At 44.1% G+C, this 144,179-nt stretch overlaps 1 long non-coding RNA gene across 1 annotated transcript; it reads left to right on the top strand.

Annotated features, from left to right (window-relative positions):
• Positions 1–64,165: 64,165 nt before the first annotated feature.
• LOC104144323 (uncharacterized) lies at positions 64,166–140,830 on the top strand. The gene is made up of 3 exons (XR_011138976.1): positions 64,166–64,359; positions 134,516–134,631; positions 140,641–140,830. It is a non-coding gene; the product is annotated as an uncharacterized lncRNA (long non-coding RNA).
• Positions 140,831–144,179: the final 3,349 nt, after the last annotated feature.

The raw sequence follows: 144,179 nt of genomic DNA, 5'->3' as shown, positions 1-144,179 counted from the left end.
CAGTGTTACCCCTCTCGCCTCCAAGGAGGGCAGGAAGGAGGATGCGGCCAAGGACGGGCTGGTCAGCCTCCCCTCAGTGCCTGGGAAGGTGATGGAGCAACTCCTGCCAGGCACCCTTTCCACACACGTGGCGGACCAGAAGGTGACTGGCACGCGCCAGCCTTCGACAATGAGAGCGCTGGCCTGCCGGCTGAGGGCGGAGCACTGCATGTTGTTTCCTGAGACGTCAGGCAAGGCTTTGGACGCTCTCTCCCATGACATCCTCCTAGAGCGGCTGAGGAAGCACAAGCTAGGCAAGTGGTCAGGGAGGTGGAGGGACTGGAGCCGGCCTGAAGAGACGGGCTCTGAGGGTTGTGATCAGCGGCACCGAGCCCAGCTGGAGGCCAGTCACTGGCGGTGCCGCCGCAGGGGGCCAGCGCTGCTCAACATCTTCCTTAATGGCCCGGAGGATGGAAGCAAATGCCCCCGCAGCAAGGGCGCAGGCCATACCAAAGGCGGAGCAGTGGCTCACACGCACCAGATGGCTGCGCTGCTCTTCAGAGGCACCTTGCCAGGCTGCAGAAAGCGGCAGGGAGGGACCTCCTCAAGTTCCACCAAGGGAAGAGCCAAGTCCTGCACCTGAGGAGGATGCAGGCCTCGCATCAGGACGGGCTGGGGGCTCTGCTCCGCAGAGCAGCTTTGCCGAGCAGGACCTGGGCGTCGTGGGGGACAAGAAGTTGCCCGTGGGCGCCAGAGGCGCCCTCGCGGCAAAGCAGCCCAACAGCATGGTGGGCTGCGCCAGCAAGAGTGTTGCCAGCAGGTGGAAGGAGGCCATCTTTCCGCTCTCGTCAGCACTGGTGAGGCCCCACCTGCAGGGCTCTGTCCAGCGCTGGGCTCCCCAGTGCAAGAGCGAGGCGGCTGTCCTGGAGCGAGCCCAGTGAAGAGTGGCACAGATGCTTGAGGGGCTGAAGCCGGTGTCCTTCCAGCAGAGGCACAGAGAGCTGGGACTGTTTCGCCCGGAGAAGAGAAGGCTCAGGGCAGCTCCTGGCGGTGTGCCTAACTCCCCGACAGCAGGGCCTCCGCCAGACAGACTCTGCTCCCTGCCAGAAGGCAGCTGGGCGTGGTCCTGCGCAAGCTGCTCTAGCTGAGCCTGCTTGAGCAGAAGGCTTGGGCCAGATGGTCTGCAGCGCTCCCTTCCAACGGCAGCGGTGCTCTGAGATGTGGAGGGCAGCATTAACACCGACTCCAGTTGGGGAAATGAAAGGCCAAGGGAAGAAGAGAAGGACTCTTCCTCCATGGCGGGAGTGGAGGCCGCTTGGTTGTTTTTTCCTTGGGGCGGGGAGCTGAAGGGCGTCTATTTTTCGCCGTTTTCAGCCCGCCCATCTCTGTGGCCACTACTGCTTGTCACCAAGCCAATAAACCAGTAAACCAGCCATGAACGGCCAGGTCCTTCAGGCCTCGCGAGCCAGCTTGCGTTCCCATCGCTCGAGAATCCCAAGAGGAAATAAAGCAACAGCAACACACCAAGCAGGGTGCTGGCCCTGGCTGTCCCCACAGACTGGGCGCTTGCTTTCCTCACCATGAGTGAGGACAACAAGCCCAGCCCCACTACGGAGACCGGAGGGTCTTCCGTTTCACCTCCCTGATCCGTCGGACAAAACCCCCTTTCCCCGCACGGAGCCATGGGCTTGCCATGGCCTCCTCAAGTAGCCCTACAGACAAGTGACCAGGACTCCAAGGAGCGCAGCCCCTGGCCTTGCCAGGGTCGCCTTTATACTGCTGCTTCCCCAGGCCCATTCCCCCTCCAGGTGCCGCCACTGCACCACTGCAGGCCTGCTTTGGCTTTGGACTCGTTGCTCGGGCAAGTCTTTGAGTGGCCACGTGTAGGGGCAGTGGAACACTGCTCTTTTTCCCCGGCCTGCTTCTCTTTCCTGCTCTCTACGCCCTTCTGGCATCCTCGCCGAGCCTGGAAAGGAAGCAGAAGCCCATGCCGCAGCCTGCACTGGGGCTCCGCTTAGGGCCTGCGGCCAGAGGCATCTTGGCCAAGGCCGCGTGCGGCCTGAAGCACCCAGGAAACACACACAGCCTGCGCGTGGTCCTCGAGGACGGGCACAGGCCAAGCGGGCCACGGCCGATCTCGGAGGAGCCATCCGTGCCCCATACCGTGGTGGGACGGGGGGACACCTGAACTCGGAGCACCTCTGAGCAGAGGGCTGCGGTGAGGCTTGACCTCAGGGGAGTGCTTTGCAGAAAGCGAGCTCCAGCTCTGATCTCAGCAGATGCTGGAGCCAAGGGCTGAGGGCCGAGCTGAGCTCAGAGAAGTGCTCCGTGCACCTGAGCAGGGACGGCACGCTCAGAAGAGCAAGGGGGAACGAAAGAGAGCTTGTGATCAGCCTTGGGTGACTCCGGAGAGGCAAGCGGTTGCTGGGGGTGGCCGCGGGCCCCCCACTTGGGGCTCTCTGGACCCTGAGGGGGTGGCAAAGTTGGGAGGGGCACACAGCTGCCCTGTGAGCCCCCAGCTGGGCACTCCTGTGGCCCAAGGGAAGTAAGGAGCAGAGGGCAGAGAGGAGGAGCTGCCTGCAGCTGAGCCCTCGGGAGCACAGGGGCCCGGCGGACCTCAGCGCACCCTCAGCTCCCGCAGCGGGGCACGCCTGGTGCCAGAGAGCAGCGCAGGGGCAGGCCCAGCAGCAGCCAGGGCCCCCAGGCCTGCAGCGCAGGGCAGATGGCCTTGGAGCCCCCCCTCCCCGGGGCACCCTCTGGGCTCCACAACCCTGATGCTGGGAAGCGTGCTCGTGTCAGACCGCCAAGGGCCCCAGCGGCACGTCCTGGCTGCAGAGCCTGCCTCCTTGAAGGGCAGCTGAGGAGGTGGGCGGGGGGCAAGCCAGCAGGGGCTGCTACCCTCCGGGATGACGGTGTCAGGAGGCTCGAGCTAGCAGATGGCCGAGCGCGGCCCAGACACTGCTGCCCAAACTGCGCGGGGACCCTCCGGCGGGACCTCCTGGCTGTCCGAGCGGCCTGACACCCCACAGGGCCGGGAGGAAGAGCAGCAGGAGGAGGAGGAGGGCAGCCACGGGGAGGGCCTGGTCGGCCCTGGCTGGGGCGGGGGGGGGCCTGGGGGGGGGCAGGAGGGCTTGGGGGAGCCTGCAGCCCCGCCCCCCATTGTTGGGTGGGGCCCTGCGCACAATAGGAGGCGGCTGGGCACCCTCCGGCGGATGTCCCTGGTGGTGGCGGTGACCGAGCAGGAGCTGGGTCTGTCGGTCTGTCGGGCGCGCGTCGCGACAGCAGCATCAGCTTGGAGCCACACGCTGTAAGAGCCGCTTCCTTCCCTCCTCGGCCCCACAGGCGCGCACAGAGGCTGCAGGGAGCCCGGCTCGGGGCTGCCGGGCTGCAGCGCCGCCCCGGAGGCGGGCTGGCCCGAGGGGCTTGGCAGGGGACGAGGAGCCAGCCAGGGGCTCCCACTTGCACGTGCCGCCTCTTCTCCTCCGCGTGTGGGCACCTTCTCCGGCAGCTCCCTCTTCCCCTCGGCCGGTCCTCGTGCTTCAGGGCAGCGGGGCAAAGTCTTCCCGCCTGAAAGGAGCAGAGCAGCCCTGCTTGGGAGATGCAGAAGAGCTGCCCTTTCTCAGGCTGAGGAGAAATCTCCACTGGAGAGGCCAGGGGATGTGTGCGAGGGTGCTGGGCAAGCTAAGGTTTTCTTCCCAGGTGGAGGGCAGGGCTTAGGGAAGCCTTTGCGTGCCATACTTGACACGTGATCCCCTTCCTGGCTTGCTTTGGAGAGACTAGGGGAGGTGGAAAGACGCGGGCGGACAGAAAGCCCCCTTCCCTCCGCCCCCGGATACAGCGCCATCGGCTCCTTCTCCATGGCCTCGTGCGGAAATGCCCTGGCAGAAGGGCTTGGGGTGGCGCGTGCCCTGGCGCCTGTCTCCTCCTTGAGTTCCTGTTGATCTCGATGGGCCCAGGGTGCTGCCGAGGTTCCTTACGCATGGACCGCGCGCGCCCTGCGCCTGAAACGTCCCCAGTTTGTTCTTCCTCGGCATGTTTGGGAGGTGCTGGGAGCTGAGCGAGTGCCTCCAGAGCCCCGGCAGGGGGAAGCGGGGCAGCAGCGTGGGTGCGGGAGGGAGCGGAGGGAAGCTGGTGAGCTGGCGCCAACGCTCTCTTTCTTGGTGTCGGCGGTTCGTGGGCTTGCAGGTGGTGGACAGCCGAGGGCGGGAGCGTGAAGGCAGGAGCCTTTGCAGAGCTCTCGCCTCTGGAGCGTGGAGCTGCGTCCCCTTGTGGGCAGGTGAGAGCTTTGCTGGGGCTGGGGGGATGCTGGGCTGCTGCCGAGCGAGCGCTGGGTGGGGAAAGCCCGGGGGCAGGTGGCAGAAGCCATTTCTGCCCCTGTCCTCGCTGGCGATGCTGAGAGCAGGGGCACCGCTCCTCAATCGTCTTGCCGCCTTCATGCCTCCTGCCTTCTCCTTTGCACAGTTTGTGTGTATCGTCCCCCAACCCGCCGTGCCTGCGGGCAGTGGAGGAGAGAGGGACTGCGGCGGAGCAGCTGTGCCACTCAGCAGGTAGCGCCTGGGGAGGAGGGGAGGGCACAAGAGTCCCCCCAGCATGCCCGCGCAGCTGCCTGGCTCGCGCCAGTGCCTATAGCTGGCTCTGCAGGAGCCTGGCTGGCGGTGGGCAGGCAGAGAGGGCTCTTCTGCAGCTGCGCCTCCTTCCCCTGGCACGCGTGGCTCTGTCTCTGTGTGTGAGTGAGTGAGTGTGAGTGAGTGAGTGTGAGTGTGTGTGTGTGTGCGTGTATGTGAGTGTGTGTAGAGCAGGTGCTGGTGTCTGGGCATGGCCGGGGAGTGCAGGGACAGGCTTTAGGGAGAGGCGGCCCTGAGCCCACCCTCACCCCTGCTCCGCTCACTTGCAGCATGGAGAGGCTGAGGCGGAGGCTGCGGAGGAGCACAGCCAAGGCGTCCCCATGGCCAGGGGCGGAGGCTGTGCAGCCCACTGCTGCTGGGGAAGGCCAGGCTGAGGAGGGCAGCGTGGAGAGAGCAGCTGCCGCAGAGGGCACGTCCTCCTGGCAGCCCACAGGGCCGTGCCCCGCGATCCACCCGAGGAAGCAGCAGCGCGCTGAGGCTCGGAGCTGGTGGCAGGTGTTGTGGGGCTGCTTTGGCTGCGGCCAGAGGTGCCAGGAGGCCGCCGGCACCCTCAGCCCACCTCCGACACCTGCCCTGGCAAGAGGGCCAAGGGCTGCCGCCACTGCGGGGCAGCACGACGAGCAGCCCCCCACGGGCCCCGGCAGCACCTCCACCCTGCTGTCTGCTGCCTGCCCAGGAGAGGAGAGCAGCTGCCTGGCCGGCGAGGAACCAGAGCTCTCCCTGGCCACCTCCGTCCTCAGCCTCGCCTTGCAGCCGGGCAGCGAGACAAGCTCCCTGGGCAGCTCCCTGGGCACCTGGGACACCGAGGGCTATGCTGCGGACTGCAGCTCCCTGGCCTCGGAGGATGAGGACGAAAGCTGTGACTCCAGCTGCGTCCTGGAGGTGGTGAGCACGAGCAGCTTTGGGTCCTTTATTGACATGAGGGACCCCGCCAGGACCCACGCCTACACCTCAGGCCCACCCATTGGCGGGGAGAGAAGCCTGAGCTGCAGCACCAGCCCCGCTGAAGAAGACACCGGCAGCGAGTGAAGATCCCTGCGCTGGGGGCAGCATGCAGGTGAAGAGCGGAGACCCACACCTGCAGCAGCGGTGGCGGGGAGCAAAGATGCCTGCCCGGCGTGGAAACCAACCGCCTGATGGTCGTCTGCGACTCCCACTCCGCCTTTGACCTGGGCAGGGAGAAAAGGTGCCTGGGCAGCTGGGCGCAGCGAGAGCAGCGTCGGGGACCGCGGCTCCGTCTTGCCAGTGGCCGGCAGGCGTTGCAGGGAGTTACAGCAGAGCAGTCAGGGCCACCTTTGGCTGCAGCGCCCGCGAGATGCTGGAGTTGGGCATGCTACGAGGAGAGAGCAAGGCAAAGAGCAGCATTGCAAGGCTGGCCTTGAGGAGAGCAGGCTTCAGCCCGTTCAGGGACCTGCTGGCAAGACTCCCGTGGCATCCTCTGCCCTGCAAGGAAGAGGGGTGCAAGAGAGCTGGCTGATGGTCAAGGGTCACGCCCTCCACGCTCCAGAAGGGCCCATCCCAACAAGCAGCAAATCCAGCAAGGAGGCCTGCATGCGGGAGCAAGCAGCTCCTGCCTCAGCTCCAACACAAACAGAAAGGCTACAGGAGGTGGCAGCAGGCACAGGTGACCCAGCCGAGTGACCCCCGCCAACACTTTCTCCGAGCGTGCAGGGAGGCGCTTAGAAGAGCTAAAGCCACTTGCAGTTGAACCTGGCAAGGGCCGTGAAGGGCAACAAGGAAGGCCGCTCGAAGAACGTTTGCAGCAAAAGGCAGGCTAGGGAAAAGGTGGGCCCGCTCCGGCACCGAATGCTGCCTTCTTCACCTCCGTCTCGACTAGTAAAAGCGGCCCTCAGCAATCCCAGGCCACGGAGACCAGCAGCAAAGCCTGCAGCTGCAAAGACTTACTCTTGGTGCAGGCGCATCTGCTTCAGGAGCGTTTCAACCAACTGGACAGACACGAGTCCGCGGGCCCCAACGGGATGCCCCCACGAGCGCTGCGGGAGCTGGCCAGCGTCAGTGCAAAGCCCCTCTCGATTGTCTTTGAAAGGCCATGGCGATCGGGAGAGGCTTCCGAGAACCGGAAGAGAGCCAGTGTTACCCCTCTCGCCTCCAAGGAGGGCAGGAAGGAGGATGCGGCCAAGGACGGGCTGGTCAGCCTCCCCTCAGTGCCTGGGAAGGTGATGGAGCAACTCCTGCCAGGCACCCTTTCCACACACGTGGCGGACCAGAAGGTGACTGGCACGCGCCAGCCTTCGACAATGAGAGCGCTGGCCTGCCGGCTGAGGGCGGAGCACTGCATGTTGTTTCCTGGGATGTCAGGCAAGGCTTTGGACGCTCTCTCCCATGACATCCTCCTAGAGCGGCTGAGGAAGCACAAGCTAGGCAAGTGGTCAGGGAGGTGGAGGGACTGGAGCCGGCCTGAAGAGACGGGCTCTGAGGGTTGTGATCAGCGGCACCGAGCCCAGCTGGAGGCCAGTCACTGGCGGTGCCGCCGCAGGGGGCCAGCGCTGCTCAACATCTTCCTTAATGGCCCGGAGGACGGAAGCAAATGCCCCCGCAGCAAGGGCGCAGGCCATACCAAAGGCGGAGCAGTGGCTCACACGCACCAGATGGCTGCGCTGCTCTTCAGAGGCACCTTGCCAGGCTGCAGAAAGCGGCAGGGAGGGACCTCCTCAAGTTCCACCAAGGGAAGAGCCAAGTCCTGCACCTGAGGAGGATGCAGGCCTCGCATCAGGACGGGCTGGGGGCTCTGCTCCGCAGAGCAGCTTTGCCGAGCAGGACCTGGGCGTCGTGGGGGACAAGAAGTTGCCCGTGGGCGCCAGAGGCGCCCTCGCGGCAAAGCAGCCCAACAGCATGGTGGGCTGCGCCAGCAAGAGTGTTGCCAGCAGGTGGAAGGAGGCCATCTTTCCGCTCTCGTCAGCACTGGTGAGGCCCCACCTGCAGGGCTCTGTCCAGCGCTGGGCTCCCCAGTGCAAGAGCGAGGCGGCTGTCCTGGAGCGAGCCCAGTGAAGAGTGGCACAGATGCTTGAGGGGCTGAAGCCGGTGTCCTTCCAGCAGAGGCACAGAGAGCTGGGACTGTTTCGCCCGGAGAAGAGAAGGCTCAGGGCAGCTCCTGGCGGTGTGCCTAACTCCCCGACAGCAGGGCCTCCGCCAGACAGACTCTGCTCCCTGCCAGAAGGCAGCTGGGTGTGGTCCTGCGCAAGCTGCTCTAGCTGAGCCTGCTTGAGCAGAAGGCTTGGGCCAGATGGTCTGCAGCGCTCCCTTCCAACCGCAGCGGTGCTCTGAGATGTGGAGGGCAGCATTAACACCGACTCCAGTTGGGGAAATGAAAGGCCAAGGGAAGAAGAGAAGGACTCTTCCTCCATGGCGGGAGCGGAGGCCACTTGGTTGTTTTTTCCTTGGGGCGGGGAGCTGAAGGGCGTCTATTTTTCGCCGTTTTCAGCCCGCCCATCTCTGTGGCCACTACTGCTTGTCACCAAGCCAATAAACCAGTAAACCAGCCATGAACGGCCAGGTCCTTCAGGCCTCGCGAGCCAGCTTGCGTTCCCATCGCTCGAGAATCCCAAGAGGAAATAAAGCAACAGCAACACGCCAAGCAGGGTGCTGGCCCTGGCTGTCCCCACAGACTGGGCGCTTGCTTTCCTCACCATGAGTGAGGACAACAAGCCCAGCCCCACTACGGAGACCGGAGGGTCTTCCGTTTCACCTCTCTGATCCGTCGGACAAAACCCCCTTTCCCCGCACGGAGCCATGGGCTTGCCATGGCCTCCTCAAGTAGCCCTACAGACAAGTGACCAGGACTCCAAGGAGCGCAGCCCCTGGCCTTGCCAGGGTCACCTTTATACTGCTGCTTCCCCAGGCCCATTCCCCCTCCAGGTGCCACCACTGCACCACTGCAGGCCTGCTTTGGCTTTGGACTCGTTGCTCGGGCAAGTCTTTGAGTGGCCACGTGTAGGGGCAGTGGAACACTGCTCTTTTTCCCCGGCCTGCTTCTCTTTCCTGCTCTCTACGCCCTTCTGGCATCCTCGCCGAGCCTGGAAAGGAAGCAGAAGCCCATGCCGCAGCCTGCACTGGGGCTCCGCTTAGGGCCTGTGGCCAGAGGCATCTTGGCCAAGGCCGCGTGTGGCCTGAAGCACCCAGGAAACACACACAGCCTGCGCGTGGTCCTCGAGGACGGGCACAGGCCAAGCGGGCCACGGCCGATCTCGGAGGAGCCATCCGTGCCCCATACCATGGTGGGACGGGGGGACACCTGAACTCGGAGCACCTCTGAGCAGAGGGCTGCGGTGAGGCTTGACCTCAGGGGAGTGCTTTGCAGAAAGCGAGCTCCAGCTCTGATCTCAGCAGATGCTGGAGCCAAGGGCTGAGGGCCGAGCTGAGCTCAGAGAAGTGCTCCGTGCACCTGAGCAGGGACGGCACGCTCAGAAGAGCAAGGGGGAACGAAAGAGAGCTTGTGATCAGCCTTGGGTGACTCCGGAGAGGCAAGCGGTTGCTGGGGGTGGCCGCGGGCCCCCCACTTGGGGCTCTCTGGACCCTGAGGGGGTGGCAAAGTTGGGAGGGGCACACAGCTGCCCTGTGAGCCCCCAGCTGGGCACTCCTGTGGCCCAAGGGAAGTAAGGAGCAGAGGGCAGAGAGGAGGAGCTGCCTGCAGCTGAGCCCTCGGGAGCACAGGGGCCCAGCGGACCTCAGCGCACCCTCAGCTCCTGCAGCGGGGCACGCCTGGTGCCAGAGAGCAGCGCAGGGGCAGGCCCAGCAGCAGCCAGGGCCCCCAGGCCTGCAGCGCAGGGCAGATGGCCTTGGAGCCCCCCCTCCCCGGGGCACCCTCTGGGCTCCACAACCCTGATGCTGGGAAGCGTGCTCGTGTCAGACCGCCAAGGGCCCCAGCGGCACGTCCTGGCTGCAGAGCCTGCCTCCTTGAAGGGCAGCTGAGGAGGTGGGCGGGGGGCAAGCCAGCGGGGGCTGCTACCCTCCGGGATGACGGTGTCAGGAGGCTCGAGCTAGCAGATGGCCGAGCGCGGCCCAGACACTGCTGCCCAAACTGCGCGGGGACCCTCCGGCGGGACCTCCTGGCTGTCCGAGCGGCCTGACACCCCACAGGGCCGGGAGGAAGAGCAGCAGGAGGAGGAGGAGGGCAGCCACGGGGAGGGCCTGGTCGGCCCTGGCCGGGGCGGGGGGGGGCCTGGGGGGGGCAGGAGGGCTTGGGAGAGCCTGCAGCCCCGCCCCCCATTGTTGGGTGGGGCCCTGCGCACAACAGGAGGCGGCTGGGCACCCTCCGGCGGATGTCCCTGGTGGTGGCGGTGGCCGAGCAGGAGCTGGGTCTGTCGGTCTGTCGGGCGCGCGTCGCGACAGCAGCATCAGCTTGGAGCCACACGCTGTAAGAGCCGCTTCCTTCCCTCCTCGGCCCCACAGGCGCGCACAGAGGCTGCAGGGAGCCCGGCTCGGGGCTGCTGGGCTGCAGCGCCGCCCCGGAGGCGGGCTGGCCCGAGGGGCTTGGCAGGGGACGAGGAGCCAGCCAGGGGCTCCCACTTGCACGTGCCGCCTCTTCTCCTCCGCGTGTGGGCACCTTCTCCGGCAGCTCCCTCTTCCCCTCGGCCGGTCCTCGTGCTTCAGGGCAGCGGGGCAAAGTCTTCCCGCCTGAAAGGAGCAGAGCAGCCCTGCTTGGGAGATGCAGAAGAGCTGCCCTTTCTCAGGCTGAGGAGAAATCTCCACTGGAGAGGCCAGGGGATGTGTGCGAGGGTGCTGGGCAAGCCAAGGAGAGGGCGGCAAGTGTTTTCTTCCCAGGTGGAGGGCAGGGCTTAGGGAAGCCTTTGCGTGCCATACTTGACACGTGATCCCCTTCCTGGCTTGCTTTGGAGAGACTAGGGGAGGTGGAAAGACGCGGGCGGACAGAAAGCCCCCTTCCCTCCGCCCCCGGATACAGCGCCATCGGCTCCTTCTCCATGGCCTCGTGCGGAAATGCCCTGGCAGAAGGGCTTGGGGTGGCGCGTGCCCTGGCGCCTGTCTCCTCCTTGAGTTCCTGTTGATCTCGATGGGCCCAGGGTGCTGCCGAGGTTCCTTACGCATGGACCGCGCGCGCCCTGCGCCTGAAACGTCCCCAGTTTGTTCTTCCTCGGCATGTTTGGGAGGTGCTGGGAGCTGAGCGAGTGCCTCCAGAGCCCCGGCAGGGGGAAGCGGGGCAGCAGCGTGGGTGCGGGAGGGAGCGGAGGGAAGCTGGTGAGCTGGCGCCAACGCTCTCTTTCTTGGTGTCGGCGGTTCGTGGGCTTGCAGGTGGTGGACAGCCGAGGGCGGGAGCGTGAAGGCAGGAGCCTTTGCAGAGCTCTCGCCTCTGGAGCGTGGAGCTGCGTCCCCTTGTGGGCAGGTGAGAGCTTTGCTGGGGCTGGGGGGATGCTGGGCTGCTGCCGAGCGAGCGCTGGGTGGGGAAAGCCCGGGGGCAGGTGGCAGAAGCCATTTCTGCCCCTGTCCTCGCTGGCGATGCTGAGAGCAGGGGCACCGGTCCTCAATCGTCTTGCCGCCTTCATGCCTCCTGCCTTCTCCTTTGCACAGTTTGTGTGTATCGTCCCCCAACCCGCCGTGCCTGCGGGCAGTGGAGGAGAGAGGGACTGCGACGGAGCAGCTGTGCCACTCAGCAGGTAGCGCCTGGGGAGGAGGGGAGGGCACAAGAGTCCCCCCAGCATGCCCGCGCAGCTGCCTGGCTCGCGCCAGTGCCTATAGCTGGCTCTGCAGGAGCCTGGCTGGCGGTGGGCAGGCAGAGAGGGCTCTTCTGCAGCTGCGCCTCCTTCCCCTGGCACGCGTGGCTCTGTCTCTGTGTGTGAGTGAGTGAGTGTGAGTGAGTGTGAGTGTGTGTGTGTGTGCGTGTATGTGAGTGTGTGTAGAGCAGGTGCTGGTGTCTGGGCATGGCCGGGGAGTGCAGGGACAGGCTTTAGGGAGAGGCGGCCCTGAGCCCACCCTCACCCCTGCTCCCCTCACTTGCAGCATGGAGAGGCTGAGGCGGAGGCTGCGGAGGAGCACAGCCAAGGCGTCCCCATGGCCAGGGGCGGAGGCTGTGCAGCCCGCTGCTGCTGGGGAAGGCCAGGCTGAGGAGGGCAGCGTGGAGAGAGCAGCTGCCGCAGAGGGCACGTCCTCCTGGCAGCCCACAGGGCCGTGCCCCGCGATCCACCCGAGGAAGCAGCAGCGCGCTGAGGCTCGGAGCTGGTGGCAGGTGTTGTGGGGCTGCTTTGGCTGCGGCCAGAGGTGCCAGGAGGCCGCTGGCACCCTCAGCCCACCTCCGACACCTGCCCTGGCAAGAGGGCCAAGGGCTGCCGCCACTGCGGGGCAGCACGACGAGCAGCCCCCCACGGGCCCCGGCAGCACCTCCACCCTGCTGTCTGCTGCCTGCCCAGGAGAGGAGAGCAGCTGCCTGGCCGGCGAGGAACCAGAGCTCTCCCTGGCCACCTCCGTCCTCAGCCTCGCCTTGCAGCCGGGCAGCGAGACAAGCTCCCTGGGCAGCTCCCTGGGCACCTGGGACACCGAGGGCTATGCCGCGGACTGCAGCTCCCTGGCGTCGGAGGATGAGGACGAAAGCTGTGACTCCAGCTGCGTCCTGGAGGTGGTGAGCACGAGCAGCTTTGGGTCCTTTATTGACATGAGGGACCCCGCCAGGACCCACGCCTACACCTCAGGCCCACCCATTGGCGGGGAGAGAAGCCTGAGCTGCACCACCAGCCCCGCTGAAGAAGACACCGGCAGCGAGTGAAGATCCCTGCGCTGGGGGCAGCATGCAGGTGAAGAGCGGAGACCCACACCTGCAGCAGCGGTGGCGGGGAGCAAAGATGCCTGCCCGGCGTGGAAACCAACCGCCTGATGGTCGTCTGCGACTCCCACTCCGCCTTTGACCCGGGCAGGGAGAAAAGGTGCCTGGGCAGCTGGGCGCAGCGAGAGCAGCGTCGGGGACCGCGGCTCCGTCTTGCCAGTGGCCGGCAGGCGTTGCAGGGAGTTACAGCAGAGCAGTCGGGGCCACCTTTGGCTGCAGCGCCCGCGAGATGCTGGAGTTGGGCATGCTACGAGGAGAGAGCAAGGCAAAGAGCAGCATTGCAAGGCTGGCCTTGAGGAGAGCAGGCTTCAGCCCGTTCAGGGACCTGCTGGCAAGACTCCCGTGGCATCCTCTGCCCTGCAAGGAAGAGGGGTGCAAGAGAGCTGGCTGATGGTCAAGGGTCACGCCCTCCACGCTCCAGAAGGGCCCATCCCAACAAGCAGCAAATCCAGCAAGGAGGCCTGCATGCGGGAGCAAGCAGCTCCTGCCTCAGCTCCAACACAAACAGAAAGGCTACAGGAGGTGGCAGCAGGCACAGGTGACCCAGCCGAGTGACCCCCGCCAACACTTTCTCCGAGCGTGCAGGGAGGCGCTTAGAAGAGCTAAAGCCACTTGCAGTTGAACCTGGCAAGGGCCGTGAAGGGCAACAAGGAAGGCCGCTCGAAGAACGTTTGCAGCAAAAGGCAGGCTAGGGAAAAGGTGGGCCCGCTCCGGCACCGAATGCTGCCTTCTTCACCTCCGTCTCGACTAGTAAAAGCGGCCCTCAGCAATCCCAGGCCACGGAGACCAGCAGCAAAGCCTGCAGCTGCAAAGACTTACTCTTGGTGCAGGCGCATCTGCTTCAGGAGCGTTTCAACCAACTGGACAGACACGAGTCCGCGGGCCCCAACGGGATGCCCCCACGAGCGCTGCGGGAGCTGGCCAGCGTCAGTGCAAAGCCCCTCTCGATTGTCTTTGAAAGGCCATGGCGATCGGGAGAGGCTTCCGAGAACCGGAAGAGAGCCAGTGTTACCCCTCTCGCCTCCAAGGAGGGCAGGAAGGAGGATGCGGCCAAGGACGGGCTGGTCAGCCTCCCCTCAGTGCCTGGGAAGGTGATGGAGCAACTCCTGCCAGGCACCCTTTCCACACACGTGGCGGACCAGAAGGTGACTGGCACGCGCCAGCCTTCGACAATGAGAGCGCTGGCCTGCCGGCTGAGGGCGGAGCACTGCATGTTGTTTCCTGGGATGTCAGGCAAGGCTTTGGACGCTCTCTCCCATGACATCCTCCTAGAGCGGCTGAGGAAGCACAAGCTAGGCAAGTGGTCAGGGAGGTGGAGGGACTGGAGCCGGCCTGAAGAGACGGGCTCTGAGGGTTGTGATCAGCGGCACCGAGCCCAGCTGGAGGCCAGTCACTGGCGGTGCCGCCGCAGGGGGCCAGCGCTGCTCAACATCTTCCTTAATGGCCCGGAGGACGGAAGCAAATGCCCCCGCAGCAAGGGCGCAGGCCATACCAAAGGCGGAGCAGTGGCTCACACGCACCAGATGGCTGCGCTGCTCTTCAGAGGCACCTTGCCAGGCTGCAGAAAGCGGCAGGGAGGGACCTCCTCAAGTTCCACCAAGGGAAGAGCCAAGTCCTGCACCTGAGGAGGATGCAGGCCTCGCATCAGGACGGGCTGGGGGCTCTGCTCCGCAGAGCAGCTTTGCCGAGCAGGACCTGGGCGTCGTGGGGGACAAGAAGTTGCCCGTGGGCGCCAGAGGCGCCCTCGCGGCAAAGCAGCCCAACAGCATGGTGGGCTGCGCCAGCAAGAGTGTTGCCAGCAGGTGGAAGGAGGCCATCTTTCCGCTCTCGTCAGCACTGGTGAGGCCCCACCTGCAGGGCTCTGTCCAGCGCTGGGCTCCCCAGTGCAAGAGCGAGGCGGCTGTCCTGGAGCGAGCCCAGTGAAGAGTGGCACAGATGCTTGAGGGGCTGAAGCCGGTGTCCTTCCAGCAGAGGCACAGAGAGCTGGGACTGTTTCGCCCGGAGAAGAGAAGGCTCAGGGCAGCTCCTGGCGGTGTGCCTAACTCCCCGACAGCAGGGCCTCCGCCAGACAGACTCTGCTCCCTGCCAGAAGGCAGCTGGGTGTGGTCCTGCGCAAGCTGCTCTAGCTGAGCCTGCTTGAGCAGAAGGCTTGGGCCAGATGGTCTGCAGCGCTCCCTTCCAACCGCAGCGGTGCTCTGAGATGTGGAGGGCAGCATTAACACCGACTCCAGTTGGGGAAATGAAAGGCCAAGGGAAGAAGAGAAGGACTCTTCCTCCATGGCGGGAGCGGAGGCCGCTTGGTTGTTTTTTCCTTGGGGCGGGGAGCTGAAGGGCGTCTATTTTTCGCCGTTTTCAGCCCGCCCATCTCTGTGGCCACTACTGCTTGTCACCAAGCCAATAAACCAGTAAACCAGCCATGAACGGCCAGGTCCTTCAGGCCTCGCGAGCCAGCTTGCGTTCCCATCGCTCGAGAATCCCAAGAGGAAATAAAGCAACAGCAACACGCCAAGCAGGGTGCTGGCCCTGGCTGTCCCCACAGACTGGGCGCTTGCTTTCCTCACCATGAGTGAGGACAACAAGCCCAGCCCCACTACGGAGACCGGAGGGTCTTCCGTTTCACCTCTCTGATCCGTCGGACAAAACCCCCTTTCCCCGCACGGAGCCATGGGCTTGCCATGGCCTCCTCAAGTAGCCCTACAGACAAGTGACCAGGACTCCAAGGAGCGCAGCCCCTGGCCTTGCCAGGGTCACCTTTATACTGCTGCTTCCCCAGGCCCATTCCCCCTCCAGGTGCCACCACTGCACCACTGCAGGCCTGCTTTGGCTTTGGACTCGTTGCTCGGGCAAGTCTTTGAGTGGCCACGTGTAGGGGCAGTGGAACACTGCTCTTTTTCCCCGGCCTGCTTCTCTTTCCTGCTCTCTACGCCCTTCTGGCATCCTCGCCGAGCCTGGAAAGGAAGCAGAAGCCCATGCCGCAGCCTGCACTGGGGCTCCGCTTAGGGCCTGTGGCCAGAGGCATCTTGGCCAAGGCCGCGTGTGGCCTGAAGCACCCAGGAAACACACACAGCCTGCGCGTGGTCCTCGAGGACGGGCACAGGCCAAGCGGGCCACGGCCGATCTCGGAGGAGCCATCCGTGCCCCATACCATGGTGGGACGGGGGGACACCTGAACTCGGAGCACCTCTGAGCAGAGGGCTGCGGTGAGGCTTGACCTCAGGGGAGTGCTTTGCAGAAAGCGAGCTCCAGCTCTGATCTCAGCAGATGCTGGAGCCAAGGGCTGAGGGCCGAGCTGAGCTCAGAGAAGTGCTCCGTGCACCTGAGCAGGGACGGCACGCTCAGAAGAGCAAGGGGGAACGAAAGAGAGCTTGTGATCAGCCTTGGGTGACTCCGGAGAGGCAAGCGGTTGCTGGGGGTGGCCGCGGGCCCCCCACTTGGGGCTCTCTGGACCCTGAGGGGGTGGCAAAGTTGGGAGGGGCACACAGCTGCCCTGTGAGCCCCCAGCTGGGCACTCCTGTGGCCCAAGGGAAGTAAGGAGCAGAGGGCAGAGAGGAGGAGCTGCCTGCAGCTGAGCCCTCGGGAGCACAGGGGCCCAGCGGACCTCAGCGCACCCTCAGCTCCTGCAGCGGGGCACGCCTGGTGCCAGAGAGCAGCGCAGGGGCAGGCCCAGCAGCAGCCAGGGCCCCCAGGCCTGCAGCGCAGGGCAGATGGCCTTGGAGCCCCCCCTCCCCGGGGCACCCTCTGGGCTCCACAACCCTGATGCTGGGAAGCGTGCTCGTGTCAGACCGCCAAGGGCCCCAGCAGCACGTCCTGGCTGCAGAGCCTGCCTCCTTGAAGGGCAGCTGAGGAGGTGGGCGGGGGGCAAGCCAGCGGGGGCTGCTACCCTCCGGGATGACGGTGTCAGGAGGCTCGAGCTAGCAGATGGCCGAGCGCGGCCCAGACACTGCTGCCCAAACTGCGCGGGGACCCTCCGGCGGGACCTCCTGGCTGTCCGAGCGGCCTGACACCCCACAGGGCCGGGAGGAAGAGCAGCAGGAGGAGGAGGAGGGCAGCCACGGGGAGGGCCTGGTCGGCCCTGGCTGGGGCGGGGGGGGGCCTGGGGGGGGCAGGAGGGCTTGGGAGAGCCTGCAGCCCCGCCCCCCATTGTTGGGTGGGGCCCTGCGCACAACAGGAGGCGGCTGGGCACCCTCCGGCGGATGTCCCTGGTGGTGGCGGTGGCCGAGCAGGAGCTGGGTCTGTCGGTCTGTCGGGCGCGCGTCGCGACAGCAGCATCAGCTTGGAGCCACACGCTGTAAGAGCCGCTTCCTTCCCTCCTCGGCCCCACAGGCGCGCACAGAGGCTGCAGGGAGCCCGGCTCGGGGCTGCTGGGCTGCAGCGCCGCCCCGGAGGCGGGCTGGCCCGAGGGGCTTGGCAGGGGACGAGGAGCCAGCCAGGGGCTCCCACTTGCACGTGCCGCCTCTTCTCCTCCGCGTGTGGGCACCTTCTCCGGCAGCTCCCTCTTCCCCTCGGCCGGTCCTCGTGCTTCAGGGCAGCGGGGCAAAGTCTTCCCGCCTGAAAGGAGCAGAGCAGCCCTGCTTGGGAGATGCAGAAGAGCTGCCCTTTCTCAGGCTGAGGAGAAATCTCCACTGGAGAGGCCAGGGGATGTGTGCGAGGGTGCTGGGCAAGCTAAGGTTTTCTTCCCAGGTGGAGGGCAGGGCTTAGGGAAGCCTTTGCGTGCCATACTTGACACGTGATCCCCTTCCTGGCTTGCTTTGGAGAGACTAGGGGAGGTGGAAAGACGCGGGCGGACAGAAAGCCCCCTTCCCTCCGCCCCCGGATACAGCGCCATCGGCTCCTTCTCCATGGCCTCGTGCGGAAATGCCCTGGCAGAAGGGCTTGGGGTGGCGCGTGCCCTGGCGCCTGTCTCCTCCTTGAGTTCCTGTTGATCTCGATGGGCCCAGGGTGCTGCCGAGGTTCCTTACGCATGGACCGCGCGCGCCCTGCGCCTGAAACGTCCCCAGTTTGTTCTTCCTCGGCATGTTTGGGAGGTGCTGGGAGCTGAGCGAGTGCCTCCAGAGCCCCGGCAGGGGGAAGCGGGGCAGCAGCGTGGGTGCGGGAGGGAGCGGAGGGAAGCTGGTGAGCTGGCGCCAACGCTCTCTTTCTTGGTGTCGGCGGTTCGTGGGCTTGCAGGTGGTGGACAGCCGAGGGCGGGAGCGTGAAGGCAGGAGCCTTTGCAGAGCTCTCGCCTCTGGAGCGTGGAGCTGCGTCCCCTTGTGGGCAGGTGAGAGCTTTGCTGGGGCTGGGGGGATGCTGGGCTGCTGCCGAGCGAGCGCTGGGTGGGGAAAGCCCGGGGGCAGGTGGCAGAAGCCATTTCTGCCCCTGTCCTCGCTGGCGATGCTGAGAGCAGGGGCACCGGTCCTCAATCGTCTTGCCGCCTTCATGCCTCCTGCCTTCTCCTTTGCACAGTTTGTGTGTATCGTCCCCCAACCCGCCGTGCCTGCGGGCAGTGGAGGAGAGAGGGACTGCGACGGAGCAGCTGTGCCACTCAGCAGGTAGCGCCTGGGGAGGAGGGGAGGGCACAAGAGTCCCCCCAGCATGCCCGCGCAGCTGCCTGGCTCGCGCCAGTGCCTATAGCTGGCTCTGCAGGAGCCTGGCTGGCGGTGGGCAGGCAGAGAGGGCTCTTCTGCAGCTGCGCCTCCTTCCCCTGGCACGCGTGGCTCTGTCTCTGTGTGTGAGTGAGTGAGTGTGAGTGAGTGTGAGTGTGTGTGTGTGTGCGTGTATGTGAGTGTGTGTAGAGCAGGTGCTGGTGTCTGGGCATGGCCGGGGAGTGCAGGGACAGGCTTTAGGGAGAGGCGGCCCTGAGCCCACCCTCACCCCTGCTCCGCTCACTTGCAGCATGGAGAGGCTGAGGCGGAGGCTGCGGAGGAGCACAGCCAAGGCGTCCCCATGGCCAGGGGCGGAGGCTGTGCAGCCCGCTGCTGCTGGGGAAGGCCAGGCTGAGGAGGGCAGCGTGGAGAGAGCAGCTGCCGCAGAGGGCACGTCCTCCTGGCAGCCCACAGGGCCGTGCCCCGCGATCCACCCGAGGAAGCAGCAGCGCGCTGAGGCTCGGAGCTGGTGGCAGGTGTTGTGGGGCTGCTTTGGCTGCGGCCAGAGGTGCCAGGAGGCCGCTGGCACCCTCAGCCCACCTCCGACACCTGCCCTGGCAAGAGGGCCAAGGGCTGCCGCCACTGCGGGGCAGCACGACGAGCAGCCCCCCACGGGCCCCGGCAGCACCTCCACCCTGCTGTCTGCTGCCTGCCCAGGAGAGGAGAGCAGCTGCCTGGCCGGCGAGGAACCAGAGCTCTCCCTGGCCACCTCCGTCCTCAGCCTCGCCTTGCAGCCGGGCAGCGAGACAAGCTCCCTGGGCAGCTCCCTGGGCACCTGGGACACCGAGGGCTATGCCGCGGACTGCAGCTCCCTGGCGTCGGAGGATGAGGACGAAAGCTGTGACTCCAGCTGCGTCCTGGAGGTGGTGAGCACGAGCAGCTTTGGGTCCTTTATTGACATGAGGGACCCCGCCAGGACCCACGCCTACACCTCAGGCCCACCCATTGGCGGGGAGAGAAGCCTGAGCTGCACCACCAGCCCCGCTGAAGAAGACACCGGCAGCGAGTGAAGATCCCTGCGCTGGGGGCAGCATGCAGGTGAAGAGCGGAGACCCACACCTGCAGCAGCGGTGGCGGGGAGCAAAGATGCCTGCCCGGCGTGGAAACCAACCGCCTGATGGTCGTCTGCGACTCCCACTCCGCCTTTGACCCGGGCAGGGAGAAAAGGTGCCTGGGCAGCTGGGCGCAGCGAGAGCAGCGTCGGGGACCGCGGCTCCGTCTTGCCAGTGGCCGGCAGGCGTTGCAGGGAGTTACAGCAGAGCAGTCGGGGCCACCTTTGGCTGCAGCGCCCGCGAGATGCTGGAGTTGGGCATGCTACGAGGAGAGAGCAAGGCAAAGAGCAGCATTGCAAGGCTGGCCTTGAGGAGAGCAGGCTTCAGCCCGTTCAGGGACCTGCTGGCAAGACTCCCGTGGCATCCTCTGCCCTGCAAGGAAGAGGGGTGCAAGAGAGCTGGCTGATGGTCAAGGGTCACGCCCTCCACGCTCCAGAAGGGCCCATCCCAACAAGCAGCAAATCCAGCAAGGAGGCCTGCATGCGGGAGCAAGCAGCTCCTGCCTCAGCTCCAACACAAACAGAAAGGCTACAGGAGGTGGCAGCAGGCACAGGTGACCCAGCCGAGTGACCCCCGCCAACACTTTCTCCGAGCGTGCAGGGAGGTGCTTAGAAGAGCTAAAGCCACTTGCAGTTGAACCTGGCAAGGGCCGTGAAGGGCAACAAGGAAGGCCGCTCGAAGAACGTTTGCAGCAAAAGGCAGGCTAGGGAAAAGGTGGGCCCGCTCCGGCACCGAATGCTGCCTTCTTCACCTCCGTCTCGACTAGTAAAAGCGGCCCTCAGCAATCCCAGGCCACGGAGACCAGCAGCAAAGCCTGCAGCTGCAAAGACTTACTCTTGGTGCAGGCGCATCTGCTTCAGGAGCGTTTCAACCAACTGGACAGACACGAGTCCGCGGGCCCCAACGGGATGCCCCCACGAGCGCTGCGGGAGCTGGCCAGCGTCAGTGCAAAGCCCCTCTCGATTGTCTTTGAAAGGCCATGGCGATCGGGAGAGGCTTCCGAGAACCGGAAGAGAGCCAGTGTTACCCCTCTCGCCTCCAAGGAGGGCAGGAAGGAGGATGCGGCCAAGGACGGGCTGGTCAGCCTCCCCTCAGTGCCTGGGAAGGTGATGGAGCAACTCCTGCCAGGCACCCTTTCCACACACGTGGCGGACCAGAAGGTGACTGGCACGCGCCAGCCTTCGACAATGAGAGCGCTGGCCTGCCGGCTGAGGGCGGAGCACTGCATGTTGTTTCCTGAGACGTCAGGCAAGGCTTTGGACGCTCTCTCCCATGACATCCTCCTAGAGCGGCTGAGGAAGCACAAGCTAGGCAAGTGGTCAGGGAGGTGGAGGGACTGGAGCCGGCCTGAAGAGACGGGCTCTGAGGGTTGTGATCAGCGGCACCGAGCCCAGCTGGAGGCCAGTCACTGGCGGTGCCACCGCAGGGGGCCAGCGCTGCTCAACATCTTCCTTAATGGCCCGGAGGACGGAAGCAAATGCCCCCGCAGCAAGGGCGCAGGCCATACCAAAGGCGGAGCAGTGGCTCACACGCACCAGATGGCTGCGCTGCTCTTCAGAGGCACCTTGCCAGGCTGCAGAAAGCGGCAGGGAGGGACCTCCTCAAGTTCCACCAAGGGAAGAGCCAAGTCCTGCACCTGAGGAGGATGCAGGCCTCGCATCAGGACGGGCTGGGGGCTCTGCTCCGCAGAGCAGCTTTGCCGAGCAGGACCTGGGCGTCGTGGGGGACAAGAAGTTGCCCGTGGGCGCCAGAGGCGCCCTCGCGGCAAAGCAGCCCAACAGCATGGTGGGCTGCGCCAGCAAGAGTGTTGCCAGCAGGTGGAAGGAGGCCATCTTTCCGCTCTCGTCAGCACTGGTGAGGCCCCACCTGCAGGGCTCTGTCCAGCGCTGGGCTCCCCAGTGCAAGAGCGAGGCGGCTGTCCTGGAGCGAGCCCAGTGAAGAGTGGCACAGATGCTTGAGGGGCTGAAGCCGGTGTCCTTCCAGCAGAGGCACAGAGAGCTGGGACTGTTTCGCCCAGAGAAGAGAAGGCTCAGGGCAGCTCCTGGCGGTGTGCCTAACTCCCCGACAGCAGGGCCTCCGCCAGACAGACTCTGCTCCCTGCCAGAAGGCAGCTGGGTGTGGTCCTGCGCAAGCTGCTCTAGCTGAGCCTGCTTGAGCAGAAGGCTTGGGCCAGATGGTCTGCAGCGTTCCCTTCCAACGGCAGCGGTGCTCTGAGATGTGGAGGGCAGCATTAACACCGACTCCAGTTGGGGAAATGAAAGGCCAAGGGAAGAAGAGAAGGACTCTTCCTCCATGGCGGGAGCGGAGGCCGCTTGGTTGTTTTTTCCTTGGGGCGGGGAGCTGAAGGGCGTCTATTTTTCGCCGTTTTCAGCCCGCCCATCTCTGTGGCCACTACTGCTTGTCACCAAGCCAATAAACCAGTAAACCAGCCATGAACGGCCAGGTCCTTCAGGCCTCGCGAGCCAGCTTGCGTTCCCATCGCTCGAGAATCCCAAGAGGAAATAAAGCAACAGCAACACACCAAGCAGGGTGCTGGCCCTGGCTGTCCCCACAGACTGGGCGCTTGCTTTCCTCACCATGAGTGAGGACAACAAGCCCAGCCCCACTACGGAGACCGGAGGGTCTTCCGTTTCACCTCCCTGATCCGTCGGACAAAACCCCCTTTCCCCGCACGGAGCCATGGGCTTGCCATGGCCTCCTCAAGTAGCCCTACAGACAAGTGACCAGGACTCCAAGGAGCGCAGCCCCTGGCCTTGCCACGGTCGCCTTTATACTGCTGCTTCCCCAGGCCCATTCCCCCTCCAGGTGCCGCCACTGCACCACTGCAGGCCTGCTTTGGCTTTGGACTCGTTGCTCGGGCAAGTCTTTGAGTGGCCACGTGTAGGGGCAGTGGAACACTGCTCTTTTTCCCCGGCCTGCTTCTCTTTCCTGCTCTCTACGCCCTTCTGGCATCCTCGCCGAGCCTGGAAAGGAAGCAGAAGCCCATGCCGCAGCCTGCACTGGGGCTCCGCTTAGGGCCTGTGGCCAGAGGCATCTTGGCCAAGGCCGCGTGCGGCCTGAAGCACCCAGGAAACACACACAGCCTGCGCGTGGTCCTCGAGGACGGGCACAGGCCAAGCGGGCCACGGCCGATCTCGGAGGAGCCATCCGTGCCCCATACCGTGGTGGGACGGGGGGACACCTGAACTCGGAGCACCTCTGAGCAGAGGGCTGCGGTGAGGCTTGACCTCAGGGGAGTGCTTTGCAGAAAGCGAGCTCCAGCTCTGATCTCAGCAGATGCTGGAGCCAAGGGCTGAGGGCCGAGCTGAGCTCAGAGAAGTGCTCCGTGCACCTGAGCAGGGACGGCACGCTCAGAAGAGCAAGGGGGAACGAAAGAGAGCTTGTGATCAGCCTTGGGTGACTCCGGAGAGGCAAGCGGTTGCTGGGGGTGGCCGCGGGCCCCCCACTTGGGGCTCTCTGGACCCTGAGGGGGTGGCAAAGTTGGGAGGGGCACACAGCTGCCCTGTGAGCCCCCAGCTGGGCACTCCTGTGGCCCAAGGGAAGTAAGGAGCAGAGGGCAGAGAGGAGGAGCTGCCTGCAGCTGAGCCCTCGGGAGCACAGGGGCCCGGCGGACCTCAGCGCACCCTCAGCTCCCGCAGCGGGGCACGCCTGGTGCCAGAGAGCAGCGCAGGGGCAGGCCCAGCAGCAGCCAGGGCCCCCAGGCCTGCAGCGCAGGGCAGATGGCCTTGGAGCCCCCCCTCCCCGGGGCACCCTCTGGGCTCCACAACCCTGATGCTGGGAAGCGTGCTCGTGTCAGACCGCCAAGGGCCCCAGCGGCACGTCCTGGCTGCAGAGCCTGCCTCCTTGAAGGGCAGCTGAGGAGGTGGGCGGGGGGCAAGCCAGCGGGGGCTGCTACCCTCCGGGATGACGGTGTCAGGAGGCTCGAGCTAGCAGATGGCCGAGCGCGGCCCAGACACTGCTGCCCAAACTGCGCGGGGACCCTCCGGCGGGACCTCCTGGCTGTCCGAGCGGCCTGACACCCCACAGGGCCGGGAGGAAGAGCAGCAGGAGGAGGAGGAGGGCAGCCACGGGGAGGGCCTGGTCGGCCCTGGCTGGGGCGGGGGGGGGCCTGGGGGGGGCAGGAGGGCTTGGGGGAGCCTGCAGCCCCGCCCCCCATTGTTGGGTGGGGCCCTGCGCACAATAGGAGGCGGCTGGGCACCCTCCGGCGGATGTCCCTGGTGGTGGCGGTGGCCGAGCAGGAGCTGGGTCTGTCGGTCTGTCGGGCGCGCGTCGCGACAGCAGCATCAGCTTGGAGCCACACGCTGTAAGAGCCGCTTCCTTCCCTCCTCGGCCCCACAGGCGCGCACAGAGGCTGCAGGGAGCCCGGCTCGGGGCTGCCGGGCTGCAGCGCCGCCCCGGAGGCGGGCTGGCCCGAGGGGCTTGGCAGGGGACGAGGAGCCAGCCGGGGGCTCCCACTTGCACGTGCCGCCTCTTCTCCTCCGCGTGTGGGCACCTTCTCCGGCAGCTCCCTCTTCCCCTCGGCCGGTCCTCGTGCTTCAGGGCAGCGGGGCAAAGTCTTCCCGCCTGAAAGGAGCAGAGCAGCCCTGCTTGGGAGATGCAGAAGAGCTGCCCTTTCTCATGCTGAGGAGAAATCTCCACTGGAGAGGCCAGGGGATGTGTGCGAGGGTGCTGGGCAAGCTAAGGTTTTCTTCCCAGGTGGAGGGCAGGGCTTAGGGAAGCCTTTGCGTGCCATACTTGACACGTGATCCCCTTCCTGGCTTGCTTTGGAGAGACTAGGGGAGGTGGAAAGACGCGGGCGGACAGAAAGCCCCCTTCCCTCCGCCCCCGGATACAGCGCCATCGGCTCCTTCTCCATGGCCTCGTGCGGAAATGCCCTGGCAGAAGGGCTTGGGGTGGCGCGTGCCCTGGCGCCTGTCTCCTCCTTGAGTTCCTGTTGATCTCGATGGGCCCAGGGTGCTGCCGAGGTTCCTTACGCATGGACCGCGCGCGCCCTGCGCCTGAAACGTCCCCAGTTTGTTCTTCCTCGGCATGTTTGGGAGGTGCTGGGAGCTGAGCGAGTGCCTCCAGAGCCCCGGCAGGGGGAAGCGGGGCAGCAGCGTGGGTGCGGGAGGGAGCGGAGGGAAGCTGGTGAGCTGGCGCCAACGCTCTCTTTCTTGGTGTCGGCGGTTCGTGGGCTTGCAGGTGGTGGACAGCCGAGGGCGGGAGCGTGAAGGCAGGAGCCTTTGCAGAGCTCTCGCCTCTGGAGCGTGGAGCTGCGTCCCCTTGTGGGCAGGTGAGAGCTTTGCTGGGGCTGGGGGGATGCTGGGCTGCTGCCGAGCGAGCGCTGGGTGGGGAAAGCCCGGGGGCAGGTGGCAGAAGCCATTTCTGCCCCTGTCCTCGCTGGCGATGCTGAGAGCAGGGGCACCGGTCCTCAATCGTCTTGCCGCCTTCATGCCTCCTGCCTTCTCCTTTGCACAGTTTGTGTGTATCGTCCCCCAACCCGCCGTGCCTGCGGGCAGTGGAGGAGAGAGGGACTGCGGCGGAGCAGCTGTGCCACTCAGCAGGTAGCGCCTGGGGAGGAGGGGAGGGCACAAGAGTCCCCCCAGCATGCCCGCGCAGCTGCCTGGCTCGCGCCAGTGCCTATAGCTGGCTCTGCAGGAGCCTGGCTGGCGGTGGGCAGGCAGAGAGGGCTCTTCTGCAGCTGCGCCTCCTTCCCCTGGCACGCGTGGCTCTGTCTCTGTGTGTGAGTGAGTGAGTGTGAGTGAGTGAGTGTGAGTGTGTGTGTGTGTGCGTGTATGTGAGTGTGTGTAGAGCAGGTGCTGGTGTCTGGGCATGGCCGGGGAGTGCAGGGACAGGCTTTAGGGAGAGGCGGCCCTGAGCCCACCCTCACCCCTGCTCCGCTCACTTGCAGCATGGAGAGGCTGAGGCGGAGGCTGCGGAGGAGCACAGCCAAGGCGTCCCCATGGCCAGGGGCGGAGGCTGTGCAGCCCGCTGCTGCTGGGGAAGGCCAGGCTGAGGAGGGCAGCGTGGAGAGAGCAGCTGCCGCAGAGGGCACGTCCTCCTGGCAGCCCACAGGGCCGTGCCCCGCGATCCACCCGAGGAAGCAGCAGCGCGCTGAGGCTCGGAGCTGGTGGCAGGTGTTGTGGGGCTGCTTTGGCTGCGGCCAGAGGTGCCAGGAGGCCGCCGGCACCCTCAGCCCACCTCCGACACCTGCCCTGGCAAGAGGGCCAAGGGCTGCCGCCACTGCGGGGCAGCACGACGAGCAGCCCCCCACGGGCCCCGGCAGCACCTCCACCCTGCTGTCTGCTGCCTGCCCAGGAGAGGAGAGCAGCTGCCTGGCCGGCGAGGAACCAGAGCTCTCCCTGGCCACCTCCGTCCTCAGCCTCGCCTCGCAGCCGGGCAGCGAGACAAGCTCCCTGGGCAGCTCCCTGGGCACCTGGGACAGCGAGGGCTATGCCGCGGACTGCAGCTCCCTGGCCTCGGAGGATGAGGACGAAAGCTGTGACTCCAGCTGCGTCCTGGAGGTGGTGAGCACGAGCAGCTTTGGGTCCTTTATTGACATGAGGGACCCCGCCAGGACCCACGCCTACACCTCAGGCCCACCCATTGGCGGGGAGAGAAGCCTGAGCTGCAGCACCAGCCCCGCTGAAGAAGACACCGGCAGCGAGTGAAGATCCCTGCGCTGGGGGCAGCATGCAGGTGAAGAGCGGAGACCCACACCTGCAGCAGCGGTGGCGGGGAGCAAAGATGCCTGCCCGGCGTGGAAACCAACCGCCTGATGGTCGTCTGCGACTCCCACTCCGCCTTTGACCCGGGCAGGGAGAAAAGGTGCCTGGGCAGCTGGGCGCAGCGAGAGCAGCGTCGGGGACCGCGGCTCCGTCTTGCCAGTGGCCGGCAGGCGTTGCAGGGAGTTACAGCAGAGCAGTCAGGGCCACCTTTGGCTGCAGCGCCCGCGAGATGCTGGAGTTGGGCATGCTACAAGGAGAGAGCAAGGCAAAGAGCAGCATTGCAAGGCTGGCCTTGAGGAGAGCAGGCTTCAGCCCGTTCAGGGACCTGCTGGCAAGACTCCCGTGGCATCCTCTGCCCTGCAAGGAAGAGGGGTGCAAGAGAGCTGGCTGATGGTCAAGGGTCACGCCCTCCACGCTCCAGAAGGGCCCATCCCAACAAGCAGCAAATCCAGCAAGGAGGCCTGCATGCGGGAGCAAGCAGCTCCTGCCTCAGCTCCAACACAAACAGAAAGGCTACAGGAGGTGGCAGCAGGCACAGGTGACCCAGCCGAGTGACCCCCGCCAACACTTTCTCCGAGCGTGCAGGGAGGCGCTTAGAAGAGCTAAAGCCACTTGCAGTTGAACCTGGCAAGGGCCGTGAAGGGCAACAAGGAAGGCCGCTCGAAGAACGTTTGCAGCAAAAGGCAGGCTAGGGAAAAGGTGGGCCCGCTCCGGCACCGAATGCTGCCTTCTTCACCTCCGTCTCGACTAGTAAAAGCGGCCCTCAGCAATCCCAGGCCACGGAGACCAGCAGCAAAGCCTGCAGCTGCAAAGACTTACTCTTGGTGCAGGCGCATCTGCTTCAGGAGCGTTTCAACCAACTGGACAGACACGAGTCCGCGGGCCCCAACGGGATGCCCCCACGAGCGCTGCGGGAGCTGGCCAGCGTCAGTGCAAAGCCCCTCTCGATTGTCTTTGAAAGGCCATGGCGATCGGGAGAGGCTTCCGAGAACCGGAAGAGAGCCAGTGTTACCCCTCTCGCCTCCAAGGAGGGCAGGAAGGAGGATGCGGCCAAGGACGGGCTGGTCAGCCTCCCCTCAGTGCCTGGGAAGGTGATGGAGCAACTCCTGCCAGGCACCCTTTCCACACACGTGGCGGACCAGAAGGTGACTGGCACGCGCCAGCCTTCGACAATGAGAGCGCTGGCCTGCCGGCTGAGGGCGGAGCACTGCATGTTGTTTCCTGAGACGTCAGGCAAGGCTTTGGACGCTCTCTCCCATGACATCCTCCTAGAGCGGCTGAGGAAGCACAAGCTAGGCAAGTGGTCAGGGAGGTGGAGGGACTGGAGCCGGCCTGAAGAGACGGGCTCTGAGGGTTGTGATCAGCGGCACCGAGCCCAGCTGGAGGCCAGTCACTGGCGGTGCCGCCGCAGGGGGCCAGCGCTGCTCAACATCTTCCTTAATGGCCCGGAGGATGGAAGCAAATGCCCCCGCAGCAAGGGCGCAGGCCATACCAAAGGCGGAGCAGTGGCTCACACGCACCAGATGGCTGCGCTGCTCTTCAGAGGCACCTTGCCAGGCTGCAGAAAGCGGCAGGGAGGGACCTCCTCAAGTTCCACCAAGGGAAGAGCCAAGTCCTGCACCTGAGGAGGATGCAGGCCTCGCATCAGGACGGGCTGGGGGCTCTGCTCCGCAGAGCAGCTTTGCCGAGCAGGACCTGGGCGTCGTGGGGGACAAGAAGTTGCCCGTGGGCGCCAGAGGCGCCCTCGCGGCAAAGCAGCCCAACAGCATGGTGGGCTGCGCCAGCAAGAGTGTTGCCAGCAGGTGGAAGGAGGCCATCTTTCCGCTCTCGTCAGCACTGGTGAGGCCCCACCTGCAGGGCTCTGTCCAGCGCTGGGCTCCCCAGTGCAAGAGCGAGGCGGCTGTCCTGGAGCGAGCCCAGTGAAGAGTGGCACAGATGCTTGAGGGGCTGAAGCCGGTGTCCTTCCAGCAGAGGCACAGAGAGCTGGGACTGTTTCGCCCGGAGAAGAGAAGGCTCAGGGCAGCTCCTGGCGGTGTGCCTAACTCCCCGACAGCAGGGCCTCCGCCAGACAGACTCTGCTCCCTGCCAGAAGGCAGCTGGGCGTGGTCCTGCGCAAGCTGCTCTAGCTGAGCCTGCTTGAGCAGAAGGCTTGGGCCAGATGGTCTGCAGCGCTCCCTTCCAACGGCAGCGGTGCTCTGAGATGTGGAGGGCAGCATTAACACCGACTCCAGTTGGGGAAATGAAAGGCCAAGGGAAGAAGAGAAGGACTCTTCCTCCATGGCGGGAGCGGAGGCCGCTTGGTTGTTTTTTCCTTGGGGCGGGGAGCTGAAGGGCGTCTATTTTTCGCCGTTTTCAGCCCGCCCATCTCTGTGGCCACTACTGCTTGTCACCAAGCCAATAAACCAGTAAACCAGCCATGAACGGCCAGGTCCTTCAGGCCTCGCGAGCCAGCTTGCGTTCCCATCGCTCGAGAATCCCAAGAGGAAATAAAGCAACAGCAACACGCCAAGCAGGGTGCTGGCCCTGGCTGTCCCCACAGACTGGGCGCTTGCTTTCCTCACCATGAGTGAGGACAACAAGCCCAGCCCCACTACGGAGACCGGAGGGTCTTCCGTTTCACCTCCCTGATCCGTCGGACAAAACCCCCTTTCCCCGCACGGAGCCATGGGCTTGCCATGGCCTCCTCAAGTAGCCCTACAGACAAGTGACCAGGACTCCAAGGAGCGCAGCCCCTGGCCTTGCCAGGGTCACCTTTATACTGCTGCTTCCCCAGGCCCATTCCCCCTCCAGGTGCCACCACTGCACCACTGCAGGCCTGCTTTGGCTTTGGACTCGTTGCTCGGGCAAGTCTTTGAGTGGCCACGTGTAGGGGCAGTGGAACACTGCTCTTTTTCCCCGGCCTGCTTCTCTTTCCTGCTCTCTACGCCCTTCTGGCATCCTCGCCGAGCCTGGAAAGGAAGCAGAAGCCCATGCCGCAGCCTGCACTGGGGCTCCGCTTAGGGCCTGCGGCCAGAGGCATCTTGGCCAAGGCCGCGTGCGGCCTGAAGCACCCAGGAAACACACACAGCCTGCGCGTGGTCCTCGAGGACGGGCACAGGCCAAGCGGGCCACGGCCGATCTCGGAGGAGCCATCCGTGCCCCATACCGTGGTGGGACGGGGGGACACCTGAACTCGGAGCACCTCTGAGCAGAGGGCTGCGGTGAGGCTTGACCTCAGGGGAGTGCTTTGCAGAAAGCGAGCTCCAGCTCTGATCTCAGCAGATGCTGGAGCCAAGGGCTGAGGGCCGAGCTGAGCTCAGAGAAGTGCTCCGTGCACCTGAGCAGGGACGGCACGCTCAGAAGAGCAAGGGGGAACGAAAGAGAGCTTGTGATCAGCCTTGGGTGACTCCGGAGAGGCAAGCGGTTGCTGGGGGTGGCCGCGGGCCCCCCACTTGGGGCTCTCTGGACCCTGAGGGGGTGGCAAAGTTGGGAGGGGCACACAGCTGCCCTGTGAGCCCCCAGCTGGGCACTCCTGTGGCCCAAGGGAAGTAAGGAGCAGAGGGCAGAGAGGAGGAGCTGCCTGCAGCTGAGCCCTCGGGAGCACAGGGGCCCGGCGGACCTCAGCGCACCCTCAGCTCCCGCAGCGGGGCACGCCTGGTGCCAGAGAGCAGCGCAGGGGCAGGCCCAGCAGCAGCCAGGGCCCCCAGGCCTGCAGCGCAGGGCAGATGGCCTTGGAGCCCCCCCTCCCCGGGGCACCCTCTGGGCTCCACAACCCTGATGCTGGGAAGCGTGCTCGTGTCAGACCGCCAAGGGCCCCAGCGGCACGTCCTGGCTGCAGAGCCTGCCTCCTTGAAGGGCAGCTGAGGAGGTGGGCGGGGGGCAAGCCAGCGGGGGCTGCTACCCTCCGGGATGACGGTGTCAGGAGGCTCGAGCTAGCAGATGGCCGAGCGCGGCCCAGACACTGCTGCCCAAACTGCGCGGGGACCCTCCGGCGGGACCTCCTGGCTGTCCGAGCGGCCTGACACCCCACAGGGCCGGGAGGAAGAGCAGCAGGAGGAGGAGGAGGGCAGCCACGGGGAGGGCCTGGTCGGCCCTGGCTGGGGCGGGGGGGGGCCTGGAGCCTGCAGCCCCGCCCCCCATTGTTGGGTGGGGCCCTGCGCACAACAGGAGGCGGCTGGGCACCCTCCGGCGGATGTCCCTGGTGGTGGCGGTGGCCGAGCAGGAGCTGGGTCTGTCGGTCTGTCGGGCGCGCGTCGCGACAGCAGCATCAGCTTGGAGCCACACGCTGTAAGAGCCGCTTCCTTCCCTCCTCGGCCCCACAGGCGCGCACAGAGGCTGCAGGGAGCCCGGCTCGGGGCTGCTGGGCTGCAGCGCCGCCCCGGAGGCGGGCTGGCCCGAGGGGCTTGGCAGGGGACGAGGAGCCAGCCAGGGGCTCGGCTCTGCTCCCTGAGCCAGCCAGGGGCTCCCACTTGCACGTGCCGCCTCTTCTCCTCCGCGTGTGGGCACCTTCTCCGGCAGCTCCCTCTTCCCCTCGGCCGGTCCTCGTGCTTCAGGGCAGCGGGGCAAAGTCTTCCCGCCTGAAAGGAGCAGAGCAGCCCTGCTTGGGAGATGCAGAAGAGCTGCCCTTTCTCAGGCTGAGGAGAAATCTCCACTGGAGAGGCCAGGGGATGTGTGCGAGGGTGCTGGGCAAGCTAAGGTTTTCTTCCCAGGTGGAGGGCAGGGCTTAGGGAAGCCTTTGCGTGCCATACTTGACACGTGATCCCCTTCCTGGCTTGCTTTGGAGAGACTAGGGGAGGTGGAAAGACGCGGGCGGACAGAAAGCCCCCTTCCCTCCGCCCCCGGATACAGCGCCATCGGCTCCTTCTCCATGGCCTCGTGCGGAAATGCCCTGGCAGAAGGGCTTGGGGTGGCGCGTGCCCTGGCGCCTGTCTCCTCCTTGAGTTCCTGTTGATCTCGATGGGCCCAGGGTGCTGCCGAGGTTCCTTACGCATGGACCGCGCGCGCCCTGCGCCTGAAACGTCCCCAGTTTGTTCTTCCTCGGCATGTTTGGGAGGTGCTGGGAGCTGAGCGAGTGCCTCCAGAGCCCCGGCAGGGGGAAGCGGGGCAGCAGCGTGGGTGCGGGAGGGAGCGGAGGGAAGCTGGTGAGCTGGCGCCAACGCTCTCTTTCTTGGTGTCGGCGGTTCGTGGGCTTGCAGGTGGTGGACAGCCGAGGGCGGGAGCGTGAAGGCAGGAGCCTTTGCAGAGCTCTCGCCTCTGGAGCGTGGAGCTGCGTCCCCTTGTGGGCAGGTGAGAGCTTTGCTGGGGCTGGGGGGATGCTGGGCTGCTGCCGAGCGAGCGCTGGGTGGGGAAAGCCCGGGGGCAGGTGGCAGAAGCCATTTCTGCCCCTGTCCTCGCTGGCAATGCTGAGAGCAGGGGCACCGGTCCTCAATCGTCTTGCCGCCTTCATGCCTCCTGCCTTCTCCTTTGCACAGTTTGTGTGTATCGTCCCCCAACCCGCCGTGCCTGCGGGCAGTGGAGGAGAGAGGGACTGCGGCGGAGCAGCTGTGCCACTCAGCAGGTAGCGCCTGGGGAGGAGGGGAGGGCACAAGAGTCCCCCCAGCATGCCCGCGCAGCTGCCTGGCTCGCGCCAGTGCCTATAGCTGGCTCTGCAGGAGCCTGGCTGGCGGTGGGCAGGCAGAGAGGGCTCTTCTGCAGCTGCGCCTCCTTCCCCTGGCATGCGTGGCTCTGTCTCTGTGTGTGAGTGAGTGAGTGTGAGTGAGTGAGTGTGAGTGTGTGTGTGTGTGCGTGTATGTGAGTGTGTGTAGAGCAGGTGCTGGTGTCTGGGCATGGCCGGGGAGTGCAGGGACAGGCTTTAGGGAGAGGCGGCCCTGAGCCCACCCTCACCCCTGCTCCGCTCACTTGCAGCATGGAGAGGCTGAGGCGGAGGCTGCGGAGGAGCACAGCCAAGGCGTCCCCATGGCCAGGGGCGGAGGCTGTGCAGCCCGCTGCTGCTGGGGAAGGCCAGGCTGAGGAGGGCAGCGTGGAGAGAGCAGCTGCCGCAGAGGGCACGTCCTCCTGGCAGCCCACAGGGCCGTGCCCCGCGATCCACCCGAGGAAGCAGCAGCGCGCTGAGGCTCGGAGCTGGTGGCAGGTGTTGTGGGGCTGCTTTGGCTGCGGCCAGAGGTGCCAGGAGGCCGCCGGCACCCTCAGCCCACCTCCGACACCTGCCCTGGCAAGAGGGCCAAGGGCTGCCGCCACTGCGGGGCAGCACGACGAGCAGCCCCCCACGGGCCCCGGCAGCACCTCCACCCTGCTGTCTGCTGCCTGCCCAGGAGAGGAGAGCAGCTGCCTGGCCGGCGAGGAACCAGAGCTCTCCCTGGCCACCTCCGTCCTCAGCCTCGCCTTGCAGCCGGGCAGTGAGACAAGCTCCCTGGGCAGCTCCCTGGGCACCTGGGACAGCGAGGGCTATGCTGCGGACTGCAGCTCCCTGGCCTCGGAGGATGAGGACGAAAGCTGTGACTCCAGCTGCGTCCTGGAGGTGGTGAGCACGAGCAGCTTTGGGTCCTTTATTGACATGAGGGACCCCGCCAGGACCCACGCCTACACCTCAGGCCCACCCATTGGCGGGGAGAGAAGCCTGAGCTGCAGCACCAGCCCCACTGAAGAAGACACCGGCAGCGAGTGAAGATCCCTGCGCTGGGGGCAGCATGCAGGTGAAGAGCGGAGACCCACACCTGCAGCAGCGGTGGCGGGGAGCAAAGATGCCTGCCCGGCGTGGAAACCAACCGCCTGATGGTCGTCTGCGACTCCCACTCCGCCTTTGACCCGGGCAGGGAGAAAAGGTGCCTGGGCAGCTGGGCGCAGCGAGAGCAGCGTCGGGGACCGCGGCTCCGTCTTGCCAGTGGCCGGCAGGCGTTGCAGGGAGTTACAGCAGAGCAGTCAGGGCCACCTTTGGCTGCAGCGCCCGCGAGATGCTGGAGTTGGGCACGCTACGAGGGGAGAGCAAGGCAAAGAGCAGCATTGCAAGGCTGGCCTTGAGGAGAGCAGGCTTCAGCCCGTTCAGGGACCTGCTGGCAAGACTCCCGTGGCATCCTCTGCCCTGCAAGGAAGAGGGGTGCAAGAGAGCTGGCTGATGGTCAAGGGTCACGCCCTCCACGCTCCAGAAGGGCCCATCCCAACAAGCAGCAAATCCAGCAAGGAGGCCTGCATGCGGGAGCAAGCAGCTCCTGCCTCAGCTCCAACACAAACAGAAAGGCTACAGGAGGTGGCAGCAGGCACAGGTGACCCAGCCGAGTGACCCCCGCCAACACTTTCTCCGAGCGTGCAGGGAGGCGCTTAGAAGAGCTAAAGCCACTTGCAGTTGAACCTGGCAAGGGCCGTGAAGGGCAACAAGGAAGGCCGCTCGAAGAACGTTTGCAGCAAAAGGCAGGCTAGGGAAAAGGTGGGCCCGCTCCGGCACCGAATGCTGCCTTCTTCACCTCCGTCTCGACTAGTAAAAGCGGCCCTCAGCAATCCCAGGCCACGGAGACCAGCAGCAAAGCCTGCAGCTGCAAAGACTTACTCTTGGTGCAGGCGCATCTGCTTCAGGAGCGTTTCAACCAACTGGACAGACACGAGTCCGCGGGCCCCAACGGGATGCCCCCACGAGCGCTGCGGGAGCTGGCCAGCGTCAGTGCAAAGCCCCTCTCGATTGTCTTTGAAAGGCCATGGCGATCGGGAGAGGCTTCCGAGAACCGGAAGAGAGCCAGTGTTACCCCTCTCGCCTCCAAGGAGGGCAGGAAGGAGGATGCGGCCAAGGACGGGCTGGTCAGCCTCCCCTCAGTGCCTGGGAAGGTGATGGAGCAACTCCTGCCAGGCACCCTTTCCACACACGTGGCGGACCAGAAGGTGACTGGCACGCGCCAGCCTTCGACAATGAGAGCGCTGGCCTGCCGGCTGAGGGCGGAGCACTGCATGTTGTTTCCTGAGACGTCAGGCAAGGCTTTGGACGCTCTCTCCCATGACATCCTCCTAGAGCGGCTGAGGAAGCACAAGCTAGGCAAGTGGTCAGGGAGGTGGAGGGACTGGAGCCGGCCTGAAGAGACGGGCTCTGAGGGTTGTGATCAGCGGCACCGAGCCCAGCTGGAGGCCAGTCACTGGCGGTGCCGCTGCAGGGGGCCAGCGCTGCTCAACGTCTTCCTTAATGGCCCGGAGGATGGAAGCAAATGCCCCCGCAGCAAGGGCGCAGGCCATACCAAAGGCGGAGCAGTGGCTCACACGCACCAGATGGCTGCGCTGCTCTTCAGAGGCACCTTGCCAGGCTGCAGAAAGCGGCAGGGAGGGACCTCCTCAAGTTCCACCAAGGGAAGAGCCAAGTCCTGCACCTGAGGAGGATGCAGGCCTCGCATCAGGACGGGCTGGGGGCTCTGCTCCGCAGAGCAGCTTTGCCGAGCAGGACCTGGGCGTCGTGGTGGACAAGAAGTTGCCCGTGGGCGCCAGAGGCGCCCTCGCGGCAAAGCAGCCCAACAGCATGGTGGGCTGCGCCAGCAAGAGTGTTGCCAGCAGGTGGAAGGAGGCCATCTTTCCGCTCTTGTCAGCACTGGTGAGGCCCCACCTGCAGGGCTCTGTCCAGCGCTGGGCTCCCCATCCTGCTTGGAGACATCCATGCATTGAACCATGTCGGTGTAGTTGACATGAACTCAGGACACCTCTAAACAGAGGGTCACGTCAGGGCGTGACCTCAGGGGAGTCCTACATAGAAAATGAGATCCTCCTCTTACCCCATCGGATACACTTCTATTTGTCAAAAAATCTGTTGTACTCTTTATATTCTTCTTTTAATATGGAAATATACTGCAAACATTCTGTTTTTAATGGTGAAATAATACTATTTCCTGTCTAAATCTTTATAATAGCTCCTAGGGTGTACTATATTTTATTGTATTTATATTTTATTTATTATATATCTTATAAGGTGGGAGCTGAATCTGTTCTATCTTATTATTTGTCCCATGCTTCTGTTGTGCCTATTAAAATGATCTCGGCAATGGCATAATCCTTGAAATTATCACTAAAAGTTACAGAATTTTTTATTCCTTGACGGTCTCATGTCTAGACCCTCAAACAATTGTTTTTACAGTTAGTCCTGCAGTGCTCAGTGATGATTTGTGCACAGTACAATCAGCAGTGGAATTAAAATAATGTTAAGCTTTTAAATAACCCATAATAAATGCATTTAAAATTGTTGCTTTTTGCTTAAGTGAGTCTATATATCTTTCAATGAAATTAGTATGAGAAGTGGTTTGTTTTAAGTGAACATTTTTAATATAATTATTTTTCAATGTACGTTAATGAATATGAATTGTTTTGAATCAATACAAAATTGTATGTGTCACTGGAAATGTGATTTTAAGAGATTAGATTGGTAAGAGAAAGGAGGAGAGGGCTACTCACAGTTGTAAGATAGAATTAAAAAGCAATCTCCTACTGAAAAACAGTTAATGAAATTGAACTAGTTCTTTCAATAACAACATCTGACGATTTAGCAATTCCACTTTTAAAGTCATTTCATTACTGTTGTCAGATATTTCACAACACTGATTAGATAATTAAACCCCTAAAGGGTTCCTTTAGATTCTTTTTTTCAAAATTTCACTGCTATTATAGCTCCTTTACGGTATTAAGATACAAAAATTATAATTATTATAGACAACTTTTTAAGGCTAAAAAATGACTACTTACCACCTCCAGTCAATTTTTACCTTTTTAGCATTACTTATTGAAGTCTATGTGCATTCTGCAGCTTGTCTAAAAATTCAGTAGCACATTATACATTAACCTTGATTCAAAACCACCTGAATACTGATTGTATTCAGCACTTAGAAACAAGCCCTATACTTCCTGACATGTTCTAGGTTTCACTGCCTTTTAACAGTTTTCTTATTGTAACAGTAGTTTTAGAACTATTCTGAAAACTAATATAAAAGCTAAGGCTTCCTTTGTAATTTAAGTGAAAATATTTCCTTGTCCTTATCTTTGCAGGTCATAGCATTCCCCTCATGTGCCTTTGCCTCACTTATGAATGTTCAACAATTTCTACCTCCAATATATATTCACTTTTGTCAACTTCCTTTTCTGCTTATTTATTATTGTCTTTGAAATAGCTATTTTCATTTTTCTGCAAATTTAGACTGTTGTGTATTTACCCGATTGGCCTTGTTTTTAAATTTTGGGATTGTGATTTCTTAAGCATAGGACAAGCTATTCTTACTTGTCATGCTTACCCTTCCCATTTCTCAGCTACACATATGCACACCCTCGAGGACTGCTGGACTTTATTTATCCGTTAACAAGTGATCATCAAAACTGTCACCACATCCTTTTTTGTAGCTTTCTCTCTAACACAATTTCATGGGCTTCAGGTTTCTTCTCAGAGCTGATACATTCATGGAATATTAATTACAGTTTCACAGTGTTATTTCAATGGAGTTTATTACTTCATCAGGCATTCTTCCTCTTTGATATTTATGAAAGTACTGTGCTATTTTGTTAGGATAAAACAGATTTTTTAAGTAAGTAATAAATAAATCTGCTCATTAATTTTATGAAATTAATTTAAATTAAGATATTTGCTTTTCACTGACCCACAGAATCACTGAGATTGGAAGGGACCTCTGGAGATTGTCTAGTCCAACCTGTCTGCACAAAGCAGGGTCAGCTGGAACAGGTTGCTCAGGACTGTGTCCAGTCAGGTTTTGAAAACCCAATTTTTCAGTCTCCAAGCTTGGAGACTCCACAACCTCTCTGGGTAACCTCTTTCAGTGCTTGACCACCCATCTGCAAAGATGTTACTGAAATAGCGTAGGCTAAATATTGGTGAATTCAGCTGTCCAGGAACTTGAAATCTCATGAACTGGTACATATAAGTTTAAATCTAATTTACAAAAGACTAGATTTTTCTATGTGTTAATTTGTTGCTTCTAAGTTATAAAATAGGTTACTTGAATTCCTACAAGTTTATTATACTTAAAATCTTGTTATGGACAAAAGCAATACACATATATGCAAAGACAAGAATTTATTAATCTCATTTAAAGTCTTAACTATCTAAAGAAACAATTATTATTAGCTCAGTTATAGTGATACTAACACTTCTACTTCATATTATGAAGAGCTAATACAAGACACTCACAAACTTTCTTGTAACTACCCATTTCTCTTATGTTAAGCTCATCCACCTAAGACTAATGGCTTCAGTCAGTCCAGCAGACTGGTATTTGCAGTAAGTCATCAGCATCCTGAGTCTTTCTCCAGGAGGAGAATGATTTTGATGTTGATGGTTTCTTCCTCAAAATTTTAGGATGTTTAGATCATTTTTACATGATTGCACACATTTTACACCTTGCTCTTTCTTCACTGGTGTGCAAGTCCACCTCATATCCAAACATACTATCTGAGACTTGTTTTACGTATGTAGTATGCTTGTTCTTTGATCTCTTTAATGCTTCCAGAACTAGTGCCACTGAGCTCCCAGGGATATTTTCTTTCGATGACTAGTAATTGAGCGCTGATGAGTTATTCATAGCTCTGCAGCCTCCAGTATTATCCTGTGCCTGTGCATTCAAGACCCATGTCCTCTTGCGTTGCATTTTATTCTAGGGTCATAGATAGCTTCTTCTTCACAGAATAGCTGCTTCTTATTATTATCTATTAGTTACAGAAATACATATAACGATAGGCCTTACATCACACAGTGTACAAAGCTAAGCAAAAACTAAAACAAAGTAAGCGGTAGTGACCTGGTCATGAGATAACTGCTGTTACAAGCTAAAGCAAACCTCCAGATAGGCCCAGGCAAGCCCATACAAGGCCTGACAGGTCCTGTGCCTGTGCTGTCCGCCTGAAACAAAGCCTGTGTTCTGCTGCAAGCAATGGCCACAACCAGATTTACTGGACTACAAGGTTAAGTATGTCTAATAACGCTGAATGATAACCTCCTTCACAACCAGATTTGTCAATCCTGTTCAACCTAATTGTAGAAAATGCAGTTCTATTTAACTTGGGAAAAAAAACAAGACTCTAGTGTTATGCCACCAAAATAAATAAGCATCAGGATTATTCTAGTATCTTTCTTCACAATATGTTCATAGGAAATGTGCTTTAATTCAGTGGGAATCACCTGCCTACATATACTGAACTGTATTTTTAATGAAGAAAAGGTTTAAAAGAAAACAGCCTTTAAAGATATGTACAGTCAATTGTTCTTTGGTATTTGTGGAAACTTGAATTCTCTAGCAAAATTTTTAGCTAGTGTCCTTGTGCCTCTATTGTCTTACCATGTTGCTCTGCTATGTTATTTTTCCTATTATTCCATGAAGAGTTATGGGGGTTACACTGAATATGATGGTCTTTTTGTACTAGGTGAGTTTCTAGAGGTCCTGTCAAGATTAAGGAAGATAATGAAGTCACACAGGTTATAAGTTTCCTAAAGGCTTTGTGAACCTTTGTGTTCCAAAGGCCTTTGTGTGAGGCCTTGTGTCCCAAAGGCACAAGGCCTCACAAGAGGTACCACAAGAGGTACTGTGTCAAACACTAGAAAGAAAACAGATGAAAGCACGTAAGAATATGACTGGGTAGATGTTTTAAAATAGGCTTTTTCAATTAAAAATTTAAGACGGGAGTTATGTAGCAGCAGTCTGTGCTCACATTTGTGATTGTCTAAGCAAAGATAGATAGTCGGCAAAATGATTTTAATGACAGCATTTTGAATTAATCTGAGTGGACTGAGGCAGCTACCAGGAAAACCAAAACTAAAGAGGCTGAAGTGACCAAGATAGCAGCAGTAGGACGAGTTTTTGTTGAACACAAGAAAGACTGGATCTTAAAGGCTTTATTTCAGGTTTTATAGCATGATTTTGGAGCTATTAAAACAGAAACAAACCTGGCAATCTTGTGTGCAGAGACATGGAAACTCCTGTTATGCAGAAAGACAGAAGTAAGGCAGCTTTGAGAAGCAAGATGAAGTACTCACTGTGGGTAAGTTTGAGGAGACATCAAAGAAGAGCATTTAGTCAGGCTGAAATAGAGTTATATGAAGGGAGACAATCGAAGAACATAGGAATGAAGAAAATACTGAAGAGTGAAGTGTACAGACTGAGGATTTATCTTAACTCCTTATCTCAGTGCTACTCTGAAATTTTTTAGGACTTTGCATTGGTCCCATCACCAGAGAGCCTGTATATTAATAGAAACTTTTATAGTTTTGAATAATTTGCTGGTAAAACCATGCTTTTCCTACAGAAGGTCTTTAAAAATGATGGTATGAAAGAGACGGATAATTATATTTTCTGAAGTAGAGCTTTCTTGAGAAAGATGCTATGAGGATGAAAGAACCTTATTTTGCATAATGGAGGAAAAAAGAAAGGTAAGTACTTAATAAAGAAGTTATTTTTAAATAACTTCTTTAAAATAAAAAAGTTAAAAATCAGATGAAGTTAAGCAAATAAACGGAGTTTAAATTAGAAGAGTTTAAACAAGGCAAGTAAGAGATGCTAATTGATAGAAATGTGAGTCATACAGCAAGCAGAAACGATATCAGATCCAAAATAAGATCCAATAAGTTCTCTAATATGCCCTACGATTAGTCAAAAGAAAAAATTTATGAAAAAAATCTCTCTCATGATGAATTCAGTCTTGGCGAAAAATAGTGAATGGCATTTGCTTTGGAAAATGTCTTTTCTTCTTAACTACACCTAGGAGATAACCATTTTCATAACTTCTGCAAAGTGATAGTGCTGATAATGGACAGGCAAGACTGCAAAAGAGCAAGAGGTATATCTGGATGTTTGCCATATCTCAAAAGCTTTGCAGGCAATCAGCTGGACATTTGAGAGTGGAATAAAAAATGAAATCACCAGCTAAAAAAGAAAAAATCACTTTTACTCATTAGAAGCATATGGACAATTTGTCTTTTTCTTCAGTTTGGTTAAATGATTACAGATTAAATAATTGTTAGTATTAATCTATTAACCATTATTATTTGTAATGCAAGCTGAATAAAGGATGTGGAACAGCTTTCAGATGTACTAGATGTTGAATAGCTAAGAAAATCAGATATTACTAAAAGATCTGCTGAGCCTAAAATTACTATTTTAAAAGAAGTTTTCTAATGATAGCATTATGAATGTAAAACGTATGGGGAATTCAACAATTCCATTCAGCTTCCCTACCATATTATTTAGGCAAAGAAAAAAAAAAAGGAAAAAAAATGTTCCTTCCTTTCAGAAGAAAGGTGGGTATCATGCTACATAAGGAAAGTATTTATCTATAGCAGCCACCTATAAATGAAAATATAGAATTTTAGAAGTTCAGATTGCTTCTTTCTTATCTTTACCAGAACACAAATATCATCTGTATGCAATTATGAAACTTATCTTGTGAAAGGAGCAAGATCAGGATTGTCAGGAATGGACAACAAAAGCTGACATAATCAAAATATCCTCTGGAACTGTGTCTTGGTAATATCCTATCCCACTGATGATAGGTTGAAACAAAAACTTGCAGGTGCATTATATCTCTCTAAGTTGTTAAAGTCAATATTAAAGTCAACTCATAAGTAGCTAAACTGGTGGACAAGAGCCGTATCATTCCCTCCTATGTGGAAAAAAAAAATACACTTAAAGGAAAACTAGATGAACTCCTTCAACTGGGGATTTGCATCCATCGTAATTGTATATCACTGAATAAGGTGGAGAGTCTTTGTCTTTACCACTATAGAGTGTATTATGTTGCAGTTTAGGTCCATTACTGCAACAGGATATTTAAGCACTATGATATGGAAGTAGATACATTTTTGTAATAGCTCTGAGAATCATGTTTCCAGTGAAAAGAAGGCAAAAGAAGTCAGCTGCAGTATCTCTCTTTTTCTGGAAAGCATAGCATGGACAAGAGTTAAACTTAGTCATTAAAGTAAGTGGGCTACATGCACGTGAAGCAGCAAAGCATTTTGATCACTATTAGCTCCTCATGCTTAGCTGATTCACCTTAAAAATTTTCTAAATAACCTAAGTAGCCAGAATATGCAGAATGCAAGACCACTTACCATATCTTCTGTAAATAGACCAGTGCTCCAGAAATTTCTTACAAAATTAAAGGTTTGCTCATGTGCTAAGAAAAACAGACTTACCAAGCTATGTAACAGTACCATATAAAGACCTCCTTTCAAAAGATATCATTTAACAGTGGTGCTCTCTTCACAGGGGACTTAAAACTGTGTGCAACTATTACAGTGTAGCCATAAAATTCCCAGGACGTGATTTTCTTTGCTGAACAGTGCTTATCTTATTGTGTGCATTATTAAAGAGATCCACTTCTTTCTGTGCTATGCAACAGAGTTGGTTTTTACAACTTAAACTTTATAGTTCACAAATATTTCGCCACTACATTTTTCAAAAATTCTAATTAAGGTCCTTTATTTTTTGCAAGTGTTCTGGAACAGAACATAATTATGTCTTAGAAACAGCCACAGCTGCCTGTAATGCAGAGGAAAGCAATGACAGATAAATAATTCAGACCACCACAGGTAGTTTGCTCTTTTTTGTGGATTCAGAAATGTCAGCTATTATGAAGACTTCACAACATCTCTTGCATATCTTTTTGTCTCTGCTTCAATGTAACAGTGATGTTAAATGGATTACAAAATGCATATCTAGGTATAATTTTTTCTATAGCTCAGGATTTCTGTATAATTCAATTTTTTTAAAAAAATATTATAAACATAAATAAAGTCACATTAGCTTCAAAAAAGTTAAAACATTGTAATCTTATTGCTTCATATTACTTTGGGCTTAAAATGAAAAGACCAAAGTTTTTTGCACACTTCACTCATTAACATGTAACAGAAACTTAATGCAGTCCAAACATGTTTGCTAAAATATGTATCTGTTCCAATATGTAAACTTTTAAAAATAAAAGTTAAATAATTTCATATATATAATTAAAAAAAGAATGAAAGATGAAATTAGGGATATACATGCATATATATTATAAATGAATTCTATCTTCTCAACCGTGGTAAGGAGGTCAGAAAACTGACTCTGAAAGGTCACTTGGGAAGTTCCAGACCGGGAGACCTTCTACCAGGACTACTCTGCTAGTGTCCCAGTATTCTCCCTATGCATGACTGTTACACACAGATCTATTTTCCATATAAATTATTTATCCTAGTTTCAAAATTTCAGAGTAAAGTTAAGGAAACTTTACTTTCACAGACTTACCTTTACTGAAATAAATAAATGTAATCATAAAATCTTAAGGCCAATAATTGTAACCAGATAGAAATGCTTCACACCTTAGAAAAAGCACAGGTGAATCAGTATTTTAATTTATTCTGTATTGATGTGACCTCTGTTAGAATACTGCTATTTGGTTTTTGACACTGCATTTCAAGAAGGACATTGACTCACTGGAGGGACACCAGAGAACTGCAATAAATATTAATAGAGCTCCAGATACGAGACCATAGGAGGCAGCAGGGAATGAATGTTTAGTCTTACCATGAGAAGGTAGGGGCAGGTGGAGCAGGGGGATACTTGGAACCTGAATAGCCTCTCATTGTGCACGCGGCTGCTGATAAGACAACAAACAATTTGTTCTTTGTGCCCATGGTGATAATAGGAGTAGTAATGGGCTTAAATTTCAATAAAGAAAACATCCAATGAGACATTAGGAAAACCTTTAAACTAGTATGAAATACTGGACGTACTGACTGAGAGGCTGTGGAGTCTCCAGTAAAAGCAAGTTTAAGAAGAGGGTAGACAAATATCTGCAAGGAATAAGCCAGGTATTGGTGAATCTTGTGCAGGGCATGGGATGGACTCCTATGGTCGGAAATGGAAAAAAGTCATTTCCAATTATGATTTCATGGTAGGATTCACTGCACCCATGCAAAGTGTAAACAGGCCCTACTTCTAGTGTCCACTCCTTGAGAACTGGTATGCGTTAAGTAAAACAAATGCAGCCACGTACTCACCACAATAAAGAATATTACCTGCTACGACATTTGAAAACTGAGTGCAGTTCAAAAGACATCAGTTAGCAGCATCAGAACCTAATATGCTCAAAGTATATGGTCTGTACCAATCTATATGTGATGATATTTTAACATATAACATTTGATTCCTGTAAATGTGAGATCTGCTATTTGCTCATTCTCTCTTGTGGAATCTTCCTATGCATACCCAGCTGGAGTTCTCATGTATTTTAACTTTGCCACTATTTTATATTAAAAAAATCCTCCAAGGCAAACCAAACAAAATGTTACATTTTTGACATCTAATCTTGATTTTTATGGTGAGAAGTTTCTATCAAAACAATGCTGATGTAAGCTGTATGCATTAACATTCTTCACAAGTCTTTATAATTGCTTTATATAATTAGAATGCCATTTACGTTTGTTACTAAAATATCCAAATATTTACACTTAATGTATTATTATTTTTGAAGATGAGCTAGAAAGAGAAAATGGCATGCAATAGAATCAGACAGAAAAATAAATCAACAAATAAGACTTGCAATAAATCTGTTTTTCCCTTTTTGTATGTACCAAATGCTTAAAAACAGGTTTTCTTTTAGTATAGAAAAGCCCTTTGGATAGCACAAAGGAAAAAAATATTTAGTTAAAATATAAAGAAAAACATAGTATGGCAGTCTATATTGATCTCAAATAAGCTGTTCATTTATGATATGAGAAATAATTTACTCTATGTACACAGGATTCCTGATTTACCTTTTCAGATAACACCATACTTGAGACTCAAACTGCAACCCAGTTATTGGTATGCATAATAAATAGTAGATAAACACCATAAAAGCTTGCGAAAAGGATATTACTTCTTTAATAGCCTTCTTTGCAACAGAGAAGTACAGTGAGACAAATTTCAATTTAATTTACCATGGCAGGAAAACAATAAATCTGAAGTCAACATGGAATACCACTGTAAACCAATATCAGATCAGGTGCGAACAGCACAGCTAATCCAATGAGCCAGCATCCAGTAACAGGATTAGGCAGTACTCATCTTTACATTTTTTTAATATATATAAGAATTTTTTAATGCTTGAGGCTGTTTTGGGTTTTTTTTTATTTATGTAGAATATAGTATTTTTCAATATTCTTTATTTTGGCCCATTTTAGCTCTGCTTATGTGCAGAACAATTTATTGCTTGAATGAAACAATTTCTTTTAAGATTTTCAATTTCAAAAATGTTACATTTCCTTAGTGTTCTTTTATACTTAAATTTCTTTAATTTCAAACATTATAAATTTATTTTTTTATAGGTGTAAATTTCTTTTCATAAGTTTTTTTAGCTCTGATTTTCAGTGCTCCTACATGGAACATTAAGGCATACCACAAAAAACCCACCATGCCTCAATCTGTCAATTCTTCTATTGTTCGAATATAGTCACTATTTTGATGCATCGGTCACTTGCAAAGAATACTTGGAGAAATTCAAAACAGCTTGTTAAAAAGAGGATTGTTAGCCACTCTGTGTTCTGGAAAGGTATAAATGCTGTGTTTATACTGCATATCTAGTAGCTGATTCGAATCATACTTGGTACTCTGAAAATTAGGTAACTATACTGTTATAATCATTTTTTTCTGGTATATATGTTTGAATGTGCCTCAAAGGAAATACTTTATCTTCAAGGGTAGAGTAATTTTAGTGCTGGTAGTATGTGTCAGAAAATATGACTTACTCCCGGTTTTTGGAGCAAATTTGAACATACATACCTCTGTTGATCTTCCATGTGGGTGCTAATGACACAAAAGGCAAACTGGAAACCATCAAACAGGACTTCAGAGCTCTGGGAATGGTGGTGAAGGGTCTGGGAGCCCAGGTCGTTTTCTCCTCAATCTTGCCCGTAAGGGGAAAGGATGGGAGGAGGAGTAGACGAGTTTTCCAAGTTAACAACTGGCTGCGCCGCTGGTGTTGGCAACAGGGCTTTGGTCTCTATGACCATGGGACCCTGTTTGAAGATCAACAGCTGATGGGGAGTGATGAGATCCACCTTACCGAGCGGGGCACGTGTGTCTTTGCCAACAGATTGGCCAGCCTGGTAAGGAGGGCTTTAAACTAGGCAAGATGGGGGAAGGGGAGTGGTATAGTGGCAGGAGAGTCAGTAAAACACTGCTCAAGTCAGGATGCCTCCAGCGGGTGCATACAGCTAGGAGAGGCAGCGTGGAACATGGCTATGGAGGATCCTCTTGCACCTCTCCTGGGAAGCTTGCATGCTTGACTGGCTCTCTGAAATGCCTGTATACCAATGCATGCAGCATGGGGAATAAGCAGGAAGAGTTAGAGATCTGTGTGCGGTCGCAGGGCCATGATCTCATTGCGGTTACAGAGACATGGTGGGATAGTTCACGTGACTGGGATGCTGTCATGGATGGCTACGTGCTTTTTAGGAAAGACAGGCCAGGAAGGCGAGGTGGTGGAGTTGCCCTTTATGGGAGGGAGCAACTAGAATGTATGGAGCTCTGCCTCGGGGTGGATGAAGAGCAAGGTGAGAGCCTATGGGTAAGGATTCAAGGGCAGGCTAACATGGGTGACACCGTTGTGGGGGTCTACTGCAGGCCACCTGACCAGGAGGAAGTCGTCGATGAGGCCTTCTACCGACAGCTGGAAGAAGCCTCACAATCACAGGCCCTGGTTCTCATGGGAGACTTCAACCACCCTGACATCTGCTGGGAAGACAGCACAGCTCGGCACAAACAGTCAAAGAGGTTCCTGCAGAGGATTGAGGATAATTTCTTGACTCAGGTGGTGCAGACATCAACGAGGAGAGGTGCAATGCTAGACCTTGTACTAACGAACAGAGAGGGTCTAGTTGGAGATGGGAAGGTTGGGGGCAGCCTTGGCTGCAGTGACCATGAGACGGTGGAGTTCAGAATCCTCCGAGGAGGGAGCAGGGCAATGAGTAGGATTGCAACGCTGGACTTCAGGAGAGCTGACTTTGGCCTCTTCAGGGACCTACTTAGGGTAGCGCCCTAGAGGGAAGAGGGGTCCAAGAAAGCCGGTTACTATTCAAGCATCACCTCCTCCAGGCTCAAGAGCAGTGCATCCCTCTGAGTAAGAAGTCCAGCAAAGCGGGCAGGAGACCTGCATGGATGAGCAAGGAACTGCTGGCCAAACTCCAACAGAAGAAGGAAGTGTACAGAATGTGGCAAAGGGGACAGGCCACTTGGGAGGAATACAGGGACGTTGTCAGAGTATGCAGGGATGCGACAAGGAAGGCTAAGGCCCAGTTGGAATTCAATCTGGCAAGGGATGTCAAGGACAACAAGAAGGCCTTCTTCAAATACATCAATAGCAAAAGGAAGACTAGGGAAAACGTGGGCCCGCTGCTGAATGGGGCAGATGCCCTGGTGACGAAGGATATAGAGAAGGCAGAGTTGCTGAATGCTGCCTTTGCTTCAGTCTTCACCGCTAAGGCCAGTCCTCAGGAATTGCAGACCTTGGAGACAAGAGAGGAAGGCTGGAGAAAGGAAGACTCTCCCTTGGTCGAGGAGGATCGGGTTAGAGATCTTTTGTCCAAACTTGACATCCATAAATCCATGGGCCCTGATGGGATGCACAAACGAGTGCTGAGGGAGCTGGCAGATGTTATCGCTAGGCCACTCTCCATCATCTTGGAAAGGTCCTGGAGAACAGGAGAGGTGCCTGAGGACTGGCAGAAAGCCAATGTCACGCCAGTCTTCCAAAAGGGCAAGAAGGAGGAGCCAGGAAGCTACAGGCCTGTCAGCCTCCCCTCCATCCCTGGAAAGGTGATGGGACAGCTCCTCCTGGAGGTCATCACTAAGCACCTGGAGGACAAGAAGGTGATCAGGAGTAGTCAGCATGGATTCACCAAAGGGAAATCATGCTTGACCAATCTGATAGCCTTCTATGATGGAATGACTGGCTGGGGAGATGAGGGGAGAGCAGTGGATGTTGTCTCCCTGGACTTCAGCAAGGCTTTTGACACTGTCTCCCATCACATCCTCGTAGGTAAGCTCAGGAAGTGTGGGCTAGATGAGTGGACGGTGAGGTGGATTGAGAACTGGCTGGATGGCCGAGCTCAGAGGGTTGTGGTCAGTGGTGCAGAGTCTAGTTGGAGGCCTCCAGCTAGTGGTGTCCCCCAGGGGTCAGTCCTGGCTCCAGTCTTGTTCAATATATTCATCAATGACCTGGAGGAAGGGACAGAGTGCACCCTCAGCAAGTTTGCTGATGATACTAAACTGGGAGGAGAGGCTAACACACCAGAAGACTGTGCTGCCATTCAGAGGGACCTGGACAGGCTGGAGAGCTGGGCGGAGAGGAACCTCCTGAAGTTCAACAAAGGCAAGCGCAAGGTCCTGCACCTAGGCAGGAATAATCCCATGCACCAGTACAGGCTGGGGGTTGACCTGCTGGAGAGCAGCTCTGCCGAGAAGGACCTGGGAGTGCTGGTGGACAACAAGTTAAACATGAGCCAGCAGTGTGCCCTTGTGGCCCAGAAGGCCAATGGGATCCTGGGGTGCATGAGGCAGAGTGTTGCCAGCAGGTGGAAGGAGGTGATCCTGCCCCTCTCCTCAGCCTTGGGGAGGCCTCTCCTGGAGTACTGTGTCCAATTCTGGCCTCCCCACTACAAGAGAGACATGGCCCTACTGGAGAGAGTCCAGCGGAGGGCTACCAAGAGGATGAGGGGACTGGAGCATCTCTTATGTGAAGAAAGGCTGAGAGAGCTGGGCCTGCTCAGCCTGGAGAAGAGAAGACTGAGAGGGGATCTGATCAATGCATACAAGTATCTGAAAGGAGGGAGTCAAGAGGATGAGGCTAGACTATTCTCCATGGTGCCCAGTGACAGGACAAGAGGCAATGGGCAGAAACTCAACCACAGGCAGTTCCATCTGAACCTGAGAAAAAACTTCTTCACTGTGAGGGTGACAGAGCATTGGAACAGGTTGCTCAGAGAGGTAGTGGAGTCTCCTTCGCTGGAGATATTCAAAACGCGCCTGGACACTATCCTGGGCAATATGCTCTAGAGGACCCTGCTGGAGCGGGGAGGTTGGACTAGATGATCTCCAGAGGTCCCTTCCAACCTAAACAATTTTGTGATTCTGTGATACTTATGCACATATTGCCCTCTCATTTGTAATGTGACTTAGTGTTTAATATTGATAGAAATCAAAATATACGTTTCATTAGAAATAAGAACTAAGCCAAGAAATTCTAGTATTCACAATGTCTACAACAAATTGAGAATGGTATGGCACTCATATAACAGAGGCATCTGTCTTGCAGATACTTGTAGCTGCATCTTGTGAAATTAGGAATCAGTAAATTTTACATCTTCTGAACACTGGGGCTCAGCACTAGGGCTGCATATGAATTAACTGTAAAATTTTATAAAAATAAAAAAAAAAGATTTTGTTGACCTTTCAAACATTCTGAAAAATTTACTTGTTTACACTGATGAGAAGATTTTGTAAAAAGTAATGATTTCTCTGCGAGGAAACCTCTACCCTTTCAAAATTTCCACATACCCAGCATCAGAAAAAAGCAATAAAGAAATGAGATTAAACATCTTATTTTACAAGTACCAGAATAAACTTTTGGAATTATTTCATTAGGACTCCACTTCCAAAATAATGAAATTATTTCATCTCTCTGATTTTTATTCCTTGTTCCCTTTAACAGAATGGTGCTGTTTTCCTGAAGCAGTCTTCAATATTTAAACTGGAAAATGGTTCTGTCAGGACATATTCAGACACGTCTACTTGTGAAAAACTTATCAAAAAGAGGGGAGACAATATAAGGCTTGCAGGCCCTACGGAAGCTGAGTATCTGGGTCATTGGCAGAAGGAAGAAGGCAGGACACTTCGTCCCTTTTATCCTGTGACACAGAATTCATCCTGAAGCTGAAGACCTTTCCTAGGCAACAAAAAATGTGATGTTGTCCGAGGTTTATTTAAGTTTAGGAGCTACACAACCACTGAATTGGCATTAATAATTACCTACATTAAAAGACAGAATAAAAGATCAAGAAATCTTAGAATTTCATGACGCTAGAGGTGTTCCAATATTTCCAGTTAGGAAAGGTCAGACAGCTAATAACATAAGAGTGTCAGACGTCAGCTGCAGTTCATGACCTACTGGCAACTTTTTTATGTTAAGCTACTTTGATGCTGTCTCAAAGAGACTGTTAATCTCTGTGGACTGTGGATACATCAGTGCTGCAGACTGCATTTGCTGCAGATACACTCCACAAGGTTAACATTTGCTAGCTGATAGGTATTCATGGATGAATGACCATAAAACATACTGAAATCCCACTTATAAATGGGCTTTGTTAGTACAACAGTCATAATTCAGGACATTACAAAAATTTACACTGTGTTTGCATAATATGCAGCATGTTTTGCATGTTTTCTTGATGTGCAATATGAAGTACTTACATATTACGGAATACATAAAGTATGCAGCATAACACAAAAATGCCAATAATTCAGCATATCTCAGAAGAAAATGGGCATAAGAAAGTGGAAGGCATTTGCTTTCTACCCAAGCTCTCCAGCCTAGCTTTCTTTCTGAAATGATTTATGAGGCGTATATATTTAATCAAAGTCAGTGTTGCTAAGGTTTTAAGTTTAGGAAGAAAGTATTACAAGGCAAAAATGCACAGGCTGTGAGAATTCTTTTGATCTTCTGAATGTGTATGAAAAATTATAGGTCAATGCCCTACTAGCTTTGGCAAGGTATATTAGCCTCTGTGAATAGTCCCACTGCTGTGGATAGGCTGCTTTCAGAATATAAGTTAACTAGCTTACCTCTGGATGAACTGCACTCTGAACTCTCCTTGACTTCTTACTTGCCTTTTCCCAAAAAACTCAGTGCGTGAGTTAACGAACTAACTGATGTACTGGATTTTCTGGTTTACTCCGTGCTTCTAAAAGTCTGCAGATCCATCAGCATAGAAATTCAAAGTATATTTAAATCTTATTATTTTACTATAAGCTTTACAATAGTTATTTTTGTTGGAGATCAGTGTCTTGGAATGGTGCAGTTAAAAGGGACTCTGAGTCTTTATTTTTTTTTTTGATTTAAAATATGTTTCCATTTCCTGTTATGGAGAAACAATTTAAAATGCAACCCAAATCCAGATGTAAAGGTAAAAAAGAAAAAAAAAAAACAAATTTCTCTGTCTGTCTCTATCTCTCTGTACCTTTTTATCATCCTCATTAATTCCATGAGGTTAGAATGATAATTTGTGAATGTTTGACTGTCACACACATGAAGAGCTTCTGCTCTTAAGTGTTTCAGTTGAAATAGTCATATATGCAGTTACTGGAGTGTATGACAAAAGGAGATTGAAGATTGGTTCAGGATAAGATTCTAGATACAAGAAAATCAGGGGCTGCCAAATTGGACAAATGAGTGAATTCTCTTTGGAGATTTATCCCGAAATAGGAACAAATAGATTCCACCTCTACCTACTTACTGCGGCATCCTAGCTCCATTCACACTAGGGTCTCACTTTGTCCCTTGTTTTCCCCTCTGTGGAGGTCTGGAAACTGTAAGGTATGCCTGGGCATATGTACCTTCTCTTAACTTGAGTTTCTATATGCCTGGAGTGCAAACTTGAAAACTCTTCTGAGTTGCACAGTTTAAATATAGCCATAAAATCTACATAGGTAAAAGAAGAAAGATATGTAGTGTACCTGATATTGGAAATAAGAGAGGCTCAAGATACTCTTTCTAACCAGAATCAGCAGTCATTTTCAGAGACAATTACCTAATAATGACAAAACAACAGGTTTCTTTGTACAATGAAGAAAGATGTAACTGAAGTGAAAATGATGCCCTAAAAATATATCTGGTAAATGAAAGTACAAGTTGCACATATTTGCAATAGTGACAGGAAAAAGATTCAACATTTTCCCACACAACCTTTTCAGAAAAATTTGTGGTGAACAAGTGCAGAATATTTCGTGCACAGAAAATACACTTTACGTGTTAGCATTCAATCTGCATATTTACGGGTCTTGTAGTCATCCAATTGCTGCTTGTTGCCCATTACATACTGTTCTGTTAGTTATAAATTACTGTATTTTTGTGAGTAGCAATCTCATCTTCCATTGATACACTAACACCACAGTTCTGCCGGTGTGAAGAGTATGTAAAAAATGTTACTAATTTATTGTCTGTCATCAGCCCATAGACAGTCTTATGCAGTATTAGGATTATGTTGAAAAGCAAATGTATAATCCTAGGGAAGTATCAGTATGCAATTAGCATATTTTTCTTCTTAGATTCATAATAAAAACTATGTGATAAACGGGAATTCTTATTTCATGTTTCACAATTTTAAGATCTGAAATTGTGTTTTGTTTCTAATTACGACTAAAACCCTCAAAATCAATGTTATCTTCAAAGAAAGATCTTCCTCAAGTCAATGAAAGAGTTTCGTTAAGCTTTTGACTTTATTTTATATTATATGCAAGAAAGTAAAATCTTCCCAAACATATCATTTGAAAAGGTAAGTTTTATTTGCATTCTTAAAATATCAGAGTTGGATGTTTCATGCATCCTTTTCATCTTTTTGGTGCAATATCCTTCCCATTTGAAGGTTATTCCTATGCCTCTTCCTGATCCTCAATGCCTTTCAGATTTTTGTTTTGTATTAGAAAACATTCACATCTTCTGTCAGCAGAGATAAGTTTATCTGATCATCAGATCATTTTAAGTCCTTAACTATGAAAGACAAGTACTGCTGAGACAGAACGGAATTTGATCATGAAATTGCAAAGTCTCAAGGGGAAGTGAATAGGTTTAAATGATCTGCTAAAATGTTGCTTAAGTATATTATTGTAGTTGTAATTACCAAATAACAATTTTATTATGTGTACCTAATACCTGCCTACCACACACTCAACATTTTTGAAAAATCATATTATGTTTCAGATCATGAAATTGGCATTCATTTGGCAAACACATGGCAATTTGCTGGCAAGCAATTAAGTTTTAATGTTAGAATAAATGAAATTTATTTCTGACTGTTCTGATTATAAGAACCATACCCCTACAGAAAATGTGCTTTAACAGGAAAAAAATAAAATTCTAACACCATTCAAAACTGCCATTGCTCTCATTTGGCTACAAGCTTGCTCAGCATTTCAGAATTGTCATTGCATTATCACTGGAGTTGAAAAGACAAAGCAGTTAATGTTTGAACTAATTTTAACATAATAATTTAGCTACTTCTTAGCTGCTTCAGCAAATCCTTGTTCCCACTGGGAAGATAAATGGAACTATCCCTAAGGAAAGCTGCTTTATGACATTTCTGGTTCAAATAGTAGAACTAGGACAGGTTATCAGCTTATCGTATCCAAACAATCTGCAAGCTTTGGATCAGCGTTTCCCACTTTTCTTGCAGTAAGTAGTACCTAATTCTGTTGAGTCCAATGTACATACAAAAGGCGCAAACATGCCAAAGTCTGGTCTCTAGAACTTTTTGCAGGACCCAGTAAAGCTATTATTTTAATAGCTATTATTTTAATAGTAATTGGCACTGTACTAGTATTTTTATGACAATGTTTATGATGTTTTGAAAATACTCTGATAGGCTAAGAAAACTAGATAGTAAATCCTTCCAAGCCATGTAGGCATGGTTCTTGTGAAGCAGTCTTTCCCTTCTCAAGGGAGATATAAATCATGTATGCAGATCAGAGAATAACTTCTCAGTTTATTACTCTGCTAAAATGAAAATTACTCTCAGTGCTCGATGAGAAACACAAAACTGGGAAACTCATTTCTTCTAGCTTTTTCAACAGCCAGAATTACAGTTCAACCCCCACAAAAGAGAAATTCTTTAAAACAGAATTTCTAAAGCCAAATTTGCTAGATTGTTTAATTTTGTGAGAGTCAAACTGTTGGCTGGGATTCAGGTGCCTAAACAGAAAGAGCTCTTGACATTTGGGAAGTCCTAGGGTGTCCGAAATGGCCTCCAGCTGCCTCTCCATAATTTTTGTGGAAGAAAGATGATATTACTGAGACTAATATCAACAAAAGTCTTATAAAGGAGAAATAACCTCCTTCCACAGGTATATCTTCAGCACTTGGTAGAGTTATTAGTCCAGGAGATATGTAAAGAAACTCTTAATGTTTTCAGAACAGTTTTGGAAAGCATGACGAAAAGCAGGCCATCCATTCACTTATGTTGTAGCAGCCCTTTGACTCTTACATAATTAAACAATCTATCAAAGCCAGCGTTAGAAATTCTATCATCTGGAACAATTTCTTTTTTGGGGTGGTTAAATGCTAATTGTTCTCACCAAGTCATACAAAAGCATGTAAGGGACAGACACAGCCCCAGAGAGACCCCAGCAGGTACAGAAGAGGCGGAGAGGAAGCAGCACCATCCCTCCTTGTAAACAAGGAACTGAGGCACAGGTTCAGAAGCCCAGATTTTCCGATGTGGCCTTCTCAGGCCAGGATAATCAACTTCCCTTCCAGTAAGATGCATAACTTATGCAAAAACCTGCTATAAGGAAGCATGCTTAAAACTTATTTTTTTCTGCTTTTGTCTGATCAGTACCTGCTAGAAGCATGAAACACGTAAATCAGCAAAGAATCATTCTCAATGTAAGATTGCAAAAGCGAAGATGCTTTCATTTCAAAATACAGATTGATTTAATCTGTCATGCTACCAACCGTTCACGAGATATAGAAGAGCTGTTCCTCCACATCTCAAAAACCTTTCCTTCAGTGCAGCCATCCAACACTACCAATCAGGTGTAGAAGCTGTAGGAAGTAATTAATTTGCATACTGCTTATTTATAAGCATAAGTGACAAATTAAAGTAACATTGACTCACAAAGTACATGTAGCAACTCATTTTAAAAGTTTAGCTGTGAATCTGGATTGTATATTTGAGCAAAACCAAAATCTTGAAGATTCAGGTCTGTCATGATGTCTGTGAGGAACTTACATTCCTTACGACCTTAACAGTCCTCTTTTGCTGTCTGGAAAGTACCTGCAGAAATAAATGATAATTAAGTGTGAAATGTATGGCTGCTGTATCTGTACATTTTCCTAGATTTCTGAAGTCAGAGTGACTCGGTGCTTATTCTTAAGTGAGCTCACTAATACATCAAGCCATCTGCTACTGAGTTTCGTGGATAGCTCTCCTGATCTTCTCTTTGCTACCTTAGGAGATGAAATAAAATTTCATTACATTTATACCATCCTGTTGCAACTCTCTGAGATAGTTCATATGTTAGGTTTGGGGGTTCTTTTAAGTTCTGTAGTGTCTGGGGCTAGCTGCACCAGCTTCATTTTTGCCAAACTGCACTGACAGGCTCTATCTGCAATGTAATTTATCTTCAAGTTAATCAATAAGAAAGTAAAGAAGAGAAGGAAAATGTATTTCCATATAAAATTTCTGTAGGACAGAGGTCTGTGCATATTGCACAGCTGGGCACTTCAGACACTGTTACCAACTTCATCTCACTGAGAACTATGTAACTTAGTTTTCAGTTGATAAGTAAAAATGAATAAAACATGCACACATACATTGTTTGGCATGTTCTATATGGCAGTCTTAATTTCATTGCAGCCCACTAATCTCAGTGCACGGGTGTGGCCGCTGGCTCCATAGCTCAGGAAGCTGCTAGGCCAAACAAAACACAAGCAAAACTTCCTGTTTAAATTTCACAGCTATTCCATGATTTTCTTGTGAAAGTCTCCTCCTGTTAGTGTCATGCCATAGTTTAATAGTCTGCAATAAAACCAGTTTCTGAAATTCTTTGCCACATTTACTCCAACTGGTACAAGTCCTTAAGGACCTGAATGTTCTCTAATTCCCTAAGTTAACTGTATTAGAATCACTTTTGATACACTGATGTTCTGCTAAATTTGTCTGAAGATTGTCAAAAGAGTCCCTACCATTCAAAAACTGTTGGTGTAGTGCTGTTTTGCTAGCTATAAGTCTAAGGAAAATTTCTCACATGACTGAAAGCCAGCCCTGGACTTCTTGCCCACTGCATTTGTCTTTGCTAAATGTCATGAAGTTCCTGTCGGCCCATTCCTCCCACCTGGCTAGGTCCGTCTGCGTAGCAGCCCTGCCCTCGAGCACATCAAAAGTCCCCCCAGTTTGGTGTTGTTTGTAAACTTGGTGAGAGTACCCTCCGTAACCTCCTCAAGGTCATTGATAAAAATAACAAAGAGGAGAGGTCCCAGCACAGAGCCCTGCAGTACTCCACTTGTCACAGGCATCGAGGAGAGTGTGACCCATTAACCACTACGCTCTGGGCCCAATCACTCATGCAGTTTTTCTCCCATCTAGTTGTCTAGTCATCAAGACTGTAATGTGTTAACTTGGATGGAAGAATATTGTGGGAGACAGCTTCAAAAGCTCTGCCAAAGTCAAGGTAGATTATGCTGCTGCACTCACATCGTCCCCTAATGCAGTCATTCGATCAGAGAAGGCAATCAGGTTCATCAGGCAGGATTTAGCCTTGGTAAATCCATACTGAGCATTCCAAATCACCTTCTTCTTATGCATGCTTCCTGAAATGGCCTCCAGGACAGCTTGTTCCATCATTTTCCCAGGGTCCAAAGTGAGGCTCACCAGACTATGGATGACCAGATCACCCTTTTTTTTTTTTTTTTTTTTTCCTTTTTTGAAGATATGGGCAAAATTTGCCTTTTTCCATCCACTGGGGGCTCCCCCTGCTCTCCACAACTTTTCAAAGATAAAACAGAAAGCAGTCTTGCGAGCACATCAACTAGTTCCCTCAGCACCCTTACATGGAGCTTTACCCACTACAAGGTGGCTAAAATAAGTGAGCATATACTAGAAATTAAATAGTATTATTTGCAACAACATCATCAAGAACAATAGTACGGTAGAGGATGATACTATCAATCACATGAGGCTTACTTGTCACATAATTGATTAATTTTCACATTTCTTGCTGGAAGAATCCCAGAAAAACTCAGTGGGAAAATGAAAGCAGTGTGAGTCACATTTTTCTTTCATGATAACAAATCCAGCAAGTAGGTGTATTTGACATATGTTACCTCCTAATTTCAGAAGAAGCTGCCAGAGGCAGAAAAATATTAAACTAGAAATTAAACTTTCCTTCAGTCATCTGGGTGTTACTGCAATTATGTCAGCCACTGGCATAGAAATCCTGTGTGTTTGAGAAAGTAGATGTTCTTAAACAGGACCAGTAATGACACATAGCTTGTCCAACTCCTACCAATAAGTGAGATGAAAACTTTTTTTTTCCTTTTTAAATGAAAAGAAACAACTAGACTTAGCTAACCAACACTGATCCTCCTGAAGAATCATCCTGTGTTTATAGCGTATTGTATGACTGTTACCTTCTCAGGAAGAGAGGGGTAAATGCATGTTACTAAGGTAAACTACCTTCTTTGTAACCTTTGTGGTACCATGCAATTTTCTTCTCTTCCTTGCTATCTGAAAGCTATTGAAAGCTGACAGCCCAGTCAAAATCTTAGTCCTGATGACAATGACGTTCATCCTGCTCTGCCATGCTTTTGCAAGTGCAGAGCAGCTACAGTGCTTCAGCTAAGCTACACTGCAGTTACTTTGGGGTAAGCTGGAATCTGGCCCCAGATCTTTGCTGTTGGCTCAAATCTTGTTAAATCAAGGTATCAGCCAGCCTGACTGGTCATCTGAGTTACCAGCTTTTCTGACTCAAAATCTCAGCACAGCTGAGAGGCAGCTTTTCTGAGTCAAAATCTCAGCACAGTTGAGAGGCAGAAGACAGTACTGCACGCTCATAGGTCCAAAGGAAGGAGGAGCTCCAGACTGAGCAGGTTGCAGCTCCAAGATGCTAGCAGCTCTCCAGACATTTAGCTGGACACAGAATTTGATCACAGCATGACATCAGCATGCAAGTCTTACTGATCCACGTCGCTACACTTCTCACATCATACACAGCACTGCAATCGGTAGAGGTAAGTAGTGACTTACTATGTCCAACCTGTTGAAACTTCCTCTCTGTGCTGGCCTAGACCGAGCTGTTGCAAAAGCATAGGACCCTGCCCACCTTCCTTCATGCAAAATTTTGTTTTGTAACAGATCTCCTTCCAGTGGAAAACATCTCACTTCTTGTCATAGGCACAAGAGAATTCGTAAGCATGCTGAAAAGGTTATTAATGATAAAAACTCTTTGAGTGTTGAATGTAAGAGAAGGCCCCTGTGGCTTTCTGGTCCTCTGCCAAACCGTCTCACATTACAGAGATGCCTCATATAGCACTACAGGCAATGTGCTGAATTTCGGGACTGGGGAGTGTGCACTGGATACCACACTACCCCAGGAGGAATTAATTCAATTTGCTTTCATTTGATGCTAATTATACTTTCATCTGTTAGTTGCAGCACTGCGTACCTGCAGCTTACAGTTTTAATTAACAGTACTATCATGGCTGCAACTGGGGGAATATCATCCAAGTGCATATTCACAATTTATACCCTTCTTTAATTTTACAGGACACAGCATCTCCTCCAGATTTTATAGTACATGAATAGAGTTCTATGTGTTTGCATCTTCATCTAGATACACATTACAGCAGAAATATAACTTTAGCAAAATACGTTACAGAAAATTAAACCTAAGGTTTTAGTTATGCTTCAAGACAAATTTAGCTATAGTGAGCTAATCCAAAACTACTCTTGTAAAATTAATTTGAATATGACACAGAAGAATAACTTCAACCATTTCAGAAACTTCGGTATTTCCTCACAAATTTATCCTTCCTGAGGTAATTATTATTCCTTCTTTTAAGTCTGTCCTACCCACCTCAAACCCTGAAGCAAAGAATATCACCAGAAAAAGAGCAAATACGAGAAGCTCAGAACACTCTGCTACAAAGTAAGGAAAGAATAAATTGTTCCGTTTCTATTCTACCCAATAAATGAATCTTTATTTTTTATATAACTGAAATAATAGTCAGAGTCATGAAATGTAATGTGTATTCATAATAAACAACTTCTGGTTATTGAAACTGCTAAGTTTTTATTTGCCATGTAATCAACTATGGGTGATTAGCTCTCAGGAACAAATATTACTGCTTGCATATTTTATGTATAAAGACATGTTATTACGGATTTGATTTTTTCAGCATAAATTTTTTCAGTAATTAACAAGAAAGCTTGAAATATTTAACATTTAAATGAATTATGTAATACTACTCCTGGCAAAAATGTTCCCTTTTCATACTCCAAAAACATTACTAAGAAATCATTTCTGATATCTGAACAACAAATAAACAATAATGCTTATTAAGATAAGAAGGTAAGAAAAATTACAGAGCAGTTTGAGAACTAAATTAGTGAAAAAAAACTAATGACTGAAGTCAAAAAGTTGCCATTGTGGTATTACAAACATTTAATTTCAGTCTTTCAATTTCATTGAGTTATTCAACTATATTTTCTCACATAGAAGATTGAAAGGCAGATTTAATTTGTGAAGTGGGACATTAATAAATAAAAAAAAGTCAAATTTGTTCAGCGTATGCTTATTGGGAAGCTACAGCTAGAGAGACCTGGGATACATATAGTCTTTTCATCAGCTTCTGGAACAATTTGGAATCTCTTTAAAATAAAATCATTTCCTGTTTTTTTTATTGGCCAAGGCTGTACAGGCATATACACGGTCGAAGCAGTGGGAGATAATGCAACCCATGAGAAGCTTTTTTAGTGTTTAAGCATTCTACTAAATAGGAATGCCTTAATTAAATTTCTGCTTGCAGAAGGATGTAAAACTCATTTCTATTCAAGGGATTATAGAGGGCTGTAAATAGGTGTAAATACCAATCTTGTTTGCAAATCTAACTCCTAATCCAAATCCATCAGAAATTCATGAGAAACCAATTTATTTTAGCTAGGCTAACAGGCTATAGAAGTGTTTGACAAGCATATGCTCCTTTATGGCAAGCATTGGAGTGGTGCTGATAGAGCACCACTATTAATGAGCTTAGCTGGAGGTTAATTGTGCTAGGGTATATTTTTCTCAGAAAGCAACAAGCAGAAAAAAAGAGTTTAGGAGGGGTCATGCAATTTACACATGTCACAAGGCAAAATGTTATAATGAAAAATTAATGCCATATATATTAAGAGAAATACCAGACATACAACAGTTTTCCTGCAAATGTACTATGACTTCTAGAAAGCTCAACTTTTTTTCAGATTTGATTTTATTATTTTTGTCTTCTGTCTGTGAGTATCCATCTGCTGTCCTGTGTTATAGATAATGAAGTGCCAGAGATAGATCGGTGTTGGACTGCAGGGAGTGTTTATTTGCTTAGTTTTTGTTCAGCACCTAGAAACAGGGTTGAGGTATGTGACATGGACTATGAAGTGCTATGGCCATTCAGGTAGTAAATATGAAAAAATATAAGAACTTCAAAATATTAGTAGCAGATACTGAGGAGCAAAAATAGACCATTAGTGTTATTTAGGTATTGTCTAACTACATGAGCCAAGTTCTGGCAGATACTCCCAGCAAACAGCTGTGTTGGTTTAATATGTTATCAGCCAATAGACATTTGTTTTTCCATGTTTGCTGGAAGCTATTGCCGCTCCCCAAAGCTGGATATCTTCATGTGAATAGTCCATAATCTTCCTCAGCCCAAATCAGGCAGCGTTAACATGAACAATTTCAAGATGCCGTTTGAGCTAACACAGATGATTTTGCCTGAGGTAGAACAGGGGCACCAAAGTGCTCTCCTCTAGAGATCTGGGGTAGTAACCCCAGTAATTTCTTTGGGGAAGGAAAAACTTTTCTTCCTGCACCTTTTTTCACATTTATTTCTTCAAAAGCTCGTTAGGAAGTGAATGCACAGGCAAATATGTTCTTCACTACAGATCAAAATTATCTAATTTGTTTAAAGTGTCTAAGCACTGAAGTGTTTAAATATTGAAAAGACATACTTTGTGAAGCTAATTAAAATATTTTATTATCCCCAATTGAAATGGTATTTCAAATTTTAGTTGTTCTTGTATAAGATGTTGCCTTGAAACCATTTCTTTAAAGTAGATATGGTAACTTTTTTGTTTTTATCTTTTCATTTCCACTCAAACAAATCAGTTTATCACATAGCACATGGCTTATTCTAAATGAATAATACACTGCCTATTTTACTTTTTGTGTTATATAAGTCTTCCTGATTTTTCAGCATTTGAGTTATACGTGCTAAATCTCCCATATTCTCAAACTTAATGGAACACATTTAACGGAACATGTAACTAAGTACCCATCTGTCTCTGGGACTTACTTATTTAGATGTTCCTAAGATATGCTGAAACAGCATTTGTTGCCCCGTGCCAGAGAGCAAGCCCTCGTCCCCCAGGCCAGCTAGTACTTACTGGCTTGCAGCGTTATTGTACATATAGTGCAGGACCCGGAGCAAACTGTTTTCTGAGTAGAACAGAAATTTGACCAGCCGCTATCAAATTGCACTTGGATGTTAGCAGCACTGCGCACAGATGATGAGTTCTGAAGAACGTGTGAACACAGAGGTTTTGCAATCTGCCCACAGTTCGTAGCTACTTTAATAAAGCCTCATATAATGAGTGACTAATCTCTTCTGCTTAAATTTAATATTCCTTGCAACAAGGCTAAATTTGTGAATATCTAGATGGGGGATATTTATTTTTCACATAAAAAGACTTTATGGATGAAAGAGGAACCTTTGGCTCCCTACTAATGAGTGTACAGTTAAGAAAATGCACTGACAAATCCATCCCAGATGAAGCCCTTTATATTGTTGCATTAGAAAAATATTAGTTTCCTCTACTTTTTTTCCCTATTCACTGCTGCTATGCTCCCCCTCTTCCTACCAATATTTACATAAAACGGCCTTAAGACAGAGGCAAACACTGAGAGGACAGCAGGCAGGAGACAAGGGGAAAAGGAACAGATCCAGGCAGTGATAATTCTCTGCCCTGGGTGCGTAAGTTAGTGCTCCTGCCCCTGCTTTACAGCCTCTGAAGGAAGATGAGGAAAAATTAGCTCCCTGCTCTTCTGGCCACTAGTACCTATTAAAGCATGAGCTCCCTCTCAGGGTTCCTACGCTCTTTCAATTTTTTAAGCTCTTTCAACAATGCACTTTTCTCTTGGCTTCTTTATCCCAGTCTCTTCTATGCAGAAAATAAACACTCGTATAAACACTTCAGCTCCTATATATTTGAAGATCAGAAGGTATTTTATGACTGTCTCTTAGTTCTGCTGTTATTCAATACGCATATTAAAGAATTGGCTGTGCAATATACAGAACCATTATTAAACATGCAGGTGATACCAGGCAGGAATGGGATGGAGTTACTCTGAAGGATAGAATTAGAAGTGGAGAAACTATTAGAAACAACCAGACTGTATTTTAGCAAGATCAAGAGGCAAGACTGAGGGGAAAAGTATTCTGCTTATGGAGAAATAATGATAGAAGAATAAGATGGGAAATGATTGGTCGGGCTGCAGTTCCACCGAAGACGATCTGGAGCTTACAATATCTCACAAATAGAGCACAAGATAACCCATCATTCAGCAGGGAAAAAATGAAGTTCGTATTGAGAGCAGCTGACAGAAAAGTTGCAACGTAAAACATATGAAATGACAGTGTGGCAAGGCCTCAGCTAAAGCGTTAAGATGAAGTTCCAGGACATACTTCCATAAAACTGCAGAAAGTCAAGAAAAAGAACAGAATAATCAGAAGTCTGAGAAACAAAATGTGTGGTGTGAATTGGATATAATTGGTGTTTGTTTAGTCTAGTAAATAGAATATATGCGAGGAGGGGTGGTTAGCATTTTGTACCATGAAAATGACTGCAGTAAAAAAGGAAGGCAATGAACAATTCCCCATGCTTATTGTGGACATAACAAGAAGCAACAGGCTTACAGTACAGTAAAGGGAAAACTTTGTTATTGTAAGGTTGCCTAAACACTTAAATAGGTTACTTATAGAAGCTGTAGAAAATTTAGAAGCTTGGAAAATTTTTAAGAACTAGTTAAGCACATACCCTTCACGGATAGATTACATGCAGCTGCATCTGCTTTGAGGCAGACAAGTACTGTAGATGACCTTCTGATGTCCCTTTCACTTCTATTGTTTATAATCTTGTGCACTGAAGATTTTATCAACAAATACATTGGTTAACTTGTAGAGGAATATTAGAATTGTGTTGATCTTCAGTCTATAGTTGGAAGAACAAATGCTGTCATAAAGAGTTCCTTACAGTATTTTTCTTTAATGGCATTGAAAGAATCTTTATTTGGATTCAGATTCAACAGAGAAGATTCTCAGCATTATTTTTTTAATCACCCTTTCAAGGACCTTCCAAAGCAATTTTGACCCACATGCTGTTTTAGCCATCCTGTTCCTTCTTCATTCTTTGCAGTCTACCATGTCAGCCATATAGAATTACTTTTACTTGTACATCTTCCGAAGAAACCACACAATCTCTTCTATGCATCTGTCATGCTAATGCTGCTTCTGCATTCCTACAACAGACATTTTCACATCTCACATCAACGGTTTGGTTCATTCCGTTTTCTCATTTGGGCTGCTTTCCTCACTGTGCAAACATTACAGTTTGTGGGATCATACCTACTTTCCCAGGAAGCCTGGTTACAGTTCTTTCACTGTCTACATCACTACCCAACCTCTGCTCACAGGGAAACCAGCACTTTCTTTTTCTTTGCCATTCATACTTCAACTGCTAGCCTTCTACCCACCATTATATCTCTCACTGACCTGATTCTTCTCTTCCGATGCTTCAAAGTTAGACATGATAACTGTACGTTTTAGTCAGTACAAAATATGGATTATATAACACACAAATATATGTATAAAGTACATTCTTCAAAATAATATTGTATAATTTTTATCTTAAGCTAGTTTTAAATTAATGCAGTTACATATTGCAATGGAATTACTTTCAGCTTATACTGTCGTAACAGAAAGAAGAATTAAGTACTGTTTTCAGTATTTCTCCATGATCGCCATATGAAGTACATGGGCCTTGTTACACATTTACAGTAATTCTCATGATCTGCCACGAAACATAATTTAAGAAAGAATCAAAACAAAATTGTTTCTTAGAAATTTTACTACTCTGAAATAGTTGTTCTTCTCACAGTGCTTTTGTGTGATTTTCTCAGGAGATTGATTCTTTCATCCAGATAAGAGATGACATTGTTACTCTGTATTATATACACTTAACCTAAGCTGCTTTACTTTTACAGGATTCCAGTGAGAAAATATAATTCAGGTTCCCAACATAATCCATGGTATTGTATACTCAAAGCCAATTTAAGGGACAACTGTTAAAAACAAACAGTTTTGTGTACATAGCAATGCTGATTAAGAGTATCCAAGAATTAACTATTAGCAAGAAGTGTGTTGATAATGAATGTAGCAAAGCTTACTTAAACGTTTAAAACTGGCCTGACTTGTCACTTTTCTAAATACTCCCACCAGAATCATCTCTAATTCCCTGACTGGTATTCCAGCCCCCTTCCCCCTAGATATATTCAGTTACTACAGTGGACTGTGATCTTTGCTCGTGACCTTCAGTGATTACCACACCATCATGAGATACTTGGCACAATGGAAAACAATCAGTTGTCACCGTTACAATAGTTTGACAGCTGCGATATCCTGTCCTGATTTCTTTCATACCTTGGCAGATCCACCCTCAATTTTCTCACCTGACATTTCATGGCTTACACTAAGACTTTATCTTTCACTTCTTGGCTGAACATCTTGACTGTAGGGCTACTGAATTAATCTGTAATAATCATTTCTCCTGTTACAGCTAATCTACTGTTCTATCAATAATAACAAATAACAAGGGAGGAAGACTACTCTTTAACTCATTGAGTACAACAATAACGTTATTCATGAAAGGCCAAGATTCAAATTATTCAGGACCTAATGCATGTCTACACAAAGAGGAAAAGATTTCACAGTAGAGGTTTGCAACAAAAATATCTTGATGATTAAGGTATTTATCTGTATTGTACAGAACAACTAAAGCCTCAGGTTTGAGCCATCCCTAAGGTAAGGACCTGAGCTATGGTTTCTCAAATCCCGAGGAAAATCTTAACCAACTTAACTATTCTGTGGAGGAACGGTTTCTTGAATGATTCCTCAAAAAAAGAAAATCTTGACGCACTACTTATAACCAGAGTATAGTAAGGTTAAAGAGGCCTATTAATTATTTTGGATGTACTCTAATCAATCACTGGTAAAAATAATCGCAACATAAAAGAGAATCCTACAAAAAAATGAAAAACACATCATAGTCTATTTCTGATTCATTAAACTTCTGAGAGCACATATATATCAGCTGAAATCTAAGGACCTTCATTCCCATAGAAACAAGTAAGGCACAGATTTTCACCAGCTGACTGTGTATGTTTTGCAGGGCTGACGCAAGGTGGAACAGGCCTTTATATATTACAAGCTTTGCTAACGTTTTATAATGAAACCTTGGTCTGAGTTCTTGGCTGAGCGGCGTGCCCAGGCTTGAGGAGGAATCACAACGCGATCCCTCGAGAAGCCAAAGCATTCTTCTCATCGCTCTCCACTGACTAGGTAAGTCATTTGTGCTTCTGCAGTTCTGGTTTAGGTACTTTAGTGTAATGGCTCAATTTCAATAGGAAGAAACAAGATCCCAGAGTCCCTGTTATGCTTAACCTGACACACAGTGAATTCCAGAAATGCAGTCCAGACTATCAAAGTCACAGAAGGATTACAGAAAATATTTTATGGCAGATGCTCCTGGAACAATTAAGAATATAAGAAAAGAATATCTGCTTTCAAATCTCCAAAGTAGCCTTTTAATAAAAACATAGTTAACTAAAAGGGGAACCATTCTTCAGCTAATGAGGTGACTGGTGCTTACAAACCAAATGGTAACAAAATGCTTTATTGAGAATTCCCCTAACAATAGCATTGGGTTGCTTGGGAAGGCTGTGTTTTTTAAGGGATAATAAACCTGACATTTTTATATAAAACTTTAAAATTTATTTTTGGTGATTTTTGGACAAACGTACTTCAACACTTAATTGAGCACAACATGTTTTAATTAGCTATTGAGCACGAAATACTTTAATCTGCAAAAATGTGTCACCTTCATAGAAGCTATAGAGGATAGTTTGTATATGATTAGATTGTGGTGTAAACTGTTCTCTGAGACTCGTATCCACCTTTATTTGCTATGATGATCAGATGTGCTTTCTTCAAATAGATTTTGGAACTGCTGCAGAAAGCTAATTGGGCTACTCAGTTTTCAGAAGGATATTTCATAAAGTGGTTTTCACACAACTAAGATGCAAATCGATGGATACCTTTTTATTTTGACTATATGCAGATGAGAGGAATTTGGCTGATTATTAAGAAAAAAGTTCAAACAAATTTCATATGCAGTCCAATTATGGGTCATCAGATACATACATACATACCTCTATATGTATATATATATATAGATAGATAGATAGATAGATAGATAGATAGATAGGTATGTATATGTATAAAAAACAAACTAAAAATACTTAGGAAAGCTTTGTTGTTCTTGTGTTACCTACTGTGGCCATTGAAAGCTGTTGGCTCTTCCGGGATTAGAACTGAAGTCCTTTTCTCCAAAAGTACAAATGTTTGCATCTTCGTAGGACATCATAGAACCTACATTCATTATTAGCCTATAGGCCACAATTAGACAGCCAAGATTATTTCCAAATAAGAGTATTATTTTCTAAAACTAGTGTAATTTTAACATTAAGATGCCAGAGTGGCTAACACTTGCAGGGATTTCCATGTGAGTACGCATTTTCTGAGAAGGATTGTACTTTTTAATCACAGCTTCAGATTACAAGTCAATTTTTAAGGCACGTTAGACTTCTGTTAATGCAATTCACATTTCCTGCTAAAAAATCTTGCCTTTTAAGTTTCTCCAGTTTGGTCTCCATCCCGATATCCATGCTGGTTAATAGAGGTCAAAGTCAAACTGTCAGTCTTTTAAAACATGACTGTACATTTGTAAAGAGAATTAATTCCTCTAGCATTTTCTCTCCTTCAATCAAATCTGGAGCAATTTATTAGGAAGTAAAAATAACTTTCCCCTCTCCCACACCTTCCAAAAAAGAAAATCAAGGTAAAATATTTGTTTACTATGCTTTTGTATAATCAGTTTTCAAGTTACTGATGTAGAGCCTTTGGTGTTCAGTTTGGGGGGATGGACGTACTCACTATTTTTTTTTTTTTTGTGGCAATAAAATTCAAGATGAAATAACAAATTATGAAATGAAACAGTAACTGGAATCTAGTTCTTCTCCTTGACTCCTTGCATATAAAGAAACTAGTCATTTGTTTACAAAATCAGGCTCCCTTCCTCTGTTCCTCCTTGATCCAGCTAGTATCAGTCATGTAAGGACCAAAAGACTATAAGGTCTATAAAATGATGCACTAGAAAGTGAACACATCTACATGCCTACACACTGACTACAGTCTGGCAGTTTTTGCACTCTTCCTGGGTAACAGCTCAGATTTCCTCAGGCAGGAGCTAAAACTAGGTCTATATTCTCCCACATCCCGGCTGAGCATCCTGCCTGTGGAGTGGCTGGATAAAGGGTGGCACAGGGGAGACGGCGGGAGTTTTGCTGGCAATCTTCTCAAGAAAACAGGAGTTTATGTACTTTTTTTTCTTTTTCCTGTTTAAGGAGATGTTTAGACATTATTGAAGACATTATTAGCATTATTGAAGACAATGTGATTCCTCTAGCTTTCCATTTTTTTTTAAGCTTCAACAGTTGACAGAAAAAATGTAAAGCATCATAACTCACTGACAAACATTTATTTTATTTCTTGAACTCTGCTGTCAAATGTTGTATAAAGGTCAATTAAGTTATTACAGATCACAGAAAATACACAAGAGGTGATTGCCCTAGGGAGGTGTGCTGGAACACTGTTCATACACACTTCATAAATTAGGAAACTTCAAAGCACAGACTCTCAAATATCTCTATACATATATTTTCTAAGCTAGAAAGGGAGAGTGTTGGTATACCCAGAGGTAATAAAAATATGCAAATGGAATAAATAAATTCAGAAGAGTATCTTGTATCTGTCAATATATTTAGTTATTTCAAAAATGAAGCTGAAACCAGGTAATGAACATGAAAGCTACTTTTAAATGTAAAAGGATTTATGCTAATGAAAGTACTGGGATCAAGGAACTATTTATAATAAATGTAGTATGTTGCAGCCAGCTACTGACTACGTAGAATAAACATATGATGAATATGCAGAGAAGGAATCTCAGGAAGATTAAATATGAAAATCTACCTACTTTCCTATATAATCTAGCTTAATTTCACAAGATACCCTTTCTGTCCCTCCTCTGCCAAATGAAAAAGTTTTAAAAACAATATGCCAATACTTTGCAGAGAGAAACATCAAGGAAAGGACAAGCAGAAATGCTTTTTCTTAAAAAGATGTGTAATCCTGATATCGCAAGTGAAAGTCTTTGTACATGCAGCAGGAATTCAATTGCTCTGATCTCTTTACAGATTATATGTTACTTTTCATATTATTTCTTTCTGAAAGCAGAATAAAATAAGATGAGCTGTCAAACTGAAACTGGTTAATTACAAAGATATGAATAAGAGAGAAAATTTTCTGCAAAGATGCTTTTTTAAAAGGTAGCTTTAAAAAAAAACCCTTTTTGTTAAAGATTAGTAAACTTTCCCACGTCCTCTGTTATTTCTCAAAGTCTTTTTACAATATGAATTTCCAAATTTAAGCTCACTAAACTTGATTCACCCTGACCGCAATGGCAGAGTTCTCTAGGACTCATTAATGTGCATCATCACTTAAAACATCAACAGCGGCGCATGAAGGTACAACACTTTCCAAGATCTTTCCAAGGAAAAAATGTGACAAACTCAGTACTAAAGAAAAATCATGTAAAGGAAGCATATGACAAAGTGAAATACAGTATTCTACTCCTGTTCCCTCTCCCCTTTTTTTTGTATAGGCTTAACAAGAATTCACAAAGCGATCTTCTTCTAGATAAATATGCCTATCTCCAGGAAACTAAGAGTAATAAAAGTATGTATACGTCATAGTTTCAGGCTAGCAAACAAGCAAATAAATAAGTATTGATTGGATAAAGGCTAGCTAACAGTTGTATCCCTGAGGGCTTTCTACCCACAATTTAATATATATTAATAGACTTTCATGGATGTACGTTGGAGCAAGACTAGGTACACCTGTTGTAACGCTATCACAACTCCTCCTGATTGCAGTAAAGACATTCCCAATCAGATTAGAAAAAGCCCACTCGAATCCATGACGATCTTCTGTTCCTCAGTCTCAAAGAGATCCAATACAGCTGTTTCAGAGAGAAGAGACTGGATAAGGCAGAGCAAAAGGGGAAGAAGATTTGCTGCTTTCACAGGGGGGTGCTGGAAAAGCAACGTAACCACAGCGTTCTAAAGATGTAAGAAAGACGAGGCTGTTTTTTCAGATCAATTGACAGAGCTGGGGAAAAAATAAAAGGGAAAAGACCTCAAGAATTCTGGCTTTAAGGAAAACAGGGCAGATAGATAGTTTGAAATAAGTCTGGCATACTAGAAAGCACTCCTGATTTTCCAACTTTATCAGATGATCTCGTAAAAAAAGTCACCTTCCAACCTCCTTTGCAAACGTTAAGTTTCCAAGAGTACAACACTCTATGAAATGCAGCTATCAAGCAACCTTTTTATGGCACTAATGAGAACAGACTAGGGGACTGTTATTAGTTAAGCTTGTTCCTACACCTTTTTGATTTGCTAGCTGTAGTTTACAAGTTATCACACTACAAGAGCCACGCATACAATTAGCTCTCACTGTATCCTGTAAATTTCAGTGGGAAAGCTAAGAAATCTGCAGCTCTCTGGCTACTATATTGAGAATGAAAAACGTATTATCATTTATATTGACAAATGCTGATGGTTGTCATACTAATTCTAAGCAAAGAGGCTTTCTGAAGTCACTTTGGTGCATGCAATTGCTCTAGGATCCCAGTAGTTTTTTCCATACAACTAGCTACCTTGTTGTTTACCACCCAATTCATTTATGATGATACTGCTGATGGAACCAGCTTTCTTATGTCATGCTAATTTGATCAGCTCAATAGACTTTGCTGTCTGACACTGACTGATATCACAGAATCACAGAATCACAGAATCGTTTAGGTTGGAAGGGACCTCTGGAGATCATCTAGTCCAACCTCCCTGTTCAAGCAGGGTCACCTAGAGCATATTGCCCAGGATCACATCCAGACGGCTTTTGAATATCTCCAGCGAAGGAGACTCCACCACCTCTCTGGGCAACCTGTTCCAATGCTCTGTCACCCTCACAGTGAAGAAGTTTTTTCTCAGGTTCAGATGGAACTTCCTGTGGTTGAGTTTCTGCCCATTGCCTCTTGTCCTGTTGCTGGGCACCACGGAGAAGAGGCTGGCCTCATCCTCTTGACACTCCCCCTTCAGATACTTGTACACATTGATGAGATCCCCTCTCAATCTTCTCTTCTCCAGGCTGAACAGGCCCAGCTCTTGCAATCTTTCTTCATAGGAGAGATGCTCCAGCCCTCTAATCATCTTGGTAGCCCTCCGCTGGACTCTCTCCAGGAGTGCCATGTCTCTCTCGTACTGGGGAGCCCAGAATTGGACACAACACTCCAGGTGAGGCCTCCCCAGGGCTGAGGAGAGGGGCAGGATCACCTCCCTCCGCCTGCTGGCAACACTCTGCCTAATGCACCCCAGGATCCCAGTGGCCTTCTTGGCCACAAGGGCACACTGCTGGCTCATGTTTAACTTGTTGTCCACCAGCACTCCCAGGTCCTTCTCGGCAGAGCTACTTTCCAACAGGTCAACCCCCAGCCTGTACTGGTGCATGGGATTATTCCTGCCTAGGTGCAGGACCTTGCGCTTGCCTTTGTTGAACTTCAGGAGGTTCCTCTCCGCCCAGCTCTCCAGCCTGTGCAGGTCCCTCTGAATGGCAGCACAGTCTTCTGGTGTGTTAGCCTCTCCCCCCAGTTTAGTATCATCAGCAAACTTGCTGAGGGTGCACTCTGTCCCTTCCTCCAGGTCATTGATGAATATATTGAACAAGACTGGAGCCAGGACTGACCCCTGGGGGACACCACTAGCTGGAGGCCTCCAACTAGACTCTGCACCACTGACCACAACCCTCTGAGCTCGGCCATCCAGCCAGTTCTCAATCCACCTCACCGTCCACTCATCTAGCCCACACTTCCTGAGCTTACCTACGAGGATGTGATGGGAGACAGTGTCAAAAGCCTTGCTGAAGTCCAGGGAGACAACATCCACTGCTCTGCCCTCATCTCCCCAGCCAGTCATTCCGTCATAGAAGGCTATCAGATTGGTCAAGCATGATTTCCCTTTGGTGAATCCATGCTGACTATTCCTGATCACCTTCTTGTCCTCCAGGTGCTTAGTGATGACCTTCAGGAGGAGCTGTTCCATCACCTTTCCAGGGATGGAGGTGAGGCTGACAGGCCTGTAGTTTCCTGGCTCCTCCTTCTTGCCCTTTTGGAAGACTGGCGTGACATTGGCTTTCTGCCAGTCCTCAGGCACCTCTCCTGTTCTCCAGGACCTTTCCAAGATGATGGAGAGTGGCCTAGCGATAACATCCGCCAGCTCCCTCAGCACTCGTTTGTGCATCCCATCAGGGCCCATGGATTTATGGATGTCAAGTTTAGACAAAAGATCTCTAACCCGATCCTCCTCGACCAAGGGAGAGTCTTCCTTTCTCCAGCCTTCCTCTCTTGCCTCCAAGGTCTGCAATTCCTGAGGACTGGCCTTAGCGGTGAAGACTGAAACAAAGGCAGCATTCAATAACTCTGCCTTCTCTGTATCTTTTGTCACCAGGGCATCTGCCCCATTCAGCAGCGGGCCCACGTTTTCCCTAGTCTTCCTTTTGCTATTGATGTATTTGAAGAAGGCCTTCTTGTTGTCCTTGACATCCCTTGCCAGATTTAATTCCAAATGGGCCTTAGCCTTTCTTGTCGCATCCCTGCACGCTCTGACAATGTCCCTGTATTCCTCCCAAGTGGCCTGTCCCCTTTGCCACATTCTGTGTACTTCCTTATTCTGTTGGAGTTTGGCCAGCAGTTCCTTGCTCCTCCATGCAGGTCTCCTGCCCGCTTTGCTGGACTTCTTCCTCAGAGGGATGCACTGATCCTGAGCCTGGAGGAAGTGACGGTTGAATATTAACCGGCTTTCTTGGACCCCTCTTCCTTCTAGGGCCCTACCCCAGGAGATTCCCCTAAGTAGGTCCCTGAAGAGGCCAAAGTCAGCTCTCCTGAAGTCCAGCGTTGCAATCCTACTCATTGCCCTGCTCCCTCCTCGGAGGATCCTGAACTCCACCATCTCATGGTCACTGCAGCCAAGGCTGCCTCCAACCTTCACATCTCCAACTAGACCTTCTTTGTTCGTTAGTACAAGGTCTAGCATTGCACCTCTCCTCGTTGGCGTCTCCACCACCTGAGTCAAGAAATTATCATCAATGCTTTGCAGGAACCTCTTTGACTGTTTGTGCCTAGCTGTGCTGTCTTCCCAACAGATATCAGGGTGGTTGAAGTCTCCCATGAGAACCAGGGCCTGTGATCGTGAGGCTTCTTCCAGCTGTCGGTAGAAGGCCTCATCGACGACTTCCTCCTGGTCAGGTGGCCTGTAGTAGACCCCCACAACAGTGTCACCCATGTTAGCCTGCCCTTGAATCCTTACCCATAGGCTCTCAACTTGCTCTTCATCCACCCCGAGGCAGAGCTCCATACATTCTAGTTGCTCCCTCACATAAAGAGCAACTCCACCACCTCCACCACCTATCCCTATCAATGTAGTAAGATTTATGATCATACCTCTCAGCTTTAAGAGTAAAGAATTATTTTCCATTCCAGATCAATAAGTTTATAACATGCACATGCACACTTTCCCAATACATACATTCACTTTTTGATATTTTTGATTTTTTCCTCCTGCCGTAAACTATTAACTTAGATACTTCTAGTATCAACAATCTCCTTGAAAATGGTTATTTTTATAGTTAACGATGGATTTGTTATAGCTTCAGAAACCCTGTTCTTTGCCATAGACTAGTAATTAAGAATCTATTCATTAAACTCCAGTAGCACTAGTTCTTATGAATTTCTCCTAAATCAGACACAAGAATGGAACAGATTTCAAAAAGCATTAGAGTTATTTTTATAACATTATAGTAATAAAGTGATAAAAATGTTTTGTTTATATCTCTTTTCTTTTTTTAATCAGAGGCTCAATTCCTTTTTTATTCCAATAGGCACAGACTCTTTACTATTAGAAAACACATTTATAAAAGAAAGTTTAGCAGAGTAAATTAACACACTTTTATCTCCAGAGTTCAAACTGTGGATGATACGTCAAGTGAAAAAATCCTTTCTCTCTTTTTAAATGGTATTGGCCAGAGAATCAGTGGAGAGAGAGAGATCAGGCCAGGCTGTACAAAAGCATTGTGAAAGCTCCTGCCTGAGATAATTTGCATTCTAAACAGAAAAAGATCAAATGGTAAGATAAAGTTTATAATGTTACAGAACTGAAATAGATTAGCAACCGCATTCAACAAGATTTTAGGCAGAATTTGGGCACCAATGTTTAGAACTGTAATAGTGAAAACTTTTCTGTCCCTGAATTTGCAGGTGCCTACACCTCCTCAGCACGTATCCTTATCTAGGACTTTGCTTCTCTTTATACCCTGATTATCTTCATTCTTCACAGTGCTGAGCAGTTCAAAGCCAGTACTTGATAAGATGCACACTATGGTCCTTCCTCTGCATACCTTCTCCCTCAGTCTGGCAAGGTCTCCTGTGGTCCCTGGGACAGCTGCCTATGGCCTGGGGTGCCCCCCTCCCAGAGGTGTGCTCCATCGCCTACGCTACTGAAAAACATACACCTGCGCACAGACCCACATGCTTCTCTATAAAGTGAATCAAACAGAAAAGATGGAGACTGCTCTAACAGTCATCTTCCTGGGAGGTGGCTGTTGTCAGTTCACCACTTGCTGACAATTTCACTGTCGTGCCTGTCTGTGTTTTAAAAGAGAAGAGAAGAACTTCTCGCTTGTCACAAGAAAGGTTCTGAGACTGTTCATCCTGCAGGAAAGCTGGTGTTTAATGTACGCAGGAGTGCAGGACTCTCCTCTGGGATGCTTCGCTTTCTCTCTGTGTTCAGTTGGGAGCCTGGGATCCTATCTACACTTCTGAATAGTGCTTTAGGCTAGGTACAGAAAAATTAGTTACCCCAAATGCTCACTGTCCCAGAAACTGTGTCCTAAGTTCTGTTACGGCTCTGAAGACGGAGCATATACTAAGTTTCCTCAGAGAAAGGAACTGACATTAAAACAAAAAAATTAATTTCTCAACAGAAGGATTATCTGCTTCCAAAGGTGTCTGGCAACCCCTGTTCCAAAAAGGAAGCAAAGCAGGAGAGTAGGGCAGAAGAATCAGCAAATCATGCATAGGGCTCTCAACACTTTCATACTCACTGGAACCATATACAGCTCACAGTGGCAGGAATTCCTTCCTCTGGTGACCACGAAACACATTCAATTTTAAGATAATAAAGTTGTCAAATATAATAAAATATCACTTGTAAAATCTTATTGCTAGGCTTCAACTTCTTCCACACCAACTCTCACCACTTCTCTTTTTGAGACCACAGCTGAGACTCGCTTGCAAGAAGGCATAAAAATAACAAATAAATATACAGCAAACATATTAGTGTCTGAAATGAATTAAAACTCTAGACCTGTTGATTCAAAGTCCATCACCAGAATTAAATTTATTTCAAAGTCTGTTAAATTAGTGGAATAATCAACTGTTCGTTATGTTTAATTATTTTTAATACCTAAATAACTGAAGAGGAGTACAAGTGAGTTATCCCTGGTTTTGTACAAGATATGCTGGAGAAGGACAAGGGGGGAATAGATATTGTTTCATAAAGAATATTGAAATTTCAAAATTTGATTAATTTCTAGAATTGAACAGTAATATGAAAGACACCTCTGGAAACCTCAGTTAAAATTGTCTTTCATTTTACATGACTGTCAATTACAAATGATAAGTTCATTTGAGTTTCAAAAATATTTTTTACGAAATGTTTAGCCTTGCTTTTTTCTTAAAATTAATTCTGGTCAAAATCAACAAACTCTATCCAAAATTTGGGTTACATACATTCCACTGAAGTTCATGCAAACTATTCAAACTACTTACACTGACAGAATGACCATTTAGTGAAGACATTTAGTGCGGGATGACCTTCTTTGCCTTTATTCCGTGCAACCTTAACAGTAGAGCAGCTATAGAATAAATTACACCTTTCTGCTTAAAAACATCAGTAGTCAAACCTAGCAGTTTCTATAAACTGGGCTATTTTTTTCCTCTCAGAATGTGCTTTGTGAACACAATGTGAGTTTGCATTACTTCGGAGCAACCAGCAACCATCCAGTTTAGTTATGTGCTGTAATTAATGTCAGTTTACCTCTTTTTGTAAAATGAAAGCAGTGGAACAGTCTCCTCAGGAAGAATTAAGAGCAAATTAAAGAGAAAGAGGAAGATGAAGATAGTTTTTCCGCAAGTCATCCAGAACCACATTGCAGTAGTAAGAGTAAGAGCGATAAACCACTTAAACATTACCGTGTTAGCAAGGGTTTGCACTTCATGATTTTGATCTATGGTGATTCTCTCAGCACAGACACAACTTACTATATCTCAGTGCACTGTCCTATTGCACGGTGATGCTGCTATTAGCTTCAGGGAGGTACGGCAGCTCAAATTAACTCTACCTGTCTCTTGTTTATAAATAATAATTACCAAACCAACTAAATAATTACTTGCTAAGAAAACTCATATGGATGTGTTTCAATGATAGGCTTTTTCACTGTTTGAAATGTAATTACTTCTGTACATATTAAGAGCACTTCTGTTTTCACTGTTACTCCTTGTTTCACATAGAAGCATTAAAAAAGGGGGAGATGCCCCCACAGCAGCCAGTGATATCAGCGGTGTTTAATGTAAAAATCTTTGAGACAGAGCCAGTCACACCAGCTTGTTCACTAAAGTGCTGAAATGCTCTAGAAAAGCAAGCCTGAGAACTAAATTAGCCACCTCATGGAGTGTTAGCAGTTCTCATGACCTTATAAATATTGATAATCAAAGACTGTTAAGTAGATCCATATCTGCTGCAAAAGATACCATAGAGAGAAATGAAAGTGATTTTCCTCAAAGGAAAAAAAGAAAAAAAAATCCAGCAGAGATTATACCACCTTGCTATGAAATCAAGGAATTCTACTGAATAGCTCAGAGCTTCCTGCAGGGAATAATTTTGCAGAAATGCGTCAGACACAGCCTGCTATTGGATGATAAAGAAAATTAAAGACTGAGAATACAGTTATATCGGTCTTTCAAAGAGAAAATAAAAGGACACGGTTTGAATGCTTCGATCTGAACTCGCCATGTTCGAAAAAACAGGAAAACATTCAGTTTCTGGGCCACAAGTCCATTAGGGACTGGAAGAGAAAATTTGTCTGCTCACTTAAGATCTGTAAAATTTACCATTTTGTATTTTAAAAGTAGTATTGTCATGATAAATTACTTTTTTTAAATTATGAGCTACTTATAAGATTTAGTTTATATGATTACTATTTCCTAAGAAACAAGTAATTAATTTCATAGTTAGTCAACCTGCTTATTAACCTAATAAGATTATGGACTTCATGAAATTCATGGAACTTGCCTGCAAAATGCAATGTGTTATCCTTGTCATGAACAGAGATAAAATGAGTAATATTCGACCTACACTTTCACTGTCCTCACTCTTAAAAAGATGCAAAAGAACTCAAAAATTACAAGAATACTCTCCACTCTGGAACAGTACCTCACAGTACTGAGAAACTTCAAATATCTATATTAAATAGATTACTAAATAAATATATTACTAAAGAGGCTAAATGGCAGTGCAGTAACAGCCTAACGATATGCACAGGAAAAGATTGCTGAGTTAAAGATCTATGACATATCAATAGGCATGGCCCTTGTCAATGGAAAAATGTTCAATGGAAAAACTGGTTCAATTAACAGCAACTTTTCCCAAGCATATTGAAAGCTTATTTTAATCTCTAACCTATAACTGTTACTCTAAAACATAGAAGTCTGTTTTCGCTTTAAGTATACACTAATTCTAAACCCTTTGCTATGAAAGATAGCCTATTTTAAAAAATTGAAATGAGTACTCAAAGGCCTTGAAGCATACAACCTAATCCATTTTAGAGCCAGTGGTACACTTTCCTTAGAGAAATGTACTTGCATTCCACTTATTTCAAACAGAGTCACAGTTCCATATTCACCATTAGTTCAAGTGTCATTTCCATGAGATGTATAAAAAATAATTTTACTAAAAACATTTATTGCAACACCAATTAAGCTCCATGTTTTTAGAAGGAGGGTTATACAGCAGCAAGAAGAAAAAAAAATGTAGAGGTTAAGCTACTGAGTAATTTCTTGCATTTCGGTATGATTAGCTGCCTTAAGTCTAAAAAAATACATCTACAGATCTGTCTTCCAAAAATAATCAGAGGGAACAAAATCCAAAAAAGGCATAGTACGCAGACGTGTTAGTCTTTATTCCACAATTCAACTGCAGCATATGATTTCTTTGTCAGCTTCTATCACATTAGCAGTCTGGAAATCACACACAGAACAGGTAGTTGGGCAGAAAACAAAAGAACCTCTGATGATAATAATTAGGCTTATTAACACTGAATTCTCACTTCTCAATGCCTTAATTTCATTTGAGACTGGGGGAATTTGGGTGGGGGACTAGTATTTTCCTATGCTTGCTTTCAGAGAAATAGGAATTTGAGAAGTCTGAGCAATCCTGGCACAATCATTGCAAGTACTAAAACACGGTGAACTTTTCCTCTCATACTTTAACCGAAATGTTTGCTTTCACAAACTTTGTAAATTCCTCTAATTCTTATTGAAGAAGTGTGGTCAAATTTTGGTTCTTCTACAGTTCTAAAGAGTGCTTAGATTAAGAATTCAGGATTTGGGGATTCCTGTTTCTGACCAAAGTGGAGTCTTCTAAGGTACACTACAATTTATTTATTTATTTATTGTTCCATAATCTTTTTTTTTTGTTAAAGAAAATCATAAAGATGTTCTGTTCCTGAGATAAGGAAAGGCATTTCCCAAATTCTACAAAACCTTCAGTCCTCTTATCTCTCCTCAGCAAAGTAATGTAGATCTTTCTGTTGTAAATCTGACTTTTAAACTGGACCAGCATCTGCAGAATCTATTCTTGTGAGGGACAATATAGAATACAGAATTGCAAGACCTGTCAACATTTGGTTGACAGATCCTCACAAATGTATCCTGAACTTTTGTTTCAGTTTCAGGTACACCACTGTTATCTCAAAGTAGCATGGTATCTCAAAGTAGCATGGAGTACAACACAAATAAACTGAGCGAATAGAGAAACAAGATGATGTTTGTTTGACTAATGACTAATCATTTCTCCATAAGTGAGCAGGAGAGAAAATAATTATTTAGAGTGGTGGGAGGCAGAACTTAGGAGCTTACTTCCAAAGTTCTTTCATGGGTAGGACTCTACTTACTTGCTAGCTTAATAACAATCATGACTGTCATTATAATTTTTATTTCCTTCCAGTTACGTAAGAAGAGTTGTTCATTTCAGCTCCTGTTGTCTAATCATGTAGAAAACTACATCTCTGTAAGATTCAAAACAAAACCTACACACACCGAAAAGTTAACAATATGAACCAATGATTCATAGCAGCAAAACGTGTTATATAATCACAGAAGCATCTAGACAGCAAAAAGGAAGATTATACATGCATTATGATGATAACACGCGACTTTGACAAAGAGGAAAAGTCTCAGGATTGTGTAGGATAAAAGAAAAGAGGGCATACAAACAGGATAGATTACCAGACATGCAGTGAATGATTAGTATGATGAGATATTTGATTTATACTAGCAAGCAAAGACATCACAGACATCAGGAAACTGCTGCAACGCGTAGGTTCAAACCACTTTAAACCTATGGCAGAAACAGTAACATTACCCCAGCAACTGGACAGCCTAGATGTTTCTCCTGGCTTGAGAGGAGCCAGGAACTGTGGGTGCGTCACAGTTTAAGACCAAATGGCAGTGTGAAGACTAAATAGATATGATCAGTGAGACACTTTACTCCGAGACATATGTGCAGTTTTATGAATTACATGACTTCCCTGTTCTGCAGGAGAGATTACATGGTCTGGAAGAAGGTTGGGTGAGTTGGCGTAGCAGTTCCCACCGTGGGGCACACAGTCTAGGGGCAGGGCTATGGGATCCCATGGGGTCTCTCCTGCTCCTTGGGCTCTCCAGGTGTTGCAGGGGTGGTCCTGAGTCCTGGAGCAAGGATGTGCAGTCCCCCAGCTCAACCGAAGTCTCTGAGGCTCTCCTTTTTTCTGGAGTGTGTCCTTGGAGCATCCCTTAAATTCCTTCAGTTTCCCAAGTCGTAGGATTGAGTAGAGAATATTTCCTTGGTGACCAGTCATTTTCTGATTTGCAGTTGCCATCGGTGCTCACGGTCTACTTGCTCAGGACACATCTGGGCACCTTTGCACTTCTTGAAGATCAGTAGATTATTTGTGGAGTTTGGCTAGCTATTGCTTTAAGCGCACAACAACTATTCAAGGTTTAATCTGTTGTTTGGGACAAGAAGTTGGTCAGATTTCATCAACTAAAACAAAAAGGTTGGTTAACGTTCACAGGCTTACTCTAACTGCTAAGCTAACTATGCTTAACGATGCTGACTGCTACTGGGTACAGGGCTGGCTGGCACCACGGGGTGCAGTCCCACAGCGTCACAGCTGGGGATGTAGAAAGATGGAAGAGTTAAAAAAGGCCATGAGAGGTAGTTTCCTGAAGATCCCATAGGCGAACAGTGCAGATCAAGGTTACCTGTGTCCTGTGGTGCCTGTGTGGGGTCCACAATGCATCTGATTTCTATTTGAACATATGAGACAAAAACTTAGAATATGAAGTGAAAAACGGCTTGAAATACAGATATTAAATTGAAAGAATCAATCACTTATGAAAACAATATATAAAAGTAGAATAATTCAACACAGTAGCAAGCAAATAACTTTTCAGAACCAGTGCTAAAGCAAACCCTATGGAGACACTGGTTTTAAAAATCCAGTAACACTACCCAAATGTTTCTACTTCCTGTATGCATGCTAAAACTTTCTAAGAATAAAGCTGCATCTTAAATGAAAGTTCTAGGTAATAATATTATGCTTTTTGAAGAAAGGGAGATGGTTTTGCTTTTAATGCATATCAAGTTGTAAAGATACAAGGCATTTACCACACTGGATCAGCACTGCTAAGTATTCAGTTCCCAGATGGGATCTAAACAGAAAAGTGAGCTTTAAATAAAAATATTTTATTTCATTTTCCATTTTTATCTACCACCAGGACAAGTAAGGTTTTATACTCTCTATATGCATAAAATTTTACAGGCAAATGGTAAGGACTTGCTATAACAACATATTTATTTTACCTTCAGAGAAGTTATTTACTGTGATATTATCTAGGTCCCTCCTTTACCTATACCACTGACACCGAGAAATGAATGACTACAAAGCTCAATTTACCATACAGTAATTCAGATTTAATGTGTTGAGTGTAAGATTGAAGGTCAACACCTACAACAGTATATAGGCATAAATTATTACACAATAAATTCAAATTTAGGAGTATCTTACTGTATGGCATAGGACTGCGAATGCAGATGTAGAAAGGCCTTTATTGGCATAAATTAGAATGACCACATTACTTATAAGCAAATGGATAACTCTGACCTTTAAAACATCTATGAGAGTAGAGTGAAGCATTTTCTGCTCTAAATTGCAATGACATAAGTCTGGATTAACTTCAGTGCTATTGATGGAGTAACATAGAGCTCAATATAACTTCTATATCCTGGGCAATTTACAACGGAAGATGAAGACCAGGAAACAGGTAAAACATTCTGAAGTGACTAAAATAACTACCGCATATATACTGTCCGATATGTTGGGCCCGTCTCTAATGAACTCCAGTGAAGTGAAAAGTGAACTAAAATGAGCTATTGTATTAGTTGTACAAATAGCATGACAATAGCAAAAATCTTTGACTTGTGTCAACAGTTTTAGTCCAATAGTTTCAATTCATTTCACTCTATGTCCATATTCCAATTAGTAATACAAATTATAGAATTTTATATTGCATTATAGCATAGACAGAAGAAAATTTAAGCTTGGAACACTTGAGAGTTTGGGAGTCCACAAAGATATGGAAAATATTTTGGGACTATAGGATGAGTATTTTAACAGCATATTTTTGCGAAAAGATGAACACTAAAGTACCTCCAAAACTGGTGGTGTCTACACCTTTGAAAACTACTTATGGTGACAGCACAGTCCGTTGGTAACTGTTACAGAAGGTAAGCAATACTTGATGAGTTTTCTCAAGGTTTTCTTTGCAATTATGACTTTTCTCCTTGAATCACAACTCAACCATAGGAGGTGGATCCTGACTTTTTTCTGATCTTTTCCAAACTAGATATATTCAATAATTCTGTGCCTAGAAGGCAACATTCATATCTGAATATGACATCAGTAGACAGAGATTAGCAGATAAAGTATGTGTACTTTTTAATAACAGTGGCACAAAAACAACTACTGATATTTGAAAGAGATCAAATAATGTCAGTAAATTTAAAAAAAAAATTTCCCTCCTTGGCCTTCGTAACAAAACAAAATAAAAGAAGAAACAAACTTTCTGCAGATATAGTACTGTTATCTAACGATATAATTCACCCAGTTTTCTCATATTTCTCTGCGAAAGGTCTAATAATTGTTTAATGCTTCATCTCCACTGGGACTACAGTAAATTGAATGACTTGCCTTACATTAATTCTGTACATCCACTACTGATTTACTGTGGAAAAAAAAATCACAAGAACTTTCTCTTCATTCCACATGCATATCTGGATTATTTAAACTTCTTCCGTAAGACAGATCTGGTTTTCATTTTGAACTTTTATTTAATTCTTTTCTCCATTCAGTTTGCCTGTATTTTCTAAACTGTTGCATTATTTTGCAATGTTAAGGGTTTACAGCACTAAACAGCAGTTACGTACTTTTAGTACTATCCGTTCGATGCCTCTCAGCTTTCACAATCTTGACGGTATTCTTCTTTGCAGGACACCTTCATGTTCTTTTGGAATTCTTCCTAAGCTAATTCATTGTAATTTTATACCCACTTAAGGTTTTGTGAGTGTTGTAACATCTGGCTTTTCTGTCCTTGTTCCCTAATATTTATATACCAAAGGGACTTGATGATTGTATTCACAGTCGTCTTTTTAACCAAACTACTCTGAAATCAGTAAGATAACACAGGACCTGTTAATTCTCCCTATACCAGCTTGACTTGCATGTGTTTTGCCACTCATTTCCACTGGAGCAGGAGCAGGACATTTGTAACAAGGGCTCCACTGCTGACTTGTGACTATGTGGAAAATAGCTGAAAAGTGCAAGCGCCTGCTGCCGTCTTAGTTCCCTAAGGAAGAGAGAATTAGGACAAGGAAGCCACAGTGCATAGTAAAGGAGAAATAGGTATATTGCCTGTTCAGTTTTCCTTGGGCTTCTCCTGAAGATAGCAAGATTCAGCAGCATTCCAGGTGGAGGCCACTGGCTAAAAAATAAATTACACTCAAAACCTGAGTCTTGACAGATCTACTGAGGTCAAAATAATCTGGTGTCCCTTAGAATGGATTTACTGGAGTCTTGGCTGTCATTTCTCATACTATCACAGCAGCACAAGATGTCAATGTTAGAAAAACAACTAAAATCCGGAATTATTCCTCCCTGCAATGCAGAGCATGCTAAGGAGCAGAGTGAAAACTGAAGGCCATTAGGTTTGTAATACAGTATCAAAATCCTTTCCAGAACATTTCCTCAGGTGTTACAATTCTGCTGGTACAAGCCAGAGACTGCTAAGCACAACAAGAATTGATAATGTCATTTTCTGTTCAATAGCAAAGCTTAAAATTAAACTTGTCCTCCTATATTTATCAGCATCTCAGATATTTAGGGTGTTCCCTAAACAAAAAAATAGACACAAACAACTTCTGTCAATGAAGCTGAGATCATTATTTAGTCATAAGAACACAAAATGATAGCTTAACTCTGCAACAATAAATGCAGCTTTGCAATTTAGAAAGTGATCTCAATTGATCTCCGAGGCTATGAAGGATCTGTGTCACTGCCTAACATTTCAGTATTTCTGTGGACATTTCTCAGGGCAGGTGTTCTGACTTTATCCTGTAAATAGACTCAAACTTTTAAGATACTGTTTCTAATCACTTCTTCTGATAATTTTCATAGGCTGTGTGACAGGATGGAGCCCTTCTTGGGCCTATAGTCTTGTGCCAAGCATGAGCAATCTACAATTGCTATTATGCCGGCATTTACATTCATATAGCAGGCCTTATCAGGAGACTTTTGGTTAAGCAAAGTCAGAGTTTAAAAAGAACTAGTTTCAAAGTCACACTGTAGGAAAAGAGATAATGTTAGTCTGAAACATAACAGGAAATATCTCTATTATATTGAATTTTTGTCTTTATCATGTTACTGACATTCAAACAGTATACAAGTCTGTCTAGAACTCGGATCCTGTCCATATGTGCACAAGTGCAAGTGTGTACTGATCTGAATCTATCCCAATACCACATTGTGAAATATTAGTAGAAGAAGGATGCTCAGTTCTCTAGTGGCTGGTCTGGGACATTTAATTATCTGCCTTATCGTAGAATTCCTGTTCAGCTTTGGCAAGGCACGCACCTTTATGCTTCAGTATGCCACTTGGTGAAAGGGAAATAATAGGAAATAGGGTATAATAGAATGAAAATAATAAAATGGAAATTCTTTCCTTCAGAATATTTACGAGACATCAAAACTGTGAGGCTGTCACATTGAGGATACTCTTATATATTTGCTAAACAACTGCTTGACTCTTTCCAGTACAGGACCTCCTTTCAGAAAACCTGTCACAAATCTTCTACGCAAGAATGCGCAGACACCTTCATATCTCAGTTTCAGAGTGCTTAACTTTGTCCTCTTAGCATTCTTTTGGGAAAGATTTCAAATGCAACTTTTCAAGTTTGACTGCACATTTCCAGAAAGCCCATTTGAGTTATCATCAGGGTTAAGAAGATCTCAAGTACAACAGCACAGACCTTTCCTACTCAAAACCCAAATCCCTCCAAGCAATTAAAGGTTATTATTTTCTGAGTAACTCTTACTTTCGGGGAACAGAAAAAGCATGCTTTCCAAGAGGGTTTCACAGCTATTCCCCAGACAGAAAAATAAAATGGAAAACCATTCCAAGTGCTAGAGAAGCATACAAGGACAAATTCAAACCTCTGTGCACACTTCACATCCAAGACTGCAAACATGCATAGCACAGCAGCCTATCCAAAGGCCACCAAGGAATGGAGAGGGATAGAAGGACATAGTGTAAGCAAATTCCTTCCTGATGAACTTCTTAGGCTATTTCTTGGCTTCATAGCTGTCCCAACAGCTGTGTCCTTGACTTCTGTACATCACACCACTCAACTCTTTCTCCCTCTCTCATCATCTTCAGTTCCCTCTTCTTACTCATTATCCTGATACCGTCGCTACCCCTGCCATCCTATGGTTTTCCTATGGTTCTGCCATCCTTCTCTTTTACTTTATTGCTGCTTCTAGTGCCTGCATTCATTTTAATATTGCTTGCCTCTTCTCCAGCACACTTTGTTACCACAACCAAAAGGTAGACCTGAGCTTACTCAGAGTACAGCAGGGAATCCTCCACACCAGCTGAGGGGAAAGTCTTACTCAGTTCCTGTAGCCCTAGTATTCTCCATTTTTCTTTGAATCTACAAGTCGTGTGCAGAGGGAGTATGAGCTTTGGAGAATTTATTGGGTTTCATCATAAATTTAAGGTTTCATCAAGAAAAATGAGAGAAAAAAATTACAACAAACATTATTACCTGCACAGCCTTATAAGGTAAAGCAGTAAGCAATATGTACTTCACAAGCTGCTGTCTTTAAGAAATTCTGCCCTTTTTGGCAAGTGGAGATGGGACTGCCAGCTTGCTGAGCACTGAGTACGCAGACTGCAAGCATGTTTTTGAATAGCATTCCCAGGACTTCAGCTATGCACAAAGCAGTCAGAAATCACTTCTCTTCTTTGAGATGTCTTGAAAAAGCTTGTGAGAAATCCAACAGAAGCTCATTCTTTGTTTGGTAGAACGTTCCTAATAGCCTTTGCTGACTTCCTCTAAAGTCACATTGTTGACAACACATTGTGGTCATCACTCAGTCAGGTTCTAATCATGAAATATTTTCAAAATACAGCAGTCCGTTCAGTCAAGCCAAACAACCCATGTTCATGCATTCATCACTAGCAATTGATTTATTTAAGACTTCCTGCTAATGGCTTGCATCCTACCCACTACAGTAAAGATGCATCTGGCAGTCTATTCGTCAAGATGATTCTTTTAATCTCACAATTTTTCTTTCTTTTTTGTCACTGCCAAACTGTCAACCTATTTGTTTTTAGGTTTGGGGTTTTGCTTATAGAAGTTATTGTACCAACTTATTTGTCAGATTTACTTTCTCCTGCACATCAGCCCTAGCTCTATCTAGCAGTTTCATGCTCCTCTGTACTCCTTTCTCCAGATCCTTTTCTTCTGATGTCAGTCAGAGATTTCCAGGCAGTGCCTGCAATGTTAGAAATGTTTGTCCTCCATAACCCTAGATGAAGTTATTGATAGAAGTAAAATCCCCTCAGAGGTGTAATATGTGACCCACATAATTCAGGTAAATATATACCAAAACGTTGGAAGGCAGAATCTGGCTCTAAGATTACCTTCTCCTGATGATTACTTCAGTTTCACTTATGTGTTATATAACTCTGCAACAAGTATTAAGTGAGGCAGTGTTCAGCACTAATAACTTTTGCACATGATTCATAAAGTATACTTCCAGGACAGGCATCTTACATGACATGAAGCAGCAGGTGAGAACAAATTCATAATGGGTATTCAAAATCTTACCAAAATTTTGACTTAAATTCCCAGATCCAAGGTACTATGCTCAGTTGCTTTGTGAAATAACACACTGCAATATGTATTTGGATAAGTTATATTTGTATATGGGAGTCACTTACCTAAACATCTACCAATCTGACTCATATGCGTAAAGATGCAGCTATACTCAAGTTCCAGTATTTGTCAGAAACATTGGCCAAAAATACTTCAGACAGAACTAATGTTTATGATGCTGAAGATTATCACACTCAAAGGCATCTGATAAATATAGTTTTTATAAGGAAAAGGAAGATGCATTAATGGAAAATGTATTATTTAGCTTGCTGTAAGGCAGAAGCTGACCTGTAACAACCATCAGTCACTAAGCTATGCCATCAACCTAAGAAATTCTGCTGTTCTTTATGTTATGGCTGGAGATATAAAAATGCTCTTTCAATTTTTTTCTTTTTTAATCAGGTCCAAATGCTGTCCTTTTTTCCCCATTAACCAAGGAGAACCTTTAATGTTAAGCTTTCTCAGATCATAATGCTGAATTTTTGTAAAGGCATTTGCTTTTGAGATCGAGTAAAGTTTCTGAACCTGAAAAACAAGATTTTCTCACTACGGCAGTGCAAGACACAGTGCACAGCTCCAATACTGGGCCAGCAAGAGTGAGTTCTATTCTAATTTGCGACAATAATGACATCAAAGTGATTTTAAGGGGATCATTATTCTTCTACCTTTTCTGTCTGTTGTAGTCAGAGATTTCATTTTTCTGCTGCTAAGTAACTTCTTCAATGGTTATTAGATTTGAAGATGTAATAAACTACTAATTTTGACCAGCTGAAACAGAGTTTCTTTTTAACAGCTTCCAATTACTCTTTATTCCTATCTCTAGTTATAGAAGATAATGTACTAATTTCCTTTTATCTGCAGTGATAGCAAGTCTCTTTTTTATAGTGTTTAATAGTTAGCACTGAATCAAAGAAGTTAAAAAAAGGTCTAGAGAGAGAGAGAGAGAGATCTATTAGACTGCCCAATGTATTTCCAAGCAGAAATATCATTTTTATGAACACGACATTGATGAATATTTTCAAAGCCTCCATCAGGAGGCATGAACAAAGATTTTACCTGATCATAGTTCACCCATAATCAATTTCAAAAAGTACTCTGCTGTTCTCAATTTTGAAATGTGTTTTTGGATGTCAAATGAGGGTGATGCCTTTAGAAAAAAGAAATCACATTAAGTATTTGTCTACAAATAACCTTCAATGACCAACTTCCACAATCATGTGAATGTAAACCCATTCACTTTAATTCATTTATTTAATTTTGGCTCACCTTTAGTTTCATTATTTTTTGCATACTTTTTTAACTCTCCTGTAAAAAAGGATCAGATATGGATTGTTAGATATGCTGTTCATCTCTTTGAGACTTCTTTTAATGATCATAATAACATTACTAAGTGTGGCTGTGCTGCGCACTATTAAAAATCCCATCAACAGATAGAATAGTGTTTGCAGCATGGATCACATATTCTGCTTGAACTTTGTAAGCAGACTAACTACTATATGCAGTAAAATCTATTTTAGATGCAAACTTTTGTCATAAAAGGTAACAATGTGGCCAGTGAACTACAAAAAAAAAATCATTCTACTTCATTCATAATTATGCTTTGACATTTGAAACTGAAAAACAGGAATGGACTGGGCTTAGCAAACAAATTGATTGATAACCAAATATTTTTGATGTAAGTTATTTAAACAAAATCACTGTTCTTCATAATAATCAAAAACAATGAGGCATGACTGAAAACACGCACTGTTTTCACCATCTTATACACTGTTACTTCTCAGGCCAAAAGACTAGCTGCTGTTCAAAAGTACATCTGAGATTTTCAACATACTTTTTATGTGTGATTTTTGTTAATCCATACTACATTTCTAACCTGCTCCTGAGAAGAATCCCTTTCCCCCAAGCCAGTCAGCTTCTATCCACCCTACTCAGGGCCAGCCTCCTCTAGGTTGGGCTGCTTAGGTCCACAAAGCACAGCAGATAGGGCAATGGTTCAGTCAGACTATATTTTGCAGGACTCTGGGTCTGCTCACATACACTGGCCTTATGATCACGCCACCAAACTGAGGTACAGCACTTGTATTCTTCACACACGTGCAAAGCGAGTACATCAGTTCTTAGCACGGTCTTTAATAGCACTGGCCACTTCTCTACGAGCCAGAGGCACTTTTGGGGACCTTAGGGCCTCTCTGCAACACCGTTCTGACATGTCTGGGTCAGGTGGCCAGGCAGATGTTTGGGTTTATGAACTTGTCCGAGGATATGGTGTAGGTCAAGACTTATTTCTACAAAGGTCCCAATCTGCTCTAGGCCACATTTGTCTCTTCCTTAGACGTGCGATTTTTTTAACCACTCTTTAATAATTATTTCTTCTTTACAATATTCCCAAAGTATACTTAGGGTAAATTTAGCGGGTTGTTGCTGGGCAACCCACTATATTTGCCTTTTAAGGCACGACTCCAATTTTTTTCTGCCCGCAGGTTGAAGAGGTTGACATTGTGTGAAGATATAAGCTCTATTAACCAAATATTGGAAGACTGGGGCTATGCAGCTGAGGGAGATTTGACATGGTTTTGTCCGTAGTGTCTATCAGAGTGCTCACTGACGCAATGCAAACAATCAGATTGCTTTTAGGTTTTGTCTAAAGATAAGAAGGCATAGTTCCCCTCCAAAACGGATTCTGGGCATGACTGTTTGTGTGAACAATTTGGAGACTGGCACTGGGAAGCAACAGAGAGCAAACTAAACCGACAGTGAAAACAAACACATAGAGATTTGTATTTATTGCCCGAAAATTATCTACCATTAATATTATACTACTGCTACCACCAAAACTACAATTTTTGTGGTTATCTAAAACGTCTTAGAACCTTTACTCAGTTTTAAAACAGTAGTACTCAGATTTTCCTACTGAAAAGCAAATCAAATCTGAGATATGTGAGGTATGATTTAGTGCGGTATTAGTGAAAAATTGCTGCCACATATGAGATCCAGTATTTCCTCTATACTTTACTGCAGTACAGATACTTCTGAAAGCACATTACCTTCACTTCTGGGCTTTTCATCAGACACGATACCTAACAAAAATACTTGTATGTAGAAGTATTTGTTTCACTCTTAATTTCACCTCCACTGAAATGAAGGATTAATTCCTGTATACTTATATGTGTATATATACATACAAATATACACATATACACACATATTATATAAACAGGTCATCAGATCTATAGGAAGCAGCTGACATAGATACCCAAAACCTTGGCTCTTTTTTCCATTTTAGATGGCCCAGGATATTCTGAGCTATTGCTCCAGGAGGTCTGGGTCTTCCATAGCTTCTCTGTTACATCTGTCAGTCATGTATGATAAACCTTGCATACCTAGTGTTATTTCAGACTCCTAAATTAGCACTAAAAACTTATGCTTAGGCACCTGAAGTACTCTTTATAACATTTGAGATCCATCGGCTATTTTCTCATTATATTCTCAGAAGTAAGCAGAGTGCAGCAAACAATATTTGAAACGAAAATGGCAGCTCACAAGGGGAAAATCTCTTTTAAAAAAACAGAGGTGATAATATGTGCAAAGGTGATGGATTGTAAAAAGGAAGCATATTAGCGGATTTGAAGATACTGAATACCTACATCTCCATCTGGCCTGAATGGTCTCCATCTGCCAGCCTGTATTTTTCAGAAGAGGAATTTCTTGATGATAAAGTGTTTGCACTCTCCCAGCAGATATTAGGGCTTCTGTGCATTAGACAAGGTAATTCTGCTTCTCAATTAAGCTGCTTTCACTGAGGAAATCTGTGCCTTTGTGTAATATCAGAAGCACGTGGAGGTACCAACAGTGAAGTGGCTTTGAAAAATGATTTCTTCTGTTTTTTTTAATGCAAAATTAAAAAACAAAAACCAAAACCCAGTAACTAAAGGACTTTGTCCCCTAGGTGCATTTTCACCAATGTCAGAGGGCTTTGATTAAATTTTCTGATACATGCAACTTGTTTAAAACAAAGAGAAAGAGGAAATACAGCTTATTTTCTTTTCTGATGATCTGAATGAGGAAGCTCTTTGGAATTCTGGAAATCACATGGCTCTCCTGTAAAAACAGCCTCTGACCATTGTACGTCTACTACTGTCATCAAAATATACAACAATCTAAAATGGATAATGGTAATTTTCCATATCTTCACTATAAAAGTAAGATATTTTGCTAGACAGAACAGTTTATTTTCAAGGAAGACAAGTTATGCGATCTCCTGCCTTACCAGTACAAACACAGTGGGAATCAGATATTTTATATACTTAGTACTTAAACGCCCAGTGAATGTAGGGCTTAGAAAAGAAAGGCTATGTTTCTAACTTTTGCAAGGACTGAGCGGACAGGTGTTATACAAGATTTCGCATGTAAAACAGCACAACCCAATCGTAACCTTGGCAGTGTAGTTACTTCAGTACTATTAACGTCACAAAATAAAGTGCCCTGAACACACTATGCTGTGCCAAATGAAGCAGTTGTGTATAGATGTATACAAATGGGACAAAATGAGATTGAACTCAATTGCAGAATTTTTATCTAAATCTACAGAAACAAGTAGCAGCATATATCTATTCTGGACAGGTAAGCTGCTGCATTTCTCGTGTTCTTACTTTTAACGATATTTCTAGCATAATCAAGAATAAGAAAACTACTCTGCTTAGCTGAAAAGACCATATGCACAACAGATGGGGCATGACTGCAGTACAAGGGCCTTGACCGATCCATGATTCTGCTGGCATTTTAGAAATTAAGGTCATTCAAACGGTTTTTGCCTTCAGGAAAGCCAATGTAACCAAAAAAAAAAAAAAGCAGAGCTGAAGACCTATCAATTTCAGAAGAGTTCAGGTTCAGGTTTTCACATCAGTTACACTATGAGTGCTGGAAGGAAAAATACTGAAACAGTTGCCAAGGCAATACGCGTGGCTCTGGCATGTAAACATATTAGAAAATAAATCACATGCATTTTGGACAAACAAAGTTCTGAAAATTATAGTTGGAGTAAAATGTGCTACTTATTGCCGTTGTAGATCAGCCATATAGAAAAGAAAAACAGACAGATGAGTAAAAAGCATATGGCAACTGATTACCATTCAGTTAGCATGCTGCAGAAATCGATTATGCTTAAATCTGCTCCTTTAACAAATATAAATAAACAGAAAACTAAGACTGGCATCTTTTATGGGGCTGGCTGTTAGCTTTGTGTTTTTACAAACTGATGTGTGTCATTTGAGTGTTTTCACCATTTGTTAAGTGGTAGTGAAGCACTTTCAGATACGGATATTATACTGCCATTTCCTATTTCTGTCTGCTGAGGTTCTTTCCCCTCTTGAAATCATTTCCTCTCCGAACAAATCTGCATAGTGTTTTGGCTTTCTAACTGCTAAAGGTTAGATAGGGCACAAGTAGTGACAAGTGCACCCAGAGGTGCATGACACCAGGGTCAGCCAGAGCAACTCTTCCGGTTGTTTGTATTTTGTTTCCAAGTAGTGCGTGTGAGGGAAGGTATGGGGAAATAAATGCATTTTGGAGGCTTTGAAGAAGTGCTAGGTAAGTGAAATGCAAGTCAGCTGCCCCTCACAATCCGTGGGAAATTCTGCTCTTCTCATAAACTGAGGGCTTAATATTTCTATTTTCTTTCAAGCAGTGAGAAGTAGACAATTCTAGTAGAGCTCAGTTATAAACTGCACTGTTGCATTCTTCTCATTATTACTCTTGGACAGACATTCACGCATTGCATTAAGGTAAACAGGTACATTACCATGGTACATTACAATATCGTGAGCTATACTACTTCATAATCAAATAATGAGCTATCATAAAAAGAGTGTCTAAGAAAATTACCATGGAGTAAGAGGGTATGCAGGAATTATTCAACAGGCTTTATTTGCCCTTGTGCTCTGTCCTTTGTAGTTAGGTACAGACAAGCAAAATTCATGTAAAACAGGAACAGCAGTATTTTACCTCTGAGATATGAATGATGCTATGCAGTATGCTGCAACAGAGAAACAGAGAAATTACTCTAAGGAAAAAGACCTGCTCTGCCACTGATTGAAAACCTGGGTACATACTCTGAAAGGCATCGGGCTCATTTTAGTAATCCTCTTGAGCTTGTACCCTACTCAGAATCTGGCCTTTCTTCTCTCCCTGGTAATCATTACAGATATACATTGCTCTGGGCAGATACATGGGATCTGCATCAGTGCAGATAAGTCATTTAGAAAACTAAATGCAAGACAGCTTACTCCTTAAAGATGAAGCACTGAGCTAACATCACTGAAAACCAACACCCTTCACAACTGACAGCCTGCAAAATGCTCCACGTGTTCCTGAAGAACCGTCTATACGGTCACACGGTCTCAAACAGTCCACAACTTCTTGCTGGACAGTATGAAGAAAGCCTATTATGATAAGAACAGAAACGCTGCAGTTGAGTCAACTTTTGTTTTCATCCAGACTGGTGAAAATTAAACTGCTTTTACCTTTTGGGCAAAGTATCAACCTCCCAAAAGCCATATAGCCGTCCAGTCATATTGCTACTATAAATGAGAACTGCACAGTAATTTTTCAGAACAAGAAAGCCATTGTGCAGGTAATATTCAGGGTAAGGATGATGGTATGCAGAGAGCTGACAGGGGGTGTCTGCGATCCCATGAATCTCTGGCATTTTGCCAGCACAGCAACTAATAGAGTCAGGATCAGTCCCTGAGCAGCACAACCCATTATCTCAAAGTAGCTATTTTTAGCACGTTTATGCATTTTACGTTATGCCAGCCATTTCCTTGTTATGCTATTGGATTTTTAATGCAATAGGAGAGAGGCTATCAATCTTGGTAATAAAATGTTTAAATACAGACTGTACAACTTTATGCATTGCAGAAACCATACAGAAGTTAATGGGCCAAATTCAGCACTAGCTTAATTCCACTGAAATCACTGGAGATATGCCAGGCCTCCGTTTCAGTTAATGACTTTTGTACTATGCTAGCGAATTTTTGTCATGCCAATGATTTTCTATAATTCATTTTACTTAAAACAGCAAGCATCTGTCCCTGTTGAGTGCACTATCACTTATTTTCTCAGCTATTCATATTAAAGACATTGAGATCACACGGAAATGCTTTTCATGCATGTATGCAGGGACAAAGCAAACATCTGGTGAGTTAGAAAAAGGTCTTGTTTATTGAACTATGAATTATGATGAACAGCAATCACTGGTCATATTGATTCTTTGAAAAAACAGTATTCAAGATTACTATTTTGCTAATGAAGTTTTAAAAAAATCTAGGGAAATGGAGCATAACTCTCTAATGAACAGGGATAGTTTATAAGGAATTAATGGTCACATGCTCAATTTTTCCTGTTTCAAACAGTGATACATCATGGGAGCAGCAATTCACATTCAGTTAATTTACTAATTAAGAAATGTCGGTTGCTGAGGAGCAAGCTTCCTGCTTAATTACCTAATAAACAAGGATGAAAACATTTCAGCTGGACAAGACACTTAGAAAAGAATCATCTTTTGTGACAGAAGCTTTCTAAGGAGTATAGAGAATAAATAAACTTTCTGTCATTTTGTTCTGCTGGAACAAAAAAATGTTGTGATACATATTTGCCTAACTCATGCTCAAAGTTAAATTTTCAAATAGGCATGAACACACACATGTACTTGCTTTTCATAATACACTGCATAAGCATGCAAATCCCACAGTGTGCATGCAGAACTTGGGAGGGATGGAGACACAACGTGATATGCACTTGCACATACAATTCCTTTACAGACCCTGGAGTTTTGCACATCTCAGTGCATGTATTGAGGAGATGTTCATGGACCTTTTCCTGGGAAGCGGAAACTGTGATTCATTGTTTTGATAGTCTGTGTTCTGTGTACTATCGTAGGTTCAGTTTCACCTTAGATAATCAAATTTGTGCAAAAGTTTTTTATCTTTGAAATAAAAGAGCTCGCATGTAAAGCGGAATTATGTGTTACAAGTTCTGAACATCACAGTTCACCACAGGGCCGACTTCACTTGGTCCAGGATTTTACTCAAGTTATTGCTTGCTTTCACTCTTGTAAAACAGCCAATGTTCTATTGAAGGAAAATAATGCTGATCAAATCTGAGCTTTTCAACAATGTTTTGGAAAGTACCAAAAAGATTCAGTTTCCTCCAATAACTAAAACTGAATGCTAAATTTAGAATAGGATTTTATAATGTAATAAAGTCAGGAAATTTAAGTCAAAGCTGGCAAACACATAGATACTTTCTTCTTAGTTATCAGATAAATTTAACGGACAGAGTAAACCAGAAATTCCTGAAACACTGTTGTTTTAGTTAAGCCTTCCATAAAATCCTCCTGGTTGCATATGATACAAAAGTGTGCCTGTAAAGATAATCAAAAATATCAAAACACTAGAAACAGGATAGCAACACACTTGAATTTGGTCTAAAATAATTGCTGTTGAAAACTACAAGCTCCCTGCACCCACATGCATGCACGCGCACGCACATACATGCACACTCACATGCACCTGCTACACCGCGGTTTCACATCCTACTGACCAACTGCTAATTTCAACATATACGCTGGCAGACTAATGTCCACATGTCAAAAGCTGTCATCATTGTTGACATGTTCATGGGCAATTGCACCAAAAAGGTAATCAAATATGCTGGTAAACAAAGCCACTTTCTTGCCTCACAGAACAAAACAGATATGCTGGCAAGAAATACAGCCAATGACCCTTTACTTTGTGAAGAGAGAACTTTGTTTTTTCAGGGATGCCAATCTAAATATGCTCATTAATGTTGCTTTCATATATTCAATTACTTATTCAGCTTCACATCATTTCACCTACTCTTTGAAATTCAACTTAATGGAATTTTTATGAATATATTTTCCCCTTTTTGAAAATAAATGCTACCTTTTATTAACCTCTTCTGTATTTCACAAGGTCTCTAAACAATGAGTGTTTGCCTCTCGGTGTTATCACAATTTCACAACTTTAATAGCAAAACCATGACATAAGCAACAATAATAAAAACTAAATTATATACAAGTGGAAAGTGAATGTCAGTGAAGATGCAGCTCCTATCAAGAATCATACAGGACCATGTTAAATTACATATACAATTACAAGACAACGGTTGGAGGTGTGCAACCTATTTGTTCCTTAACTGTCTTTTATAAAGACATTTTCACAGGTGTAAGGCTAATCAGTCTATTTTAATAAGGTCTACTGCAAGACAGCTCAGCTTTATTTCAGACAACTGAAAAGCTACCCATTTCGATTTTATTGCACATAAACAGCTTCATTACTCAAGAGAGGAGACTCTGTGGTATTCTGGGTTTGCTTAGAGCTGCAGTGTGTTTCTCAGCCGTCTGCTTTTGCAGGAAGAGTTTGAGTTAATGCATTTTAAAAGAGAATTCTTGCTCAATGCAGACACTTGGGTACACCATCCCTTTCCCATTCACCAGTGACCCACTGCAATGTGGCACAAATTATTCCCCAGCTCCAGTGATTAGCACACACTAAACATATTTTTGGATATAATCATCTCAGGAGTTCCTTTACCTGCTACTTTATTTGGATTCATTCCTTTCCTAAGGGAAAAACATTCTACATTTGGGAGTACACAGCATCGTGCCATACGTCACCACACTTTCAGTGTCACATGTGTCTTGGTAAAACAAGCAAAAGATTTATTCAGCAAGACTTTACGTCGGTCTCCTAATTGCAAGGCTGGAACCAAAGGCTTATAGTTATAAAAAAGTATTCTGACTACATGTAATAAATTGGTGCTTATCGAGGTAATGAACTTTCCCAGATCAGAAATTCCAAGATGCAATCTGCATCAGGGGTTCTTGGCAACATGTGCATCCTGCCTTCGGATCTGAACATAACGTCCATCAGGGGGTTGTTCTCCAGGATGAGCAGACTTGTTTGAGTTCTTCCTTCAGTAATTTCTTAGTCTCTTTTTTTTAATCTTAATCCCAGCCTCTTGCTTCCCATCTATTACATATGCAGCTGTGGTGACTCACATTTCCTGCTTCTCTGGTGTCAATGAATTTAGGCTTTGGATACAAATGCATTTAATGACTCTACTGAGGGTTAAATGCCTTATGTTTTCTTTTGTCTCCATTCGGTCTATTTCTGTTCAATTGCTTCAATTTTAACTATGCCTTCCCCTCTGAACTGCCACAACATGCACATATAATGGGTATTACACAAGTTAATATTATACAGCTATTGTTAGCTTCGGGTTGTCTGGAGTGCTACGAGCTTTACACAGCAACCACACATAAGTCTTCACTGGCTAGTTTCATAGCATGTTTGCTAGATATGCTTATGAATCACTGCTTCCCCCCTTACTTTCCTCTAGATAAGGAGAGGGTTAGGCTATTAATCATTCCTGTACCACAATGTCCTTCTGCTTGCTCTCCCTCGGGTGGTAAGGAGACGAGAAAGCACACTACATTTAAAGAGATTTTGGGTGAGAGTTCTCACTTTACTCCTATCTGAACTGCCCTGCTTCCTTATTTCCACTGAAAGCAGTGTTCCTGAGAAATGGCAACCTTGTCTTGTAGGCAAGAAGTCATACATCTTTTCACAGAAAAGAGTAAGGCAAGAAGTAATGGTACTATATTTGCAGCCTTGCCAATTCATACGAGGTATTAGTAGAATCAAGTTTAAATGGTAGGTGATCGTGTGAACATGGTTGTATCTAATCCCTAAGAGAGATAGGATTTGGAAATAGGCACATTGAACTCCTTTCCTTAAAGTATAATCACAGACAGCAGACTCTCTCAGTCATTAGTGACCTGCCCTGCCTTTAATACAAATACTAGATTAGAAAATCACTCAGACTGCATAGCAAATGTATATCTCTCAATATAGAAGTCTATACTTAGGGATTTTGGTACTTACTTAAGCATTTAAGACTTCTTCAGAAGCCTAGCAGAAACTCCCACGAAGTCCAATAAAATCTCTTATTTATCAACTTCTGTGACTAGACTGTGTTGATCTCATTTGAGGAATCCTTACAAAAACAGACACATTGCTGTTTCTCAAATTTAATTGATGTAATTAAGGAAGGAAATATTAAAAGGATTCTTATTAACTTATATTACCACAAATATTTACATTCTAAATGGACTTCAGGACCCCAAACTTAGAAAACTGACCTCATTTTCTCATCAATGTGTACAGGTATCTGAAGGGAGGGTGTTGAGAGGATGGGGCCAGTCTCTTCTCCGTGGTGCCAGTGACAGGACAAGAGGCAACGGGCAGAAACTGCAACACAGGCAGTTCCATCTGAGGATGAGAAAAAGCTTCTTTCCTGTGAGGGTGTCTGAGCACTGGAACAGGTTGCCCAGAGAGGTAGTGGAGTCTCCTTCCCTGGAGATATTCAAAACCCTCCTGGACACGATCCTGGGAAAAATGCTCTAGAGGACCCTGCTTGAGCAGGAGGGTTGGACTAGGTGATCTCTAGAGGTCCCTTCCAACCTCAGCCATTCTGTGATTCTGTCACATAAAGATACTAATCTTTTGAAAATATCTCTATGCATAAACCATCTCCTTTTTAATTTCTTCCATCAAGGAAATAAAATTATCTGCATGTTATGTCTTCCTTCTTCACTGAATATCATTTTCTTAAGTCACATAACACACACACTATCCAATCATTACTAACAACAAACTACCACAAGCATACATAGAAAAAAATGGCTTGTATAGACAATTAACATCAAATAGTTTTCTGTTCAATGATAATGTTCTCACATACACTTAAAAGAAAGACTGAGTTCTTCAAGAAGGCTGAACTCAATTCACTTTTCTGCCCCCCCCCCATATCTTTTATATATATATATGTATATACACAAAAGGTATATATATTTACGGCATGGACAGTAAGAGTTGTTGACTTCCTTTCATTAATTTAACAATGCTATTGATTACTTTCTCAAAGGCACTGCATCCAACATTTCCTTCTTAAATGCAAGGGCAGCAAGGGTTTAATTTCTTAATTATTGGGACTCTTAGCTAAGTGAGCAGTACTAACACTGCTCAATATTTTATTTCAGTAAGACTTATAGTATACTTTATATAACTATAGACTAAAACAATAGAAAACATTGATATATCAGTAAATCTCAGACAACGCCATCAGTACCAATTTTATCACTTACTTTGCTTTATTAAAGACTACTACATTTTGTATTCCACACAGCAACAAGACTGGGAAGATCCCAGCAGTCTCCAGAATGACAAGCTGCCACTGCCTTTATCTTCTAGCCAAACAAGCAGCACATCAGCTTCTTCAGATAATAGAAAGCCTTCCCAGCTATTATAAACTTGCTTCTTTCAAGTCAACAGTCTCCATAACACAGACTTCAACAGTGAACTGTTCCTCTAGCACATACCTGATTTTTCTAAAGGAACACCAGCTTTACCCTCTCTTTTCCTTACTTTTACCAGTTATGTTCTATGAAATTTATCCTAGGTAGAGTTTTATTGAACTCCTTTCAAAATCAGTGGAAAGACTACCTTTCACTTCACGGGACTCTAATACATGCTGCTGAGCTGTATATACTTTGTAAAACAATTATAACTAAATACCTTTACCTAGTTTCTAGTAATTTTCACTTATTTGTGGAATTATTACTGCTATTTCTTATGTATCTGGCATACATTACTTAGTTTTGTTCAAGTTCTCACAGAATTCATCTGTCTGATGTTGATATTTTTCGTCAGAGAGTCTCCATTAGAATAGATAAATTTGTTCAGACACAAAGAGGCATGAAAGGGAAGCTTTGATGAGTAATCTTATATGTGGTCATAGCTACATGTAGAGAACTATAATGTTATAAGAAAATCATTCCCATCTTTGGCTTGTAGCACTCAGAAAATTGTAGTAGTACTTGAAAATTCTTCCTGAATTATATAGTATTAACTCACATTTATACGAAGAGGAACCACATGTAGATGTTAGTAGTTTCAGCAAAATTGTTAGTTGTCTTTTTTTTTTTTTCATTTCATTGTGAAGGAAAACAATTTTATATCAGTTTCTCAACAAAAAAATATCAGAGGAGGAAACTTTCAGCCTCAAACAAGTGTGAAAGTTATAAAAAAACATTATTCTTTTCCCTGTGGACATTAACAGAAGTTTTCTAATCAAAGAGCTTTGCATGAAGTTTCAAAAAATTATAGCTATTAAATTTAAAAATTTGAAGTGTGTGGAAATTTCAAAATATTTCCTATCAATTATCAAGTTTATAATATATGCAACTGCAAAATCTGTAAACCTAGGCCTTAACAATTTTACAAGACAGTACAGGAGTCTGTATTCTCAACAGTTGTATCCTGTATCTGTATCTGAAATCAGATTTGAGCCTCTTCTGCGTTAGCAAGCACTGATGGCTTTCCTCTGGCTGATGGCAAACTTGCACTGAAGCTATGGGAAAAGTCTGTGGGAAGTGATAGGTTTTTCCCAATGACAATTCAAAGCAGGAGCAGAGGTGATCTGATCCTAACCCTGCCAAAGACATTCTGTTATTCTTTTGAGATCAAATGGAGTTGCCCTCTGTATTTACAGAGTCATCCATAAATCGATATCTAAAACTAGGTAGTTTGAACTTTCATCTCAAGAGGTTTTCCTTCTGATCTGGAAATGAACATTCAGTGAAAACAAAAAAAAAAAAAAGGCACACAAACATATACCTCTCACTGGATGACTCTGACACAAAAGTGAATGATTTTTATGATTGTATGATTGATATTCAGTAGCAATTTCAGAAGCAATCAATAATGATATAGTAAATGAAAGATTTGGTTCATTTATCTGCACCACGATTTAAATGAATTTAAAACCAGCTAAGACCATAGTTCATTTAATTCATGTTCTTTCTCAGTGATGAGCAGTAAATAAAGGCAAATAAGTTTAACAAAGATTTCTTATCCTCCTTTAATACCTGTATAAAGAAATCGTTTTAGCGCATATTGCAGAATGGCACACAACTTTGGATCCGTTTAGTAAATACACATGATCAACATAATGTTGAATTTACTGCTGAGGCTGAGCATTTATTTTCACATGCAGCCATACATGTTGATCATACTTTTACCTAGATTGCAGCCACCCCTCACCACCAACTAGGAAAACTACCCACAAGCAACTACCCACAAGCAACTACCCACAAGCAACTACCCACAAGCAACTTCTCTAATTGTCAACCTAGAAACACGAGTCACTGCATGCAGCAATGACACCTATGAGAATTCACTTACTTTGCAGATCCTTTACTGTATGTCCTACAAGAAAGATAGGATAATCTGGAAAAAGGAAAAAAAAAGGGTAAGAAGCTTTTACAGCTAGCTACTAAAGCATTTGGATGCATTTCTTTTCTTTTCTGGTTTAGAAAAAAAAAATACAAGAGGAATATTATTTTCCTAATTAAAAAAAGAGGAATTATTTTCCTAATAAAAAAGAAGAATTATTTTCCCAATAAAAAGAACACCTATTATATGACCAGCATAGATTCTTAGATTAAGTTACTATTGGATACATTCACTGTTTGTTTTTTTAATTCATTCATTGCATTATTCTTTATGCAAAAAGCATTAGTTGGTCACAGGTAAGTCAGCAAGGTGGTTTAAACATGCCAGCTGGTATATTTGTTTAAACACTATGTGTACTTAACCATAGCAGGTGTTCAGTCATATTTAGCACTGCTGCAAAAAAAACATCTTTTAGCAGATTAACTCTATTCATTTTATCTATGCAAACATGGAGCTATGTGTCTTTTTTTCTGTATTCATACAGACCATATTACTCTTATTTTTTATGATATAGTCTTCATTGAGTAATTTCTTAATTCTCTGGATTTTTTTTTCTTTAAGAATACTCTCAGAAGAGAACAGCTGTGAAAAATCGTTCCATTTCACAGAGGGATAATTTAAGTTCATTTGTGGGATTCTGAAGGTTTTAGTTGCCATTTCAACATGATGACACTAGAAGACACTGTAAACTGAAGCAGTAAAGTCTTTAAAATTCTGATTGCTTTTCTAGTAATTCCAAAATTTTGATTATTAAATGTGCTCAGTTATACTCATCTGATATACATTCAATACTAAAAACATATATAGTTCACTCTTATACTTTGGCAACCTAACGGAGCTTAATTCAGAATAATAGCATGACCGTTCAGACACTATGCTGTGAATCTGGAATGGCCTCAGCTTGCTATTAAAGTGCTTAGTCTGAGCCTTCAGCACAGTTTCATCGTGCTTGATGAGCAGGTTCCACACGTGAGCTACCCTGGTCCCCCAAACTGCAAAGGCTTGCCACTGCGGGAAAAGCAGTTGAACTGGTAATTTTAACAGTTACAGAGGAACTGTAAATGATTCTTTTTTTTTTTTTCTTTTTAACCCCTTGGGGAATAGAAATTCACAGCATATCATCTATATAAATTTACCTGCTGGTTCGTGAGTTTCTGTTCTAACAACTTTTGCTCCAAAAAGACAAGACATTTTAAAGGAGTTATCATGAAGAGAGACGTCTTGGCCTTGAATAGCGTAGTATGATCCCACGGGCAGTCTAGAAAAAGAGAAGAAAAATCTGTAACAATACTTTATGTACAAGAGGAGGGCACAAAAGGAAGAAAGGTCCTGGTCTTGGGGTTCCTTATGAGCTGACACAGTTCAGGACTCTGATTACTACATCATTCATCATCCTGATTCCTTTGGAAATATTCTCAGTAACTCAATAGAAGGTCACATGCCTGTTTTTGAGTCCTTGGAAGTATTAGTGAATAAACTTGTTTAAGTTAGAGGAGTAACAGGGTATCAAGTGTTTTCAGTATTTCTTCATTTGGCAAATGGGTGAGAGAGAAAATCCTGCTGCCCTGCCTGCTGAAGATTTACAGAACATCTCCCAAATTTTGCAGCCTCTAAATGTTGCTGCAATGCAGCAGCTACTGCCCTTTAGGACAAGGTAAGGATTTTCTGAATGACCCATTCTTACTGCTGAGCTCAGACTTCACCATGGCTGTGATCCATGAGCCTCTCACAACTTGCCTCCATGAGTGGCAGTCTCCCAGATAAATGAAGATAATCTCCTCCTTTTACAGAAACATGATTTTTCTTTCACTGTGCTTTTCTTAAGGGATCATACACTTTTTCTCTAAAGGAAAAAAAAATAGCTACATAAAGAAACACAAATTGTATGGAATTTCCTAATTTCCAGGTGCTTCATTCACGGACTTAATGGTCTCCTAGTTCAGTTTTCATATGTAATATACGCATTTCCTTCATAAACAAGGTTTATTGTGTTTAACTGTATTGTAGAAGACCAGTAAGTGATACAGTTAGTCTTTTATTACTGCAGTGAGTGCTGGAATCCAGAGAGATTCTGTGAGTGATGTTCAAGCACACAAAAAAAGAAAGTAGGTCTCTAATGTCCACCTTCATATTTCAGAACCTCTCTTCTCTCACTAAAGTATGTTGTTCTGCAGTACTGTTTTACACGTTTGGGAGCGGGGGAAATAGAAAAACTGAAGAAATCTTATGTTTTTTTGCAATATCACTAATTACATAATAGCAATAAAAACATTGCAAAAACAAAACAATTCTCATGAGGAATCAGTGATCATCTGGACTTAATTAGCTTTCCCAGAAAATTATGCCCAAGTAGCATGTAGCCTCATTATAGATAACACACAAATAGGAGATAATTGGACTTTTTCTATAGTATATAGCATATTTTGCTCAAAATTATGTTTATTTCATAATAGGATATGTTTTTAATCTGTTAAAAGGCAGGTGTAACTTTTGAATATGTTCATTCATTTGCTCTAAATATCTCAGAGAGTAAACTTCTTTCTCTGTCATCTTCCAGTTAAAGACTATTATACATGTTAACAGCTTTATCTGTAGATAGTAATTAATATTGCAGTTGACATGACTGTTGAAGACCATGCATCACCAGCAACAATTGAATAACCACAGAAAAGATGCAACATCTCCCATTTAGCTGTTCTTTCTGCTTACTGGGCATAAGGAATGAGAATAACTTACCAATATTTCATTGGGCAAGCAAGCTGTAGGGAATAGATATTTTTATGCCTGCTCAGGGAGCTTGACTCTAACCCTTGCCTGGCTGGAGATGTCTCTGACAACAAAACATTTTGCTATTAATTCTGCTCTTACTTACTGTTCTGATAAATAGCACCCAATAGCACCCAGGATCCTTCTTTCCCAGCTTGCTGGACTAAAATGAAATGCAAAGATTGCACATTGAAATGCAAAGATACTTATATGCAAGCCAGCATGTTGTCGAAAACATTCAGATGACATACCAGGCTGCATTAGGTGGTCAGGAAACCGTTTCCTCTTACATTAGAAAACAAAAGGAAACAAAATATTTTGCACTCCTTCCCCACTGAAACCCAACAAAATGGAGCTGCAGTCCAGGATATCCACCTTACATTCTTATCTTAACACACTAAGCTGCAAACTGGTTTCCATTTGGGTTATTCTCCACAACTCACATGCACGCATACACATCCAGCCCAGTTGGAGGTATTTAAAGGCTCAGCTCAGTCTTGTACTGAAATACCTCTCCGTTTGCCTGTAAAAAGCCAAAACAGAAATAATCTCTGTAGAGTCAGGGAAATCATCCACAGAGAGCATCACAAATATACCTTGCATCTCCTTCTCTGACTTACACTGGTACTCATTTCTTATTGTAAAAACATAGCGATGGGGTTTCCCAGGATTTTGTGGAATAGATACTGCCAAGAGCATTAACATTTTATCCTCTGAAGAATTCAATGCAATGAATTTACACCGAATATGAAAAATGAATACCTGCGATTTTGGGGTATTAATTAGAACTCACACAATACTCTCAACATATTTGCAACATTTCTCAATCAATAAATAAAAATACAGTGAGTGTGTTCTCACAGCAAAACATCACTTGCCTGTAGTAGACTGAAAAGAGGCAAAAATCACTTCAGTCTTCATTCTGATCTAAACACAGGCTGCATAATTGCTCAGTGACGGGTATGATTTCAAACCAAAAAAAAAGCCCTAATCCAAAACGCAAACACCCTTCTGCACAAAGGCCTGTTCAGCATTACCAAAAGACAATGTCTCATAACAATTACAGTTTTCTCTTTTCCCTTAGAGGAATAAGCTGTACAATAAAGCCATTTTTCTGGCTGTATTACAGCATCTGTATTGCAGGTGGTTGTAATGCATTTATGTAACATGTGGATATTTCCCTTTCACATTCAAATGCTGCAGAAGGACAAAGTTTTTACCTGTCCATAACGGTTACTGCAGTCAAACCAATGCAACACACTACTTCAGGCTGCTCTAAATTATGTGAGGAAAAGTTTTGTTGTACATTTGGCCTAAGCTTGTGGTGTTTGTTTTTACCGGGCAACCAGTCTGTTTTCTTCACAACTTGTTGACACAGATGTTTAGGCAAAGGCTAAGATTATCTGTGTGCATAGAAACCCTCTGGCTCACTAGAACAAGGCAGTGTATTAATGTGACACTTCTTTGTCTGACCGGGAACATGGATAATTTTCTTCAGGACTACAGGTGAAATGATGACACTTGAACGGCATTACTCTCAATAATTGATATATTTTTTTATGACCTTTAAGAGAACATTCTCAATGTAAAAATACATTTATTCCCTCTTTGAAATTGGAGTCTGTATGCTGGTGTGGACGTAGTTGTTCTTGCATCGCGCTTGGCAGGTTATCCCAGTGCAACTGTTTGGATATTGTTATGAAGCAAACCTCATATGGAGACGCTATATGGAGAACCTCATGCAAACCTGTCCCTGTCTTCCACCTTCCATTCAGGTCTGAAAAGGGCTTCTTTGCGATACAGCCAGCCACCCAGCACGCCAGTTTCAAAGAAAAGTTGAATAGTACCTCAAAACAATTGTCACGTCAAGAGATGAGCTCTTCAGATGCCCTGTTTATTTGGAATTGGTTCCTTTTCACTTAAACATGGGGAGATGTATATGATCAGTCAGGCAGCTATCAAAGCATTACGTGACATTCTGGGAAAGTTTTTACGTGCCAGAGTGGCAGTCTAATGCAGTAACATTTAGCTGTTATGTGTTATGAAGATGTATGCCTTTTCTGCTTTAATACTGCAGTCTCCCAGGACCCTAGTGGTTATGAGAGGGCAACTAGCCACCTTATGTCTTCACTTTTTACCCTTAGACAACACAATGGCCACCAGTGAATTGAGAATGAATAACCTTTGAATGCCTATCATTGGACACACTTTCTTCCAATTTTTATGCCTGATAAACTTCTTCCCTTTTACTGTGGTGTTGCTGCCTTTAAAAGGTCCAATTCCTGACCATTTCCTGTGAGGCTGTGTTGTGCCTATAATACCCTCCAATTATCCTACTCCTTTTGGGAGTGAACTGGATTTAAGGGAATGCAAAATATTCATTTTCCACAGTTTTCTGTTCTTTTTCCAGAGTTCAAGTGATTTACTAATATTAGCATTTGTGTTCTTCCAAAGCTTAGCAGCTCTGTTCCTTAAAAAAAAAAAAAAAAAAAGAGAGAGAGAGAGAGAGAGAGGGAGAGATGAATAATCCTAAAATACATTGTGCGACCTTGGCAAACAGTAGATTTGTCCTAAGACTTATCACTAGGCTTCAGATCCTCAGCTTGGGAAAACCTACTGTCTGCACAACTGTTGTTGATATCCTTCTTGTAGCCCTGGAAATGAATAAACCTTTCCATTATATAAAGAACATCTAATCATTAGAAAAAGAAAAATGAAATGCAACTATAGATTAATATAAGACTTGCACCTAGCGGGTTCTTCAAAACAAGAAAGTGGAAGAATTTAAGATATACTGCTGGTGTCTTCAAGCTTTAAACAATTGTATTTTACATGTCTAAATTTTGTGCATAAGATGATTTCACATGACTTACCTTTTATCTTTCTTACAGGCATCAGACTTACATGAGGCACCTTTGTTTCTTTTACGAAAGAGCAAACGTAGAGATCCCATACCCCACTGAAATAAGACTGAGAGTTACACCTCTGCATCACTGAATTATTACAGCATATGTCATTTGCATGCATGGATTTATAAAGCAACAAATTACAAAAATAAAAAGAAAAGAAAAAACAAGAAAATTTCTCCCTGTTGTTGGCCTAGTTTAGCTTTTTCTTCAAATATGTAGTTACAACCAGATATAAAGTTTGAATAAGTACTGGGATGAATCACCCATAGATCTGTGAAACCTACATAACCCCTATAAATTAGCCCTTCATCTCATCTGTGACCTGTTGTTCATCCTCTATGAAATATTTGCCAGTCTATTTCAAGCATCATATGTGTCATTTCTATCCAAAGTTACTTAAAAGTCATTTAGAACTACTGGTTCAACCATCAACCTGCCAGGTGACTTTGAAGTATTTCATTATTTTCTTATTTTTCCACAAGATCTTTGAACTTAGTCTTTTTTCTTTCCTTTATCTTTTACGGATTCAATGTTTAGAAAACAGTTTCATGTTTCTATTACTAAAACACTAACAGAATGGATAAGTGACACAGCACACTAGATTTCATTGTGTCAAAAAACATCTGATCATTGCTAATGCTGTAACTTGTTTCATGAAAAGGCATCTTTTTTCCTTTCATCATCATTTGTTTTGTATAAAAACATATGGTTGCTATCTGAAGTATATCTTTGTTACAGTTTTACTTACTGCTGGAGGACATAATATTAGAATGAAGATTTTTGGAAAAATTAATTTAATCTCTGCTGCATCACCTGTTAATTTTTGATTTGAGGACTTTCATCACAGTATGAACCACGATATAATGATATTCCTATCAATTCTCTGTACTTCCCAGTTGATTTGAGTGTCTTTGTGAGAAAAGTTTGTATTATTTTGTTGATACAAAAACATGCAAACTTAAACCAATAATTTCTCTTGCAGTTGCAAGAAAAATGTAATAAACATGTTAAGTTCCTCTCTACTCAAACATCTCTTGGAGTGTCTCATTGCAGTGCTGAAGAAACTGAGAATACTATGTGCTACAGTTTATACTCTATTTATTTGGCAATAATTCCCAGAACGTAGAACAGATTAAATTTGTAAATATATCTTGAAATCATATACAGGTGTATGTTCTGGGTGTAACTAAGAAATACATGAGGACAAATTGCTGCTCCGTTTATCGTACATCTCATTGTCTTCTTTCTGTCCTTTATTTCCTTACCTTTGTAGATGTTGACATTCACTGGCATGCTTAGCACAATTTTCCAGTGTTTTTGGTGCAAAAGCTGATTATCTCTATTTGTCTGTAAAATATTATATGTACTTCAATATAGGAAAAGGGTAAGTTTCAGCATCTTTATTTGTACTAAGAACTGTTATTCTGAAGGTTGTTTCCTTGAATCTGACACTACTCATCCGTACAGTATAATACAATCTGACTGGGAAAAAAAGGAAGAATGTAAAATATAATTTTCTTTTCTCAAGGTGGGGCACATGTTGTACCGCTATATTTCTATATACTTTTGTTAAGTACCACTGGTTATAAAAAAATAGCTTTTACATATTGAACATGTAAAATAACATAGCTAAGAATCCTCTTGTCCCTTCAAACGAATGGTAAGCTCTTTACAGTAGGGTCTCTTGCTTACTGTAAAGAGAGCTGTGAAAACTTATGGCTCATTATTATTACCTATATAATCACATTGTTAAAAAAAAAACATTGCATTCAGTAAGGAATCACATTTCACCATATTCCCTTAAAGATTCACATAGTCCTATCAACTCCTACATATTTATACAGCTACAACATGCTTACAGCTCTCCTGAATTAATATCATAGACGTTCACTATCCAATTACATCTCTAACCAAAATATTTATTTTTCAACTTTGCAAAAATGAGTTACATGGTCTTATATTAACTTTCAACTCTCTTTTAAAAATGATATCCATTGAAATCCATAGTATGAATTCTGCAAGAGAGTAGACTTGGACACAGAGAAAAGCAAACACCAAGCTCTTCATAATCTTAAATCTAAACCAGTGCATATTGACCAACACTACCCAGTCTGTCTCCACCAGTGCAACACATTGCTAATAGTAACCTCAGCTATATTTAGTTTCCTTTGAATTTAGAATGCTTTTGATTTTACTAAGGGCAATTTGGCTAATGCTGTAAAACACAATTCTCTTCATCATTTAAAGTACCATTTTGTGGGTCGTTGCTGTTTTTTACAGCTACATAGCCTTATGAATGTAGTTCAGCTTTAGTTTCTGCATTCTTTTTTCATCATTGCTTACTACACGACATGGTGCTTCATATTTCCCAAATTCATTATTCCTTATGTCACCGTTACAACTTTACGTTTGCTTTCCGTGTCAATGAAGGTCTTCCATTTACTTCAACAGACTCCAATTTAAACCGTATGCCTTTATCACAATAGTCTGGCAATAATCTATACTTCTAGTAACATCTCTGGTAATATTATCTATTATAGATTTCTAGGTACCTTCCTGGTGTCACTTTTCTTTTGTCTAGATAATTACCAATAACTCAACACATCAAAATATTTTCCAGACTTTACAATTACTTTTTTAAATAGGTGCCTTTGGAAAAGGTCTGCCAGTAAAACATGTCTTTATTCCTCTTCAGAAAGAGCAATGCTATAAATACAACAATGAAATATATTTGCATATGCATATATATGATAACTGCTAATTATTTCCTGAATACCTATTACACTAGAACTGTACAGAAAAGAGCTACTAAAATTCTGCTTATATATGATGTGGCTCTTTGACAATTAAATCCATTTTGAGGCAAAGTATTTTCCATGGGACAACCACACTGATTTACAGTGATATAGAGTCTTTTTGCTTTTTGGGCTGAAATAAATACCAGCAGGATTTTACTTAATAAGTTTATAAGTCTCTTTATTTATTTGGTAACTAAATCTAGATTTAGATGGTTAATAGTTTCCACCTAATCTTGAAAATGATTTGAAGGTGTTTTTGAATTAAGCTAAATTCAAATCACATAGACCATATAAAATTGATAATTGGGGCTCTTTGGAAGGATTAGTACAGGAAGAGTGTTTTTGTATTTGCTTAAGGACATAAGTCCAGGATCGCTGAGACTCAAATTAAACCTTATTTCCTTTCTTTCCCTTATTTCCTTTCTTATTCTTAAAAATAAGGAGCATTTCCCTTTGACTTTGAGAAGATCAACATGTCGTCATTCTCAGCAGTATATATTTATAGAATCAAGAATTAATATAAGCAATAAGTGCAGGAAGAAGACACACTTCCTAACAGACCCGTCTGCAAAGTACCTTGTGAAAGGAACAGCCTGCCAAAACTGAAAACAACCCTGCAAGTCTTGCAGGTTCACCTTCAGGTGTCTCACTCATGGTTCTGAACCTCAGCATTTGCTTGTATCTTTAGAACACTACCAAGATAAATACACAGCAAAGAGCTTAGTTTAAAAATAAATAGCAACAGTAGATAGGTGGGAAAGAACCCAGCACAGCTTTAAAATTCGAAAGCAAATCTCAGAGCTGGCAGCTGGAAGGGATATTACCTGAACAAAGTTAAGCAGGAAAATGATTAAAAACAAAAAACAAGCAAAACCACTGGGAAGTTTAGGACACCTAAACGTTGAGTGTGTTTGCACATATTAAAAGCTGTCTTGAGAAAAAGTGGTCATCCTGTCTCCTTCAGAAACAAGATTCGCAGGGATCCACGCAGGCAGGGAGAGAGTCCGGGCGGGCATTGCCTGTCCTCGTTAGCTCTCCAGCGCTATGATTTCTGCACCTACACTGCCATGCAGAGAGGAGGGTCAAACCTGTCCTCCCCTCACTTACACGGCATTTTCAAGGGTTTAAAATGGGAGGCCTGTGGCTTTACACTAGCGGAAACAAAGAGCTGAGAGTGTAGGCTGACCTTTATGTCCTCATTTGTTTTTTTTGACAATAATTTGGATATTGTTCTGTAGCTCCCCTTGGAAAAGCATCCACCTAGGATAAAACTGATGACAATGCAATACGGACAGAGTTGCTGAGGCAGTATAGTACATGGTCTCACAGCAAGATAATTGCTGCAGTAATTTCCCAGACTGAGAGTCATATGCTAATAGAAGAAATAAATAAATAAATAATACTATTTTTCCCAAATACCTTGTTCCCCTCGAGCTACAGCAAATTACATTTTATTCCTCAGTTTTCAACATAATAAACTGAATATTATTTATCTTAACTTATCTAGTGTGAGTCTAGGGTAATTCCAGTGACTTCACTGGAGATGCTCTAAATTTCACTAGTATAAATTATGTCAAGAGTTTGTTCTTGGACAAAATTAAAATTCATTAAAAAGAATTTTTTAAAATAAGCTGGAAAAAATCTTATGTACCGGTAAAATTACATTTAAAAAAGACAATAAATAAAATACATGTGCTCAAAGTGCTCCAGTCTTCTTCAGAGAGAGGATTAACCTTCAATTCTTGGATAGGAGAAACAAGATTTTGTGAACTGTATTTTAGTAGAAGAGGTAGAGATTGGTTACCAAGGGTGAAAAGCCTTGGGAGACATGTCATATATTCTACATCCTCAAAAAGATGAAGACTTTCAATATAACATACATAGTTATTAAAATGAAAATTTAAAAATGAAGAACCAGAATGAAGAATAAGATGGATCACAAAATAGTTTCTCTCCTATCCTAGCAGATGTTAATTCTACTGCTTTTTAAAACCATCTTTGACCTACCTTCTGATTTTGGGGGGAGGGAAGGTAGGAGGGGTAAAGTGTTTTTTTCAAAGTTTCCCCTTTACAACACTCGCCACTTATTATTTCTTCATCTCTGCAAGAAATGAGGTGTACAGGTTTTCTTTGAACTTTCTAGTGCAATTTGGCTTCTTTCTAAGTCGTTTCAGCTCCTTTTCCATTCAACATATTCAGAGCTGCAAAGAAGCAACCAATGGAAAAGCAAAAACATTTTTTTTTTCCCCAAAATCTGCCATTCCAATTTTTCAACACTTAAACTGAACAACAAATGATGGAAGAGGTAAGCCTCAGAATTCACTCCTGCATCCACTGGCAAATGGAGGATGAAACTGGAAATACGAATTATAGCATTTTGTTTTTCAGCCATCAAAATTCAATGTAAAATTTCCCTTTGTATTATTGATAAAATTACTGTCAAAAAACAAAAAAAAAGAGGGATTTTCATATATAAACATCTTCATTTCCTACTGGAAAAAACTCTTCTAGCAAACAACTTTCTAGGTAAACCCTGCTCACCAGCTTTTTTAGACCAGAGGATGAGAAGACGATATTTCAATGTTAAGATGGACAATAATTTTGTTAAAAAAATAAAAACAAAAACAAAGATGAAATGGGTGTATTGTCCAAATTCTCTTTTGCAAGAGTGTGTTACATGCAAGAGTGGAGGTTACATTCACATTTGGAATTGCAGGACACATTTTGCTGTTTTTGCAATTGTTTTAAATTGGTAGAATAAAAATGATCTGCTGAGACAATTTTTGTCAATAAAAGGGCTTAATCCTCCTTGATCCTTCAGATGTATACCACTTCAAAGTACTACAACTGGATCCATCAGAATAGACAGTGTTAACATTACTGAAAAATATTGGACAATCTTGTGTAAAAGAATGAAGCGGTGAGTTATTTTAATCTTTGTTACTTTCAAGATCTGAGTTCATGAAATTCCTCCTCCTCTCCAAGGAGGAAGCAGGGAGGTGGAAAAGTAGGCAGTTGAAATACATGTAAACAACTTTCAGGAAAACCCACAGCTTTTATGATAAATTACATAACAAAGTCTGACTGGCTAAAAGCAATGTCTTTTCCCTTTATCCCTTTATTTTTGTCTTCTTTACAGATTTTGGCAGTTTGCATTATTAACAGGAACGCATTTTCCAGGCCATATTTTAAGTAATATAAAGATAACATTAAAACAGCCCAATACACACACTTATTCAGAGTAATGCTAGCATTGCTAATAGACTAATTAAAGATCAAGACGGCTTGGCAATAGTTCAAGCACAGTAACTCAATGAGAGGGAAAAAGAGGGAGAATCAGATTTATTAAGCTAGGCCAGGGTAAGAGAAGGCCCTCAGCAAAAAGCTTGGTACAAAAAAAACAACAAAGCTCCAAAACAAACAAACTGAAACCAACAAAAAACTTTAACAAGTCTGATAACTAATGAAAGGTAGTAAATTACTGTGCTGTATAAAGGTTAAGAACCTGATGAAACTTTACCAATAACACTTTGCAGAAGCTGCCCATTGGTTTCTTGAAAGGCCCCCTGAAACACAATTGCTGGTAACAGTGCAGCACATACCAGTTGTGTTTTTCTCACTGCACTCAGTGAACACAAAATAAAATGCTTGCAGCCTATGGCAGTCACCATAGACACCACAGAATATTTTTGCTACCACATACATAGAATATATTTATTCACATGGATTTTTTTTATCCACTATGCATAGAACAGATTTCCCTTCAACAAGACCTGAAAGGAATATGTCATCTGAAAAACAGAAACAAACCCTATTGTATAAACCTGCAATGAGGCCTTATGAGCTTGTTACTTTTCATGTTATAATGAAAATGTTCTATATTTTGCAGTCATATAAAGTATCATAAAAGCCATTGCAAATAGAATTTTTCAATCCTGCAATATTAAAAAGGAGAGAAATAAACACTTTTCTTTTTATTGCACTACTTTTTTTCAGAGGTAATAGTGAAGTAAAATCCATCTATTAAAACAGATTTTTTGAGGAAAAAAGGATAAAAAAGTTTGAGTGATGTTTCTACTATTACAAAGAACAAATATCAGACTACATTTTAATTATTCTACTGTCATCAGATTCAGCCTTATAATATTTATTGCTTTTCTATAAGCTTGTATAAAATACTTAATATTCTACTGTATGTCATATTGCAATATACATTTTAACACATTTTCTTCATTCTGAAATTCAGGCTTGGATTGATTCTTTTTTTTTAATCCCCTCCCCTCCCCCCCCCCACCCCCCCAAATAAATATACAGAATGAGAATTTGCCAAAAAAACCCAAGATTCTGGTGCAAAATCTTTGGTATCTTTTGTAGCACAAGGTAAGTTGGTATCTGAGAGAAAGCCAGAAGAAAAGACTTACGCTTCTCTAAGTCTGGGTCTTCCAGATAATATGCTGCCTTTACGGCATAATGTGGAACAATTTGGAGTTTGACCAGCTTGCCTGCCCTACAAGGTGTTATCACTTTCTGTAGAAGAGAGTAAAACTGAGGACTTACAAAGTAGGCACGTAGGGATCATCATTTCAACTTTCCTAAGAAAGAGACATTGTATAAGAGACATTGCTGTATTTTTCTGACTGAAAAATACATTTTTGAAGCAATGTAATTCTCACAGAATATCTCTATTAATTCTCCTTCAGATGCTTTAGCTATATTCCTACTACCAGAGGTTTCTGAGGAAGAAGTGAAGAAATACTGCTACAGTTCATTTATGCCATGCCAAACTTACCTGTAACACAGAAACCCTCAAACGACGTGTAAAATTGTCACAAATGGACTGTCTAATCCTCTTTTGACAGAGTCAAGGATTTGACCCATAAACTGTAAGAATTGCTTCTAAAATAATTGGTGCTATATTAAAAATATGACTAAGTCTCAACAGATTGTCTTGTCTACCTACTTTATATCTCCAGTTAAGCTTCATAGAAGCCGCAGAATTTCCCATAGAAGCCGAACACGGTATAATCTGCACAGATTAAATTTCTTCCAAACTACACCATTTAGAGCATGCCTCGTATCCTGCAGACTGTTTATACGTTTAGATTATTTAATTTAACCTGTCTACTCTACCTCTGAGTGGTGTTGCTGTTAATCTAAAAATCAAAATTTGAATCTAAATTACACTATATGTGCAGTGTTTGAATATAGTATTTTGTCCTCTATGTTCTACATTTTTGGGTACAATGAGTTATCATAACCACAACCACCACATTCCATGTTACTAGAAGTAGTAAAAAACAGTTTTATTTTCTGGCTTATAAAGAGCTGAAATATTCCTTAAATCTGCCCCTGTTTAGAGGGGCAGATTTTTGTAGAATAATTCATGTAAAGTGTATCTGGCTCCAAATATCAACTATAATTTGCATATCTCATTTAATTTTCATAATATAAGTCAATTTTCATCTCTTGCATAAAGTAGTCCTCCTAGGACACCTTTCCTCATCAGCTGAGGCTGGTCTTACTCTTGGTGAGGTATGATATCAGGTCTGAGAGACATCTCATCCATTAACAACTTGCAGAGGTGGATTTATTATAACCGCAAGGGGAGTAAAAATGACATATCTTGAGATCTTGTTTGTTCCTACACTTAAAACCATTTCCAAAGGGAATGCAAAAGCCAGTGCATATGGCATAAATGTAATTCTGGATAGAGCTTGCATATGAATTACAGCTCGGAGTCAATACCACCATCTGTCCAAAAAGTCCTTTCTGATCTTGCTTAATATGCAACAGAATTGGAAAAAGCATGCAATAACATAAGAGAAATGGAATGAAGCAGGTTACTTTTCAGTACAATAAAAAAAATGAAGTTAAAACAGGTGTTTGATAATGAGCCTTCAAATCTAAACTCAGATTGTTCCTTCATATTCCATCACCTAGTGATTTGCTGAATTTCTTCCTCAATCCTCTGCCTAACTTAATACCATATAACAACTGTCATAACTTTCACTATGATGAGAAATTTTGGCTTAGCCTTCCCAAATAGAAAAAAAAAAAAACATACTGACAAACTTGGATGCAATGAAACAATTTAAAATATTTCCAGCTGGTAGCTATGCTTTACGATATCGTATTTCACAAACAATCACAATGAAGTTAACCAGCTGCTTGCGCAATAAGGTACAATTCTTTGGTTATCAGAAACAGCCAACTGTGACTGGTTGCTTTAGAAATTCACTGAACCGGACCCTATTTTTTGATGAACATTGAATTATTTCAGTATAAAAAGAGTAAACTAACTTCAATAAAATAAGGTAGATATACTTCTGCTACAAACCTTCATCTTAAATTCAACCAAAGAACATTAAATAGTCAATTGACCCTAGAATAAGACCAATTAACAAGTGTTTCAATTTTTCAGCATCATGGGGTGTCATAAAATCTGCCCTGATTCAGCTGGTTAGAGTGAATTGGAGTTCTGGTGTTCTATCTGAAATGATGTAAGAATATAAGAATGGCCTTCCTGGGTCAAAGCACAGGTCTCCTGAAGATAGGAGCCCTTCTCCAATTAAGGCCTAGAGCAGATGCCTACAGGAAATTAAGAAACAGATAAGCAGGTGGTAACACTTTCCCAAAAATAATCTTATCCTCAAAAAGTTCACGGATCAGGGAATTCCTGGAGACAGAGGCAGTGTCCTTCTTCTGAATAACTAAACCAGGATTTCTTTTGTATAGATTTCTTCAGCTCTTTTTTGAAGTGATGCAAAGTTTTGGGGTTTTTTTTCTCCCTCAGCAAGGAGTTTGAAAGCTTCATTAACTACTTTGAGAAAAATCTTTTTGTTTCAGAAACTTAAACTTTAGATATCACTAAAAAAACCCCATGTCCGAGATGACTTGATTTCTTGGTTAAGTTGGATATGCTAACAAACAGCACTGTCAGTGCAGTATCTTTGGGCCAAAAAAGAGTTGAATCACTGCAGACATTATCAGAAAGAGAGCTCTTGAAAGATTTCCAAATCACTTTGCAGGATAAAGAATCTTAACTAGTTTGGATACACATGAAAAGTCTGGAGTTCTTTATAATCTTAAAAATTTACCTTGAAGAGGCTGCCATCCATCTTTCAAAGATTTTCCTTCTGAACAGAATCTGAATTCATAGTTACTAAAGCTTATCCACATGATACAGTTGTTTCACTAATAGTAATGGAGTTAGGAAGAGTGCAAATACCAAATTATTTGCTCATATCAAGATCTTCATAATCGCTTTGCAAGACCTTAAGCTATTTATTCAGCTGACTTCTTGACTAAAAATTATTTACAGTGAAAGCAAGAATTTACCCTAAAAAATTATTCAAAACATGAACAAATCTTGCTTAGGCTCTTTGAATCACCTGATAGAAGTGTCTATCATGTATCATCTGAAGGCACAATGAGGTTTTAAATAATATCTACGGATTATTTAGATTCAAAGTTATCCTGGATAATGGCAACATTTAAACACCTACGACACTATACTACCTTGCACAATTAAAAGCTGTGCATCTTTTTAATTTAATGAAAATTTATCAATGCAACTAGAATTTTTATCAAACCACAGCAAATGACTAACATTTGGAAAGACATTTTTGCAGAGAAAAGAGATCTAAACATAGATTTGGTTAACATCTTCTTATATAACAGCTATTTCTATGGCTATATTAGTATTCACTTAGCTTAAATTTATGTCATGTGTACTAAGGATGAAAATACTACTTTTGCTTGCACATTTTGGTTGATAAGAAAATGAATGGGAGTTGAAAGTAGTTTTTCAACTATTTTCTTAGAAAACTATGTCAAAAATCTTTTACATTTCCAAATTAAATTGTTAAGTAGAGAAGTTAGTCCTACATCTTGATATTATTAATTTATCTTCATTTTCTTCATTCTTTGTTATTAATTAATCTTCATATCGTTCATTTTTAATTATTTTGCCAATATAGTGAAAACTCCTCAGACAGTAAGTCATAACAGAGCTAGTCCATAAAAAATACACATAGCAGACAGTTATAAATCATTCTTTGTGACAGGTGCAGTTGCACAAGATTTGAGGGAAGGGAGAACAGAACCGGAAGGAAGGAAGGAAAAAAAAAAGGACTGTTCACTTAATTCTAAATTCACAATTCAGCATCAATCCTTGACATGGACAACCCTTTTAAGAGAATTTGTCCATCCAAGAAACAAAGGAGTATCTTCAGACATTCTTTGTATTACATTAGACAGCTCAATTGATCAGCTATTCTTTGAAGAAAGGTCATCTTCAGACCTTACATTAGTGAATTAGAGCTTAGTAATCAGGCCTATCATGAAGCGGCCTTTTTCAAAAATTTCCAAAGATGAAAAAGCCTGGTTTCCTAAACGAGCATCGGAAAATTGCAACATTCTGTAGAGTCATCCGATCTACGAGATTTAGTACTTGACTGAGCTCCTGAGCCTTCAGATTAGCCAAGGAAAGATAAAAACACCCTTCCAGAGGAAGCCAACTGCATAGGAGCAATCCGGTACTTTGAAGACTTGCCAGTCACCCCTACAAATCTTCTAGAGCTGATACTACACTGTATTCAGAAATATCAAAGGATTTTGGAAAACCTAATTTATCCTCTTCCCGTAAAGAACAAGCTGAGCTTTGAAGAAGATCTGTGGCCTGACTTGCTAGCACAAGAAGCAGAACTAGAGTCGTGCAGTAATTGATTCAGTGATTTAGTAAGCGATTGTTAGGGAACATGAACAGTCCCGCCTAGACTGCTGGGTATTAGTCACGAGTGTGTAGGAATGACTTTCACACCTCCTCAAAAATACTGCTGGAAGAAGAAACACCTGGTGATGGCTGACCCTGAGCAAAAACGACACAGAGGTCCAATCCTGTAAAATATGAAGCACTTTTCGAGAGATAGAGAGTGCCTTCAATACTCATAGACTTCAATACAACTTCCAGAGGCCAAACTGCTCTCCAGGGCAGGAACTGCGTGCCTGAATACCAAGCGTGCAGTTAAAAGTTTCTTTACTTCCTTTCAGTCAGGAAGTAAACTGTTAGTGGCACCAACATTTATTTTCAAGATTACCATCTGAGAATTTACATTAAAACTGACGCTACTACTAAAAAAGTAATACATGATAGTGAAATATAGGGTGCTCTCTTGTAGGTAGATCAAGGAGCAACAGGAAATGGGCTCTGTTTTGCCACTGATGACCCATATGAGTACGGACATATTGCATGTGTCTCTCTCTCATACCCCTCCCTCTTTTTTTTTCACTATCCCTAGATAGATTATTAGCTTTTGAGAATAAGGACTAGCATTTATCATTATAGCTCTTTTTATGTTTTTATTCATAGATCTCAGTGTGCTTTGTATAAGGAGATGAAAGTCAGTATCTGTGATATGAAGTGGGGAGAAACAGATTTGGAAAAAGTTGCACATGAGGCTAATGGCAGAACCAGCTAGAGGCTCTTGGTTGCTGCTCAAGTGCGTTATCCACCAACCGTGCAATGACACATTTGGACGCTAGCCAGCATACAGGACTCCAATTCTTGATGAGGATTCTAAAGGCAAACGGAGATAATCAAGAGTAGATCACCAACACATAGAAATTAACTCCCTAAACTCTTGCAAAAGGCACTTGTTTATGAAGTGGTTGTACACCGTGTCCAAAGCTTGATGGCTATGCATGAAAAGAGGTTAGGACGCTGCCCAGGAAATGAGAATCCAGGCCTCGGGTAGCTGACCAAATTATGTTGCCAGCCCATGTAAATGATTTACGTTAAAGGATCTGCAAAGTGCTCTGCAGAGTAACAGCATGTGACATTTTATTACATAACTAACATTTAATTAGCTGCCTGGAACCTGACTGATGAATCAAATATGCTCATACATTTAGCATTAACCCAATATAACAATCTCGTACAATTTCAGCCAAGAAAACGACATCGCTATTATAAAACCCTTTTGCTTTAAATCCAATTGAGAATACAGAAAATATCCTTAATGTTGAACGTTTCTGTAATGCTCCATAGCCATTATATTATTCGTGTGTATACACACAACCCGTATATTTTTATACCTATTTACTTTTGAAATTTTATTTAATGTCATTCTAAGTTTGAGAGTTTAAATAAATTACAGATATGAAACAATGCAACATAAGGAAGTCTTATTATTTCAAAAATAAAATTCTTTTGCTTAAATTGAAAAATAGATTTTAAAATACAAAATCTCAATTCTTAGTATTATATTCCTTGATATACTCCTTAGTTTCTCCTTCATGATGTTTATTTTGTGTGTGTGTGCGTGTCTATGTGTGTGTGTGTGTGTGTATGTTTTCCCATAAAGCTAAGCAGGTGTGCATGCAATCTTGGAAACTGTTATGCATACACAAGCCAAAGGAGGGATATTGGTCAATATTGTTTAATGAGAACTATTGGAATGTCAAAATGCTTAGTTTTGCTTGAAAAATAGCGTATATATAAACACATATATATATATATATATATGTGTGTGTGTGTGTGTGTGAGCTTCTGTCAAAGCATTTATGGAGCTGAAGCAAATATGAACTACATTACTGTAAATTCTGTATTATTTGAATCATAAATTAGAGCCATATCTGTGCAGTGGAAATAAAAAGATTAGAATCAAAATCTTCAGGATCTGTTTTTTGGCTAAGATTTTCAACTTTTTTAATATCTTCAAGCCCCAAGGGAGCAAAGCTTGAAAGCTACATCTAGGAATAAGCAATTTGTATAAAATTAGAACAAGCTCAGGTGATGTCCATAACTGAATTATAGGAAAAAAAAGGCTGGATGTGCTCTCAGTAGGTCAGATTGCTCAGTCTCTCATTCAGAAAGATATGTCTATATATATATTTGTCAGTCCTGATATTGAGTTAGTCTGTTCTAAAAGACTCCTACGCTAAACTCCCGTAAAAGTAAGTTAGAAATAAGTTTAGTTTTAAGATCTATACATATTTTTATATATCCATAAATTGGAGATAAAAAAATAAAAAATATTCAGAAATATCAAGAGAATAAAATTATCCCAAGAATTCTAGTCAATCTTTACAGACACAAGATATGTAATGTTCATGTAATTATAAATATCCAAACTATGAGAAACTTACCTGACCTGAAATGCTTGAGGGTTACAGGTCACTAAAGCGAGAACCTCTAAGAAATAGTTTAGAGCATTTCAAATCCTCAGATATATTCCTAACTGGAAAATTTAATCAGCATGATGCTGGTTATGAAATATACTGTGTACCTTGTTTAGCTCCAAATAAGTAAAGGATACACTGTAGGATCAGTTTTTGTTTTGCATTGTGCTTGCATTATTCTTCTACAGCCCCTTCTACTCCAAAATTCTGAGAAAAAAGTAAATTACTGAATAAATAAACCAATGGAAGTTCAACATACATGTGGTATTGTACACCGCTGGCATTTTTAATTGCCAGTTCCATCCTGCTATTAGTTAAGATATTAAAAATGAAATAAGATGATCAATTATTATGCTTCTTATTATGTTCATATGCATAAATCTGTTGTGAGCTGACTTCTAAAATGATTACACTTCAAATAAAAATTATATTTTTATACTTTTAATTCTATCAATAATATTGATGTCAAAGATATCTCGATAGAAGAATGAATATTATCAAAATTAAAATTGAATTCTCAATTTATACCATTATTTCATTTCCCTCATAATCTAGGAGGGATGAACAAAGAATAGCAATGAAATGAATTAGTCCTATTATCAGACAACTCTTACTCGACATATGAATTAGGACTGTAGGAAACTGCCAAAGTAAGTAGGTAGGTATAACTGTCTACCCCTCGGAGGTCTGCAAGAGCCCATCAGGCAAGAGAACTTAAAGCTGGAGAAACTGAGAACAGCTGCTGCCTACAGGAACCCTATAGATCTCTTTTCTTGTCTTGGAAGACAAGTGTTTTTTCCCCATTCAATAACATAAATATCCTCTGCCAGCTTTTGTGTAGAAAATAATTATCCTGCTTTGGAGAGCTGGTGAAGGGAGGTTGAACAAGTGACACACTCGCTACAACCAGCTGTGCCTCCCATCCCAGAGGAGCAGGTTTTAAAGGCAAAAATCCTTGCTTGTGTATGCCAGAGCTGGGAGCTGAGAGGAACTGAGCAGAAAGGACTGGATGAATTAAGAGGAGCGAAGAGAGCAAACGTAGTAGTGAACCAGTGGGAAATTTAAGAAAACTGAAAGCAAAAATGTAGAGCTGAGATTTACACAGCAGAATTAAATGGGGACATAATCTTGTAGCCCAGTAAATGGTTGTTGCCATTCCTTGTAGCAGGACACAGGTTTTGTCTGGGCCTGCCTGGTGATTTGTTTTAGCTTGTAACAGCAATTATCTGATGACTAGGTTATTACTACCTACTTTGTTTTAGCATTACTTAGTTTCGTATAGTTTTGTGAGCTACCTATATTGAATTCTGCAACTAAAAGACAATAGCAAGTAGCTATTCTGCGCATAATGAGCTATCTATGACTCTAGAATAAAACGAAGCATAGAGGGTAGCGGGGCCCTTTAACGCACAGGCACAGGATGATACTGGAAGCTGCAGAGCTATGAACAGCTCACCAGTGCTCGATTACTGGTTGTCAAAAAACAGCATCCCTGAGAGCTCGGTGGCACCAGTTCTGGAGGCATCAAAGAGAATAAAGAACAGGCATGCCACATGTGTAAAACAAGTCACAGGTAGTACATTTGGGTATGCTGTGGGCTTGCAGACCAATAAAGAAAGAGCAAGGTGTTAAAACGTGTTAGCAACATACCAAATATATCCTAGCGGGACTGAGGAGGAAGAAATTATTGGCATCAACATGATACTGCTTCTGGTAATGGGCTGGGGATGCGGATGAGGGGTTGTAAACACCACTGCCCTGTCCTCTGGTCCAGACTGAAGCCATCAACCTTAGGAGGACCCAGAGAGGCAGTGCAAGGGTGAGCATCACACCAGAGAGAGGTTTACTAGAAATTTGGTGTGCATCCCATTTCAAAAGGACATAATTTGAATCAGCTTTGCCAGTATCTCTGTAACTGGACAAAGACAGATAATTCTTTAACTAGACTGTGAAGACTGTGATTAGACTAAATAAATTTCTGGCTTTGAATTTACAGTTTGTTCTTTTTGCCCACAACAAACCAGTGGAAAATCAGGCAACCTGTTCTGTAACAAACTGGCAACAGGAGGAAGCAGCTTATTACATCCGAGTAAATAAAAGCACTTCACGCTTTGCTTTGGCACCCTAAACGTGACACTTTTTAAAGTAACCATAAATTGCACAGCCAGATCCAGCTATTGAAAGACTATTATCCCTGTGTTTTGTAGGTGACCCTCCCCCCTATCAGTCCTGCCCTTGCTTTGCTGGAGGAACGACTTGCTTAGCAAGGTATAAGAAAGCACCAAGCCAAGAACTGCATAAATTTATTAAGCATCCTCTGCAGCACTGCAGCGCTGTTTCTTAGGCCTCTCATGCACAGCAGATAGTATTTTGCCTGTGTTCATAGCAAGCAAAAGTATCTACATACAGATGAAGATGCTAAAAGCTTTTTGATATTCAGGTTGAAATAAAATACAAAAAATGCTATTTCCAACTAGCTTAACACATTTAAAGCACCATACAACTAAAACTAAGAATATTCTGTGTAGTAAAATAGCCCTCTGTGTAGTAAAACAGAAACACTGACAGGTCAGTCCAGTCAGTGGCAAAGCTGAATCAAGCATCTTCTGGTTTCTCCAGATCATATTTTCTCTCAATATTTTGTATCACTTGATTGAATGAATTCTGAAATAATGTTTTTAACTACTTTCCATTTCCACTGTTCCACTAAAGAAAACAAGAGTTCTGGGTCCAGATTTGTTAAGATATAAAGCACTGCAGTTCTTGATTAAAGGCATTGACAGCTTTTTTTTTTTTTTTAAACTAATGCAGAACATAAGATACTAGGTTTCTATGCACTTTCAAAAATTAAATGTTAGATCTTGCACCAGGTGTTGTAATACTAAATAAAGCAACATCTACATTTGCTCAAAGTTCTGATCATTCAACCTTAAAATCTGCTTTATAAACAATTCACATAATGAAATAGAATTTATTGGACTATATAATGGGAATATTGGACTATATAACGGGATGACAACATCCACTCTCAGTCGTCATGGTTAATACTTGAAGATATAATAAATTAGTATCAATATCATAGTTTTGGTCTAATTTACCTTAAGGCACTATATAATCCAGAGAAGATTAATTTTTCCATTGACTTTTTTTATGTATAAATCATTAGGTAGAGGCAATTTTATATGCATTCATTTACAACTGAATGAGGCTCAACATATAGCAAATAGAAGTTTATATATTGCTCAGAACATTTTTTCTTCTGATTTATTCTGCATCTATCTAGTTAACTTTTATTGTTTCTTAGCTCGTTATTTTAGGCCTTCATAAATGGCAGAAGACCTAGCATAATGATTGTGCCCGAATTTTTTAATGCAGCCAGCAGAATGTATTAACTCATATTGTATTGTTTCTTCTCTGATTTCTACTAATATTTTTCTTTTCATTTCATTTATTTTTCATTTATTTCTAGTATGCGTGAGTACAGTAGAGAAATAATTACCAGTGCGCAGTGTTAGATTGGCTGCTCGAGACAGAGAGACTTGCATGAATACACATATCTATCACTTTTCAGTGCGATGATTCACTAAAATGTTCCAGTTATGCTCTAGATTGTTCACCTGTTGGAGTAGGAAGAGTTACATCTTTCTTCTCCTCTGGTCTCCTTGACAGCTCTTGTTCCAGATCATATCTTTGCCCTCAGCTTCTGCTAGGCAAATTCAAAAATTTTATCTGTGCATGTGAGTATTCATAAATTCTTCACCTCCATGTAAGTTCATCACTGACATGCTGTAATTTTTTCCCAGAATTTTCTGAAGCTTAGAACGTCTCCTTCTGTCAAAGAGCTTGTATTCTCTGGAAAAATGATCCCGAAATTACAGAAAATAGATCCTCACTACCATACCCGTGTGCCTCCTTGCACCATTCTTATGTATTTTACCACAAGAGTATAGGGGTATAGCAAGGAACACTATAGGAAGAAAGATCAACTCTCCATTTTTTCTGCCTGCAGCACTCAGTAGTCTGAGAATTCTGTTTATTTTGGTGCTGTCTTGATCACAAAATCATTTTGAGTATCTCTGAGAAAGTTCTGTGAACTGTGTTTTCCTACCGTATCCATCTTCAGTCTTTGTACTAAATCATTGCAGCATCCTATTTACAGCATCTAAACTTTTCTAATAGTGAAGGGAAAACTACCATTTTCCCCTTTTATTTATTAAAGGGACTTCCTTGGCCCCAGCAAAAAGAAAGATTTATTTCTCAGGGGCATAGGTAAACTACATAAATCTAAAAATAAATTCTAAAATATTTTAAAGACTCTAGAAACATAGGAAACCTATGGAAAAATGGTAATAACAGAGTACTGCTAAAAATCAAATTAAAGCCAAAGGTCATTGTCTCTTTACTAAATTTTAATCAACTAGTCTTGTAATAATTACTCTAACTGTACGAAATAAATGATAGAAGTTAGTCTAACAAAGAAGAGCCAGCTCAGCCAAAACAATTGATAATCTAAAATTACCTGTAGAAAATGGAAATTGTTAAAATTTTATGGTCATAAAACAGAGCCTATAAAACATGAAAACTGTTATAGACACTTAGCTGGGTCCTAATGTCTCTAATGTAAAATGTCATTTCTAATATATTGATTCACTTGTAATTTGTAGAAATATTTAGGAAAAGTGCATTGTTATTTGGTGTTTATTCATTCATTTCTTCTTTCACGTTCTAAGATACTAATGCAGTGCTATGTGTATGATATTTATATTGTGCTATTGATATGCATTCTAAAACGGCGTTCATATTTCCTTGATTTTGCTTCCGTCAAACTCAGATTCATTTGCATTTATTTTTGTGACAAAGTGAGTCGGAGGAAGATATGGGTTCTCTTTTGCCTCGCAGAGCATAACAACAGTTAAGGATGTCAGCTTGAAACAGACACGGCCATCGCTCCAATAGGCAGACCACTGTTCTTACACCTCCAACCTTCCTGTCCTATTGTTGCATTTCTGCCTTAGGCCCCCGTGTTGCCCACGTTAGCAGTACTGTGTTATACTTGATTCTTTCATGAACCACTCGACTTTATAGAGAAGCAAACTGAACGTATCTTTTCATCTTTTAGGATCCGCAGTTGTTCTCCATATTTCCCTTGGTATTTTACCTTCTAGGAGATTGTCAAAGCAGCATTCCCTTGATTTTCTTCCTTTCCTGCTGATAAAATGCCCAGTGGCTTTAAGCTATTGTGGTTTCAGCATACTTTATGCCACCATCTCATTTGCATTCCCACATTTGCTCCCATTTAGCAAAAACCAGCGGGAAGAAAAAATGATGAAGCTATGCTGCAGACATATAGAATCAGATTTTTTTTTTCCTGCAGTTAAGAAATTGTCTATGTTATTGGTTAAGCCATATGCAGATACACTCCTTCATGCCTAACCGAACAATCTCACTATTACTCTTAAAATATTTGTTCTGCAAGTAGGTGTTAGAGTTGGTAAGAGCATACTGTCACTTCCCACTTATAATGCATCCATATGTTTCTACTTCTTCATTTATTTCTGCTCTTAGACAAAGAAAATAATCTTTTTATTATTAAAGGTAAAGCATGACAGTGTGCTGTTATTCAAAATTAAGATAAAAAGATTTTTCCAAGAACTCAGTTATTGACAGTGGATGTTCCTACCTGGTATAGCCAAACTGACAGAATGAAAAACAACAAATTAAGAATTCACAACACAAAATTAAACAACAATGAACACCTTAAATATACAAAGTAGTTTGGAAACAGGAAATATGATGCAATGCACAGTAAGGTTAAATTCCACATAAAATCTGTATTTGGGTATACTTTATAATGGATCTTGCAGAGTTGAAAATAAAAATTAAACTGGAGATAATACTGACTGGAAATTTTATCTACTGCAATTTGATGACGAGAAATTCACTTCTGAATTGAACTTTTCCATTTTAAAGTACTGATTAATGCTCTTCTAAAATGCCTCTATTGGTTTATTTCAGTGTAGCTTGATTTCACCTTAAAATAGGATGAAAAGGAGAGTTGGGCTATATAATCTCTAAAGATCCCTTCCAACCTAAACCATTCTGTGAAAACAAATGCAGAAACATAAAAATTGAAGTAAGGACATTAGATATTATATTCCCAGTTTCATTCAGCTCTCATAAGAAATATTCACATTAAAGTAGGGCATCACAGCCCTCAGATCCCTCTGAATAAACAACAGCTACTTGGTGTTTTGCACATCTCTCATGTCTGTGCCTAAATGGCAGGCTGGTACCTGTACAACAGTCAAGACTGCTAGTAGCTAAAATAGTGAAATCTCCATCGGAGAAGACATTGTATCAAGTTTTCTCCGTGTCTAAGTCAAATAGCACCATACTAATACTATTTCTCTTCAGGGAAGCTGGAAGATAGTAAGGCAATGATCTTTTTTATGTGAATTTCAGACTTGTCTATAGAAAAAATATTGAAAGTTTTGCAATTATGTCGATATAACTTCTGAATATAGACTGCTTTCCACCCAGAGGGCTCATCACAGACAGAGAGGTAGCAAAACTGTCTAGAAAACAAGAATATATTGCTAAATATAAGCAACTTAGCATCAGAAAATAAGCTGAAATAAATCTACTCTCCAAATATGCTTGGGACTTGAACCTGCAGCTGGTATTTGTAGCCTCTGTACACTTATTTCAATATTTTTTCTAGAAAGCCTAATCGTACGGTAAAAAGTGAATTTATGGTTAAACAACTTGGGAGTATACAGACTTCCTTCTGCCTGATTTTTAAGTAGAAAATGATACTTAGATGTCAGCTGCCCTCTTGCAAACAACTGACCTTTTCCTAACATCTGATCTTGCCTGGATCTACAGCATGTCTTGACCTCCAAATTTTTTAGCTGAGCTGCTAGGCAAAATGAAAAGGAATCTTAAAAGAAAAGAAAAAATGACACCAAATGTACTTTGATTCCAATATAGCAAAACGAGCATGTGAGCAACTGAAGAGGAGGATTAACTGACTGACATATGTTACTGTAAAATAGAACACCCATGTGCAAATCATATGGTGGGCTGTGTCATACAGAATATATGATGATAATTCTGATTTTACTGCTTGGAAACGAGTAAGAACTGAAAGGAAGATTTTTTCCATTAACTAGCCGCACTCACTTTCTCCAGATACCCTCAAGCATTTTTATCTGAAGCTTTTTACTCTTAGCTGGTTCCTTCAAGGAACAGATCTGTTTCCCAATATTATGAAGAGAAGCGTATGACAAGCAGTTTGCAGTAGTAAACTATGTGATTACTTATACATGGACAGGGCAAAACATATTGCTAAAGCCTCTAGAATAGTTAGCAAATCTGAGGCCTTGCTATTCCCTACCCTATTTGCTATTTAAATATTTTTGTCAGTCCCTTTTCTGCGTATGATTAGGCCAATGCATTGTTGACAAACAATTCTCTTTTCTACACTATACTATTTTTTATTTAATATACTATAATTCATTTAATATACTATACAACATGCTACTTTTCATTTTGTGTTAACTGGTTATTTAAGTCACAGAAGTTTCTTCTCCATGGTCGAATGACTGTTTTTTTTCTAAAAAGGGGGAAAAAACCTCAAGTAATTTCAAAGTGGCTTTGGAGAAATCACTTTCTGCAAAATTCTTGAAAATAAAACATCTAACCATTTCATATACATTACTGAAAAATATAAAAGTCATTTATGTTTTCTAGGTAAAGGTACAGGTTTTATTCAAATAGTGGTAAAAAAAAAATCAGTCTAAATCTTACAGAACCTTGCTAAAGAAGTGACAAACAAAGGGACTGCCAAATTTAAATGCATACCATTTAAGATGAAAATCATAAGCCTTTTTCTGTTCCTTTTTGAGTTATTTATCTCAGAGACATATTATCAGTAGTTGCTTCATATCAGATGCATACAGAGTGAAACTTAATTAGTAGTTTAAATGTACACCAAATTGGAACATTTTGAATCCCAATTAAAATTAATGGCAGCAATTAATTCAGACTTATTAGTCATCACCTTGTTCCCAGTTCCAGCTGCTGACATTTTCAAATAAATGAGACAGTGTTTGGTGAATCCATGTCATAAAAAACACCATCAAGGGATGCTGTCAGCTGTTTATGTGTCAGAAAGATGTAAAATCCTTTCCATCTGCCTTACAATTTCCTTGTGAGGGATCTACCAGTCACAAAAGCTGCCAAATCAGCAACAGAATAACATGAAAAAGCTTCTATTAGGCTTGAGATGAAGCATGGAGGTGCTCAAATCCCTGTGTTGATTAAATTAATCTTTCTTATTAACAGGTAAGGAAATAGAAATTCATACTTATTTGTATGTGTTAGTCAAGAGAAATTAGAATTCAGTATACAAAAGATGCAGCTGTAATCATGCAATATTTTTGAGAGCACAAAATATTACAATAGATAATTCAAGAGTCATCCTTCTTTTGTCTTTATTTCAAGAGGCAATTTAGTCAGAACCACTTGCACATATTTTTTGAATTGTGCACTCTTTAAAACTAACCCAAATTCAACCAAACATGAACTTCTTATTTTTCTGGGGAAATATGTCATTAAATATCAATTACATTTAATCCTTACTTTTTTATGTGATTATCACACTACACTCATTTTAGAGCTGATGAAACCAAAGTGTAGACAATGTTTCACCTGATGTCAGAGAAAGTCAACAGGACCCTTATACAGAGCACTCAGTCTTGATTCTCCAGACCTACTGCTCTTGTCAACAAACTACATCTACTTTCCAGAATGAGCACAAATGAATGTATCCTGTATTTCTGTATTATTTCAGTGATGCAGACTGACACCTTTGGCCTGTTTCAAAATTACCTGCAGTCTCCACAATGAAATAACCTTGCTGTTGCGATAAAAGCAGCAATCCTCCGTACAGTACTCTTACTTTAATCTCAAATGGAATGCATCAAGAACTAAATTTTCGATAAGCAATGGCATGCATCTGCTCTGTTGCATTCTGACGGCCTAACTCCTGGAACAATTTGCTTGGGAAATGAAGGAAAGGGAGAGGAAAGGAGTACTGGGGAGTGCAGTTCACCGAGATGTTTGCTGCCAAGCCAGCACATGGGTGTCAGTCACTTTTGCTTACAGAAATAATTTAAATGAGCACAGAGCAGAAAAGTAGTACCTAGAGGACAGCTGTCTAAAAACCATGCATTTTGAAACACAGAGTTTAGAAGCTTCTTTCTTTGCAAATATGTATCAAAATTGATACTAGCGTTAGTGAGAAAAAGAAGAACATGGCAAACTAAAGCTACATCTTGCTTGTACAGATTTTATCCAATATGAAATAAAATCCTAAGAAAAAGTTCCCTGTTAAAAATAAACCTTTCACCTAGGCCACTGAGAAAAGAATGTCTGCCCTCATCCTACAAAATGACCTGTGCAAACCAAATGACTGCAGGCTGAAGTGAGAGCATAAAATGTTAAACTAGAAAACTTCAGTAGATAAGCATCCGTAGACGTATTCGGTGTGCCCCAGGACAGGTGCTATTAACATCTTGCATGTGACTATAAAAGCACGCATTATCTACTTCTTCATAATTTCAGATGGGCCTGAAACTGTGCTTGCCATTGTAAAGGTCTCGTTTTGCTTTTAAACTGCCATCATAAAAAGTAGCAAAGTCTGTCAAACCTCTGGAATTTAGCATAATTTTCTCTGCATTTCCCTTGTATGTCAATAGACAAAGGGCACTTTTTTGCACAGGAGATATCTGGGCTTGCACATTCCATTTACTAAACCCACTCTCCTTCAAAATCACGACATTTCTATAGTACTCTTTGCAAGAAGAAAGTACTTCTTTGTGATTACGGGGTGCTCAGCAATCAGCCACCATGATTTAACCATACATCACAAGAAGCAGAACCAGAGCAGTGCCTTTCCTACACCTACAATCTATGAATACTACCTCTTTTTCTATAAGAATCTCCAAAATGATTTGTGACCCTTTCTTGTTAAGTTTAACTGCCTGGAAAAAGTGCTTGCACTTCAGAGAAATTCAGAGCCACACAAAACCTCTGCTCTTCCTTACACACACACAAAGCCCTGCTTGGTACTTTCGTACTTTCGTAAACTACAGATCCTTTCTAGCTAGCTGTAAGGCCAGCAGTTGGTCTAATATGAGCTATTAACCTTTCCTTATCCACTTCATCTTGCCAAAATGTGAGAAATCTCTATAAGGCACAGATCCTATTCTGCTTCTGTCCTGCATGCTTTTTCTCAGTTCCACCGTACGAAGGGATCAGAGAGCAATTTTTACTTACCTCAAATTTCTAGATTAGCAAAGGAAATTTCCAGATAGAGTAGAGCCAGCTCAATAGCTCTCTCTTCAGGTCTCTTTCTCTAGCACTTGGTTCAGAGTTTTTCCTGTGACATTTTTTGTTCCAGGGTATTCACAAGGGAAAGACTGCCTGTACATGATGATGATAGAAAGCCTCTATATAATGTGCAGCGATGTGGGATTCCTGACAACTATTATTCCCAGATTTATCTCATGGTTGAAGTTTTGCCTCAATGCTTTTTAAAGTATTCTTTTTTAAAATGCTGGTAGGTTTCAGAGAGCTCTTCCTTAATCTATCCATTATCGATAAATAGATATTTTGGCGCTCTTTCCTGTCTTATGACTTTAATGTTTTTGCTTTCAAGAGAGCATTTTCCAAGCTGAAAATTTCTGAATTGAAATTCCAGAATTTCCATATTAAAGCAAGTAGACATTTTCTGTTTACCACATTTCCTCTATTGTTCTGAATCCTAAAGGCTCTGCAGATATAGAGACTCCTTTGATAAGAGAATATTTTCCCAATGTATGCAGACACCTAAAGCAAATGTTTGTTTGACAGCTAGTTCATATCCCATGGGCCAAGAAGTTATCCAGAGAGATTTCTAGGGATAGACAGATTAAGCATTTGCCTAAGGCAGCAGACTTCCAGAGCTGGCAAGATAGTTACTGCTCCACTGCAGTACAGGGCATGAAAAAGCAGCCCTGAAAGCACCGTAGAGGGGAGTGGTGCTTCCTAGCAAACCTGGTCATTATGAGTAGTCCTTCTTTCCTTCTAATAGCTACGGGAGCAGCAAGTTCAATTCTACAAGCATTTTAGCCCTTCCTGAGTCAGCTTTGCTTCTGCTGCTTCTTCTTTCCTCCCCACGGCAGGAATATTCTAACCCATAATATTTGGCCAGCAAACTGAGTTTTTCTACACTGGAAAGAAGCTCTGAACCAGCTCTGGTCCTGTGCCATTCCACCCTCATGCACTGCAGATAAACTCTGGGAAGTGATGCTGTGACATTCACTCAGAAATTAAAATCAAACAATGGGAGATAAGTACAATGCTACAATTACAGAGTAACACAATGCATTTCTATAAAAACCAGGATTAGACTGCACGATCTGACAATTACATTTGACCAAAATACGGCGAAACATGTAGCTGCCACCAAAGCAGTTGGCTGTTCCTAGGATTAGCTTGGACATTTCCAAGCTAATTTAAAATTTGCCTGCAGTATAAATAAGATCATTCAGAACACTACGTTTGCAAGTTTTTTTCCGCAGTCACTTTAAAGCATGAACCGAGGTTGTTCGGCAGAAGAATAATTTTTTGCTCATGTACGTTCGATTGCACCTACCTTCCTTAGCCACTACGTGAGTAGATTGGCTGCCTCTGTGAAACTTGCTATCCTTTACTGAGACTCCCAGGCAGGCTTTCCTTCAGATTATACAGAAAAAATAAAATGCTGAGACAAACTTGGGGTGTTACGTGAACAAGTCAGAAAGAAAGGAGATTTCTCACTAAGTGAATAGCTGTCTGGTCACTTTTGGAGACTTTACATAATGAGTTACTTCCATGTTAAGCCTACGCAGAAGGCCTCCACCACCTATAAAAGTCAGTACACTAGTCCCTCACACATTTGTTTGGGCTTTGGAAATGATTACTGTGCTTGTTTTAAGCACCACTTACCCTGCTCTGTGCCTAAATGTATCACTGTGTTTCCAAAGGCTCAGCTAATACAAGGGGAAACCTGTTTTCACAAACGGAAATGTCACTGTAACCGTTTTTCAATAAAACTATAACATTATTGGGTTTGTGTCCTATAACTGTTACTCTTCCATTGGCACAGCTCAGCAAAGACAGGCTTAGAAACTAATACTTTTCCTTAGAAAATTACTTGAATGGATGACAAAACAAAGGAAAATAAAATTAATATACATGATATGCATTTTAAGTGAACTTCTGATACAGCATCCTGTGAAAGCTGAGTATTGTTTTAACTGGTTTGACTACACGTTTTGTCAGATTTGGGGACAATTTGAAGAATTATAAGGGCTAGAATTTAAAATATTGACTGCCTATGGAAACTCTGAAGCAAAGAATGCAACAGACAAAAATCGTGCAATTACAGACCTTTCTAGTTATCTTAATTACCTTATTAGGAGAGAATAACCAACCAGGTGATAAAAACTGAAAGCAGCTTGGCATCAGCAAAGGCAAAAATATAAACCAAAATCATTTAAGGCTTAGTTCCAATCATCCCGTCCCTCTGGACGTATGAAATATCTCAACTCTCAAAGTAATCAGGAGAAGCTGAAGACTCCTCAAAGGTTCAAAAATGTGCTCAGCCCCACCACAAAATCATGACCTTTGAAAAAGAAATGTGCAATGAGATGCATCTTTGGAAACACAGAGGGCTGAAAGAATGAGAGGGGGAATCGTTTGAAGAGCAAATTGTCAGCGTGATAGAGAAACCTGCCCGATGGACAGCCTCAGAAATGCTAAAAGACTTGTGTGCGTGATAATGAACTGTGAGATTTCAATATGAAATGACAGCTAAGGAAAGCCAGTGCCTTCCATTTAAGGCTGAGTATGCAGAGCTATCTCATGGCAGAGCAGACAGGCAGCACTTGCCTCTGAGCATCTCTGGTGGAATAACACTTTGAATATAGGATTCTGTTCAAGAAACTACCTTCCAGATAAACACGTATAACCTGCGGGGAATTCAGAGACAATCACAAAAAAAATTGATGAAGGAACTAATTCATGAGGAAGGAATAGAAAATTCAATGTCTACAGCTTGTATGATGCCTAAGGTGAAACAAGAAATCAACATATATTTGAAGGATGCAAACTCAAATGACAGAACTCATATTTAAAATAATGCAAGAGAGTGTAATAAGAAGCTCTTAAAATACTGAACAACAGCAAAAAAGGATTGAAATGGCTGTTTTTAAAACTATCCCCAGATCCATTACAGTGTTACTTTGCTGAGGGAAGTGACAAGAACACTTTGCTAAATAGAAAAGTTTACTTTTTTATAAGTAGCTTAGTAAAATAAAGTAGAAAGACAGTTCCTAGAGAGCTGTTGTTTCCTCTCCAAACTCTAGTTTATTTGATACATCAACTATGCCACTACTGTTACTAAAATACATTATACATCTCAATATTTACATGTATTCTCACATCAAGGTCCTTTTGAAAATATTTTAGTTCTCTGCTTAATTCAGGTTTCTCCATCACCAAAAAAATTAAGTCAGTCAGTGCTGATAATTTAGTTAGCAATCCTATCAACTTTTAGAATACAATTTAGGATTTTACTGGTAACATTTTATTTCTCTTTAGAAGTGACATCCTCCAAAATTGATCTGCTGATTTTATTTTACGTGGACAATAAAATTCAAACTTCACTAGATATTATATTCTCATGAATGCTTGAAAAATAAACGTGAATAATTGAAATATAATCTTAAGTTCACAGAAATCAACTTGTTTGCAAATCTAAGCAGTTACTGCATATACATCTGTGTTTGAATAACTGTATATTTTAATATAATATAATGTGCCATAGAGGAAAACTCCACTACAATAAGGTTGAAAGTTAATGAAAATTTTCCTATTTGTTTACAAAATGCCTTTATAAAAATATAAAATCCACTAACCATGTAAGTATCTATCTAGGAAGAGCTAGGAAGCAGGTTCTAGACAGGTTTAAGGGATCTGCAGCAGTAAATCTGGGTACAGATTAAGACCAAGAACGTCGGAAAGAGAAACTGACATTGATGGTACAAGTCATGCTCATAACTTTAACAGCTAGCTGTGTTAGATAACTGTGATTGCCCAAAAACTCAAGCAAAAAAAAAAAGACATTGTGTTAGTCCCCGTCTCTCTCAGATGTCAGTACGATCAGTCACAAGCCTCTTTCAACACATTTGCTTTATGAACCGAGTGCATGGAATGAGCGCACCAAGTAAAAGTCAAGAGATACAGTCGTTTCTTACAGCAATAGTAAAAACAGACAGCTATATGCATGGAGGGAGAACAGGGAAGGACAGCTCTCCCATGCCGAAGATGAACTAGCACGAAATGAAGCGTCTCTGCTGTACAGACTGACACACAAGGCACAAGCGGTCTTCTTCCAGTGGTGAGTGCAAAACAAAGCAGCTTAAATTCTGAGCTTTTTAATGGTGTCTAAATGTAGCCTTTGCACATAATTTCATTCCCTGCCTTGACAGGTTGTACTCAACATCAAGAAGCTCAGAAGCTGTAAAAAATATGGCCTAGCATTCCTTTTTCTGCTAAAGCAAAATCTGCTACAACAGAGGGAATTCTTGTCCTACTTCCAGGCACAGTTGAGCAACAGAAAAGGGGGATGTCTCACCCGGTTGTCTCACCCTGCACGCTGGTCAGAGTCTGGAGAGATGAGAAAATATGCTTTTCATAAGAAGAGCTGAGCAAGATCAGCCTACAAAGGCTTCTGGATGAATCAGGTTGACCGAGAAACACTGCCAGAGGAATCCAGCAACACGAGTGCTAACTAATAGACTGTCAACAAGAGCACGATGTATATACAGTCAGATCTAGAGGTGTTAGAAAGCAAGAGATTTTTCTGGGATCTCAAGATACTGCTTGGATTTTATTGAAACTGCGAACTGACACTAAAGCTACAGAAAAGTGCTCAACCTTCAGGAACACAGCGAGCAATAAGGGAGATTTGTTTTTAAATTCTTTATCGTTTTACTTTTTTTTCCATCAAGCAGGTAAAAGTTTTCTTTATTTAAAGAAATCGGTCATTGTATTTTATGTTCTCAGAGAAGACAGCATTAGAGAGTCAAAATTTTAAGGTCTGAGATATTCACTTCAAATAATTGGGACGGCAGGTCCCCCTCAAAGCTTGGGATAATTGTGGATACCTTTACGCTTATCTTAGGCTTAGATGATACAAATAATGTTATCAATGCTATATACTAAATCTTGCTTATTTATCACTTGCAGAATTTTAGGAAAAAAAATTTTTTAACATTATATTTTTTCCGGATAGCTGTATACCATCTAACACAATATTTTCTGTTCATTTCGCCTAGGTGATCACTGACATGCTAAATAGTTTGGCTGGAAACCATGGCTGCTCTCTCCTCCTTTTGATCACATACAGCTGGACAAGGAGGGGAACCCAGGACTCAAAAGCCCTAAACAACAGGTAAGGATCCTTAAGCCCTCTTATATCTCTTTAGTCTTATAAACTGAAACCAGATAATCACGGTAGTGGTAAGTACAGCTTATTCCTTAGAGTGAAATCAGTTGGACTCCCTTCAAAAGATTTTGTAGTCTCTACAGTCAACTCCAGGAAGGTAGAATTAAGTTTTCAGGTGCCTTATCTTCTCATTCTTGCTCTACAGAACTGTGGACTCAATTTTCTGGAAGGGCAAGAGACAGCCTCTGTTTGTAAAGTTGTGTTTTTTTGCTGCTGTTATTTTGGTTTGTTTTTTCCTTAGCAAATATTCTATGAAAATGGTTGAATTAAGTTTTCTGGGCCCTTCTGTGCAGCAGCTAATTTTACATTCATTTTACATTTGGCCACCTTGGCTAACATTAATAAGCATCTTCCCTAAACAGATAACAAAAGAAGTAAGGTAGTAGAATTAAAGACAGATGAATTGTAATTCCTGTTGTTTAAGAATTATACCTTCAGTTACACTATTTATATTATTTTTTATCATTTATTATATCAACAGTATAATTCTGTATGTTTCACCAAGTGTACAGTTATTTAGTAATGTATATATTCCTGATCTATCTGATAGATTAAAATCTTAGGTTATCTCCTAAATACAGTTTTGTAATATAATGTTGGAAACAAATAGAATGAAAATACTGGAGTTGATCAAATTATTCAAATATTTTCGTTCTTTCATTCTGAATAATGCTTAAGATCAGCTTTCAAGTGTTAGAATTGTCTGCAGAATCCCATTCTTTGAATGGTTCTAGAAATAGCAGGAATATTACCAGTATTTAATTAGCCTAAAGTTCAGTGATAAAAAATGCAATAATTGGGAAAAACTAAAACAAAAAAGTGATAAGCTTTTTACTGGCTTTATTTGAAGGCTTTTTACAAGAGCTTTGCCACAATGCAAAAAAGAAAATTTCTATGCAAGCATCTTTTTTGCATATACAGGAATACTTTAAAACATAAAGAAAAATACTATTGAAACTAAGCATCATGGCTATCAATAAATATCAGAACAAACAGACTATGTTTGCTATCTATGAAAAGAGGGCTTTTCATTTCACATTTAGCTAGTTCTCAGCATGTTAATTAAGATGACAGAGCTCTTTATGAAAAGCAAAGACAACAATGTTTCCCATAGTTTCCATATTGATGAAAATACTCATGGTACCCTGTGGCACAAACTACATCATACCTCAAAAATAGGACAGTAATTTATCCAGAAAACCTATGAAAATGGAATCACAGTTATATAAATCTGAAGTTCTCCTGGCTAGTTAGTATAAAATAATTTCAGCTAATAGAATTGTAAGATTATACTTTCAAATACTAGTAACCATTCGGGGGCTTTAGTTTGTAGCTGCCCAGCTTAAGACATAGCAAGAAAACTTAACATTCAAAGCCTAAGATGCTCATTTTTCTTCTGAAAATTGGACAAAAAACAATCTGAAGACCCCTCCAAAATGGAGATATGCCAGGTTACTAGTCATTTCTGAAATTTTAACTTTGTGATTTTTAACATAGATTTCTTAAGAAAAGGAAGGAGTAAGAAGTTAATTTAGAAATCCTATTAATATTTAAGAGGAGAATATTTACAAGAGAAGAGCTATTGTTAACCATAAGCTCAGTGTATTAGGAACTCAGTACTAATATATTCTTTCACACAAACAAAACAGTGAATATATGTTAGTTTTGACCCAGAATTGATACTGAACCAAGCCTTTGATTTTCAGAGAAAGCTGTACATACAAACTGGGAAGCTATGCATACATATAACCACATTGGCATTTGCCATTGCACAAGCAATTACATTTTCCAGTTTCTGTAACAGTAGGCGGAAATGAAGTACACAAAATACATAGTTTTCCCAACTTATTTGAAAAACTAGGTTAATAGGAAGTTCTTCACAGAATTATTATCACAATATTTCTACCCAGTTGGTATATTACTATTAGAGATTGCTAATACTTAGATGGATGTAGGGAACGTTACCATCCCAGATAGTTTATCTTTAGAACCTTTTACCCACCTCTTGCACTCTGCTTGTCTATTCTCACGAATCTTGTACAGCTTTCAACACTTCATTGCTGAGTGGTACCATTGGCTCATGAGCAGGAAATGAAAGCTGAATGTGACCATAAAGAGCGATTTTTCATACCATGAATGTGATAACATCTCTGCATGCAACAGTAGGAGGGAAAGAAATGATCTTAACTTTTCAGGTTTGGGGAAGGGAAGAGGTTGAGAGAGAAAGACAGGGGAGAGGAAAATTAGAAAAATAGCTTGACATGTCTGTGCAAATGAATGCAACAACTTAAAAAAAAGAGTACAAATACTTGCTATTTTATTGGTATTTGTTTGAAAAACCTTAAAAGAAATGTTTGACATACATAGGACATTAAATAAGGGTGCAAAAACTAATGTAATTTTTTCAGCTCTTTCTTGTTCTTTCTCCCCTGCTATAACTTTGCAGAGGGAGTTTAGATTATTTAAGAGAATGCATGCAGTTAAATAGTTCTGCCACAAAGAAGAAGCCATCTCAATGTGCAGTGTCTAAGATCACCTCCTTGGACTGTAACAGAAGCACTAAATACCAAAACCACTAATGCACTCTAGCAGAAATATTCATCAGATATATTATCATTGGAAAAGCAACACTTCCTTTAATAGAGAAGCACTGAAACAGAAGCAAGATACCAGCTCAGCATTTAAATATTTAATCATATTAGGGGAGGAAAAAAGTTAGAGCAATTAAAATGATCTAAGAAGCAATTAGAAAAATGTTATTTCATCTCTGATAATTTAATTTTTCTAAGTTTAAAATAGAATGTTAGCACTTCCTAGTTTAGATTACAGCTTATTTGCATAACAGTTCAAATGGGAGGGGAAAGCTGTGATTTTCCTAACATGAGCAAACAGGAAACATGAACATAATTTGAGAAAAAGCAGTAGGAGATGGATGTGAGACTGAACAGAAATTAATGATCTATTTTCTCTAATTTCATACTTAATAGTAGTTTTAAATTCAGAATAGCCAGTTAGGGTTTGATGAGTTCAACAGAATCACACTGACATTACCAGGAACTACCTAAACTATTTTTATAAAGACATCTGCTCTCCAAATGAATGTTATTCATTAGCCAAAAAGAAAGTAATAATTTGCATTTCAAAAGCAGCTCAGCTGGTGGGGGAGGGCAAGCAAAGCTTCCTTCCAGTAACTTAATTTTTAAAAGGTAGATGCGTTTTTAGTTCGATATATTTTTTTGACACCCTATCAGATGCACCTGAAGAGGTGTACAGGGATATTCTTATGGTGAATATACTTGTAGCTGTGTACATGGGAAAAAAAAGAGATACACAACAGACAAAAAAAGCATGCTCTACACCATCCCCTCTCTAAAAGAGATGCTGAGGAAAGAGAAAGAAAAAGGGCAGATGGCATAAAAATATCATTTTCTCTACATGTCTTGCAGAATATTGGTTTTAGTAGGTAACACTATTCCTTCAAAAGAACCTACACACATATACAGATATAGGTCACTCCACACACACTTGTCCTGTGAGCGACGCTTCGTTAAGAGTCTCAGTGGGCCCTTAAGATCCCTTACAGAGGGATCTGTCAGCTCTATATACCTGAAGAACGGTGTAGTGCTTAGTGAAGTCTATACAGTATCACAAAAAAGGACCTTTGCACATCACTACTACAGAATTTTCCAGAGTTATTAAAAACACAGGGGTACTTCTCAGGTATCCTCTCAAAGACTGCACAAACAGCTGGAATGCAGATGACAAGTTGAAATATAGCCCTTTCAGTGGTGGAAAGAGGCATTTAGAGATGGCAAGATATAAATAGGCATGGGAAAAATCACCGTGCAGAAAATCAGTCGAGATGACTGAAAGATTAGTGAACATGATGCTCTTCATATTCCACGTACCGTATAGGAAGAGGAGACAGGCAAATTCATATCCTGTTAAAATTAATGCAAAAAGAAAAACTTCCTGGTGTTACTTGGCAGGGAGAAAGTATATATGAAGTGATAACATATACATGGATACTTTCTTGCAGATATTCATAAGTAACTGTAACATAACTGTATTATGCTTACTTGTATCATTACAACAGAATAAATGAATGAACAAATGAAGATTTCATTCAAATATGTATGAACTCTGCTACACTTTTCAATTACAGAAAGCTAAGCTAAACTAATGAAATAAGGATAGAGGAGGACGTCTGCAGGCTACATAGGGAAAAATAATGCAAAAAATTCACGTCTGGGGTAAAATTTGCCATATATCTCTGGGCTACATATACTACTTATTGCTATTAAGGACTTAAAAACTGAGTAGCAGCTGAAGGCTGGAAAAATGGCTAAAGTCTATGGCTAGATTGGAGGAAGGAGTAAGATTTGAATTCAGTTTCTTAGTTTTCTAGTGTCCCCTCTAATGATAAGATCATAGGGCATTTTCACCACAGCCACTTCGAGGTTTTGAACTTGGTGAGGAAGGTCTCAAAACTCACTGAGCAACAGAAAAAGGAGAGCTAAACTGACATCAAAGAAAGACAAAGTTCTTGCCCTCCAGATGAAGTTTCATTCTTTGTGTAAAATGGAGCAAATTTAACAGTGAGGTGCAACTACAACACGCTTCGGTCTCCTACCTCACGCACGCTTTCCATCCCAAAAAACATTGCACTACTACTCAGTTTTTGCAAGTAGTTTTTGAATTCTACATAGGATGAGCTGGAGCACTAAACCAGACAAATTCTACATACTTCCTTTAAAACTGGCAATAGTGCAGGCCAGCTGGAACTATTCATTAGGAAATAGGAATAGAAAACAACTCAAGATCCTCCATAGAGATGGAGTACATCAAGTCTCAAACCTCTTTGACTGGATCTGGACCACAGACCACCACCATCTGGTAAACATTGAACTGCACATTCACAGAATTCTCTCTTTTGAGATGGAATAGGTGAGTGTCCAAAACTGCTGAGCTACAGGAAAAATGATAGATGACTATACCCACACCATATGCCTTTGTTGATTTTTTCCATTCATTCCTCATAGAATCACAGAATGGTTTAGGTTGGAAGGGATCTCTGGGGATCATCTAGTCCAACCTCCCTGCTCCAGCAGGGTCCTCTAGAGCATATTGCCCAGGATCGTGTCCAGGCGCGTTTTGAATATCTCCAGCGAAGGAGACTCCACTACCTGCTCTGGGCAACCTGTTCCAATGCTCTGTCACCCTCACAGGAAAGAAGTTTTTTCTCAGGTTCAGGTGGAACTGCCTGTGGTTCAGTTTCTGCCCGTTGCCTCTTGTCCTGTTGCTGGGCACCACGGAGAAGAGACTGGCTTCATCCTCTTGACACTCCCCCTTCAGATACTTATACACATTGATGAGATCACCTCTCAATCTTCTCTTCTCCAGGCTGAGCAGGCCCAGCTCTCTCAGCCTTTCTTCACATAAGAGATGCTCCAGGCCCCTCATCCTCTTTGTAGCCCTCCGATGGACTCTCTCCAGGAGTGCCATGTCTCTCTTGTACTGGGGAGGCCAGAATTGGACACAGTACTCCAGGAGAGGCCTCCCCAGGGCTGAGGAGAGGGGCAGGATCACCTCCCTCCGCCTGCTGGCAACACTCTGCCTCATGCACCCCAGGATCCCAGTGGCCTTCTTGGCCACAAAGGCACACTGCTGGCTCATGTTTAACTTGTTGTCCACCAGCACTCCCAGGTCCTTCTCTGCAGAGCTACTTTCCAGTAGGTCAACCCCCAGCCTGCACTGGTGCCTGGGGTTCTTCCTGCCTAGCTGCAGGACCCTGCACTTGCCTTTGTTGAACTTCAGGAGGTTCGTCTCCGCCCACCTCTCCAGCCTGTCCAGGTCCCTCTGAATGGCAGCACAGTCTTCTGGTGTGTTAGCCTCTCCCCCCAGTTTAGTATCATCAGCAAACTTGCTGAGGGTGCTTTCTCTACCTTCATCCAGGTCACTGAGGAATACATTGAACAAGACTGGAGCCAGGACTGACCCCTGGGGGACACCACTAGCCACAGGCCTCCAACTACACTCTGCACCACTGACCACAACCCTCTGAGCTCGGCCATCCAGCCAGTTCTCAAGCCACCTCATCGTCCACTCATCTAGCCCACACTTCCTGAGCTTACCTACGAGGATGTGATGGGAGACAGTGTGGAAAGCCTTGCTGAAGTCCAGGGAGACAACAGCCACTGCTCTCCCCTCATCTCCCCAGCCAGTCATTCCGTCATAGAAGGCTATCAGCTTGGTCAAGCATGATTTCCCTTTGGTGAATCCATGCTGACTACTCCTGATCACCTTCTTGTCCTCCAGGTGCTTAGTGAGGACCTCCAGGATGAGCTGTTCCATCACCTTTGCAGGGATGGAGGGGAGGCTGACAGGCCTGTAGCTTCCTGGCTCCTCCTTCTTGCCCTTTTGGAAGACTGGCGTGACATTGGCTTTCTGCCAGTCCTCAGGCACCTCTCCTGTTCTCCAGGACCTTTCCAAGATGATGGAGAGTGGCCTAGCGATAACATCTGCCAGCTCCCTCAGCACTCGTGGGTGCATCCCATCGGGGCCCATGGATTTATGGATGTCAAGTTTGGACAAAAGATCTCTAACCCGATCCTCCTCGACCAAGGGAGAGTCTTCCTTTCTCCAGCCTTCCTCTCTTGCCTCCAAGGTCTGCAATTCCTGAGGACTGGCCTTAGCGGTGAAGACTGAAGCAAAGGCAGCATTCAGCAACTCTGCCTTCTCTGTATCCTTCGTCACCAGGGCACCCGCCCCTTTCAGCAGCGGGCCCACGTTTTCCCTAGTCTTCCTTTTGCTATTGATGTATTTGAAGAAGGCCTTCTTGTTGTCCTTGACATCCCTTGCCAGATTGAATTCCAACTGGGCCTTAGCCTTCCTTGTCGCATCCCTGCATACTCTGACAACGTCCCTGTATTCCTCCCAAGTGGCCTGTCCCCTTTGCCACATTCTGTACACTTCCTTCTTCTGTTGGAGTTTTGCCAAGAGTTCCTTGCTCATCCATGCAGGTCTCCTGCCCTCATTGTTTTCCTCATTGTTTTCTGCTTAAAAATACTTGACTCAATTTGAGTTCACAAATAGTTCTGAGGCAACCAAGCTGCCCCTTCTTTTTTTCAAACTCCAAAACCTTTTATTTTTTTTTTTATTTTTTTTTTTTTTAAGTAAAGTATGGTTTAAATATACATTCAACAATATATGTGGAGTGGGAAAGGCTTTCAATATTAGCTACCATAAATCATATCAAAATAGGAAGAACTAAAAATATTTGCTTCTATTGTTAAGGTCTGCATTTATATAAATGGATCATTCTCAAATTTTTTGCTCTTTGCAAAGGACTGTACTTTGAACTCCACAAAATCTAAAAAGGGGATATTAAAATAAGTAATAATATTTCAGAGTCAGAGTGATCACTTGCTCCATAAAGTCATTTTGTACCTGACATGGCCTCAGATGAATAGCAGCCAGGCATGCATCTCAAGTGTTCTCATATCACATCATAATTTTGAGCGTGGCTGATCTGCGCGTGCTGCCTCTAGGTAGTAGTTACATAGCTAAATTGTTTCCTTTCTTGTTACTACAAACCATAGGATAGCAAAGGTCTGCCGTAAAAAGTTCTGTAAATGACTAGAATAATTAGTAGTGGGCAGAGGTGAATTTTGCAGCATGCTACCTGTGAGAGTCATTTTAAGAATAAAAAAAAAACTTGAAAATGACCAAATAAGAATAAGTCTAAACATTATCCACGACTAGACAAGACCAATTTATATATTTAAATATTCTTAGTATCTTCTGTATCAGTAGCAGCTTTCTTTTATGCTGAGTAAAATGAGAAATAGACTTTTCTCACCCAGTCAAGGGTAAGTACAAAGCAATTCATTAAGAAGCACAGAAGCTTTACAACTGTCTGAGTGGCACTGAAATTATTAAGAAAAAAAAGTGAAGCTCATATTGCCTAACCAATAAAAACACTCTTGTTCAGCCAATAGCTTTGCCTTCTGCACATTGAGGAGAGGGGTCATTCTTCAAGAGTGTCTTGCAACAGATGCAGTAAAACACTAAGCAAATGGAAGAGGAAGCACATTCCAAATGAAGAACCATTATGGATGTTATAAATTAGAGACCATAGCACACCGAGTCCTCGATGACCATTTCTTTTCTTTTAAAAGATTTGAATAATAACCACAGTATGATCAAGTTGGACTTGAAAACTTTAATTTCATTCTGTTTCAGCTCTCAGACATTGACTTTGCAGAAAAGGAAACAAAGCTATTTTTCCCTAGTCTGGTCAATCAAACCATTCTCTTTCTTTCAAATCACTCCAGAAAATTTCTTTCTGCTAGTTACCTCAGTAATATATAGTGTCTGTTATCTGCAAGCCACATCTTTATAAAAACCAGCTACAGCACAGCATATCCTACTAGGAGCACACACAAGGAGCAGCACAGACACAACTAAGCCCCTCCTCAGGCCACCCATTCCTACTCTGTAATAGATGAATTTATTATCTCAGACTTACCTCTCTGGGACAGGACACTGGTGTAATGGTCTTTTTTTTTTTTTTTTTTTTCCCCTGGAGCCTTGGGATTAAATTACCTTTGGCTGAGGAGGACAGTGAATTCAGGTTCCCCATGTTCTAGCAGGTGTCATCACCTTTGTGCTACTGCATTAAGAGAAGAGGGAAGCAGTGTCAGTACCACCCCTGGTTATTCTTAGTAAAAGGAGCTATTCTTATTGCTCCTATTACTCTGAGCACACCTTCTGGACAGGCTCAGTCAGGAATGCCTGTGCAGAGTTTTCCAGCTAAACTTAGATGGACGGGATACATTAAGCTGCTTAGCGCCACCGAGTTGGGAACGATTTGGAAGACAGTTGTATAAACTGCTGGAACCTCACTGACATTAGATACCTAAGGAGTCACATCATTGTTTAAGGACTGTATTTGACCCAAGTGTCTCTATTAATCCTAAATTCATTGTGGATTTAAGAATATAGATCCAAATATTGCTGGTTAAGGCTTCCTCTTTTTGCTGCCTCTGAATGCAACCAGGTGACGATCCCTCTACTTTCCAGACAGCCTGCAGCTTCCAGCTTATAGCAGTCACTTTTGCTTTCCACAGTGGCACGTTCATTGTTAACGCAATACCTGCTTTGCTAGAAAATAATCCTTTGAAGTTTTAAAAACCAAATATTATTTCTAATATCTGGTGAGGCCTCCAAAATCTCCCTCAGGCTGCAGTGCCTATAATAGCACAGTTTTTAGTTGTGCATTTTACAGCTAAATGTTTAAGGAGCAGTTTCACCCTCTTCCCTGATTTGATTAAATAGCCTGTAAGAGGCTTCTGCCAGAACTTCCTCCCTCTGTAGCACTGTTATTTCTCCTAGGAATCAAGATTTTACAGTTCTGAGTTATCAGTAATTTCAAAGGGAGATAATGGGCCTCTATAAGTCAGTTACTCTTCTCAGTCTTCCTTCATTGCCTT

This window comes from Struthio camelus, chromosome 2, assembly GCF_040807025.1.
Source record: "Struthio camelus isolate bStrCam1 chromosome 2, bStrCam1.hap1, whole genome shotgun sequence".
Classification (NCBI taxonomy): Eukaryota; Metazoa; Chordata; class Aves; order Struthioniformes; family Struthionidae; genus Struthio; species Struthio camelus.
This window is presented reverse-complemented; position numbering and strand designations above follow the sequence as displayed.